This window comes from Strongylocentrotus purpuratus, unplaced genomic scaffold (assembly GCF_000002235.5).
Source record: "Strongylocentrotus purpuratus isolate Spur 01 unplaced genomic scaffold, Spur_5.0 spur5_scaffold_14, whole genome shotgun sequence".
In the NCBI taxonomy this organism is placed as follows: domain Eukaryota; kingdom Metazoa; phylum Echinodermata; class Echinoidea; order Camarodonta; family Strongylocentrotidae; genus Strongylocentrotus; species Strongylocentrotus purpuratus.
The window spans coordinates 16,849,130-16,979,337 of NW_022145599.1; the positions used below are offsets into that span (position 1 = coordinate 16,849,130).

The 130,208-nt window shown below is 36.6% G+C and overlaps 6 protein-coding genes and 1 long non-coding RNA gene across 21 annotated transcripts; 2 read left to right on the forward strand and 5 right to left on the reverse strand.

Moving 5' to 3' along the window:
- Window positions 1-904: 904 nt before the first annotated feature.
- Window positions 905-13,426, reverse strand: LOC582393 (lipase maturation factor 1). Its single transcript, XM_003727352.3, has 12 exons — window positions 13,134-13,426; window positions 11,574-11,685; window positions 10,470-10,679; window positions 9,716-9,726; window positions 9,098-9,246; window positions 8,344-8,409; window positions 7,320-7,490; window positions 5,169-5,352; window positions 4,685-4,838; window positions 3,398-3,581; window positions 2,319-2,431; window positions 905-1,716 (listed from the first exon to the last, which is right to left on the reverse strand). Exons 1-12 carry the CDS (start codon window positions 13,336-13,338, stop codon window positions 1,485-1,487), a joined length of 1,791 nt encoding a protein of 596 aa, XP_003727400.2. The 5' UTR covers window positions 13,339-13,426; the 3' UTR covers window positions 905-1,484.
- Window positions 13,427-13,525: 99 nt separating this feature from the next.
- On the forward strand, window positions 13,526-33,645 carry LOC576112 (DNA excision repair protein ERCC-6). 2 transcript variants are annotated; one of them, XM_030984320.1, is made up of 21 exons: window positions 13,526-13,619; window positions 14,840-14,934; window positions 15,740-16,062; window positions 16,481-16,610; window positions 17,252-17,351; window positions 17,743-18,426; window positions 18,716-18,888; window positions 19,619-19,818; window positions 20,760-20,912; window positions 21,756-21,891; window positions 22,747-22,917; window positions 23,964-24,140; window positions 24,907-25,119; window positions 26,089-26,313; window positions 27,569-27,676; window positions 28,230-28,444; window positions 28,779-29,407; window positions 29,834-29,965; window positions 30,850-31,042; window positions 31,655-31,745; window positions 32,286-33,645. In XM_030984320.1, the coding sequence occupies exons 2-21, from the start codon at window positions 14,863-14,865 to the stop codon at window positions 32,706-32,708; spliced, it is 4,548 nt and encodes a 1,515-aa protein (XP_030840180.1). In that variant the 5' UTR covers window positions 13,526-13,619; window positions 14,840-14,862; the 3' UTR covers window positions 32,709-33,645. The 2 variants fall into 2 exon arrangements, with proteins under 2 accessions (XP_030840180.1, XP_030840181.1); XM_030984321.1 differs by having other exon boundaries at window positions 13,528-13,619; window positions 14,845-14,934.
- Window positions 33,646-36,746: 3,101 nt separating this feature from the next.
- Window positions 36,747-44,841, reverse strand: LOC100888408 (coilin). Its single transcript, XM_003729525.3, has 6 exons — window positions 44,382-44,841; window positions 41,231-42,554; window positions 40,533-40,715; window positions 40,098-40,145; window positions 39,211-39,369; window positions 36,747-38,198 (listed from the first exon to the last, which is right to left on the reverse strand). Exons 1-6 carry the CDS (start codon window positions 44,633-44,635, stop codon window positions 38,151-38,153), a joined length of 2,016 nt encoding a protein of 671 aa, XP_003729573.2. The 5' UTR covers window positions 44,636-44,841; the 3' UTR covers window positions 36,747-38,150.
- A 4,289-nt stretch (window positions 44,842-49,130) lies between these two features.
- On the reverse strand, window positions 49,131-62,784 carry LOC763492 (adhesive plaque matrix protein). Of its 13 annotated transcripts, XM_030985031.1 has the most exons (17): window positions 62,623-62,784; window positions 61,466-61,579; window positions 59,955-59,996; window positions 59,311-59,352; window positions 58,668-58,709; window positions 58,025-58,066; window positions 57,386-57,427; window positions 56,742-56,783; window positions 56,102-56,143; window positions 55,462-55,503; window positions 54,199-54,240; window positions 53,556-53,597; window positions 52,920-52,961; window positions 52,294-52,335; window positions 51,435-51,557; window positions 50,461-50,517; window positions 49,131-49,375 (listed from the first exon to the last, which is right to left on the reverse strand). In XM_030985031.1, exons 1-16 carry the CDS (start codon window positions 62,690-62,692, stop codon window positions 50,501-50,503), a joined length of 828 nt encoding a protein of 275 aa, XP_030840891.1. In that variant the 5' UTR covers window positions 62,693-62,784; the 3' UTR covers window positions 49,131-49,375; window positions 50,461-50,500. The 13 variants fall into 13 exon arrangements, with proteins under 13 accessions (XP_030840891.1, XP_030840894.1, XP_030840892.1 ...); XM_030985034.1 differs by lacking the exon at window positions 59,311-59,352; XM_030985032.1 differs by lacking the exon at window positions 58,668-58,709.
- Window positions 62,785-68,795: 6,011 nt separating this feature from the next.
- On the reverse strand, window positions 68,796-79,566 carry LOC115923511 (sushi, nidogen and EGF-like domain-containing protein 1). 2 transcript variants are annotated; one of them, XM_030984323.1, is made up of 14 exons: window positions 79,423-79,566; window positions 78,525-78,638; window positions 77,228-77,332; window positions 76,426-76,551; window positions 75,943-76,068; window positions 75,455-75,580; window positions 74,968-75,093; window positions 74,480-74,605; window positions 73,995-74,120; window positions 73,505-73,630; window positions 72,808-72,933; window positions 72,095-72,220; window positions 70,152-70,205; window positions 68,796-69,257 (listed from the first exon to the last, which is right to left on the reverse strand). In XM_030984323.1, the coding sequence occupies exons 1-13, from the start codon at window positions 79,490-79,492 to the stop codon at window positions 70,180-70,182; spliced, it is 1,449 nt and encodes a 482-aa protein (XP_030840183.1). In that variant the 5' UTR covers window positions 79,493-79,566; the 3' UTR covers window positions 68,796-69,257; window positions 70,152-70,179. The 2 variants fall into 2 exon arrangements, with proteins under 2 accessions (XP_030840183.1, XP_030840184.1); XM_030984324.1 differs by lacking the exon at window positions 75,943-76,068.
- A 3,767-nt stretch (window positions 79,567-83,333) lies between these two features.
- Window positions 83,334-106,642, forward strand: LOC105446231 (fibropellin-1-like). The gene is made up of 15 exons (XM_030984325.1): window positions 83,334-83,460; window positions 88,588-88,725; window positions 89,434-89,580; window positions 91,029-91,151; window positions 91,528-91,650; window positions 95,253-95,384; window positions 96,378-96,500; window positions 97,724-97,840; window positions 98,208-98,345; window positions 98,686-98,808; window positions 99,146-99,256; window positions 100,113-100,232; window positions 101,203-101,328; window positions 104,856-104,916; window positions 106,143-106,642. The coding sequence occupies exons 1-14, from the start codon at window positions 83,388-83,390 to the stop codon at window positions 104,870-104,872; spliced, it is 1,611 nt and encodes a 536-aa protein (XP_030840185.1). The 5' UTR covers window positions 83,334-83,387; the 3' UTR covers window positions 104,873-104,916; window positions 106,143-106,642.
- A 4,839-nt stretch (window positions 106,643-111,481) lies between these two features.
- On the reverse strand, window positions 111,482-120,985 carry LOC100888202. Its single transcript, XR_971489.1, has 6 exons — window positions 120,834-120,985; window positions 119,787-119,909; window positions 119,303-119,428; window positions 118,165-118,287; window positions 113,466-113,522; window positions 111,482-112,246 (listed from the first exon to the last, which is right to left on the reverse strand). It is a non-coding gene; the product is annotated as an uncharacterized LOC100888202 (long non-coding RNA).
- Window positions 120,986-130,208: the final 9,223 nt, after the last annotated feature.

Genomic DNA, 130,208 nt, shown 5'->3' on the forward strand with positions numbered 1-130,208 from the left:
TTTTCCTTTTTTTTCCCCCTTTTTTTTTTGTTTGTTTTTTTGGGCCGCCCAAGGGGGGGTTTAAACCCCCTAAACCCCCCCCCCCCCCGTAGATCCGCGCCTGGCAAGGGACTCTGTGACATTTGTTCGCCCAACCCCCCCCCCCCCCCCCCCCCCCCCCCCCCCAAAAAGAAATAATAATAATAATAATAATAATAATAATAATAATAATAATAATAATAAATGAAATAAATACATAGAAATAGAATAAAATAAAATTACAAGTTTTAAAAAAAAGATAGGATTTAAAAAAATGGTCCCCGGATTTTTTTTTTGGGGGGGTTGCAACCCCCCCAACCCCCCCTCTAGATCCGCTTCTGCCATATTATTGACTTTGAAACTCGCTTCTGGTCAAGGAAGCAAAAAGAATCCGTCGCCAACATTACAAAAACTTGTTGTTTAAAATTGAAACCCCCATTTGACTATCCCCACTTCCAAAGCTGAGATTGCAGTATGCCTAACACTAGCACTGTGCAATGTAACCCCCCCCCCCCCCCCTTGCCGAGACCTTGACGGGATGATAGAGAGATGAGCATGATAGAGGGAGAGAGGAAGGGAGAATGAGTGCTAGTTTTCAGAGTTAAAATTGTTGTTATAATCACCAATTCTGGGTCATTTTGCCTTGTTCGAAACTTTCATCTAAATTATGAGTGACTTTTGGACATGAAAATATCTTATAACAAGTAAAATATATATTTCCTACTTCCTCATTTCCTTTCAGGCAGAGCCCCAGAAAGAGTTTGTTTACACTATTATATAGATGATGAAGAGTACAGCTGCAATCCAATACCATAATCGCTAGCTCGTGCACGAGCTGCAAGACTCTGACTAAATTCAAACGAGGGAAACAAAATAGGGGCCCAACAAATGAAAGATTTCACATAAAGAAAAAAAAAAAAAAGATTTCTGTATCATGATGATACTAGCAAGGTTGAATAAATGAATGTAACTGAAAAACATAATAAAGTTCAAGGCATTTCATGTAAAAGTAGAGACAACCCATGATATAAAATAAAGTATTGCCACAAACCCAGATCTACATTAATGTGTATTAATACATGGCTACTTCATCAAAGACAACTCCACTAGGAATCGCAAAATAGAGGTATTATATTGCAGGCAAAAAGTGATAGTTCACCCTTCACAGCACTTGTCAAATTTCTCTTGATGACTATAAGCGGTGTCCCTCAACCTCTGAACTAGGAGAAGATACCTTGATAAACAGATTGATCGATTTTTTCATGATTTTTCTTAAAATCATAATTCATGAAGAAGATAGACGGGCTCGATCTCTTCTTTGTTCACCATTATAAGAAACAAAATTAAATTCAGTTAGTTTGAACCACTTAATATGGCACAGAAAGAGTTAAAAAAGAAACAATCAAAAACAAAAACCAAACAATCAAAAACGAAAACAAACAAACAACAAAAAACAAACAATATATTTAAGTGAATTCTTTCCTCATCCTGGCCTTGGCTCTCCTCTCCTCTCTGATTTTCCTCTTGATGTGTTTCGGCAAATCCCAGCTCTGCTGAACAAAATAGTTCTCTAGCGATTCCATAGAGACAGGTGGCATGTATGCTCCTGTCTGCTTCCTCTTCCACCACTTGCCGTCGAGGGCGTCCTTGCTTCCCATTTTCGTATACTTGTAGCGGTAATGCTCCACTCGGATGTACCTGTGAATCAAGTGCGAAGGGAGGTTAGGCCTAAAAGAAAAAGATGTTGTATTGCCCTTTGCGACCGACCTAAAAATCTTGAAATCTACAGTCGGCTTTTAAAAAAGCTTTTTTTTTAAACAGTTTTTTTAGAGAGAAAAAAATATTGAAGCATTCAAAACTGAGAAATATCACCTCAAAGAGGGAGAAACAAAAGAAAAAGATTTCTGACCAACCGACCCATGTTGTGGCACCTAAATGGCAATACAACCTCTTTTTTTTTTTAGGCCTTAGGGTATAGTTTACATTTTGATATATCTGGCTCACATACATTTCATAACTCTCAACAACAACAAAATTCCCAAGATAGTTCCGTTCATTTTACGTTATTGTGAAACAAGCACTACCAGGCAAATAAAAAAAATTACTGTTTAATTTTACCAGCTCAACTGAATCTGTACAATCTTCTGCATTTTTTTTGCCAACACAGCTCTCATGGCCAACATCATGACTTCTCATATAAGTTTACCACAGAAAATTCCATGTCCTTTTCATGCTGCTATGACTTATATTTCTTTTTCTGTTTGAATTTCAGAGACAACTATAATCTTATTATGACTTACTTTGGTGGTTCTTGGTCTTGGAATGGGTTGTATGCTATCAGGTCCAGGGTTTGGTTATCATTGATCAAAAGCTTCCCAGCCAAATGAATGAACCAAGGGTTTGCCTGATAATTCTGAATGGATAAAAAAAAAAATGTAAAGAGAGATTAACAGCATTTAATATATATCTGGGGGGGGGGGGTGTTTCACAAAACTTGTCATCAGTGACAAATGACAGATTTTGTTATAAGCTACTGAAATCCTTGCTTCTGATTGGTTATCAGCAGATTTGTCACTGATATTTGTCATTTGTCATTGCAAAAAGGCTTTGTGAAACACCCCCTGGTCATGCGATTGCGTTGGGAAAGGAACTGTCTAGAAGCAGGTGAAAAGGGTTGTGTATATAGCACATACGAATGGGTGTATACTTTGAGGTTTCAAGGAACTGGCAGGAGTTTACAAAACACAAAATCAAAATAGAAAAAGAAGCTAATTTAAACTACATAGTTAGATTTATCAAATCATATTCTACTTCCCCATTACTTACTACCCAATTTCAGAATAATACCCTACCGAGAATAGTGGAATATCTACATCATCAAAAATACAAACCATTATACATCAATTTGTCAGGTTTCCAATACTGCAAAAGAACTCCAATATCGAAACGTCACATTGCAACCTTAACAGAGGCATGATGGCTCAGTGGTAGAGCAGTGGTCTTGAAAAAAAGTCAATGCGCTAGTGCCCTTTGGTATTAAAGGCATTAATCCTCATTACCAAGTCCCTCTCTCAACTGCGGAGAGACTCAGACGATGGAACACATCTTGCAGTGCGGTGGAACGGGTTGCACAGATGAAGACCTGGCCTATGTATATGAGATGGTCATCGCAGCCATTGGGCGGTGGAAGAGCTTGATTTGATTTAATTTAATTTAGGAACTGTACATTAATCTTGATCTAAGGAGACAAGAACAAAGGAACAAACGAACCAAGTCCCTCAGAGAGGACTTAAAGCTGTCGGTCCCCTAGTTGCTTACTTAAAAGCACATGCATGCTTTCACAGCAGTTACAAACCAACCAACAAACATGTGACATTACCTGAAAGGCAGCGAACCAGAGCAGCCAATCCAGTCTGTAGTGGTAAGGAGTGATAAGGCACGGACGTCGTCTGATATCTCCTGGTTTGCACTTGAACTCGTACTCCAGCCATTCCGCAGCAGGGTTACTGGGATTGGGGTCTCCGGTACCTTGGAAGATCACTTCTGTTCTTTCCTTGGTGATGCTGAGGTGTTAAAGAGAAAAATATGGTACAGTGAAACTTGTCTCTAAAGACCACCCAAGGGAGACGAGAAAAGCGGTCTTTATAGGCAGGTCGTCTTTATGTACATGTTCCTATCGTACATGTTACAATGAGAAATCATTTTCAAGGGAAACAAAAAATGTGGTCTATGTAGACAGGTGGTCTTTCTATACAGGTGGTCACTAAAGCAGGTTTGACTGTATTAGAAAATGGATGACAGATTGTTCCTTTACACTGTAATCATTCTTTTTCAAAGGTTTTTTGAAAGTGTGTATCAATCAACATGCTGGTGCTGTGCAAATTTTTTTTATTTTTTCTTTAAAAAATGGGTTTAGGGTTGGTAGTTAGATTTGTGCATGGTTAACAGACATTCACATCATGAATTAAACAGATGGTTGAAATACATTTAGAATACATTTTCTTCATGCCGGTAAAAAAAACCCTCACTGCTAACATTAAAAATAATAAAATTGGACTTATTCTCTTATGTTTAACCGTTCAATTAAATATATTCTAGTACTTGAATTAATCATTTTGTTTCTAAAAGCTGTTTTCCAAAGCGATGGCCAGTGTTGTGGAACAATTTGCATTTTCTATCAGCTTTGTAGCCAAACGATGTGTGGTGCGGTAGAGTAGATAAGTCACCGGACAGTAGATCACAAGGTACAGGGTTTGATTCCCATCCCAGCATTAACGTCCTTTGGCAAGACATTATTCTACATTTGCCACTCTCAACACAGGTGTTAAATGGGTACCCCATAGGCTGCGAACGTCAATGTAGTTTGCTCAGCATTGTGAGTATCTGTAAGATGGCGCCTGGCCGGAATGCTCCCCAGGGAGTGAGAATGTGCATACATTTTATGAGGGCGAGCCTGAATTTGACGATTGGGACTATAATATATATGTAAAGCGCTTTGAGACATCGACTATGTATTAAGCGCTATACCAACGCGGAATATTATTATTAGTGAACATGTATGTCGAAAATCACTTTGATATTGAGTACAGTAACTTCATCATCAGAATGACACATACATGGTCTGTTCCAAAAAGTTGTCTTGAAGTAAAACAAACCCTTTAATTACCTTCCAAATGCTCCATAGGTGTTGACAATACGGAAAGAGTCGAAAGAGGTATTCATGGCTTGCCTCGATGATAAGAGATTCTTTACTACAGGGATGCTCAGGTAGGCAAGGAGAAGAGCCAGGGAAATATGGGCAACCTTTCTGATATAATCACCTGCAGAATCATTTAAAAAATATGAAAAGTATTTGATTAATAAACATGTATTTTCAGTGAGCTACTTAAAAACTGGGCATATACAATCAGAAATAAAGAGTATCTAATATAAATCACATGCAAAATCATTAAAAAAATACAGGGATAATTTCTATGGGAATATGCCGTACATGAAAATCCATTCTCTACTGAACTTTTGAAAAAGTACAAATCTCAAATCAGACAAAATGTAGCTGAACTATTACAAGGAAAATTTATGCATTAAATTTGATTACATTACGAAAATGGTCTATATTACAGTAAAACCATCAAACTTCTGACAGTTCTTACCAGCATTTGCTTTAGGCCCAATGCCCTGTTCCTCTTCTGAGTGGATCTTGGCAACGATCTCCCTTGTGTTACCTAGCCATGAGGGGAAGAGCCACGCCAGACTACGGTCATCGAAACAACTGATTGCTGGGAGTATCGTGAGCCAGTTCAGAAAACTCAGGTTTCCACTAATTATCAAAGTGACCTGCAAGACAATAGGGTACATTTGTCATGACACAATGTAGAGCTTAATGGGGCAAAGACATACATGCAGATCACTAGATGCCATTGTAAACTAGAAATATCGCAATCTGTATTGCCGCGCAATGCGAATGTATCCCCCGGCAGCGGCAGCGATTTTGTGTTATCCTTATGTGGAAGGAGGGACAAAGATTCCCTCTCCTCTTTGTGAAACAAAAGGATGACGTAGAGATTGCCGCAAGTGGCTCAGACTATTGTCAAGACTAGAAGCAGCATCACCAAAACAATAGGTGTGTAGATCAGATTATGATGCATATTTATAGAAAATTTGAAAGAAATGTGATTTGCATAGCGACACAAGATATTCCTTTAAATATGACCTTTGACCCTATAAGAGATGGAATACTGGGGGGTAGCAGCACCAAATTTGTGGAGGTCTAGATACCTTAATACAAGCAGCATCACTAAAATCTATAGGCTTGTAGATTATACCAAGATACACCTTTGTTCAAAATTTGAACAAAATCCCTTTAGAAATGTGGCCTATAGAGCGCACACAAACAAAAATATGGCCTTGTACCCTATAGAAGGCGGAACACTGGGGCAGCATCACCAAAAGTTATAGGTACGTAGATTATACCAGGATACACCTCCATACAAAATTTGAAAGAAATCCGTCAAGAAATGTGGCAGTTAGAGCGCACACTAGAGTGCACACAAGACATCTATCAAAAATATGACCTTTGACCCTATAAAAGACGGAACATTGGAGGCAGCATCACTAAAATCTATAGGCTTGTAGACTATACCAAGATACACCTTCGTTCAAAATTTGAACAAAATCCCTTTAAAAATGTGGCCTATAGAGCACACACAAACCATCCACAAAAATATGGCCTTGTACCCTATAGAAGACGGAACACTGGGGGCAGCATCACCAAAAGTTATAGGTATGTAGATTATACCAGGATACACCTCCATACAAAATTTGAAAGAAATCCGTCAAGAAATGTGGCAGTTAGAGCACACACTAGAGTGCACACAAGACATCTATCAAAATATGACCTTTGACCCTATAAAAGACGGAACATTGGAGGCAGCATCACTAAAATCTATAGGCTTGTAGATTATACCAAGATACACCTTCGTTCAAAATTTGAACAAAATCCCTTTAAAAATGTGGCCTATAGAGCGCACACAAACCATCCACAGAAATATGGCCTTGTACCCTATAGAAGACGGAACACTGGGGGCAGCATCACCAAAAGTTATAGGTATGTAGATTATAGCAGGATACACCTCCATCCAAAATTTGAAAGAAATCCATCAAGAAATGTGGCAGTGAGAGCGCACACAAGAATATGACGCGGCGGCGGCGGCGGCGTAACGCTGCTGAATCCAAAGTACCCCACCGGCATACTGCCGGGGATTACAATTACAGCCGGAATGCAGTGTAGTTGTCTATAAAGGCAAATTCTCTACCATATAGTTGATTGAGCCCGAGAACGCTCAGGTCAAATATGCACTGCTGAAAATGCAAGCTACATGCATTTGAACTTTCATCAGTGGTCAAGAAAGAGGGATTAAGACTTTGCTGTCACAACATGCTTGGCAGCCATTGATTTATCAACTTAAAAACTGATCAAAAAATGAATAATTTATGCTATGCATACATGGCAACTACACTTGCACGTCTCTAAAATCCTTCTGCCCGCCTGCCCACGAGTCCATTCCCACTTTCTTATCACTATTCTTCTCTCAGTTCCTCTCTCCTCCTCCCACTCAACTTTGCTCCCTTTACTTCCCTTCCCTTCCATTTCCCTACCCCCCCCCCCCCCCCATTCCTAGGCTACATATCTTTCTCTACACATTCATTCCTTGCCTTTTATTTACCTCCTTCTCCCTCTTTTCCCCTACCCCTACTCACCCCAACCCACTCTGTCATTAGCCTACTAACACATAATTACTAACCTGAAAGAGAACCTGTAGTATACCCCCTGTTAGACGAAGGGGTCTCCAGGGAGTGAGTAGAAACACTGGTGTGACAAGCTCTATGAAGTGATTCGACAGGGTCTCAAACTTATGGAACCATTCTGGACTCTGGTGCATGTAATAGCTCATGGGGTTAGGCACCGGTTGTGTCTGAAAAGAGATGTATCACATTTACCATGAATTACACATTGCCTTCTATCATGCAGAGCTGCCAACCTCCAGAACAGAAAATCAGTAATCATAAGGCTCAAAATCAGTAATTTCCTATGCGGCGCTACGAATCTTTAAAAAAAATGGCATGCCAAAACTGCGCGGATGCATGCACGCAGGATTATCTGAAATTTTTGGTGATTTTACTCACACATAGTTGCTAAATATTGATTTTCAGGTCATCACAACACATCAGTTTCTGATGAAAAATTGGCTTCTATTAAGAGAATACTTGATACTTTTCCGTCTTTCTCATGCAGCGAGTGTAAAATGACCGCCATACTGCACCTGCACATGCAACGATATATCCCTTTCTTTACCTTTTTTTTTGTAATCCATAATTTTAGACAACATTCCGTAATGATCGTTAATTTCTGTACCAATTCCGGGAAATCCGTACTAGTTGGCAGCTCTGATTATGCTTCATTGCTATTGGGTGGCATATACACAATGGAATTTATCAAGTTATCTACAAATAGTCATCCCCTATCTCCACCTGTCTCCTTCATCATACCAGGGCCTCGTCTTACAAAGACTTGCGATCGATCCAATCAATCGCAAGTCCTCCAATCAATCAAAAGAAGAAATGAAACGACTATGGATAGGACAATTTAGACCGACAAAACGATTACAGAATCACAAGTAATGTCCAGTGGACAAGTCTATTCAATCTGTTAGGATAAATTCAAAGTTTACCTGTAAAAAGGTAAATTGGAGATCTATCATCAGATCGATGATATATTATACTATCCTTAACATTGACAGGTGTACTGGAACTGAAAAGGTTGCTTACCTCATAATGATAATTCATACAGGTTAGGTCTCGCCAGCATTGGTCGCCTCTGATTTTGATCAGTCCCTATTAAAGAGAACAGCCATGAAACAGCAAGAAATGCTAAAATAAGTGGTACCCTACATGTGTGAACTGACTATTGAAAATATATGCAAAGCCCCAACAGAATTACAAGTATGTTTGATAGAGAATAAACGTGCAACTAATGAATTATACTATTCATGTAGCATTTCTTCAGAAGATAACCATTACAACTCAGATACACTAGAAACAACTTGAACTTTGTATAATGTATAACAGTAATTCAACCTGCATGTAGAAGTATCACCGACAATAATAAAAGAAACCGGCATGGGTGTAATTAAGGGAGAGAAATGGTTTCCAGTTAATGGATCGATCACATACATCTACGCTTCATAGTGACTAAATATATGAACTTTCAAAGGAATCCCTTGACAACTGTAAAAATGGGTACACCAGAACCTTTTGGCAATATCAATTTTTTTTTTCCAAGGGTATGCGCTACCATGAAAGTTCGAACAGACTACAATTTAAGCCGATACTATCACCTATGACACGGATACAGACATTGTAGTGACTTGATTTTGTAATACACACTGGCTACTCACAACAAACCAATTCGTTTTCACAGGATTGTTAGATTTGAGACCCCACTACACATTCCACAGTTCGAATGGAAGTCCTGTGAAATTGAAAATATCAACTTAGACAGGATCCTGTTAATTTGACTTACAGCTCCTATCATGATCCTGAAGAGAAGCCACTTGTAGCCCCAGAGAGTGACCCACGGTGTAGGGGTGTGACGAGGGAAACGACTCAAAGTGAGGAGGGGGCACATGAACACAGCGAGGAAACCCGTCTCAAGAAGCTGAGACTCCCATCCTGAAAAAAACAAAAAAGGAGAGAATATTATCAAAGAGATATAATTTTCCTGAGATTTTGAAATGTTTCACTTTCCAAGAAATTGCAATTTGCTTCATGATTTCTCTTGCGTGCTCAGTCATGTCACTTTTCCTATACACTTATTCTTTTGTATACCATTTTAAGCACATTTTGTCATGTTCCATCAGAAGTTGAAATAAACATTCTTGATTTATTTCCTACTTGGAAGTTAGTCCTCTGAAATTTATTGTGATAATTATTCAACTGAAACTGAAACATTTGAACATTTGAGGCATTTTCTTCTCCATTATTACCTTGCATCAAATCCCTAAACATCTGCCCAAGCAGTATACACTGACATGAATTTACAGAGTAAGTTTTGTTGTTATTATTTTATTCGAAATTATCAATTTTCCACTTGATTTTGACGTAATAATCAAATTGAATGAAATGAACCTTATCAACTTACCAAATGAATACCTGTCAAAATGTAATGAGAAAAAAAATCATAGGGAAACTTTTCAAACAATTTAATTTCAAACCTTGCGCTTCACATTGAGACTTCAGGATAAGAACATATGTTTTCTAGTGTATTTTTAAAAGAAATTTCCAGTTTCACAGTTTGATGTTTGTTTTTCCACCTTCCTTTCACTATATCATAAGTACATTAATAGCACTTCTCATAAGCACATTATACATAAGTAATCATAATTATCTTCAGCCAAAGAGAAGAGTGAGAATAATCTACATGTACCTGCAGCATGGGATCAACTTTAACTTAAATTGAACAAAATCTACCGGTATATATTTTTTTTCTTCTAAATAAATGATCATAATTTAAGATAAATTAAGCCACATCTATCCATAGGCACAATTTTAAAATTTTAATCATTCAAATGTAAATTACTCTGTACTAAGCCAATTTTCCCCATATCATATGTGAGGCTCAACTGGATGCGTAACTAGATTTATGCTCAAGCTTACCTGCCACAGACTCTAAAATAAAAATTGATACAATATAACTGTATAAAATATTTAGTTATTTGTGAATTAAATACCCTCATTTTAACACAATCCCTACAACATATTATTATAAAATCTGCTAAGTCTCTAGTAAGTGTTCTGCTTTTGAAATGATTATTTGCCTGCAACTTCAAGTGGTCTGATTGCACTCAAATTTGGTGGCCTTAAAAAAAAATTCAATTCAGATAAGTTATACTCACCATTTCTGACCAATATTGACAAGAGAGTGATAGAGCACCCACAGGCCTATCATGATCACCATGTTGCTACATCCTAAGACCAGTACCGTACCAGACAGGGCCAGACCAGAATAGGCTAGAGCATCGAGCCACCAGTCCAGGTCCTGGTCCAGGTCTACAAACCAAAGGAGGGTAGGAGAAAAATTGATCGCTTCCTGGGTGACTTGTCCGCTATATGAGAGGAAATAGTATATGATTGATTTTGGGGAGGTATTAATGGCAAAATGAAATGTCATCCTGAAGCTAAAAACTGCTAAGTAAAAGTATTTTACTTAAATCTACAGTAAAACAAAATCTGTTTAGTTTTGGAAGTTGTGAAAACTGTTTACAAGTTTTACAAATAACTCAAATATTACACCTACCCCCCCCCCCCTTGTAATGCAGAACATTCCTGATTAAAAGATATAATTAACCGCTATGGGTTAGCCAATTGGTTATAGAGCTCTGTCTGTTCTACAACCAGTTTGTCTACTTATCATTTGGTCTATTGACCATTTATTTCCACCTGGTCTAATTAATCTCCAATAAGCCTACAACACATTTGGCCTATTGCTCATTTAGTCTAATTTCCAGTCAGCTTAATTCCCAGTTTGTCTAATGCACAGTTTGTCTACTGTTCATATGGTCTAATAATCATTCAATCATAAATAATCATTAAATGATTATGAGACTGTGGAATTGTGGATAGCAGACGGGGCCACGGGCTGGGTGTAGACCATATGGAAATAGACAATTGGGTAGTATAAAAACTGTGAGTGTTTCACAAAGACTAAGATCAAATTTAAGTTGGACTTAATATGGCAGACCATTCATGCCACTGTTTGCTCTCACCATTTGGGCCTACTAGCATTGGTCTTTGAAAGGACGTACAAATCGAGGTCACAAATCTACATTTTTTTAATAATTCAATATTGAAGGATTTTTTTATCTAAAGATCATAATGGTGAGAGCAAACAGTGACATGAAGGGCCTGCCATAGTTAAGTCCAACTTACAGTTGATCTTAGTCTTTGTGAAACACTCCCCTGGCAGTAGATTAAAAGGCAATTCACCGACCAAACCTCACCTTGGAGCCTTGACATAGGTGCGTATTCTGTCCAGGTAGAGTGATGTCGGCAGCAGACCCTTCTGACCAAGCAAAGCTCTGTTTTGATGGAGGGCAACCAGGAAAGCAACAACTGTTAAGAACACAAACACAAAACAAAAGATAAAAGAAAAGGTCAAATTGTATTTCAATGATGCTTGTTTCTTTCTCAATCTTCATAGAGAAAAGTACTTTAGGCTACATGTATCACTATCAGCCTACCGGTAGTTATTTACATTTGTCAGTGGATTGTGTTTATTTTTCCCTTTTTAGGATAGTTATTGAACAAGCAAACTTAAAATTTGCTTCTTTGAAGACATTAAAACTATTTAAGATTTTAAAACCAAATACCACTGGAGCTGGGTGGCTCCCATATTAAAGCCTACAGTATACCGTATTTAGTATATGGGCAGGGCTGACACTGATGTAGAGCTTTTAAAATATAGCCAAGAAACTATCAGAAACCAAAGTCAGTCAAACAACAACAAATAATTACCAAATTAAACTGTGAGTCAGTAGCTAAAAGAGAGCTTAGAAATAGAATAAAGAAATGTCTACCGGGTGAAGTCCTGTACTATGATTTATGTTTCAGTGCTGCAGAGTAAAAGATTGCACTCTGCGACAAAGGTAATTATTCTAGACAACCTGGGGCCTGTTCCTAGAAAAAGTCTAACGTCTTGACTATATCCCATTGAAACGTGTGTTATAGAATTAACACGCGTTTCAATGGGATAGTCAATCTAGACTTATGACTATTTTTAGGAACGGGCCCCAGAAGTTTTGGTTGAGTTTGCCCAACATAGCAACACATACAGAGCTACCAAGTGTCACACATTCAAGGGTCTGAAAATGCTCTCACACATGACGCACGCACAATTTCGAAACGTACGCTTTACGTATGCTATACCCTTGCCCGCGCGCTTGCGGGCCGAATCATGAAAATGTCGCTTGAACTTGGTGTCTCTGCAAATAATGAATGCAGACTGGATTTCACGTATTGTCATTCTAAGGCTGTGCACAACAGTGTAAAGAGGTACGCAAGTACACTCCCAGGCTTACAAGCGAATACTCGAATATTAGGACGCCATGTTTTTTATAATTTTTTTTGAATTTGTTTTAATTTTTTTGTATTTTTAAAAAAAATTTAAGTTAAAGTTTTTTTGTCTAATCTATAGGTTTGCAATGGCATTATTATATAATCATGATAATCAAATTATAGAGCATGTAAAAGAATCAAGTAGACTATAGCGGCGTGCATGTGCATAGTCTAGGTCTATATTGAAATTGCCAATTCTCACTCTCACTCTTAACTCCGGGAAGCTCCAACACCGGCGCCGGCGCCGGTGTTGGAGCTTCCCGGAGTTATCTCACTCTCAGTTCACAAAATGAACAACAGGTTGTTCGTTAGTCGTTTTACAATTTAGGCATTTCAACTTCGGTAAATTCTACAAACTTGAGATTACTCTCTGAAAACAACATGCTTTGCCTTTAGACTTTACTTTAGTTTGGCCCATGCAAGTTCATTACTTTGACAAAACTTACAATACACAAATGAAAGACTCCTCAAGAACACTATTCTTGTCAGCCAGTATGAATTCGAACCAGCAGCATCATCATCATCAGGTCTGCTCGTCTTCTTAATCTTGACACTCTCCTTGCGTTCCCCAACATCGCTGTTCCCTGTATCACCTGATCCAGTTTTATTTTCATCATTTCCACTCCTTTTTCGATGACGGATGCCTTCCATTTTCCAGCTCAGCTCAGCTAGCTCAGCTCAACGTGCGCCGAATCTCAATGTATATCCAGGCAAGAAAGTAATGTTTACCCGGCGCAGCGCAGATCGCGGCTCCAGCTGGCGGCAGCGCGCTCCCAGCCCAGCAGCCCGTGTCGAGCGCCTGTACTTGTAGCTAGCTAGCTCTCGCTTATAAAAATCAGAGTTGCGTAATTGACACACGGATGGTGAAACCAAGGCCGAAGACAGCAAAGACCGACATGATCGTGGAAATTTCTCCTTTTTTGCTTATTTAGGTGAGTTTTTTTCAACTTCTTTTAGTTTTGATTAATGATTTTCTTATTTATGATGACTTGCCAGCAGTTGAGCCGAAATTTAAGTCGAGAATTAAACGAAATTAAGGAATTGGTCCAGAGTTGTTATAGACTCTGCAGCTCTGCGGTTTGTGTGTGTGGACGTTGTTTTGGGTCTGCATGAATGAATGGGATTTTCTTTGTAGTGATTAATACATGGTCCCATGCGTAGATAATTTTGCTGTGTCTGAGAAAATATCTGACTCTCTTCAAGCTACTCGTACATGACACGTATGGAAGTGTAGACACTAGACAGAGCAGGATGGAAGCTCAAACGTAACAAATACTGTAATCAGGAAAATAAGGAATTAGGCCTAATGATAATCGATCATTAGAATTTAGTGTGCACCCATGCACTCGTGTACTTTATACTACAGTAGGGGCGCTGGTCCGAGAATTACTATAAGGATCCTCTGCGTTAACGCGGACCGATGCGTCCACAAAAATAAGGATCGCAGACGTTTCGTATTTTTGATCGGCGCATTGGCGATACAAAAATGGATTCCGCGATGATTTTCTTGATGCATTTTACGTTGACTTTGTACAGAGACCTTCACATTATGAACAATGAATCCTTGGGAAGACGGACAACCTATTAAAGTAGATGGAGAACTAGGGTATTTTTCCACGGGGAATACATTTTTGACATCGCCAGCGGGCGGTTTGGTAACCCAAAATCCCCAGAGCACCGATGAAAAAACACGTCCTCGAAAATGCGATCCTTATTTTTGAGGACGCATTTTGTCAGCGTTTATTAGGATGTCCTCAATTATGAGGACGATCCTCATTCTCGGACCAGCGCCCATACTGGTCTAGTATAACTATAGACTAGCACACCATGCTAACTAGCGTACACTCGACTCGTGTACTCGCAAGTCACAGTGCAGTACGTTTGCACTTTGCGGGTGAGAGTGACCTGATAAATTTACTGTTTAACTCATTTTAGATCACTTGGGGGAGGGGGGGGGGGGGATGGGATATCTTCATAAATCGCAGTTGACACTGCTTACTTACAAATTACATGTAGACCTCTAGATCTCATTACTTTGTGCTCTGAACTTATTAATAGTACTTGTAAATTTGTAAAGATATTTTGTTTTATTGCCTTTATTGTATTATTCATCAAATTATAATTTTGAATCACGCTTTCTTCTCTCCACAAGGCCAGGCCACAGCTCTTCTAGAAATGGATGGGAGCAGTACTAGTAGCTGTGTTGGAGGTATCCTGGAAAGGGATGAAGGAGAAGGATCCTCACAGGTGAAAATACACATCAAATTATGGTGAAATGGGAAAAGAAGGTGCCATCATGGCATTGAAAAAAAGAAAAGAAGAATTTCTAATGCAGGATTTGACCATATTAGGGAAGGGGGGGGGGGGGTCAGTATAGGTGTGAAAACTTTAATCTGGACACCAAAACATACCGGTAAGTTTGTGAATTGAAGCTCAGTGATACTTGATGTTTTGTTCAAACCTAGAACCCTGACTAATTTGTTTAATTATATTGTTTCTAAGTTAAAAAAAACAAACCAAAATTAGGTTAAAAAGCAAGCACAGTATCAAGTCTTAAATTCCCACTGTACTACATGTAGCTATGGGTACTTGCTCCCTCTATAAGAAAATAAGAAAACAATGCCTAACGGTGCCTGTTGGTCCCCCATGATCCTCTTTTTCTTATGTCAATTGAGAGCCGAGTGAGATAGCCACCTGTCAGTGACCTCGCTTGGTGGTCTAATCCCCCTGGCCAAACTAGTACGGACAGGCTTTAATTTTGATGCAGACCAGGGTTTTGTCTGGGTGAATAGTCAGAAGCAAGTCAGAAAATAGTGTATACTTGGATGTACTGTAAAGGTGAGATTTTTAACAGGGTATTTGTAAGTTTTATTATATATTCCTGTTGTTTCAACAGAGCTTGTTTTTAGTTGTTTGTTTTTCTTAAGCATTTTAGACTTCTGTAGAATATTGCCACTTTGCCAGAGCTACATTTCTCTGTGGTGCCTAATGTATCTTTGTCGAATGGGATAAATGAAATACTTCATTATTATAATTCATTTTGTTACCTTAGGGTATGGATATGGAAGGCTCTACAAATGACTACAATGAACACACAGCAGATGTGGAAATTAAGGAGGAAGAAATGGAGGAGAGAAAAGATGGCAAAAAATCGTCCAAGGGGAGCGTCTTCCACATCGACACCAGCCTCATCCAGGCCGTGCCTGCCAAGGAGCAAGCCAGTGAACTCCAGGATCTAGGGATCAGCGTGTTTGACCAGGAGGAGTTTGAACAGGGAGTCTTACAGCAGGTGGACCAAGCCATTAATGAGGAGGAGGCAAAGCTCTCCAGGCTGAGGGACGAGAAGGAGTTAAAAGCTGTGCTGGATGATATAAAGTAGGACTGCTATCTCCCTCTTGAGTGTTGGCAAATAAGTTGCATTTTGTTAATTACAAAGTAAATAATTGATATTTATGTCACCAAATGATGATAGGAGGGAAATTATATCATAATAGTGTGGTAAATAAAGATTACTGTACAAAAGCTCATCTCCACAGGATGGACTTACAAATTTATGATTTTTATTGTCAACAGCATAAAAGCTCTCTCCAAAATACATGTATGCATTTGGAATGTAGCTGATATGATATGTTTAAATTCAGGATTGATAATGAACCATAAAAAACCCAAATGCAAGTCTTGTAAGCATAATGTGATACCATCAGACTAAGAGATAAATTCGATTGAAAAGAGCACTTTCAAGTACACCAAAATCACCTGCATTTTTTGCAATTGTTTTTTAAATATTTCTCAGGGTGTGTCGTTCCGAGTTTCATCACCTGCAGAAAGTAGCGGCCAGCATCCGTGTGCCTTCTGTTCCCTCTATGGTCAGCAGAGAGCTGGAGAAGAAACTGCTATCTGTCAGAACAAAGAAAGAAAACAAAGTAGGATCAATTGTTATAACTGCTATGCTTTTAAGGTTTACGAATGGGCGTTGGGTGATTAGGCCTTTAAAAAAAGATGTTGTATTCCGCTTTAGGTGCCAAAACATGGTTCGGTCGGTCGGAAATATTTTTTTTTTTTTTACTCCCTCTCTGGGCTGATATTTCTCTGTTTTGAATGCTTTAATACATTTTTTTCTTCTAAAAAAGGGTAACAAAAAAAAATACAACATCTTTTTTGTTAGGCCTTATGTTTGTAAAAAGCATTTCAGAGAAGGATAGTGATAGTAATTTCATGTTCTCGTTTGAAATATTTAGTTTGCAGGCTTAAGCCAGGTATGTGATATTTGTAGTGTGTTTGAAGGAATTTCGTAATGAACCAGTGTTCTTTTTGTTCTTTCATATTGACTAACTCTGTGCAAGAAGACAAAACTCTTCAAATGAGCTACTTTTCATGTATTACCTGCTTGATCTGTAATTCAGCACCTGATTAATTCAAGAGCTTCAAACATTTCAGTATTTCGGGCTAGAGTTTGGAACAATTGCTACTTTGAAATTTCCTACTCATATTATTTACAATGTACATCACAAAATGTGTGTTTTTGCCTAAAATTGACAGCAGATGATGTTATATTTGTTTACAGGCTAAGCAGTTGAAGAAACTCAGATCTAGACACAGAGTTCTTTCTGCTAAACTCAGTGGCAAAAGTGATGCTGCTCATGGAGAAGATCATTCTGATGAAGGTATGTGTAAACTTGATAATTGAATAGAATTCATGTTTGAATTTGAAATAAAATGTATCAATCAATCAATCAATCAATCAAACATTGATAAAGGTTGAAGAATAGATGTGAATAAGCTTTTCTACTTGGACTCATCAAAGTAAACTGCAAGAAGGCTCACAAAGTCCTAATTGAACGACATGAATGGAAACTAGGGGCATGATTTCAATCTTCCACAAGCCTTTATTTGGACATGAGGATAACAAAATGTAAAATTAAAGAAGAAAAGAGATTTGCATCCCTCATATATCCTCTGCATTGTTTCTGGCTTTAAGACATTAAGAAAAAAAGGACAGCACATAGTCTAGTCGGTACTTGCCATCATCAATATAAATATTCCTTCTTTCATTAGGAGAAAATGGTGATGGCAGCTCTTCAACCTATGAGAGACTGCTCCACGATCGAGGTGGATCAGATGATGCTCCAGGACCCAGCAAGGGCAAGGAGACAGAGCATGAGCGTCTCATCCGGCTCGGTGAGATGACCCCTTTCGGCACCTTCCTGACCGTGAAGGAGCAGGAGAAACCCAAACCACCTAAGCCCAGGTCCCTGGTGGTCACTGACTTTGAGAAGTTCCTCGGTGGAAAGGACATGGAGATGTACAAGAAGCATAAGGTGGCGTCCAAATGGAAGGGGACTAAGAAAGCCAAGGGGAGTGCCTCGCAGAGTGATCAAGGCAGCATCCTCTTTAGTCTGCTGACACCAAAGCCTGAACCATCTCCTGGACCAAAGGTCAAAGGTCGCAAACAGGATACCACAAAGGCCTCAACCTCCAGAGACTCCTCATCATCGCAAGGGCAGAGGAAACCTGAGAGGGAACGGATGGAGTTTGAACCAAAACATCGCAAGAAGGTCAAAGACAAGTGGGACAATCCGTCGCTGAAGGAGAAGAGACAGAGATCGAAGATGAAGAACTTGACAGAGGATTGGGACAGTGATAACGAGGGGTACATGGAAGATTCCGATGATGGTGGTGATGGGGAGTACCATCCTGATTCAGACCAAGAAGCAGCTTTTGATGAGGACGCATACTCTGGTAAATCATACATTCAAGTGTTCTTTAATATTGGGGTTGCTTTTAGGATTTTTTTCCCTTTTCTTTTCCTTTTCTTTTCTTGTCTCTTGGCTCCTGTCTCTCTAAAAACTAATCTGAAAATGTTTACCTTACTACTTTCTCTTTGACCTATTCTTTATCCTTTTTTTAGAAATGTTTCATTTTGAAATGATATAATACTGTCATGGACTGTTCCTGTTAATGAGTCAATGTTTGAATAAAATACAACATTTTCCTGGGTTTGTAAAAATGCTTTATTACTATTCTTCAGATGATGAACCAGTCATAGGAAGGAGGTTTGCCCGTCCTGGGAAGAGGAAACTGGCTGAGGAGATAGCCGATGGGACCATTACTAACTTGAAGGATCTTCAAAGGAAAAGTGGGGCAAGAGCAAGAAAGGCACAAGAATCGAAGATTAGAAGGGCGAAGGATGACTCCACTCAGGTATGTTATCCTCAAGTTGGCCCTGTAATGTTAAAAACATTTTTTTCTTGTAGGGGGTGGAGAGCACTGGTTATATAGGTAGTGACACTACCACCTTGATATGAAGTAAGTGATGAATATTACTTTGGTAACGTTAATTTGAAATTAATTTGCCAAAATTCACAGAGCAATTATAATGCCGGCTTCAGCTGAGCCACCAGTTAGTACCAGGCAACCCTTTAGATGCCTTGTTACTAATCGAAAGAAATTAAATTTAAATACTCTTGCATGGTTTCAGACAAGTTTGCAAAGCACTCGGTCTTACACCACTTTCAATACAGAATCAGATGAAGAAGGAATCCCCAAAGATATTACATTTGAGATGTCAGATTTCAGATACATACCGGTAGTACTCACACAAAAGTGTACTGGCAGATTTGATCAAAGGTGCTAAACATTCGTAGTCGAGTGGTTTAAGCACTTGACTTGTAATTCGAAGGTCGTGGTTCAATTCCCAACATGGCACTAATGTCCTTTGACAAGGCATTAATCTTCATTTGCCACACTCGACCCAGGTGAGGTAAATGGGTACCTGGCAGGAATTAATTCCTTGAAATGCTGGAGCACTGTAATGGCAGCTGGGCTAAAGCTGGGGTAATACTAAATGCGCTTCAAAATAGACTCTCTAGATAGACGGCGCTATAGAAATGCCTATTATTATTATTATTATTTTTTTTTTTTAAATCACCAGGAGAAGTTCCGTAAAAGATTGAAAGAAGAGAGGAAGAAGGAACTGATGAAGAAACGGGCCAGGCAGATGGAGCGGAGGAGAGGAGGGGAAGATGAGGAAGATGAGGACGATGATTCAGAGGCTGAAGATTCAGAAGAAGATGATGTCGATCTGGACGGAGGTTTCAAGATACCCTCCAAGATCTGGAAGAAGTTATACAGGTCTGTTATTCACTTAACAATGATAATGATGATGATAGTGGTGGTGGTGATGATGATGATGATGGTGGTGGTGATGATGATGATGATGATGATGATGATGATGATCATGATGATGATGATGGTGATGATGATGATGATGGTGATAATGATGAGGATGATGATGATGATGATGATGATGATGATGATGATGATGATGATGGCCGCTTCTTATATACCATCAGTATCTGCCACTGCTGGTTGCTCATGGCACTCATTTGCTCTAAAATATGTCATAAAATTCAATGATTTTATTGATGCCATATTATATTAGAGTAAAATTTTTCCTTGCCACCCACTTGACAGTTGGTAGCAATACCATTTTTTTTCTCACATAACATCGTGTATAGACAATCTAATCTTACATAGCATGCTATTAATTTTAAGTTATATATTTCCACTGTGAATTATGATGTGCAAGCATCATCTCCAGATGACAAGTGGACAAACTCTCTGGACTGTATCACAAACTTTTAGTAGATCAAGTCTTAACTCATCGAATACTAAGCCCAAAATAACTTGTGCTTGGGTCTATGGAAAATGTTGTTAAATTACCAAAATCAAATTCAGCAGGTGATAGTACTAGAATATGTAAGTTTTAAATGTATTCAGTCAATTAAACTAATTGATTTAAGCTGCTCGGTTTGCGTCTGTGTGAAGCATGTTCCAGGAAGACGTAAACTGTTGAATAAAATGACTGTACATGCTTGATCTAAGGAGACACAAACGAACTGTACATCCTGATGACTTGAATCTACATTTCAAACACAAATCATTGTAAATCGAAGGCAAGATGCATATGGTCTTAAACCCCTTGGAACTTGATGGTCTCTATATAAAGCCTACAAAGAATTACTTAGAGAATTTAGTAGTCAACAGGTTAAGATTTACATTTTACCTTACAGATACCAGAAGATTGGTGTTAAATGGCTTTGGGAGTTGCATCGTCAGAAGGCTGGTGGCATCCTAGGAGATGAGATGGGTCTGGGTAAGACCATTGAGATGATTGCTTTCCTAGCGGGACTCAGGACCAGTGCACTACCGAGCAAAGGCTTCAGGTAAGTTGATTTTAGCAGATAGAGTGGTGTTGTTCTTAAAGCCCCACTGCACTACTTATAGCCACTTGCGCCCTCTATATGGCAAACAATGCCTAATCGGCAACCATTGGTCCCTCATGGTCCCCTTTTACTTATGTTTATTGAGAGCTGATTTGATGAGATAACCACCCGTCAGTGACCATGCAGGGAGGTCTAATCACTCCTGGCAAAACTAGTGCAGATGGGCTTTAAAAGAGTTTGTGTTACCAGGAATTCTGTTAATATTTATAGAAATATCAAAGCACATGGATTTACTCTGTAACAGCATTTTGTAAAGTAGACAACACATTTGGGCACACAGCCACCAATACCCGACATTGACAGTTATATAAATCGATGCACACACATTTGTTATGACAAATAAAGTATCAGTCATCAAAATAAAACTGAACAGTTCAGGCAAATGCCATCATACAAGTATATTTAAAGATTTATAGATCCAAAATGTAAAACCCTGCTTCATGAGCATAATGGTCCTGTATTTTTGGTTTGGAGAGGGGTTAATTCCTTGTGGTATTCAGTTCCTCAAGTAAGTTCAGTCCATGCATAAATTAAATTAAATTAAATTAAATTTATTTATGTTTCCATCAAAACATTACAAATCAATTATAAACATTTACAACAAATGTAGAAATACATATTGGAAACAGAGGGGTCCACTAAAAAGCAATGCTTGTACAAGTGTGAACACCTCACATGATACTTAAGAATAATGAGTAATTCTTATAACAAGTCCGTAACTACAAAATGTCTCCCTCCACTTGACATCTGTATAATATCTACTTAATCTTCTTGGAACTTCAGCTACAGGGGACTAGGTCCTGTGTTGATAGTGTGCCCTGCAACAGTTCTTCACCAATGGCTGAAGGAGTTCCACACCTGGTACCCCGAGATAAGAGTGGCCATCCTCCACGAGTCCGGATCACACTCTGGCAAAAGGGTAGGTATTTAATTGATCTACATGTATATAGTGTCTGTTCCAGAGGATACGAGGCACTGTCCCTTAAGTCTATGTACAAATGAATAAGAAGCGTAGAGGTTTATTTTCAGATGTTTCGATAGATGTGGGACCAAGGGTTGTAATGATTTGAAGCCAGCCTGTTTTCGGGTTTTGGGAATGAGAAGGGAAGAAGCTGATATAGATTGAAGTGAATGTGATGTTCTCTGCTGCTAAAAGAGCGAGGGGATGCATTGAGGAAGTATGGCTGACTTAGATTTAACTATTTGAACAAGCAAATGATATTGTAATTTGTCAGTAACTGGAAGCCAGTGTAGTATTTAACTATTTTTTTGATGCGGCAAAATGAAAGTAAAATCAACATGGACATGTTGTAACCGACAGTCAGTTCATGTAAGGAAGGTAAAGTTTGGGTTTCTATGCAGTTGCTAGTCATATTATTTCAAACGGAAATTGTGGTAGAGTTCAAGGCATTGTTTATTTCATTTTACATGGGAATCGTTCAAGTAATGTAGTTAGGTGTACCTGTACAATTGTTTGTAAACACCTCACAGATGAGAATGTAAATATTTTTTTTAATTGGCAAAGGAAAAACAAGCATTTAAAAAAAAAAAAAAAAAAAAAAAATTGAGACAGATAAAAACTGCTCCAGGCGCTGCTACTAGGAAACATGAGAACATGTTATTGACAGGTACAGACAATATATTCCCAAGATAAACCTTAAATCTATGTACCATAAATGATGTACCATGAATTATGTACCATGAATTATGTACCGTAATACAAAAATTGAATTCAAAAGCAACTCATCAATTATCTTTCTATTAATGTTTTTAGGAATCTCTTGTCCGGGACATGGCCAGCTCTCATGGTGTCCTCATCACATCCTTCTCCACCGTCCGGCTCCGTCAGGAGATGCTCCTACGCTACAACTGGCACTATGTGATCCTTGACGAGGGCCACAAGATCCGTAACCCTGATGCCGAGGTCACACTGGCTTGCAAACAGGTTGGCCAAAAAGTTGATAATGATAATCCTAATGTATGAATATTGTAACTGTGATTAAAAAGAAAGTGTGGTCATATCCTGAATGTTGCCATTGATTAGATCGTACACACTAGCTATTATATCCTTGCCTAGGGCATGACAGTAATTTCAACGTAAGTCACTAAGTTCAATTCATCGCAGTCATAATTATAATTATTGTTGTTGTTGTTGTTGTTGATGTTCTGTTGTTATTATCATTATTATAATTATTATTATTGTTGTTGTTGTTGATGTTCTGTTGTTAATATCATTATTATAATTATTATTATAATTATTATTATTATTATTACTATTATAATCATTATTTTGTTGTTGATTACCATTAGTTTTATTAAGTATTTGGCATTGCCTGTGCCTGTAAGCGAAAAGCGAACTGAATCACTGTGACCTTCAGGTCTCTCCCCCGGTCTAACTGACTGTACTGTAGTTGTACAGGTAGACCACCAAACCGTGATTTCTTCCTACTGTTATGTGTATAGATGGTGACTCCCCTTCACACTTGGTATCCATTTAACATCCTATCCGAGGGAAGGAGTGTTTTTCCACAGTAACACACAATGCAGGCTTTAGTCATTCTCCTGGGTTGGATTTCGAGCCCTAGATCCTTGGTTTGACAGGCAGGCGTCTACCGACTAAGCCAACTCACCTCCTCAGTCCAGGGGGGTGTTTCACAAAGACTAAGATAGACTTTAAGTTGGAGTTAACTATGGCAGGCCTTTCATGCCACTAGTTCCTCTAACCATTCCTGGCATTGGTTTCTCAAAGGACGTACAAATCATGATCACAAATCTACAGAATTTACATTTTTTGATAGTTCATTATTGAAGGAAAAAATATTATCTAAAAGATCATAATTGAGAAACCAATGGTGAGAGCAACCAGTGGCATGAACGGCCTGCCATAGTTAGGTCCAACTTAAAGTTGATCTTAATCTTTGTGAAAGACCCCCTGGATGCATATCCATTGATGTAACCTGTTCTCAATCGTGTATCATATTATTACCGTAGTTCCGGACTCCTCATCGCCTTATCCTGACCGGGTCACCCATGCAGAACAACCTGAGGGAGCTGTGGTCTCTGATCGACTTTGTCTTCCCCGGCAAGCTAGGGACACTCCCTGTCTTCATGCAACAGTTCTCAGTACCTATTGTCCAAGGAGGCTATGCCAATGCTTCCAAAGTTCAGGTAATGATATGTTTGTTGGTTCCCATTGAAAATTGTTGGTCTAGTGTATGTGGCATTACCTAATTAGATCCAGGATATCAATGCATTATTCTGGCATACCGATTAAAGCCTTTCTTTGTGAATGAATGGCTTACCTTGAAGGCTGGTTATAACAAAGGCTCCCATTGGAAATTGGTGGTCTAGTGTATGTGGCATTACCTCATTAGAACCAGAAGGATATCAATCCATTATTTAGGCATACCGATCAAAGACTTACTTTGTGAATGGCAATGACTGGCTTACTTTGAGACGGTAACTCTATAACTTGGTCATGAGCTCTTGTTTGGAAGACCATGTAGTAGACTGCGTTGTCTACAGTGCACGTTTTATCTTTCCAACTGTAAACATACATGTATGTTAGAGATGCCTGAAAAGATGGGATTCCATAGAGATGTAATACAGGGAAATTCGTACAGAAAGAGAGAGAGAGAGAGAGAGAGAGAGAGAGAGAGAGAGACAGACAGAGAGGGGGGGGGGGGGGCATAGTAGAAAGTAGGACATCCTAGCTGATAGAGAACTTGATACAAAACCCATACCATAATCAGCCAACCAATTAGTTTGTGTTCATCCTCAGGGATGCCAGGTTTCAGGCACCTGGCGAGTTATTTTCAGACCATAGTTTAGACTTTTTTTTTTGTGTACAAACTAGCTCATTCTAGGTGATTTTCAGGCCCTCTGATCAATTCTAACTGGCATCCCTGCATCCTACATTTCTGAACCCCTCCAGGTCCAGACAGCGTACAAGTGTGCATGCATCCTGAGAGACTCTGTCAGCCCCTACCTGCTGCGCCGCCTTAAGGCCGACGTGAAGCAGGCCCTTCAGCTGCCATCCAAGAACGAGCAGGTCCTGTTCTGCCACCTGACGGAGGAACAGACCCAGGTCTATGAGGAGTACCTGGCCTCCAAGGAATGCAATCTCATCTTGAGAGGAGAATACAAGGTATCGAGCATTTGATGATCATAAGATTTATAAAGTGCAGTTACTCTTTGCTTCAAGGTATAGACCAGTTCTGGTCATGCGATTGCATTGTGAAAGAAACATTATGGAATCGATCAGAAAAGGTTGATCATATAGCATAAGTATTGGTGTGTACTGCAAGGTTCTGGAATCATCAAAATGATAAGAAATTTGGCCCAGTCTTAGTAAAGTTACAAGCACTGTACACAGAAAGATGTATATGGGACTACGCGATATCAATCCAGGCCGGATAGATATGATAATTTACCAAATATATCAATAAGCAGGCGGTTTCCTGGCAAAATTTGTATCACCTATTAGTCAAAACATATTCTTTCACATGATTGGTAATACGAGCTTCCATTTCATATTTCAAGAGGGGGGCGTTTCCAAAACTGGTTTATACCTTCAAGTGAAAAACTCTTAATTCTTGTACATTCAGGTATTAATGGCATACCACCAATTATTCAATGCCTCCTGCAAAAGAGTGGGTCTTCATTAAAGCTCAAATGTATTAAAAGTTAAACCTAATGACTACTAAGCCAAAGATAACTCTTGCTATGACAGAGTCTAAAAAGTTGTAGGTTTTATTCAAATTAAATGACATTCACTGGGTTATGATTGATGTTTACCAATAGCATTGTAGATGGATAATTTGAAGGCATAAAGGCATGATGTAACTGAGTGCAAGGTTTCTTTTATGGGGTCAAATTGGAGAAGGTATCCTTTTTGTGTTTCAGGAAGAAAATGATTTAAGTTGTATTACAAATATTGCATATCAGGTTAAATATGGGTAGAGATTTGCCATCCTGGAACTCGCATTCCATATGCTCTCAGTTCTACTCTTTCTGTGTTGCTTCGATTGCAAGATTGATCAATGGACTTAGCCAGGAAAGGGTCAAATGTATGCTGGTTTTACAAGTCCTTGTTTGCTCCTTGCTTCGATCACAGGTCTTTGCTGGACTCATCACCCTGCGGAAGATCTGCAACCACCCGGACCTGGTGTCGGGCGGACCTAGGATCTTCTCCCACCAGAACCTTTCTGACGAAGACCTGACGGAAGAGCAACGGTACGGGTACTACAAGCGAGCAGGCAAGATGATCGTGGTGGAGTCACTCCTCAAGCTGTGGAAGGAACAGAACCACAGGGTGCTTCTCTTCTCACAGAGCAAACAGGTAATCAAGGGGTCAGTGACACAAAGACGTAACTCCAATTGGGCCATTTTGAGAAAAAGTGGTTTATGTGTCACTGAGCACTTGGGCCTTAAGGAGTAAAGTCTATGTTCACTAGCCATTAACTTCAATGGGGGTGTTGGGTGGAGTTAAGTCTTTGTGTTTCCTGAAAAGCCCGCATTTTTCTGAACATTATGATATCAAATATTCATTTCGGCAAAATATGGAGTTAAGTCTTTGTGTCACTGAACCCTTGTAATGATCTATTGAGAAGATCATCACCTGTTACTGTCAAAATTGAATGATGCCAGGATGCCTTTTGCAAAAAGGAGGCTAGTTGTATCTTATACAAGAGGGCACATGATTGAAGTCTGCATTTTATGTACATTTGCTCTTCCCTAATCCTAATTTGGAATTAGTGGAAAAGCTTACAGTCCCATGAATATGACTTTCAATTGAGGTCCCTTGTAAACTTTAAGGATAACCATACCTTTTACACTTGAAGGAACCAACCCAATGCAAAGGAAGTTCTTTGTGAAAATAGGGGATCAGTTTTTTTTAATGTATTAAAGGTTTGTTTTAACTTTTTATATGCCAAACAAATTATCTCCCTGTGCCACAGTTAACTTATCATGGGTTAGGTATACCAAAGCCTTCAAGATTATGGAACTGTTTCCAGTGTTTAAGATTAATCTATGTGGGTGTTAAAAGAGGTGTCATAGAGCTCAATCAAGATCAGAAACTTGTAATTTTGCAGAGTCATTGTGTTGCACAAAGCAACCCTTCTGTAATAATGATAATAATAGCTAGTTCTAATATAGCGCTTTTCCGAAGGCGAAGGTGCTCTCAAAGCGCTTTACAGATATATAAATTATTACCCCAGTCATCGGATTCAGGCTTACCCGCACACAATGTATGCACATTCTCCACTCCCTGGGGAGCATTCCAGCAAGGCGTCATTTTTACAAGCGCACACTTGTTAATCTAAGCACATTAGCTTTCGCATCCTACCGGGTACCCATTTAACACCTGGGTGGAGAGTGGCAAATGTAGATCAATGTTTTGCCAAAGGACATTAGTGCCGTGGTGGGACTTGTGATCCACAGTCCGGTGACTTATCCACTCGTCCACGACACCTCTCTTCTGTCAATTGGTGCCTATTGTTTTGTCCAAAAGTGGATGTGTGGCTAATGACCGACCAAGCAGAGAGGTGAAGGAAGTAACCGAAGTGTTGATGTTTACGTCTGTTCTGTTTCAGATGCTGGACATCATGGAGGACTTTGTGAAAGACCGCTACTCTTACATGAGAATGGATGGGACTACAACAATCTCATCAAGACAACCGCTCATCACCAAGTTCAACTCAGTGAGTCAGGAAATCCAATGCAAATAATTTTACCTCCATATTTCATTTATTGAGTCATTTATCCACAGGATTCAAAGGCTTGGCAAAGTTGAAATGGATTTATTATTGTATGATGCAATTGGACTGCAGATTCAACAATGGAGAATACCAGGTCACAGTATTATTGAACATAATAGACAGTAGCGATTCTAGATTGAGAGATTACCCCTTTAATTTAGCGAAGGATCGCTTTTTCTGTAACATTGTAACTGCATATCCGTCCATGCTACCAAGCTGATTGCAATACACTCAAGAGCTACATTTTAAAATCTTTTCTGAATTTATAAACCTTATTAACTACTTCACTCTCATAACGTCCTAATAGGCCACATAAAGACTTCTCTTTGCCTTTCAAAGATGTTGTTATCTGTGAGGACTCGTATTTTAATACATTATGTGCTGTTAACATTGATAGAAAAGATTTGTGTAATTTTGTCTTCAATCCATATGCTTCTGATGATTTTTGGTCGTGAGGAGGGTAAAGTGTATTGTCTTTCTCTGTCCACTCAAACAGGATCCCCGAATCTTCCTGTTCCTGCTGACGACCCGCGTCGGGGGTCTGGGAGTGAACCTGACGGGGGCCAACAGGGTGATAATCTACGACCCTGACTGGAACCCGAGCACCGACACCCAAGCCAGGGAGAGGTCATGGAGGATTGGCCAGACCAAACAGGTCACCATCTACAGGTTGCTCACCGCTGGTTCCATTGAAGAGAAGATCTACCACAGGTAAGACTCATATAAACAATAGAAAAACAGGAGAAAGGTAATACCAAAATATAGAGATACAGGGACACATATACAAGAATTGGAAAAAGCAGATATACAAAATTTAGAGATACAGGGACACATTTCGACATGAATTGGAAGAAGAACATGTACAAAAATGCAGATTGACCCATGGACATGGAAAAAAAAATTAGTAGTATAGGATGGGTGATACTGAAAACAGCAAAAAGAATCATGATGGGGTCTGCAGTGTAAGGTCGAATTGGTTAGCAAATATGCGTAAATGTTCTGTAATGTCTTCATCTCCTCATGTCTGAAATAATTTTCATGACAGGCAAATCTTCAAGACGTTCCTGACCAACCGAGTCCTCAAGGACCCCCGTCAGCGTCGCTTCTTCAAGTCCAATGACCTCTTTGAGCTCTTCACCCTGGGGTCATCAGACAAGGGCAGGAGCACCGAGACCAGCGCCATCTTTGCCGGCACGAACTCTGAGGTACGACCCAATCAGAGTTCCTACGAGTCGAAGGCCACCAAGGAGCCGATGATGAAGATGGGCAAGAAGAAGGGTGAGGCCCTGGAGAAGGCGGAGAGGCGAAAGAAGCAGGCGGAGGTCATCCAGAGGGAGCTGCTGCTCAAGAAGAAGATGGAGGCCGACAAGAAGAGGATGAAAGTGGAGTTGGAGGAGGAGGACAATGGCATTGCTGCTGCATCCAGGGTGGGTCATGTCCATTCTGCAGCCTGTCAAGGAAAGTGTGTGATATCACCCAAGAGACTTGGAGACTCTGGTGGTGTGCAGCTCGGGGAGGTTGGGTCCTCAAGTCGGCATGGTCACATGTCAACATCAGCATCATCTTCCACACACCCATCATCTAAATCTCCATCGTCATCATCAACCCAAGTCAATGCCATCTCATCGTCTAGCTCGGGCAAGAAGGCGAAAAAGAAGAAGAGGAGAGATGCAAGTATGTAATAATAATAATATTCAGCTTTTATATAACGCTTAATACATCAATGATGTGTCTTAGTTGTAGTCAAGAAATATGCAGTGCTACATCAATCGTCCCTAATAACTGGTTTTTGATGTACACCTATTTTCATGCATAAATCTGAAATATGCAAGGTGGATGCCACTCATACATTTGCTTTCATAAACAATTGTTGAATTAGATATCTCATCATCATGGTTCGAGGAAGAATCGTCCATATATTACAATTCCTTGAGGTACTGCATTGTGAAAATATCTTTTGATGCCTCATTCATTTTCTAGTACAGGCTACACGTATATTTAGATAATCATTACAATGAAGGAAAATACCCCCATTTAACTAATGCCTGTTATATTATCACTAATTGCATTTCTTCTTTGCTTTTCTCTTATCTTCTCCAGAGCTTGATGGTCTTAAAATCCCCCATCTTGCCAAGACCAAAGCCTATGCACCCAGAGCGGAAGAGGAGGATGAGACCACCAAGAATGCAGACGAGGACAACTATGTCTTGCAGAAGCTCTTCAAGAAAAGTGGTAAGTACCATCTTGAAGCACACTGTCCTGGGAGGCGTTTCACAAAACTTGTCATCAGTGACAAATGACTTTTTTTGTAATATAAGCTACTGAAATCATTGCTTCTGATTGGTTATCAGCAGATTTGTCACTGATTTTTGTCATTTGTCATTGGAAAAAGGCTTTGTGAAACGGGCCCCAGATTATTAATAATGGGATAATATTGATTTGATTTGGTTCATTTTATTTATCTATTTAACCATCGCCAAGTGAGTACAATAGATCTTCATATAGAGAAAACATTGCTTGGTATTATCATTAAATGATGTAGTTTATCTGTATACCCTCTGATTTAAACAAAAGTTTGATGTATTTTTCAGTCTGTAGCAAGAAAACTATTGCATTCTTGTCTCGAAATCCTAATCCTAATATCAAGATACTTAAAATATTTCAAAGGGTACTTGTGTGTAAATTTTTTCAGCGTTATGAATCAATCAGATATATGAGAAAAGGAATTACATATATCTACTGCAATAGACCAGTTCACGGTTAGCACATCTCTGCAATGACCCCGAATATCCACAGGTCTATAAAACATGAAGAGGTCCCACTTTGTACATTTTGAAATAATCACCCCTACAGCGATGGAGGTGCTACATAAATAGCCTTTGTTTCCCCTTTTTAAAGCATACTTCCACCTGTGTATCATGGAGTGGACTGCTTGTGCATAAATGAATAATGATTTACATAACTTTCAAGAACACGTATACAGTATTTTGTCTCTTTGTATTTCACAATTTGTTCTGCAATGACCTTTATCTGCTCATGCTCAGACTGCAACCCTGAACTGACTTTTTCAATGAATATTGCAATGATCGCATTTGATGCTCTTTGATGTGATACAGGTGTTCACAGTGCTCTTCAGCATGACAACATTATGCAGTCATCCAACCCAGACTTCGTCTTGGTGGAGAACGAGGCAGAGAGAGTCGCTAAGGAAGCAGCCAGCGCGGTTCGCCAGTCCAGGAGGCGTTGCTTTGGTGCCAGCTCCGGTATCCCCACCTGGACTGGAGCAGCGGGGGGTTCCTCAGGGAGCAAGTTAGTACCCTTAGCAGTTTTGTTATACAGTCAAACCTGTCTACAGCGACACCCCAAGGAAAACACATAAAGTGGTCTTTGTAGACAGGTTCCTTTAGTGCATGTTTCAATGAGAAACCATTTTCAAGGGAGACAAAAAATGTACTTGTTGTAGACAGGTGGTCTTTGTAGACAGGTGGTCACTAAAGCAGGTTTGACTGTATCATCTTTATTTGCTTGCCTAAAATTGATAATGAACATTGGTCTTTGAAATCACAATTATCCCAGATTCCATTGGTATCATCATGCAGTGATTAAAATTTTTGTACTTTCAGTATTGACGTGTATGTAGGCTGACAATATATTTTTCTTTCAAAGCAACTTCAAAGCTTTTGAGACTCACACAAATGGTGATTTACTCAATGTGGTGTAGTAAAGAAACTGCAGATAACATGTCATCGTTGATACATGTACGCGGTCATAATGTACCGTACATGGATCATCATCTGTGCTGATATACATGTGTATGACCCTAAATAAAATTAATCTTTTCCAACTAGTCTACAATATGAAATATGATATCTGTATCAATGCTTATCTGATTGCTGTTACATTTTGTTCTGTTTCACTTAGGCTTCGTTTTGGAGGCAAGAGCAACAGCAGACTTGTAGACAACTCAGAGAGGTCAGAGTCACCCAAACCGAACGGAACACCAATGAAGAAGGTATGTAACCCTGCTGCCTTTCTTTGGTTGCTGTCCTGCAAATACTAAATCCATATAAGAATTTCCACTTTCCTCAAAAAAACAATTGATAGAGTAGTTCCAGATATTACATCAGCTGATCAGAATGCATACTGTTACAAGTTTTACTTTGATGTTGTTACTAATTAGTTGGAGAGTCTTGTGTAATTGTGATTTGTGATTGATCACTATTTTATTTATCAAGGGATTAAAACCAAGTCACTTCTGGGGGGCGTTTCACAAAACTTGTCATCAGTGACAAATAACAGTTTTTGTTATAAGCTACTGAAATCCTTGCTTCTGATTGGTTATCAGCAGATTTGTCACTGATTTTGTCATTGAAAAATGCTTTGTGAAACGGGTCCCAGATTTCTCTCGTTCCCATGGCTTAGTACAGGAACCAGCCTGTACCCATAGGCAATGGGTTAGGGATCATATCCTCTACACTTGCATGTTCTGCAAACATAGGGAATAAAGGTAACCCTTCCTCTACATGTATATTTCCTTGAATCTACTTTCCAGAAATTGTTTGGCAAGAAGAAGATGTTCAATGGTGACATGTCCACAGCGACGACGATGAACGAGGATGCAGAGCAAACCAACGACATGCCCTCTTCCAACAGCCTTCTCAACAGGATGCGCGCCAGGAACCACCTCCAGAAAGACGAGGACAACCCTTCCTCATCCGACGATGAGGACAGGCAGAGGTCGGTGTCGACGGCAGGAACGGAACACGATGGCGTCATGAAGGAGATGGTGGAGTTTATCGGCAATCACTCCGAGGTCCCGGGGCAGGCAACGACCGATGAGCTGCTGAAGGCATTCGCGAGCAAGATTGAGAAGTCAAATTCGGCGATGTTCCGGTCGATGCTGCGTCAGGTCTGCACATTCCACAGAACTCAGAAAAAGGAAGGATTCTGGAGACTCAAAGCAGAATTTCTGTAAGAACCTGGAGGATAAATTTTGAAATACGCAAGTGAAATGTAGACTTCGGGTTCAACATTGTTCTAGTCCATGCTTTATCATGTCTGCACCTTCTATAGGACACCGACAAAGGTAGGATTCTGGAGACTGGAGAATTTCTCTAGAAACGTGATTAATGAATTTGAATTTGTCAGCAAGATGAAGAAGTCAAACTCAGCATTGTTTTGGTCGATGCATCATCAGATGTCCACTATTTTGTAGGGGACAAACAAATTAGGGATTCTGGAGTCTCATGGCAGAATTTCAAAAAATGTGGATTTGCAAGAGAGGTGGAGAAGTCGAGTATGGCATTGTTCTGCTACAATGTATATGCTTCATTAGTTCTTTACTTGCAACAGTGGCCAAAAGAAAGAGCGATTTCTGAGACTGGGAGCAATATTTTGTGAGACACCTTGTGGAAGATATTCTGTTCTTCTGATTGAATTGTGAAGTGGAATGAATGTCAACTTTGAGTGGGTCAAGTAACTTAGAAATAATGGATTCCTCGCCGAATACAAGTCAACATTCAGTCATGGATTTTCCTTGTCAAATGAAACTCTAAATACTGTGAATTTATTGAATTTCAAAGGTATATTGGTTATGAAAAGGAGTACTCGAGTATCTTCCATGTTTTGCAAGGAAAATATGTCTTTTGAGAATCTGTTTGGGCATAGTTGTATGGCTATACACAATCAATTGGATATGAGAAAGTTTAATACGTGTAATGGTAATTGACCCAATCTAATGCAATTTTTCTGCACATTTGCAATTTAGGCAGGGGTACAGAAGGGGAAACAAATTGTGTTGTGTACAATTTTTTTAAGGCTTCTAGTTTTACAGTACATTCAGATTTGCCTGAAGAATTCTACTCTTATTTCAAAGAAAAATTTCATATTGTATTCATGCATTCAACTAAAAATAGAATTGAGAAAAAGTCAGGTATTTACATGTACTTATGTTATTCCCATTTATTGTGACGGCTGTTTCAGTCAATGATCATGTTCTTGAATTTTCTACACTTGTGCCTCTTGAAAAGTAGTGGTATGGAAATGCGCTTAATATTCATGACAGTGGGTACTGTAGGTTCAAAATAAAAGGAACTTGCTTGTTTACACATCTGGCATGTTGTATTAATGCATTTTATTTTAATCATTTTGAAGAGAACAAAAACTCATACTTGTACAACATGGATATTCGGTATACATTCATTTGATACAATGTGTATATACCATCTTTTAGTACTTGCTGGTCATTTGAGGTGAGTAGTGACTTTCTGTTTAGGGGATTAGAAATCACACAATCACTTATAAGAATTAGTTGTATGTTTGATTATCTATGCAGGTTTAATAAGAAAAAGAGCCTTTTGAATTCTGACCTACATGTACAAAAATATTTTTTTTGTCCTAGTTTTTAGTACACATATTGGTTACATGTTCATGAAATTGTATTATGTCCATTCCATGTAGTATTGACAAAGAAATTGTGAAAAGAAGTTAATACAGGGAACAAGAAAAATAATTTGTTCAATATTATCACTTTCTTTCAGTTTAAAATGAAGATGATGATGTGTACTACTCTTGGAAGAAAAAGAAGAAGAGAAGACATGTATATTCCTGATTAAAGCTTGTATGTCAGTGCGAATGTACAAGTACATCTACATAAAATCCCTATCCTCTGTATTAATGAAAAAAAGCTAGAATTTTATTGTGCATGACAAAGTAAATATTATTTGAAAGACAGATTGTCCAGAACAAAGGCATTAGAAGATATCACCTTGTAAAATTGTATTGCCGTACTAAATTTAGATGGAAATAATGTATGCATGTTGAAGTCAGTTTTCCATGGTACTTTTGCCAGTATCCAACATTTTAGAGGATGCCAAAGACAAAGTTATCCACCCACTATGAGCTCTGAAACTAGCAATGGTACATGTGTACTAGTCATGGTCTAGTCGAATCTGTTTATTGAGGCCACCAAAGGGGGAAATGTGGCGTCTGAAGACGGATGGCCTCCCTAAACAGGTTCTACACTACACATTTTCCTTAAGGAATATAACATACACTGTACATGTACATGAATACAATAGTCCTTTGATAGGTGGTCATTATAGAGAGGTAGCCGTAAATTCAGGTTGGAGACTTTACATTCATTTCTATTTTTCTCCACAATGCTCATTCCTCAGTACACAGTTCCAAACATTCATTATTTGTAATCTCTGAAGAGAAGATAATCATGTATTTATAAGAAGTCATCTCAAGGATAATTGAACGGTGCAATTAACTTCGAATAAAACAGTGGCATTTGATATGTATTTAGATACAATAAAATTGCAATAAAGCAAAATTAGTGAAGTGTTTTGTTTCATTTTATCGTTGTAATCTGAAGTGTTATTGAAGGTAATCTGTTCAAGTTCAGGGCCTTGTCTTATAACTTTGCGACTGATTCAAAGTGATCACATCTTGATATTAATCGCACCTCAGTATGTGTACTAAAAGAGAAAGAATGTTAACTTAGCGATTGATTGGAGGACTTGCGATCGATCTGGATGAATCGCAACTCTTCACAATCCAGGGCTAACATCCTGAATACAAATGTAGTACTCCTTCTTTTGCTACTATTCTACCCATCCAACCAAGGGCACATACTGTATTTGTTTTGTACAGTTTCACTCAGTAACAAATACTCTGAAGCACACAAACTAGATGTTTGTTTTTCCTGTCTGGCTATCTCTCTCTTTCTCTACATTGCACTTTGCCTTACATAGTCAAAGTCTTGCCCTCCACCCCCTCCCTCCCTCTCTCTCTCTCTCTCTCTCTCTCTCTCTCACTCACTCTTTCTCTCTCTCTCTCACTCTCTCTTTTCTTCTCTTCCAGTGTATGAGTTTCTTTCAATATCACTACATTTTCTCCGTCTTTCTCAATGTCACCACAAACTATTACAAGAGAAACACTTCAAATACAAAGCATTGATTTTCATGGTAACCAATTTATTTACAGGCACACAATTTTTGTTTTCATGATGCACTGTGCATATATGTATATAAAGGTATGTACAGCAGTGAAATAAAATTCAATAATTTGTTAAAAAGATTACCAAATTTTGAGTAGACGTACATAATTCAATTAAACGATATATATATATATATATCTGACATGATTTTTGTTCCAGCATTTTGAGATAATCAATGCCCAAATTTAACCAAATTATAATCATCATCATCATCTTAATATTACACCAGACAATGTAGAAAATGTTGCACATAATGTAACGAATCCTACCTATCGTCCATAGGGGTAATAAGCCAGTTCACGGTTGCAGTCTGAGCATGAGCAGATAAAGGTCATTGCAGAACAAATTTTGAAATACATGGAGACGAAATACTGGATACGTGCTCATGCAAGTTATGTAACATTATTCATTCATGCACATTCAGTGCACTCCATTGTACACAGGTAGAAGTATTCTTTGAAAAGGGGGAACAAAGGCTATTTTATAAAGCACCTCCATCGCTGTAGGAGTGATTATTTCAAAATGTACAAAGTGGGACCTCTTCATGTTTTGAAGATCTGTGGATATTCGGGGTCATAGCAGTAAGGTGCTAACCGTGAACTGGTCTATTGTCCGAGGGTTTTTTGTCCAGGGAGTAAGTGTCCTGATACGCACTTTAGCATCTAATGGCAATGAAGAGTAATGTTTGGCAAGGTAATTAGAGAGAAGAATCCCCACTGAACCAACCAAATTGCAGATGAATCGGAATGGAAAACAGGCAGTTCAAAGTGGAAACAAGCGTTTGGACACAATCCGTCTGAAAGTGTCATTAAATATTTGGAGACACAATGGTATTACCCTTACCAAGTTCTGTAATTGATTTGTCCAGATTAATTTTTCTCAAGGATGTGACATTTTAAAGCCCCTCTGCACTAGCTTGACATGCAGGGATTAGACCTCCCTGCGATATCACTTTTATCTCATCAAATATCTCATCGGTTATCTCATCAAAAAGTAAAGAAAAAGGGCATCATGGGGAATCAACGGGTACCGCTTGGGCATTGTTGGCTGTATAGAGGGCACAAGTAGCTATAAGTAGTGCAGCAGGGCTTTAACCCTTACATTTAAAATTATACACCAAAGGCCCTAATTCAACCAGTCCACCCTTGATTCTTGAAAGACTACAGTGGAGCCTAATCATAAGAGCTCTGATCTAACAAGGTATCTTTTATAAAAAGGTGATTTTGCTGATCCCAGTTCTTTATATTCTTCTGGTTTTTTTTACCCTGATAAACAAGATTCCTGATATAACAAGGTCATTTCTATGGCCTCAAGGACCTCGTTATAAAAAGGTCCCACTGTATTAAAACAATAGACATATCATTTTCAAGGGGTATGAATAAGTTGGATGAGAGAGAGTGCTCTTTTGGCTTCGAAGAGAAGAAAAACTAATGTAAAACCCTTCTTGAACACCATAACTTTCATCTTGTCAAAGCTTTTGCATTCAATGTCAGACAGAAACAGTACTGATCCGCATTTCAGCACTATTGCATTTTCTAGTGCAATTACAACACATCAGATACATTTAAGTATCTTGGGTGATTACCCCAAACACCAATATGTTTAGTCTCAATATCCATCAAATTAATGTCAGAGTTTGCTCATATCTCAAGAACATTTATATAATATGGACTGGCCTTGAGGGAGATACCACATAATATTTCCCAAACTAGACTCATTTTGCCCCGGGTCAAAGACGAGGTCAATATGGGTCTTGTGAGGGCAATATATGTGGTATCTCCCGAAAGTTAAGCCAGTCAACATTGTTATTGTTATCCAAATCGGACATCTCGAGCAAATACATAAATCAACCATGACAATCTCAAAGAACTGAAAAAACTTTGACAAACCAGCACTGTGCATTCAGCTGCTTGATGAAATTTTTGAAATACTGCAAACAGTGTGCCTTTGGTGTGATTATAACGTCACAATAGAGTGTGCGCAAAGTGCGCAGGTTCTCGTACGCATAATAGATGCGCAATGAAAATGACAAAATACAGCGCAAAGAATATGGTCTTATATTTACTGCTTTTCTAACACGTAAAGTCCATAGGCTTTTTCATGAGAGGGTAATATGGTCTTATATTACTGCTTAGCTCTTTTAGGATTGCAACAAGTGTAATATGATTTTGTAAAACCACTGCTCAGATGTCTGATACAGGTAATATAGTAAATTTCATAATTTCATCATGAAACTGTTCTGCCTTCTGACAGTTGAATTTAACATAATTCATAAATGGTAATGTAAAAAAAGAAGAAAAAAGAATAAAACTGCATATACAGCTGCCATAGCAGTATACAGGTAAGAAAATCTTCCTACAGTAGAGGTCGACTCTGTCTGAAGGTCAACTCTGTCGGGTCAAAGTTGACCCAAGGTTATGTGATCAGCTTGGGCTCAATCAGAGAGGGTAAGGTCACCAATACCTGCAAAGAGGAAATAAAAATAGGGAACAAGTATGGCTTGTATGAGATTATTTGGATAAACATGATACTGAATGCGATTTAAGAGATAGCAAGGTTTGAGAGTATCAAATAATAAAGGAGAATGCAATATAAAGAAATTTCACAATGTTGAATAAAGTTTAAACAGAAAAATATTGGTTAAAGGAAGAAAGATATGTCATACAGAATGATTATTATAAGAATGCATGTTATGAGGAGCAACCCTGTAAAATAATTTACCTTTACCTGTTAACGGAATAAGTAATTTAAAGAATTTAAAATTGTCTGTTCAGCATTTTCTTCATCTTGCCTGTATAGTCAGGACAGTGCTGAAAAATATGTTTTCATTTTCTCCCTTTCCTCACGTATTATCGGTGGCTTCAACTGTACGCTGTCACAGTCCTTTTCTTCCTCTCCCTGCCTATTAATAATTACAGGGCTTATATAGCGCCTAACACTTACTTTGTCAGAAGTCTCTAAGCGCTCTACAATAATGCAGCATAATTACCCTGGCTTTAGCAGTGCAGCTGTTACGCGCGCTGCGTTTCAAGGAATAAATTCCTACCAGGTACCCATTTACTTCACCTGGGTGGAGTGTGGCAAATGTAGATCAATGTCTTGCCAAAGGACATTAGTGCAGCGGCGGGACTCGAAACGCAGACCTTGTGATCGACAGTTTGGCGACATATCCACTCGACCACAAGACCTCTGCCTATTCCCTCCTCTCTCTTCTTTCTTTCTATCTTCCTGGATTTCTTTCCTTTTCGTCTCTCAGCGAGTAATCTACATATTGCTCATAATTAGGGGCTTCATTATTTATTATTATCTTCTACAATTTCATTAAATTACTTAAGTTACAATTCTTTGATTGTATTTTATCTTTTTTAACTGTCTGTAGTTGTGATGTATACATTTCAGGGCCCCATGGAAGACCAATTTTTGTTGAATGGGCTACCCTGGTGAAATATTCATTAATAAATAAATTAAGAAGTACCAGTCTGTCTATCGGGGCAGGTTTGGATTGCTCGTCATTCTCCTCTGGTTCCATCTCAAACTTTCCACCATCTCTCTTTGGCTCTGCTGCCATTGCCACATCACTGAGTCGGAGCTCCATCATGGAGTTAGAATGATTGAAGTTGATCACTTCTCCTTCCTGAATATAAATATAATTGTTCACTCTTTAGATTTCACTAAAAAATGGCATCACGATGGCTGAAATCTTTATGAATTAGTTCTAAGACACATCCTAAGGACTTTATCAGTTTATCAGTTTCGATGTCTTCCTCAGACATGTACCGGTGAACGGATGCTGAAGTTAGCCACCAGTTTTACCATCACCAGAAGATGCCGTTTTGGTGATCGGTGCTTCATAAATGTCAGACAACTGGTACGTTGTATGCGTTAGATTTCAACTCTTGCCACTTTTTACATCATCTTTCATGGTAAACAATAATAATAATAATAAAATAATTAGATCAATTTATATAGCCTAGCTACTATATAAAATACTCTACCACGCTGTGATATAATTTTTTTCCCTTAAATACAGTATCATCAATTCTTAAGTTTAGAAGTCTTTGTATGAAATGATTACCTCTTTACTGTGGATCACATGGTGCACAGTGGTGCTTCTAGCACCAAGGACCTTTATACACTACCCTAAAAAATGTAATATCTAACTTGTGTTTCTTGATGACATTAGGACCTTTTCTTTTTCTCCATTTCCTCAAATCCAGTTATTGGTTATCAATATATTTCATTACTCTCTTTGTGGGTAGAAATTTACTTTTTCAAAAACATCTTTTCTGAAATTACTGGTATACAATTCTAAAATTTTCAATACAATCCCGAAAAGAAAAGAAAAAGAGCCGATTAACTTACCTTATAACCCGATACTTCAGGTGTGTACAGACCCGAGAGCTCCAGAATCTAATTAAAGAGACCAAGATACACAAAACATTGAGATGACTACCACTACACATATTAGGGACTGCACCAAAATGAAAGAATGAACTTGATACAGAGTATAATATCTTTTCTTTCTTGCTAACAAGCATTTATTGCTTTCCTAGCTGTCAGGTAAAATAACCACCACCACCACTTCAATAGATTATTTTGAATCATTTCTTCTGAAATGATATTTATATTATGATTGTGATACCCGGTAATGAGTTCATGATCCACAGAAATGGAATAATTATTGAAAATATATACTAGGTTCATACTTGGTGGCAGTTGTGGCTTTACATGAATTTTTTCCTGGATCAATTGTTCCTCAAAAATATCTCAACAAGAAAATATGGGTTTATACAATACCTTGTATGCAATGATATCCCCAGAACGTGGGGGTCCAACTAAAGGTGGGTAGCTGCTGTAGTCCTTGGGCTTCTTGGGCTGAACTGGTTTCTTGGGCTGAACTGGCTTCTTGGGCTGTTCTGGCTTCGTGAGTTTTGTTTGTTTCGTGGACTGCTTGGGTTTCTGTCCGGCAATGTTCAACAGCTACATTATACAATTTAAGGGGGGGGGGGGTATGAAAGACAAAGAGTAAGGTTTCACATTTTGGTTTCATGTTTTGATTTCACAAATTATTTCATTTAAAATAAAAACATCTGGCATATTGCACTACCAATGCACACGTGTTCATTTTCAGTGTTTCTGCCATTCAGATTTATTGGCATGCACAGAGCCCTGTTGCATAAAACTTACCACTGATGGTAACTTTTTTTCAAATCTCAAATATGTTATTAGTATTGAAAAAAATATCGCTAGTGATATTCGTTTGTCTCGCAATGTGGTCAATAAGGAATCTAAAAGATCACGACGTTTCGTGCGCTATCTGCAACACTTCGTCAAACGTCGTGATCTTTTAGATTCCTTATTGACCACATTGCGAGACAAACGAATATCACTAGCGATATTATTTTTCGATACTACATCCGCAATGAGTAATATATTTAGCATGTTATTAGTAGTTTGAATGTTTCAACTTGATTACATACTGCAAAATTACTGACCTTTGCCTGTATCCCACCTGGTGTACTGCAATTAGACTCATCCAAAGAAGAAAGGTTGTTACAATGCTCAGATCTTTTTCCCTGTATCTCGCTAACACCATTATATGGTTCTTCTAGCTCCATTGGATTGTCTTCAGTTGTCCCTGTTTCGACCATGGGAATTCTTGGCTCAAGGTTTTTTTGTTGGGCTGGTTGACCTGAAAGCGGCCTTGCTGTAGCAGAAGGTTGCATACCACCTCCTGCTTCGGATTCACCAGAGTCAGAGTCTGATGAAAACCTGACATGCCCAACAGAGGACTTTGACACTGATTTCTTCAACGAAGCACTCCTGGTGGAGGAGAGCTCTTTCCCTTGAACTGGACATTTAGGGAGTTCTGCTGGCTTTTTTGTCAAGGCCACTCCTGGCTCAGTATTGTTCTTCATGGTTTGCTTCTGTTGAAGTTGCCCAGGAGGATGTTCACCAGAGTCTGATGAGGAAGATGCAGAGGACATAGAAGAAACAGACGAAGAGGTGGAGGTACTTTCAGTTCTTGTCACGCCATTTCTTTTATTCTTACCACTCTTCACGATGTTAGCCACTGGTGTTTTGCCGAGAAGTCCTGAGCCTGAACTCTTCAGAGAAGGTTTTCTCTTTCTAGCTACCGTCTCCTCTTCAGTCGAGCTCGACTCGGAGTCGGAATGCAACGGCCCGGATCCATTACACTTGATTTTGCTCACATTGGTTTTGATTTGTTTACTTCCTGAGCCCCCTGCATGAAGAACAGACGTTCCGGGATTCACAGAACTTTGCGCTTGAGTGGACGATTGCATCAGTGACTTCGATGGTCGCACCTTTCTCCTGCCTACAACTTTGCGAAAACTTTTAGCCTTCGAGATTGCCCTTGACTGCTCACCATCTTCTGAGCTGGAATCTGATGAGGAGCTGGAACCATGCCTAAGAGGGGCCTGACCATTCTTAGTTGAACGTTTGTGAACTCTAGCAGAATATTTTGGGGTGCCATTCTTGGCTGAAGGAGAGCAAGCTAAAGAATCTAATCTGCTTGTTTGTTCAGCTTCTGTTATTTTCTCCTTTCCCTGGAATGCCATTCCATCATTCATCAATCTGTCTTCATGCCTCGCCTTATTGTTAGTCCCCTTCTTTTCTCTACAAGCCTTTTTCCTTTTAGCTCTTGAAGTACGGGCCATGTTGCCTTCACTACTCCCGACCAGCTTGGCCTCTGTATTAGCTTTCTTCCTCTTGCTTGCTTGCTTCGGTTCAGCATCACGCAGTTCCTTTACCTCAATTTCATCTGGCTTTAAACCACCTTCACCAAGAAACCTCACCCTGCACGAAATTGGGAAAGATAAAAATATTACCATATTTAGCCATAGATAACCCACAGACTAGCATTGGAGCTGAATAAATCATTCAGTGTTTAAAATTACAAATGTAGACTAGTATAAATCAAATTAATTGCCGATTTACAATTGATTGGTTACAAATTTACAAATCAATAATTATCTTATTCTTTATCAGATTTTCCGGAAATTCAGCTCTGAAACTTTCATCAATCTAGACTATATAGAATTGGGAATCAGCATGGCCCCCAAAATTTCAGCCTTTATTTCGGGAGGTGTTCAGAATCAATCAGAGATCAGAACTCCAGAAGTTCAGGATGGAGTTCCCCTTTTAAACACTCCAGCATAGCATAGAGAGTCAATGCTAATGCGTATTAGCACTGAACTACGAGTTAATAGGCAGCATTCGCACACATGAATAGGCAATACACTCATAATACACAAATGCACACAATCATGCCGATGTGGCTGATCGGCAAGTATGACAGACTTAGTCAGTAGACTTACAATTTGAATTTTTAAATAATTCTTTCTAACAGTCATTGGTAAGTTGAAAAAGTAAAAGACCCGGTTTTCGGCCACTTAAGACAAAATCCTATTTTTTGGACTCTTTACTTCCTATTTATTATCATTTCTTGTTCAAATCATGAAGTAAATATTATTATTATTTAAACAAAAAAAGAATCCCAGAAAAAAATCACAAATTGCCATGACAATATTCATTTCAATTTTCACTGTTTTGGAACCAGTTATCGGCATAGCGTACCAGTTTTCGGACGCATGTACAAAGTCAATAGGAAGCGCTCGCGCGCGCCGTGCGTTTCCGCGCTGATGTATAGCACAAGCGGGCGGAGCAGGTATCCCACGCCGGAGCACCCGGGTGCTCGCCTGGCCGAAGACAGGCACAGCGGTGATCGGAAGTTGGAATCTGAATTAGACAGACATATCGTGTGTGCGTGGCGGGGTCCGGCTGCATTGACTTAATACATGCGATGAGATACTTTTAAGCTTGCGACCAACACAAAATCGGGCTCTAAATCTGAAAAATACTTGAAATAAAGCTCATTTTATGGTACCCATATTTCTTACATACACGCGTAAGAAACTCGATTTTTCAGATTTGGGTAGCGGGACCGCCGATTACATCGCTAAAATGTGATATTTTAGGATATATTTTCCATTGCAAATGTGGTTCTTCAGTGATACTGGCATGGTATGGTATGTGTGGGATATGTGATATGCTATTATGCGATGTATTTTAAAGGGATTTTACCATGCATCCAATAGATCGGCCGAAAACTGGAGCTGTCCGATTACCGGCTCCTTTACTCTACTGCTATTTTGGTGTCATCAATTGTCACTAAAATACAGATTTTTAGTGAAATCAGTTGAGTTTTGTACAGTAGTGTTATAGCACAGCTTTTAACACACAGCCAGGATAGTAATGCAGCTATGTCTTTTATGTGTGCTTGAATTTATTCAGCCAGCCCTCCACCACCACCATCATTCAAGCATCATAGAAAGGACAGGGCCAGCGTGAGTTGGAACTGTGTGCGGATCGTGGTTTAATTTGAAATAATTTTTTGTTTTTATTTTTTTGTAGACTATGACTAATATTATATTAAAATGAGATTGGAAAAAGAAAGAAAGAAATAATAATTTTACCAAGACATTAAAAGAAAGAGATGAGATGAAATTGGCAACAATAGTCAAATTTGACTAATAGCCATTATAATACCAAACGAACAACAACAACAACATCATGACCATGTTCACTGCAATAAACATTCAAACAATGTCATCTCTACCTCACCTGATTAAATCATTTTCTTTAATGATCTCCGACTTTTCAAATGGGGGAAGAACAAAATCGTCTAACAGGAGTTCAATCTGAGATGACCTTCCGAGGTGGAATGTATTCTGAATGCAATACTCCACATCAGTAATTCTCCGGCACGCATCGATGTTGAGCAGAAACCAACACTTTCTCCTGCCGACACTACCGGGGCGAAATGGTGTGCAATCGTCGAAGAGCAGGCGCACGCGGATGTTTGAGGAGCGTGACATGCCTGTATCTTTCACAGCTTCCTTGCTAGGTAATTATGAAGTGAATTAATTGTCTGGGTCACTCATGAAATGTAGACCACGAAGCTTATGCACCTGCGTTAATGTAGGACAATTACTGTAAGTGGATTAACGATAAAAATCAAAAAATAATTCACGAGAATCATCGTAGTACGTTAAGTGAGAAAACTCCGTATGGAAAGCCAAACGTACATCGTGTTCACGCTAATCGACCTATGAGAAGCCCGATGCCAAAAGAGACTGTTATATGTTTTCCCCAAAGATGTTCAAGCCTCAAGGTATCGGTTTAATAGGCAATTTTGATACCCATTGTATTACCTATCCTATAAGTCGTATTTAGATTATGTCATACACGGTGACTATATGTCACCGTGTGGGGGAGCTAGGTCACCTCTTTTAGGTCATCTATAACCACCACTACCAAAACAGGTCATCTGGAGTAGGGGTATCTGCAAGAAGGTCTTCAGTATCATTCAAGAAGTTATCCGCTGTAAAGGACTGTTATAAACACTCTCTATATCCCAGGACATTCCCCGAATGGAACTTTCTCCCTACCCATGCTAGAAATATTTATTTTAAAAAAAATACCAAGGGAGGGGGGGTTAACCTCTAACCCCCCCCCCCTCCCCCTGCGTACGCGCATACCACCACCACTGCTGTCTTAAGTCGAGGGCAGAAAATCATACTGATAAAATATTGAAAAAATATGTGTTAAAGGATCAAGATCTAATGAGAAAGTTAAAAGGAGGTTGATATTTATAAAAAATGTGTGCAAATCTCAAAGTGACTCAGCTTTGAGAATAATAATAATAATAATATTTAATTTTTATATAGCGCTTAATACAAATGTCTCTAAGCGCTTTACAAATATACTATTAGAATAGAATAGAATAGAATAGAATGTCCATTAGGCACTATAGGTCATAAAACATGAAATGCAGGAACGACAATTCAAGGGGGTGCATGGAAACTCCTCTCACATAGAGAAAATCGCCAAAAATTGTCAAGATTGTCATTTTAAAGCCTCTCAAATCCATATGATGGAGAAAAGAGAATTGGCTTAGAATATCCCTTAAGACTGCATGTATATACCCGAAATTTTATTCCTGCATGTGCATTTTTTTTAATTAAAAAAAAAAATCACAAGGGGGGGGGGGGGGGTTTGCTCCAAAATACACACATACACAAAACTGACGGGGGGGTTCAACCCCCCCCCCCCCCCCCCCCCTGCGTACGCGCCTGTGCATGTGTACCACAATGACTTGAACCAACTAATCTGAGCGGCTCAGGAACAGATTTGTAAACAAGAAGTCCATGCAACAATGTTTTTAAATGGTCATTGTCATCTTGCGAATCATTGCAAATCTCTACTATACGTTTATGCACAAAAACATAACCCGGAGATAATCAGTTGCCAGTCGGTTCACGCCTTCTCTCAGTCCATTGTGTTAGCTGCGCGCTGTCACAAATTGCGCGCCATTGTTGCATCAGAGGAATGCTATAGAAACGTGCTACTTGTTGCCCCCCACAGTGATTATGCTCAATAAGTATTTATTCTTGACCTCGCTTCCTCAATACCATGTGCATGGAATTTTCAATCCAAGGATAATATAGGACACTAAGAGGTAAGTCATGTGATTTATTTGTCAGTTCTTTGAATTTGTATTTGTTCTCGTTCTGTGTTACTGTTATCTAGAGCACAGTTTTGCTTTTTCTGCGTTACCTTTCTTAAACAAAACAGACTATAGCTTCCGATCGTCGGGTGTTTTCTTAGACTAGTCATCCACAGTGGTGGATCCAGGGAGGGGGTCCGCCGCCCCGTGGGAAAAACACGTAAAAACATGTTAATTTTAACTTTATTTGAAGACGGACCCCCTCCCCTGGTGCTTAAGGGGGGGGGGGTGCGATTTTTCTTTTTCTTCTTCTCACGAATTGGGCCCCCTCTTTCGGGTCCAGGCCTTTGTATTATAGCGCTTCTTGTTGATCCACTCGTACAAGATGATTACATTGGTTGCTCATTTTATCGTTTAATAATTACAGCTATAGGCCTAACAGTATTTTCAGTAGTATTTATCATCATCATCATCATCATCGTCATCACCATCAATGTCATCATCACCATCATCGTCATCACCATCATTGTCATCATCATCATCAACGTCATCGTTTTCATCATTATCATTGTCATCATCATCATCATCATCATCATTATCATGGTCATCATCACCATAATGTATGAATTTGAGCTCGACCTTTTCCAATTTTACATATTAAATCGTTATATGAATTACTTGTTAATGATCAGAAAACAAAACCTATTTTTGCCTTTATTTCGTTTCCATAAACGATGACTTTATCATTGTCTTAAAAAGGTTAAATAACGTGATACATTACTATTTACCAAAATAAGATGTGTCAGGACCATATTCAAATACAGTGCGTTCAGGAAAAAATGAAACCGAGAACATGAGTATCAATGTTTTATCATAACTTAATCACAATCATAATTAATAAATGACACATATTTGTAAAGCTTAGATCCTCTTCTTTCATCTGATACAACTCATATGATGCACATATATTTCAGAAACTTGGGTGAATAAAACAATTTGAAGAAAGGGTATTTAAGAGTCATTTGGCAAACGGTATCTGAATTTTTAAGGACAAAAATCATATTTCTAGAAAGTTTATTTTCTGCCCTTTCAAATGACATCTCAATCAGGAAAAATGGGCCAGGAATAACAGAGTTCTGTTTGTTTAAAGTAATGTTTGCATTTCCATAATTTTATCAAACGAATCCGTTCCACTGGCTGCCTGCCGTAACAACAAACAAAAAAGACAAAAGACTTCATGCAAGGCTAATCGTCAACAAAACGGAGTTTTAAGTCTTATGTCAACTCTTTTTGTTGCTACGGCAGGCAGCCAGACATATCTCTGTCCATATAGGGTTACGTTTAGATCTCAACATATATTACCCATTACTCCCTCTTTCTGACTATCACTCTCTCTTTCAATCACCAATTTTATCAATGTCCTTCTTCTGAATTCCTTCGTCTCTTTCTCTTTCTCTCAATTTATTTCTCCAGATCTTAATCAATCTTCACCATTGTATAATACAGGTTTTTCTTTTTCTATCAATATATCTTCAGATTTTATTAATCGCTTTCTTTTATCATTCTGTTTCTGTCCCCCTCTCATATCCGATTTAGCACTACGTTGTACATGTAGTGATCCATAATAATTAGTGGGACATTTTTCGGAGGGGAAGGGGGGGGGGGTAGGCCCACTTCAACGTTATAATTTCCATTACTTCAACTTACAATCAAGACTTCGGGAATATCTTTGTTGTCAGTGTGTATTAGGTTTCATTGGGGCAATTAATAGGACGTATATATAATTATGACCGATTGGAGGTAGGACTATTTTTTAGAGGATTTTTTAATAGTAGTTCTGATTTAAATATGTACTCAGAATTAAAAAATTAATAAAATTAATTCAAAAAATGAAAAAATTAGATTATGAAAAACCTACATGCACAGCTTCACAGAACGTTTTATTCTTCCCGTTTACCATTACATAATGTACACATACAAACAACATCAAACTGTTTAATTGAGGGAAGACCAATAGTGATTTATTCAAATATTAATAATGGTTACATAACACATTGCAGAAACCTCAGCGAAAACAAAATTCAAATTGATATTTCCTTTTAAGAATCAGAATTTCAGATAGTGGCCTATTTCATTTTAAAGTAAACTAAGCTTTTTTGAAATACATATTTTAATTGAAAACATAATGAAGCTAGCGGTGCGTTGTTTTTAAAAGACATATATGTGACGTCATTTAACTGATATAATGCTCATTATGGGTGGTTCGCGTTGGATTAACGTATACAAACGCCGTGACTGGTATGATAAAAAATATATTTGATATGATATCTTATCTCATATTCTGTAACATAACTATAAGAATGAATTACTTAATTAACAAAATACAAGAGCAATATCAATCATGCAACAACAAGTATTATAATAAAAGATGATTCGCTATAATGCCAATGTGAATAGTTTGAATTTGGTATCTATGTATGAAATCGTGCATCATTTGAAAATGTGGTTGTTAAGGATTATTGACGTAATGATCTTTCAAATATATTCATTTCCAGAGATGCTTTAGATAACTTATATTGATGAAATTTGTGCTCCAATGTCTTCTATTCATTTTCTCTCTCTTTCTCTTGGAAGGGGTTTTGTATGTTAATATTATTAATACATGGGCCTTTCTACCTTTAATGCATTTCTTTTCTTTTCAAGAAAAAAGAACTATAATAAGCTTTCATATACTATTTCAAGATCTTTATGTAATAAAACAATAAACATGCACTGGATAATCATTCTATTCATGTTTCAGAGTGATATTTTCTTGTTAATTCAAACTTATCTAAAATTGTGTTTAACTTGATAAGGCCTGGGCTTCATTTACAAGCACACGTTGCTTCTTAGAAGTGTTGGCCTATAATGTACTCTCAATTTATCGATTGTACGTACTTGATTTTTTCCTTTAATAAAGCCAAATAAATTAAATTGATTTGATTGAACTTTCCTTCAAACGTTACTCATGTCACAGTAGAATTATTATAGATGATCCCTTATTGTATGGTCTTTCTCCTCATTTTCCAATGCTCAGGGTACTTCTAAGCTACATGTACAGTCGTGTTATCTGAAATAGAATTAAGTAAACAAAGTAAAAAAAAAAAGGAAGAAGGCGTAATGTAATTCCAATAAGCATGGGCCTGTGTGGGGAATGGGGATATACGCCTATATAAAACAAGACAATGTAAATATACATTAAAAACGAAGAGAGAGAATGCTGTAGATGAAGAAAGGGAAAGAAGGAAGAGAGAGAGAGAAAACGAGGAATGAATGGGGACAAAAATTCAGAGTAAAGAGGTTGGAAAAAGTTTGAAAGGCTTGTGGAAGAAATAATTTCATATAAATGAAGGCCACAACTCCATTCTCACTTTACATTTAGATTGGAAAGTGAAATTAAAGGGGCGTTTGGTGGCGGATGGAGGGGGATGGGGGTCGTGAATAAACAATTTTTTTTATAAAAACAATTCCTTCTTTGATTTAAAAAATGTTGAGGATATTGGCAGATGATTTTTATCCATAAATTTTTACTCCTCAGTGCTTACGTTTGATTGCAAGATTACTGTTGTTGTTTTTTATATAATAACTTACGCCTTTAAATTTCAACTTTAGATTGATATTTGGGGTGTTAGGGGAAGAAAGCGACATGGGGAAGTGAGTGAGGCACAGAGAGAGAGAAAGAGAGAGAAAGAGAGAGAAAGAGAGCGGGTGATGGTGTGTGCGTGCATGTGTGCGAAGAAGAGTGTGAAATTGTCAGATTCTTGAGTTGTGCATTTTAGTACTAAAAATTTTAAAAAAATAATAATCACAACAACATCATCATCAATAATATGGACTATTTAGGAAAACTTACAAGAAGAAAAAAAATCAATGAGGGCAGAAGAATGTTTTAATAATGGTATCAAGAATATTTGGTCAATATGTGTCATATTGCTATGTTTCGTTCGGAGAAAAAAAGCCAGTGGGTTAAGATATTTTTTTTGTCTCTAATTTGCATTCTTTTGAAACGAACACAAAGATATATTTAAACAAATGATATACACGGTATTCTCTTAAGTATTGCGATCATACTACAAGGATAGTCAAAGGAACACAGTGTTTCAATTATGGAAGTTATCATAATTATTCTTATTATACGATAGACAATAAACTTACCTTTTATAATCCATAATAGGCAAAGATACTAGATAAGTTGTTAAACCGAGTTTCCAGCTGGAATTTAAAAAAGTAGAGAAACCTGGTTTATAATAATTCTGAATTAAACTAGTGTCCTGTCGTAAAGAAAAGTTCAATTAATACAGAGTGATCACAAGTCTTTGAATCGTTTAGGCGCAACTTACAGAACCCCTATCTACATGTATTTAGTACAGAGTTGCGATTAATATTATAGATAAAGTTGAGCTCTGGGGGGGGGGGGGGGTGTTTCTCTAAGATCCTAAGTTGAACTTATCTCTAAGTTGGACTTAAACATTATAGAAAGCCGTTAGCATCTATGAAAATATTTTGTTATTTAAAAAGGCATAACGTGTTGATTAAAATTCTATTTTCGAGGAGATTTCATGTTCTTGATCTGAAATTTATAAAAAGTCTAAAATACTTGAATTTTCATTTTTGAATATATTTTATTTTAAGGCTACACTTTACTGTGTACTTTACTCGTTGGCAGAACTACGGGGGAATGGGGAACTTACACCCCCCTCCACATCGAATTGAATAATTTGAAAATACTGAATTAAATTCATATATAACCAAGAAAATGAAAGTTTATGAAATGTTATGTAAATAACAACTTGGAGAGAAGCTCGCATTATACGTCACAATGTTAACAATTCCTCGGGGGTTACTGTCCTCGGTGGGGGGGGGGGGGGGTTCTCCGGGAGGTAATTGTCTTTTAGGGTAATTGTCCTTGGGAGCTAATTGTCCTCGGGGGCTTATTGTGCTCTGGAGGTAGTTTTCCGAGGGTTAATATTCAGGGGTTAATCCTGATAGGTAAAGCGGGATGTAACGTCCCCTTAATTGAGTATATAGAAACAGCGATGCCTCTCATAGCAGTCAGTATATCTATACTATTACTATTGGAATTAATACGATGATATTAATTGTTTAATATACAGGTCATATCATCTTACAATCTCCTCCAAGCTCGCAATCTACTCCATAGAATGCTGCAGGACAGAAACAGAAGTAGGAGCCACCGCTTGCTTGGCACAATCCTCCATTCAGACACGGAGACGACAAGCAAACGTCGATTTCTGTGAAAACAAGTTTACAAAAACAAATGATAAAGAATTGAATGATAAATCATTAATATTCATTAAGTCTCAATCAACCAAGGCAGCTTAACCATTATTCTCCATTTATTTAAATACATATTCGACTTGCAACCGTTGATTTCTGTGCATACAAAATAATATACACAAACAAATGTTAAGGAACAGACTGTTGAATAGTTAAAATATTTTGGGTTTTATTGAACCATGCAGGGTAGCATACGAGTATCATTTCATTATCCGACTTTGAAAAGACGAGAGTGATAGATCATTGAAAATATATAACTTACGTAAAAAATAGGTTTTTCAAGGAAGGTGGTTGAATTAAATTATATGCTTTTCTTTCCAAATTCAATGAAAATATATTGCATAAATATGTCTTCTAAGTGGATATAATAAACCAGCGCAAACTCATGGCATAATTTACTTTCCCCTAAATGATGAATAATCATAATTATGAACAGTCACTGTAGTAATCCGTTAAAGAAAATACGGACAGATGTTTCAGAAATAAATATGGTAGTCAGTCCATTACGTTGGTTTAATCAGATGATGAATCAAAAATTTCACGACAGAAGTTTGAAAATCACTTGAACATGCAAATAGTTGTATATCATTGAACATTTCTAAGCGACATACAAATAACTGTCGGATAACAAAGCATGAAACTTCTCTTCAATGATATACAGAATGCAATCTCATGGCATAATTAACTTACCGCTGGGCCATGAAAACTCATGAGAGTATTCACTGGGGTAGTCTACAGAAGAGAAAAACAGTAAAGATATATAATAAATATCTTTCAAATTAAGCCCATTATGCTGCTATGATAACATGGTGACGCTAAAAATAAACAAGAGAAATTTCATGATCCGACTTGGAAAAGACGAGAGTGATAAATCATTGGATTTATATAACCTATATACAAAATAGGTTTTTCAAGGAAGGTGGTTGAATTAAATTATATGCTTTTCTTTCCAAATTTCAATGAAAATTTATTGCATAAAATGTCTTCTACGTGGATAGAATAAACCAGCGCAAACTTATGGCATAATAAAATGATGAATAATCATATGAATAGTCACTGCAGTAATCGGTTAAAGCGAATCCGGACAGATGTTTCAGAAATAAATATGGTATTTAGTCCATTTGGTTGGTATAATCAGATGTTGAATGAAACATTTCACGAGAGAAGTTTGATAATCACTTGAACAAGCTGATAATTGTATACAATTGAACATTTCTAAGCGACATAAAAATAACTGTCAGATAACAAAGCATGAAACTTCTCTTCTTCTTCGTCAATGATATACGTAATGCAATCTCATGGCATAATTAACTTACCGCTGGGCCATGAAAACTCATGAGAATATTCACTGGGGTAGTCTAGAAGAGAGAAACGGTAAAGATATATAATAAATATCTTCCATATTAAGCCCATTATGCTGCTTTGATAAAATAGTGACGTTAAAAATAAACAAGAGATATTTCATAATCCGACTTGGAAAAGACGAGAGTGATAGATCATTGAAAATGTATAGCTTACGTACAAAATAAGTTTTTCAAGGAAGGTGGTTGAATTAAATTATATGCTTTTCTTTCCAAATTTCAATGAAAATTTATTGCATAAATATATCTTCTACGTGGATATAATGAACCAGCGCATACTCATGGCATAATTTACTTACCCCTAAATTATGAATAATCATATGAATAGCCTCTCTAGTAATCGGTTAAAGCAAATCGGGACAGATGTTTCAGAAATAAATATGGTATTTAGCCCATTTGGTAGGTATAATCAAATGATGAATAAAAAATATCACGATAGAAGTTTGATAATTACTTGAACAAGCTGATAGTTGTATATCATTGAACATTTCGAAGCGACATAAAAATAACTGTCGGATAACAAATCATGAAACTTCTCTTCTACTTCGTCAATGACATATAGAATGCAAACTCATGGCATAATTAACTTACCGCTGGGCCATGAAAACTCATAAGAGTATTCACTGGGGTAGTCTATAGGAGAGAAAAACAGTAAAGATATATAATAAATATCTTCCATATTAAGCCCATTATGCTGTTATGATAACATGGTGACGCTAAAAATAAACAAGAGAAATTGCATAATCCGACTTGGAAAAGACGAGAGTGATAGATCATTAAAAATGTATAACTTACGTAAAAAATAAGTCTTTCAAGGAAGGTGGTTGAATTAAATTATATGCTTTTCTTTCCAAATTTCAATGAAACTTTATTGCATAAATATGTCTTCCGCCTCTACGTGGATATAATAAACCAGCGCAAACTCATTGCATAATTTACTTACCCCTAAATGATGAATAATCATATGAATAGTCACTGTAGTAATCCGTTAAAGAAAATCGGGACAGATATTTCAGAAATGAAAATGGTATCTAGCCAAATTGGTTGGTATATTCAGATGATGAATTAAAAATTTCACGAGAGAAGTTTGTTAATCACTTGAACAAGCTGATAGTTGTATATCATTGAACATTTCTGAGCGACATAAAAATAACTGTCGTATAACAAGCATGAAACTTCTCTTCTTCTTCGTCAATGATATACAGAATGCAATCTCATGGCATAATTTACTTACCGCTGGGCCATGAAAACTCATAAGAGTATTCACTGGGGTAGTCTACAGAAGAGAAAAACAGTAAAGATATAAAATAAATATCTTCCATATTAAGCCCATTATGCTGCTATGATAACATGGTGACGCTAAAAATAAACAAGAGAAATTTCATGATCCGACTTGGAAAAGACGAGAGTGATAGATCATTGAATATATATAACCTACGTACAAAATAGGTTTTTCAAGGAAGGTTGTTAAATTACATTTTATGTTTTTCTTTCCAAATTTCAATGAAAATTTATTGCATAAATATATCTTATACGTGGATATAATAAACCAGCGCAAACTCATGGCATAATTTACTTACCCCTAAATGATGAATAGTCATATGAATAGTCACTGTAGTAATCCGTTAAAGCAAATCGAGACAGATGTTTCAGAAATAAATATGGTATTTAGCCCATTTCGTTGGTATAATCACATGATAAATCACAAATTTCACGAGAGAAGTTTGATAATCACTTAAACATGCTGCTAATTGTTTATCATTGAACATTTCTGAGCGACATAAAAATAACTGTCGTATAACAAGCATGAAACTTCTCTTCTTCTTCTTCAATGATATACAGAATGCAATCTCATGGCATAATTTACTTACCGCTGGGCCATGAAAACTCATAAGAGTATTCACTGGGGTAGCCTATAGGAGAGAAAAACAGTAAAGATATATAATAAATATCTTCCATATTAAGCCCATTATGCTGTTATGATAACATGGTGACGCTAAAAATAAACAAGAGAAATTTCATAATCCGACTTGGAAAAGACCTGAGTAATAGATCATCGAAAATGTATAGCTTACGAACAAAATAAGTTTTTCAAGGAAGGTGGTTGAATTAAATTATATGCTTTTCTTTCCAAATTTCAATGAAAATTTATTGCATAAAATGTCTTCTACGTGGATATAATAAACCAGCGCAAACTTATGGCATAATAAAATGATGAATAATCATATGAATAGTCACTGCAGTAATCGGTTAAAGCGAATCCGGACAGATGTTTCAGAAATAAATATGGTATTTAGTCCATTTGGTTGGTATAATCAGATGTTGAATGAAACATTTCACGAGAGAAGTTTGATAATCACTTGAACAAGCTGATAATTGTATACAATTGAACATTTCTAAGCGACATAAAAATAACTGTCGGATAACAAAGCATGAAACTTCTCTTCTTCTTCGTCAATGATATACGTAATGCAATCTCATGGCATAATTAACTTACCGCTGGGCCATGAAAACTCATAAGAGTATTCACTGGGGTAGTCTATAGAAGAGAAAAACAGTAAAGATATATAATAAATATCTTCCATATTGAGCCCATTATGTTGCTATGAATACATGGTTACGCTAAAAATAAACAAGAGAAATTTCATAATCCGACTTTGAAAAGACGAGAGTGATAGATCATTGAAAATGTATAGCTTACGTACAAAATAAGTTTTTCAAGGAAGGTGGTTGAATTAAATTATATGCTTTTCTTTCCAAATTTCAATGAAAATTTATTGCATAAATATATGTCTTCTACGTAGATATAATAAGCCAGCGCAAACTCATGGCATAATTTACTTACTCCTAAATGATGAATAATCATATGAATAGTCACTGTAGTAATCCGTTAAAGAAAATCGGGACAGAAGTTTCAGAAATAAAAATGGTATTTAGCCAAATTGGTTGGTATAATCAGATGATGAATCAACAATTTCAAGACAGAAGTTTGTTAATCACTTGAACAAGCTGATAGTTGTATATCATTGAACATTTCGAAGCGACATAAAAATAACTGTCGGATAACAAAGCATGAAACTTGTCTTCTTCTTCGTCAATGATATACAGAATGCAATCTCATGGCATAATTAACTTACCGCTGGGCCATGAAAACTCATGAGAATATTCACTGGGGTAGTCTAGAAGAGAGAAACAGTAAAGATATATAATAAATATCTTCCATATTAAGCCCATTATGCTGCTTTGATAAAATAGTGACGTTAAAAATAAACAAGAGATATTTCATAATCCGACTTGGAAGAGACGAGAGTGATAGATCATTGAAAATGTATAACCTATACGTACAAAATTGGTTTTTCAAGGAAGGTGGTTGAATTAAATTATATGCTTTTCTTTCCAAATTTCAATGAAAATTTATTGCATAAATATATCTTCTACGTGGATATAATGAACCAGCGCATACTCATGGCATAATTTACTTACCCCTAAATTATGAATAATCATATATGAATAGTCTCTGTAGTAATCGGTTAAAGCAAATCGGGACAGATGTTTCAGAAATAAATATGGTATTTAGCCCATTTGGTAGGTATAATCAGATGATGAATAAAAAATATCACGATAGAAGTTTGATAATTACTTTAACAAGCTGATAGTTGTATATCATTGAACATTTCGAAGCGACATAAAAATAACTGTCGGATAACAAATCATGAAACTTCTCTTCTACTTCGTCAATGACATATAGAATGCAAACTCATGGCATAATTAACTTACCGCTGGGCCATGAAAACTCATAAGAGTATTCACTGGGGTAGTCTATAGGAGAGAAAAACAGTAAAGATATATAATAAATATCTTCCATATTAAGCCCATTATGCTGTTATGATAACATGGTGACGCTAAAAATAAACAAGAGAAATTGCATAATCCGACTTGGAAAAGACGAGAGTGATAGATCATTAAAAATGTATAACTTACGTAAAAAATAAGTCTTTCAAGGAAGGTGGTTGAATTAAATTATATACTTTTCTTTCCAAATTTCAATGAAACTTTATTGCATAAATATGTCTTCCGCCTCTACGTGGATATAATAAACCAGCGCAAACTCATTGCATAATTTACTTACCCCTAAATGATGAATAATTATATGAATAGTCACTGTAGTAATCCGTTAAAGAAAATCGGGACAGATATTTCAGAAATGAAAATGGTATCTAGCCAAATTGGTTGGTATAATCAGATGATGAATTAAAAATTTCACGAGAGAAGTTTGTTAATCACTTGAACAAGCTGATAGTTGTATATCATTGAACATTTCTGAGCGACATAAAAATAACTGTCGGATAACAAGGCATGAAACTTCTCTTCTACTTCGTCAATGACATAAAGAATGCAACCTCTTGGCATAATTAACTTACCGCTGGGCCATGAAAACTCATGAGAGTATTCACTGGGGTAATCTATAGAAGAGAAAAACAGTAAAGATATGTAATAAATATCTTCCATTTTAAGCCCATTATGCTGTTATGATAACATGGTGACGCTAAAATCAAACAAGAGAAATTTCATAATCCGACTTGGAAAAGACGAGAGTGATAGATCATTGAAAATGTATAACTTACGTAAAAAAAGTTTTTTCAAGGAAGGTGGTTGAATTAAATTATATGCTTTTCTTTCCAAATTTCAATGAAAATTTATTGCATAAATATATCTTCTACGTGGATATAATGAACCAGCGCATACTCATGACATAATTTACTTACCCCTAAATTATGAATAATCATATATGAATAGTCTCTGTAGTAATCGGTTAAAGCAAATCGGGACAGATGTTTCAGAAATAAATATGGTATTTAGCCCATTTGGTAGGTATAATCAAATGATGAATAAAAAATATCACGATAGAAGTTTGATAATTACTTGAACAAGCTGATAGTTGTATATCATTGAACATTTCGAAGCGACATAAAAATAACTGTCGGATAACAAATCATGAAACTTCTCTTCTACTTCGTCAATGACATATAGAATGCAAACTCATGGCATAATTAACTTACCGCTGGGCCATGAAAACTCATAAGAGTATTCACTGGGGTAGTCTATAGGAGAGAAAAACAGTAAAGATATATAATAAATATCTTCCATATTAAGCCCATTATGCTGTTATGATAACATGGTGACGCTAAAAATAAACAAGAGAAATTGCATAATCCGACTTGGAAAAGACGAGAGTGATAGATCATTAAAAATGTATAACTTACGTAAAAACAAGTCTTTCAAGGAAGGTGGTTGAATTAAATTATATACTTTTCTTTCCAAATTTCAATGAAACTTTATTGCATAAATATGTCTTCCGCCTCTACGTGGATATAATAAACCAGCGCAAACTCATTGCATAATTTACTTACCCCTAAATGATGAATAATTATATGAATAGTCACTGTAGTAATCCGTTAAAGAAAATCGGGACAGATATTTCAGAAATGAAAATGGTATCTAGCCAAATTGGTTGGTATAATCAGATGATGAATTAAAAATTTCACGAGAGAAGTTTGTTAATCACTTGAACAAGCTGATAGTTGTATATCATTGAACATTTCTGAGCGACATAAAAATAACTGTCGGATAACAAGGCATGAAACTTCTCTTCTACTTCGTCAATGACATAAAGAATGCAACCTCTTGGCATAATTAACTTACCGCTGGGCCATGAAAACTCATGAGAGTATTCACTGGGGTAATCTATAGAAGAGAAAAACAGTAAAGATATGTAATAAATATCTTCCATTTTAAGCCCATTATGCTGTTATGATAACATGGTGACGCTAAAATCAAACAAGAGAAATTTCATAATCCGACTTGGAAAAGACGAGAGTGATAGATCATTGAAAATGTATAACTTACGTAAAAAAAGTTTTTTCAAGGAAGGTGGTTGAATTAAATTATATGCTTTTCTTTCCAAATTTCATTGAAACTTTATTGCATAAATATGTCTTCCGCCTCTACGTGGATATAATAAACCAGCGCAAACTCATGGCATAATATACTTACCCCTAAATGATGAATAATCATATGAATAGTCACTGTAGTAATCGATTAAAGCAAATCGGGACAGATGTTTCAAAAATAAATATGCTATTTAGCCCATTTAGTTGGCATAATCAGATGATGAATCAACAATTTCACGAGAGAAGTTTGATAATCACTTGAACATGCTGATAGTTGTATATCATTGAACATTTCTGAGCGACATAAAAATAACTGTCGCTTAACAAAGCATGAAACTTCTCCTCTTCTTCGTCAATGATATACAGAGTGCAATCTCATGGCATAATTAACTTACCGCTGGGCCATGAAAACTCGTAAGAATATTCACTGGGGTAGTCTATAGAAGAGAAAAACATTAAAGATATATGATAAATATCTTCCATATTGAGCCCATTATGTTGTTATGATAAAATGGTGACGCTAAAAATAAACAAGAGAAATTGCATAATCCGACTTGGAAAAGACGAGAGTGATAGATCATTGAAAATGTATAACTTACGTAAAAATTAAGTTTATTCAAGGAAGGCGGTTGAATTAAATTATATTCTTTTCTTTCCAAATTTCAATGAAACTTTATTGCATAAATATGTCTTCCGCCTCTACGTGGATATAATAAACCAGCGCAAACTCATGGCATAATATACTTACCCCTAAATGATGAATAATCGTATGAATAGTCACTGTAGTAATCGGTTAAAGCAAATCGGGACAAATGTTTCAGAAATAAATATGGTATTTAGCCCATTTGGTTGGTATAATCATATGATAAAATCTCAAATTTCACGAGAGAAGTTTGATAATCACTTGAACATGCTGATAGAACTTACATTGAACATTTCTGAGCGACATAAAAATAACTGTCGCATAACAAAGCATGAAACTTCTCTTCTTCTTCGTCAATGATATACAGAATGCAATCTCATGGCATAATTAACTTACCGCTGGGCCATGAAAAATCATATGAGTAGTCACTGTTGTCGTCTAGAAGAGAAAAACAGTGAAGATATATATAATAAATATCTACCATATTAAAGGGACTTGGTAACATTGTTTAGATAAGATAAAATGCTGCTAAAGTAGTGACGTCAATGCGAGATGTATACAATTCAGGAGAATCTGAATGTTTGAGTGAAAACAGACCATTATTAATGAAAAAAAACTGGGGAAAACTGATCTGATTGATTTCTAAATTCTCCCAACTACACTGTTGGTCACAGAGTCAAAATAATTTTGTTTACCCCAATTCATGAAATGATTTTGACAATAATTTATTCCTAATAGATCTAGATAATAGTATACATTCTCATATTTTATTGAATAATAATTGGCGAGTGTTTTTTTTTTTAGCGTGACTGCTAAAGCATGTGTATGCTACTATATTTATAAATTAGGGGACCTACGTCCTTAGGTCATAACTGACAGTAATGAGGATTAATGCCTCACAAAAGGGCACTGATATAGCAAATCGATAGAATTTTTTCATCCTGGGGCCTCACAGTTACTAGGCCATTGCTTTGCAACTGATTCATGACTGCACGCAGCGGGGCTAGGGTAGGGGGCAGCCCCAACAAGGAAAGGAAAAAAAAGCAATAAATTATCAATAATTCATTGCATTTCCCCCGGTCCCCAACAGGAACAGTTCCTCTGTGTGGCCATGCCTTTATTATACAATTCCAAAAATTGAAGTACTGAAAGATTTTTAAAAGCCTGTTTTATGTCTTATTTTCAGGGGAAAATGGTTTGGAAAACCTCGAGTTAGCTAAAGATTGACGCCTTCAAAGAAATCCATTATTATCTTTGTGGTTTCAGAATTTGTTCAGAATTTTTGGAATGTTAGAGGGTAAGTACAATAAAGGAATATTAAATAATAAGTAACATTCCATACAAAGATTACACATTTAGAGCACATTTTTTGTTTGTGCCGTTAATTTGAAAATTAGACCTACTGATATTTCGTTCAGTGGGGGAGGGGGGGGGGGTAAATCTGTTTTTTTCACCGTTTAGCACACACAATTTTGATTTTTGTAATTATTATTTTTCTTTTTTTCTTCTTTATTTGACAAAAAATGAGGGGGGGGGGTATCCTCCTATAACCACACATTTAAAAAAATTGAGGGGGGGGGGTAACCCTAACCCCACCCCCTTCTTTCCCGTCTGCGTACGCGCCTGGCTATGGTACATATCATATTGGGTGCGGTAGACCGTTTAGTCTGCAAGGATTTACACCTGCAAACGACATCGTTTCAGCCGTTTTCATGAACACGATCACCAAAAAACAAAACAAAAAAAAACCTTCGCATACTTTCAATTCATTAACCCAAGTCACCACATTTTCAAATGTGTGAACAATGCTATGGCTACATACATAGCCGAACACTTATTATTATAGTTAGTATTATTTTTAGGCATTCGGAGATTTTAAAGAGAGACTTAATTGCCAAAACACTTACCGGCACAAACCGTTGTGTAGTCTGAGCAACAATCTCCGGCTCTCTGGCAAAAACTGTCGCAATAACAACCGACACCCACCATATAACCGCAGTCACAGCAATCTTCGCACGACCCTGAGAATTGATAAATCTAATTTATTCAACACTTTTCTTTAAAAAGTCATGCACTTACAAAGAATTCAATACAATCATACTCCGACAATAACACGGGGAAATATATCGTAGAAATTTATGATCAGGTTGGAATATCAAAAAAAAATTACAAAAACCTGTCGTGAGATAAATCTTACACAAAATGCAAACAAAAAGTCAAAAAGAGAACGAAACGATAGAATGTTAATAACAACAATTAGCACAGCGGTTACAAGTTTCCACAAAGAATAATATTTCAAAAATGTTCTAAAAAATGAGAGATAAATAAATTATATTAAAAGCTATTAATCTAGTTGTTAAGATTACATGCATAATACGTACCTTCACTATTTTTAAACTAGTGCCAGGCGCGTACACAGGGGGGAGGGGTTTGGGAGGTTAAACCCCCCCCTTTGGTAATTTGTTTTGTGTAAACCCCCCCCCCCCCCCCTAAATTTCCCTAAAACCCCCCCCCCCCCCTTTTGGATTTTTTTTTTTTTTTTTTTTTATTAAAAAAAAAAAAAAAAAAAAAATAATCCCATGCTGACCTAAAAAAGCTGACTTTACCCCCCCCCCCCAACAGAGCAAAATGTCAAATTTTCAAATTTCGAGACCCCCCCCCCCAAAAAAAAAGTGTCCTCTTACCCCCCCCCCCCCCCCCCCCCCCCCCCCCCCCCCCCCCCCTTAATAAGTATCAGAGTGTATTTTTAGCATTGGTAAAGTTGAAGAAAGTAGATTACATTTGAATCAAATTTTCTCTTCTTTATACAATATTCATTTGAAAATTTCCTTTGAAACTCCTAAATTAGATTGTCACTGTTAGACGAACCAAGGCCATATAATCGGTACATAATATGTGCTTAATATGAAACACGTGGATACTATTGTGCATTTAACATTTTGAGAAACGCCACTACTAATGCTGCTACTGACACTTATTAGTGTCTCCCACTCCCTGGCACAATACCGTAGCATCGTCTCCGGCAAGTGATGTCTACATTTATGAATGAAATAAGAACACTTACCCCTTTGAGCGGAGACTTGATGAGACACGAGTCCAATGACGACCAAGAAAAGTAACAGATGACGATCCATGACGGCCAAATCTTCTTTCTTACGATGAGATGAGAATATCAAATGCAAGGTCTATGTCAAATCTAAAAGAGACGAAGACGACTTGTTTTCTGCTAAGTAATATCTTGGTATTTATACATTTTTAAAGTTTTCTTACTCATTGTGTAGCAGCTGAGGCAACATTTGGGTTCGGATCGAAACATCGATAGTGCATGTAAATTGTCTTTCGTTTCATTTGTCACTTATTGATTGTTCATATAAAACTCAATGTCCATTAGGTGTAAATGTCAAAGAAACTACGCAGTAGAAATAGTTAATGCGTACCCTAAGGACACTGAGTGGGGGGGGGGGATATATACCAAAAAAGGGAGAAGATAATTGTTAGAGAAATGTCAAAAGACATCTTCTGGATGGCGGACTTGAGGGGTCACTTCGAGCCGGAGTGAAAATATCAAAATTAAATATGTAATAGGTTTATCAAGTTTTATTGAAGTTTACAAACAAAACTGCGAAGGTATACAAAATAGGACAGAGGGAGAGAGATAACGATTGACTACGTAATGTTGTTTTTTTCTTCAACGTGTGCTTAACCTTTTCTTTAAGAAACTGAATGAAAGATAGAGGTAGAAAAGTGCGTTTTACCACGCCCTATCAGAATTGCCCAGGGGCTGTATCGACAAACTTTTCAGTTACAATCGCACCTGCCCAACAAGAAAATAAACTTCATGAAATTAAATCTTAAAGCAACGTAGACTCAACGTATGCTTTACACGGGGGTGTTGTTTACACTCTAATAGTACGACCGTTATATCAATATTCAAAAGAAAATAACATGTAGCTAGCAGGCGCAAAGAATAATACAATACCAACATGTCTGGAGAAAAACCGATTACACCTGCTGTTATTTTCTTTGTTTTTGCATGAAATAGTAAATCAATGACATAAAAGTGCACGGTGCCCTTTAAAAAAAAATTTTTTTAAAGGAAATTCAGCCCATTTATCGACCGACTCACACGCAAGCAAGTGAAAAGTTGACTTTATATATCTTATATATCGGCTATAATTACCCTCTACCAATTATTAAGTAATGATTAAAAGGAACGAGAAAGTTAATAATCTTAAATCAATTTGTGGGCATCAAATCTTTTACCTCAGTCACGCCGCCAAACGGGATCTGATCATCTCCGAAGGTTTGCGAGACCGAATATCCGCGAGACCAGGGGCGGTGAAGAGTCTTTAAAAGTGGGGAGGGGGGACCAAAAAAAAGGAATTGGCGTGGGGTCCAGGGCCTGAGCCCCGGCAGGGGATCAAGGGACTGGGGCCCCGGAATCTCAGGATTTTTAGGCATTAAATTACGGTCAGGTAAGCATATTTAGATACCTACGGGGAGTCAAGGGGCAGAGCCCCAGGAAGCCAAGAGGTTTTAGGTATTTAATTATTGTCAAATGAGCATCCAGGGGCCGCCTTAGGGCCCTTGGTGGGGTCCAGGGGGCAGATCCCCCGGAAGTTTTGGCTTTTTAGGTATTTAATTACGGACAGATGAGCATCCAGGGGACCGCCTTAGGGCCATTGGTGGGGTTTGGGGGGGGGGAGGAGCCCCCGTAAGCTCTGCGATTTTAGGCATTTTATTCGGTCAGATGAGCATATTTTGATACCTCATTTGAGACATTGGCAGGTCACTTATTTTTTTCTTTCTCTCTTTCTTTCTTTTTCTCTGTAACATAATTTTTCAAAAAGTGAGGGGGGAATTTGGGAATTTCTATTTTTTGCGACAAAAATATAAAAAGTCATGACCTACAACAAAAGTGAGAAAAAATACCGGAAAATCATGTCTTTTCAGCAACATTTGTAAACTACTGGTATCGAATTAGAAATAACTCCCCCCCCCCCCCCCCATCAGTACGCCAGCGTTCAGGGGCTCATGTCTTCTCACCTCTATCACAAAAAACACACACGCTTTCTCATCCTCTCACAATATTTCCACGATATGCGCGTATCGCTATTATAAAAACCTCCATTGATAAATATAGGTGGCATGCGGAATATTTAGGAAATTTAATTCCTGTTAATTATCCTTTTGTTTGAATGCAATTTTATATGTGATTTAATTCAGGTTTTTATTGTTATGTTCTTTTGGGTTAAAAATACAAACCATCTTAACTCCGTTACTGTTTTTCTTTCTTTTTTGGAGAGGGGGGGGGGGGGCGTTTGGCGGGGGGGGGGGCAAATGCGTTTTGCCCCTCCCCCACCTTTTTGGTTGGGGGCAAGTGCCCCCCTCCCCTCCCCCACTTCCGGCGCCTATGACTGAGAAGCTCTAGTTGAAAGTAGGAATCGAGGTGGCAGAAATAGCACTATTTTCTGTCGACGATAATTTGTATCGGTAGCATCATAGCAATATTACGTTTGGTCACATGATGCTACGATGACCAATCACTGAACAGGATTTCATTGATCAAAAATATAATTTAAGTTATCACATCAGATTCCGTGTGCGTGCATCATATGAATATCTATGACTAGCGCATGACGTATACGTTTCTTTTAAGCCAACCAAATGCAGTGCTAGGATGGCTGGTCTAGGTTAAAAAGAAGACGCGACGGGGAAAATCAATTCCTAGCATGTCCGCGCCTTCCCTTATTATGCAGACGATACAATAGTTCTTGCAAAAAGTGAAAGTGATCTTCAGCTTGCTCTTGATGCAGTATCTGATTACTGTAAAAAAAAATGGTTTCTTCAAGTTAGCACAGCTAAAACCAAAGTTATTGTATTTTCTCGTGGTAAAGTTCGAAAAATTCCTATATTAAAATTTGATCATGATATTGTAGAAGTTGTTGATTAATACGTCTATCTTGGAACTACTTTTAACTACAACAACAAATTTCGTAAAGCACAAATTAAGCAACTTAATAAAGCTAGACGAGCAATGAATAGTCTATTATCTAAAACTAACCAACTGCAATTACCTATTGATATCCTCTTGGAATTATTTGATCAACTTGTGTTGCCTATTCTGCTCTATGGAAGTGGAAAAATAATACTTCGTTTTCATTTTTTAAGTATGTGCAAAAAACATGTTATGAGTTCAATATTAACTTCATGTTTCTCTTCTTTTTTTAATTTTTTTTTATTATCTCATATCAATTTATTAAATTGATATCAAGAATATTTTCAGTAATTTATTAATTCAGATATCAATTTACTGGTGCCAGCAAATTTCTTTTTCAATTGCTTCCATTAATTTCGTCATTAATTATCGTTTCAATAATATTATCGTTTTGTTTTTTATTACTTTTATTATTATCATCATCAATATTGATATAATCATTATAATCATAATTTTTCTCACTATTGTCGATAGTGTTATTTTGTATGGATAAACATTAATTCTATTTGTATTGTATATTTCACAGTGTTAAATTGACAAATTCAAACTGATTGTAAACTTCTACAATACCCCAATGTGGGTGACATGAGAATAAATTGTCATTGTCATTGTCATTAACATTCTCCTTGTCATTGTCATTGTATAGCCCATTGTGTTAGCTGCGCGCTGTGAACAAACTGCGCACCATTGTTGCGTCAGAGTACTGCTATAGAAACGTGCTACCTGTTGACCAATTTTGTGCCCCCATGGTGTATTTTGTTCTCGATTCTGTTTGCTCTATACAATCGCATTTTCACATGGACAATATAGGACACTAAGTGGTAAGCCGTATGATTTATTCCTTTTCTTCGGCTTTGATTTGTTTTCGTTTTGCACACGTTTTTTTTTCTGTGTTACTTTTCTTGTACATGGAAATCGGACTTAAAGCCTCCGATCTTCTGGTATTTTATAAGGCAGGTCATCCATGAACATCCAGTTCCCATTTATATCATGAGTTGCTTTCGGATTCCTTGTATTAGAGCGCTTCTTGTTGATCCAAGATAACTTGTACAATATGATTACATTGGTTGCATGACTCATTTTACCGTTTAATTATTACATCTAGGCCTAACAGAAACAGTATTCTCAGAATCATTAGCAAATATTCATCACCATCGCCATCATCATCATAATCATTGTCACCATTATCATTGTCATCATCACCTTTATCGTTTCTTCAACATCAGCATCATCATCGTTTTCATCATATTCATTGTAATCATCATCGTGATCATCAACATCGTTTTCATCATTATCATCTTCATCATTATCATAGTCATCATCATCATCACCAACATGACTGTATGGATTTGAGCTCGATCTGTTCTTATTTTTCATATAAAAATGTTAATTTTTATCTGAGATACTTGTTAATGATAAGAAAACAAAACCTGTTACTGCTTTTATGTTGTTTCCATGAACGTTAAACTTTTCATTGTCTGAAATGTCGATACATTACTCTGAAATAAGATGTGTCAGGACCATATTCATATAAAGGCGTAGAAGTAGGCGAATGCACTGTTCGCCGAAATGTCCATACTGGCGAATGCAATATCCTGTGTCCATGCAGGAGAGGGGGGGGGGGGGGGGGGGGGGGGGGAGTAGACACCAAGTGCACCTAGCTCCTGCTATTACGTGATATTAAAGATCTCATTTTGGTCTAACTTACTGACAGAGTTCAGCTAAAATTACAATGGATTGGTGTCACTCACCGGATGCAAAGGGTTTTCGTTTTACACTAAAGCTATGAATTTTGTCGGGCTCTGTTTGTACACAGTTCCTCCCCACTGGCAACTTGTACCCCTATTAGAGTGTTTGACCTATAATCCGGTAACGGTCACCCCTAGTCTGGTAGTAAAGTGGGAGATTTTTTATTTCTTATATTTTGTTCGGTATATTGCGATGGCCAATTCACTCGTGAGACTTGCCCGCTAGATTTTATACACTGAAAAGTGTAATTTGGAGAAGTGGTGTCAGCCCTTTGGTCGAATTGTGCCTGTGCTCATTTAGTATTTTAGTTTCTACCTTTTAATCTCTCTTTCTCTCCCATTGTCTTCTTCTAGGTATCTTCTCATCAAAGTCCATTTCTGATGTTTGTCTGTCCATAGGTTACGGTTAGATCTCACCATATATTACTCTTTAACATCACTCTTTCTGAACATCACTCCCTCTTTTACTGAATTACTTCGTCTCTTTCTTTTTCTCTCAATTTATTTCTCTACACCTTCATCAATCGTTACCTTTGTATACAGGTCTTTCTTTTCCTATCAATATATCTTCATATTTTATCCATCGATTTCAATTATCTCTTTATGTCCCCCTCTCATATCCGATTTAGATAACTTGAAGACTTCGGGAATATTTTTGTTGGGGGTGAATTAGCTTAGGTTTCATTGGACCAATTAATGTTACGTGTATATGACCGAAAGGAGGTAGGACCATTCATTTATAACTATCTGTTATTAATAGTGATTTTAATATATATTCAGAACTAACAAATAAATACATTTTTAATGAAAAATTTAATTATGATTTTTCATGACAGATTATTTAATACTACCTAATGGACACATACAAACAACAGCAAACCGGTTCATTGAGGGAAGACCAATATTTATTTATTATTATAATAATAATGATTACATATTACATTGCAGAAACCTCCGACAGATGAATAATTCAAAATCATTTTTCTTTACGAATTCGCATTTCAGACAGTGTCTTATTCTATTTTAGAGTAAACTAAGCTTTTTTGAAATAGATACAGTAATTGCAAACATATTTTGAAGCTATCGGTGCGATGTTTTTAAAGACGTTTGGAACGTCACTTAAGTGCTAGAATGTTCATTACGGGTGGTTTGCATTAGATTAATGTATGCAAATTTGTTTCATATAAATCAGTTTTAGGAAATTGTATTTTAAATTATGTAACATAAATATGAGAATGAATGAACAATCAGAATCGAAGAACAATATCGATCATGCAACAAGTATTATAATCAAAGACGATTCACAATAATGCCAATATTTACGGAATAGTTTGAATTTGGTATGTGTGGATAAAATCGTGCATCAATTGAAAATGCCACTATTAAGGATCGTGGTTATAATAAGGATCTTTCATATGTACTCATTTTTCAGAGACGCTTTAGATAATATATATTGATGAAATTAATGCTCAAACGCCTCCTTTCCCTTTTCTCTCTCTTTGTCTTGGAAGGCGTTCCGAATTTTAATACATGGACCTTTCTACCTTTAATGCAATTTTTTCTTTTCAAGAAAAAACAAGTATAATAACCTTTTAATATACCATTTTAAGATTTATATATAATGAAAAAAAAATTTGCACTAGATAATCATTCTACTCATGTTTCAGAGTGTAATTTTCTTGTTATTCCAAACGTATCTAATATTGTGTTTAACTTGATCAGGGCTTCATTTAAAAGCACACATTGCTTCCTAAAGGTCCTGGCCTGTTATTTACTCTGTGTTTATCATCTGTACTTGATTTCCCTTTCAATGATGCCAAATAGATTGAGTTGATTTGATTGAATTTTCTTCAAATGTTACTCATGGCACGGTGGAATAGATGATTCCTTATTGTCTGGTCTTTCTCCTCATTTTTCAATGCTTGTGGTACTTCTAGGCTACAGTCGTGTTATCTGAAATAGAATTCGATCCAATCAATTAGATTAAAAGTAACAGTTATTTCTTATTTTTTATATTAGCAATATAAATCAAATTATATCATGTATTTTTGTTCTCCTAATGATCGATAACTGTTATAGAGCATATTAACACGAGGAAGAAGGCGTAATTTAATCCCAGTTAGCATAGGCCTGTGTGGGAAATCGGGATATACACCTGTATAAAAACTAGACAATATAAATATACATGTTGGATCGAAAGGAGAGAATGATGAAGAATAAGAAAGGGAAAGAATGTGTTGGAATGGGGCAAAGAATTTAGAGTAAAGAGGTTGGAAAAAGTTCGAAAGGCTGGAGGAAGAAATATTTACATAAATTATAAATGAAGGACACATTTCCATTCTCACTTTACATTTAAATTAGGGATCGGGAACAAAAAATATCAACGTTTGAACAATTCATTCTTTAATTTTAAAAATGTTGGGGTTATTGGCAGATGATTTTATCATAAATGGTTTACTCTTTGGTGCTAACTATTTGTTTAAAAGTTTACTGAATTATCTGTCTGTTTTTTATTATAATAACTTACGCCTTTAAATCTGGATTAATAGATTGAGATTTGGGGTGTTATGGGGAAAAAGAGGTAGGGGGAAGTGAGAAAGAGACAGTCGCGACTCGTGTGGGCGTGTATGTGTGTGAAAATGAATGAGAAATTGTGAGATTTTTGTGTTGGGCAATTTACTACTAAAAAATTATTTATAAAATAATAACATCGTCAATAATATTGCTTATCTAGGAACGCTTATGAAAAATTGTTTTCCGACCATACTTCAAAAATATTCAAAGGAACATAGTTTTTAAACCCTGAAAGTTATCATATTCTTATTACATGACCGCTAATAAACTTACCGTTCATAATCCATAATAAGCATAGATACTATAGGATAGTTGTCGAGTTCCAAGCTGGAATTTAAAAAAGTAGAGAAACATGACTTATAGTATAAGATAATTAAAGTTTTCTTTGTTAAAATGTTCTAATTTTCTTAAATTTTCTAACTCTTCCTGTCCCTGCATTGAACCATTCCAACACTTTCCTGACAATGACATTGGTACTGATGCACATGTCATGTACAACTAGGAAATGGGTTAAATATTAAATGATTTTAAAAATTAATGATTGAATGTTAACTAAAGACATGTAATAAGTGCCAGATTTGCACCGTGATAGAGTCGAAGCCTAAAACATTTTTGTGCAGACCAATATTCGTGATTAAAACAAAAATTAGTTAGTGCTCCCTAAAGCATAAAATATTAAATACATTAGTGCTATCCGAACGAATAGACCCTCACCCATGAAACCCTAAAAAGAATCATGCAGATATCATCCAGTTTTGGAGGATTTGTCAAAGTGTGTATCTTTTATACGTGCTTTATTCTGCGCACAATTATCGTCCAGGTTGTACTTAGCTGAGCTACAATGAATGATAGAGGGCCAATGAATTTCTTCCTTCAGGGTACCTTTTTTTTCCGCCTGGGTAGAGAGTGGTAAACAATACTGTCTAATAAACACATGTGTGGCGTAAACAGACCTTACAAACTCCCAAACCGGAAACAAGTTAGTGTTGAACACTGTCTCAGTAATGACCTATTACTTAATAACTGTTGCTATTACTATCACAAGTGCTTTTGCTATTGCTATTACTAATTATTACTGTTACCATTGTAATAATTTACAATGGCATCTCTCTAAACGGAAACATGGATAAGAGTCTTCTCCCCTAAAACACTCTCCACCATTCTACTTGGCTACAGAAAGATAAGAAACGCTCCTGTTTCCATATAAAAGACGAAAGGTTCTTACTCTATATTTCCTTCGTTTTTGTGACGTACCCTGTCATTACTACTGAACCAACTTAGTATGAATTTAGAATATAGTATTGTACACGGAATTTTTGGTTTTCTGAATAGCTCTTGTTGGCATTGGAATGACCTTTTCTTCAAGTAACATCAATTGAATTCAATATTGAAATCATATGTTTGCAAACCATTCCATCGGTGCAATATTAAATTCAGTTGAAATAAAACAAATTTTAAGAAATTCATAGATGATTGATTAAAAATTAATCAAATCATCACAAAGGAATATAGTTTAAGATGTACTTAACTCTAGTCCGATTCCTACATTAGAAAGATGATACAGATTTTCATTCTAATATTTTATGAACGATTCTTAGGTAATACTCAACGGAACGTACGACCCTTCCTGCAAATCCGCTTTTAGTATTATAGTTAAATCGATTCAATTCAATTCACTTTATTCGCACATTTGATTAAAAAATTCGCAATAACGAGCATTAACAATGGAAAGTAAATTCCAACGAATAATACAACAGAAGTATCAAAATGTGGGGGAGGGGAACAAACAAAGGTCAAATCACTATCAAAGGCTTGTCCCTAAACTATATGAGTAAATATATATAAATTAAGTTGTACAAAAGCAAGAAAGAGAAAAAACAATGCAAACGTACCGCTTTACAGACCCAGAGGGTGTTTGCTTTAATGAGATTTGTTTAAACTAGATAAAGAAGGGCGATTCTTTTTTTCAGACCCAAGACTTTTCCACAATTTCGGAAACAGTGTTCCTCAAGATCTTGTATTTGAGAAGTATCCTGAGGATCTCACCTCCTTGTCTTCTTTGGTTATTTCAAAATTAATTTCATGTTTGAATTGTGAAATTGTTTTATCAGTGAGATAAATTTTCATTAAAATCACTTGAAACGGATTTTGAAGAGTACAGTTTTAGCAATATTCAATACTAAATTTGTCAAACCATGACTGAGAAGCAAACTTACCCTGATGATATTCACAATGCTCTCCATAATATCCGTCCGGACAGAAACACGAAGATGAATTTCCATTGCTGTAACACGTCCCACCGTTCAGACAGGGTGCAAAACTACACGGGTCGCTCCCGTTTCCTATTTAAGAAAGTTGATGAAGATTGTCACTATTATATTTTCTGAGCAATGAGGAAACAGTCAACAGACGCTATGGCCTCCCAGTCAGATTTGTTTTTTGAGGGTCTTAAAGATACTATGTCCCTTTTGTAGCGAACATCAAATTGTGTTGAAATTTGCAGGACTAATGAATATGTCATGTATGTCCTGTCTGTAAAATGTAAACGTTAGCAGTGTCCTAATATTCAAATTATGCAAGGAAACCTAATAGTCGTTATTTTCACACTTAAAGACATTTTCAAGCCCACTTTGTTCAGGAAAATTCTAAATAAGTGTTATCTTTCAAATGCAGTGGGAATTTAACATTTTCGTTTATTTGGCCTGCAAATGGGACATAGTACCTTTGATGTTTAGGCGACTTGAGCCTGAGGATCTCCTCTTTTTCCCTTCTTTGGTAATTTCGAAATTAATTTCGTTTTTTAATTGTGAAAATAGTTTATAAGTGAGATAAAGTTTCATCGAAATCAGTTGAAAAGGAATTTGAAGAGTACAGTTTCAGAAATATTCAATACTAAATTTATCAATCTTTGACTGAGAAGCAAACTTACCATGATGGTATTCACAATGCTCTCCATAATATCCGTCTGGACAGAAACACGAAGATGAATTTCCATTGCTGTAACACGTCCCACCGTTCAGACAGTGTGCAAAACTACACGGGTCGCTCCCGTTTCCTATATAAGAAAGTTGATGAAGATTTTCACTCTTATATTTCCTGAACAACGAGGAAAAGTCAACAGACGCTATGGTTTCCCATGCAGATTCGCTTTTTTTTAGGGTCCTGAAGATACTATGTTCCTTTTGCAGCGAACATTAAATTGTGTTGAAATTTGCTGGACTTATGAATATGTCATGTATGTCCTATCTGTAAAATGTGAACGTTAGCAGTGTCCTAATATTCAAGTTATGCAAGGAAACCCACACTTAAAGACATTTTCAAGCCCCCTTTTTTCAATGAAGTTCTATATTAGTATTGTCTTTCAAATGCCGTGAGAATTAAACCTTTTCATTTTTTGGGACTGCAAATGGGACATAGTACCTTTAATGCTTAGGCGATTTAAGCCTGAGTATCTCCTCTTTTTCCATTCTTTAGTAATTTCAAAATAAATTTCATGTTGGATTGTGAAAATGTTTTATAAGTGAGATAAATTTTCATCGAAATCAGTTGAAACGGAATTTGAAGAGTACAGTTTCAGCAATATTCAATACTAAATTCGTCAATCATTGACTGAGAAGCGAACTTACCATGATGGTATTCACAATGCTCTCCATAATATCCGTCTGGACAGATACACGAAGATGAATTTCCATTGCTGTAACACGTCCCACCGTTCAGACAGGGTGCAAAACTACACGGGTCGCTCCCGTTTCCTATTTAAGAAAGTTGATGAAGATTTTCATTCTTATATTTTCTGAGCAATGAGGAAAAGTCAACAGACGCTGATGAGGCACTCCACACAGATTTGCTTCAAGTAGAATAAACAGTATTCGTTAAGATCATGCATTTAAGGAGAACTTTTGTTGTTGTCTAAATGCTTAGATGATTTGAGCTTGAGGATTTCCTCTTTTTCCATTCTTTGGTAAATTCAAAATTAATTTCATGTTTGAATCGTGAAATTTGTTTCAAAAGTGTGAAATTTTTTCATTGAAATCAGTTGAAACGGAATTTGAAGACTACAGTTTCAGCAATATTCAATACTAAATTTGTCAAACCATGACTGAGAAGCAAACTTACCATGATGATATTCACAATGCTCTCCATAATATCCGTCTGGACAGATACACGAAGATGAATTTCCATTGCTGTAACACGTCCCACCGTTCAGACAGGGTGCAAAACTACACGGGTCGCTCCCGTTTCCTATTTAAGAAAGTTGATGAAGATTTTCACTCTTATATTTCTGAACAATGAGGAAAAGTCAACAGACGCTGTGGCACTCCATACAGATTTGCTTTAAGTAGAATAATCAGTGTTTGTTAAGATCACGCTTTTAAGGAGTTCATGTATTTTTGTCTAAATGCTTAGATGACTTGAGCATGAGGATCCCCTCTTTTTCCCTTCTTTGGTAAATTCAAAAATAATTTCATGTTTGAATTTTGAAAATGTTTCAAAGATGAGATAAATTGTCATTAAAATCAGTTGAAACGGAATTTGAAGAGTACCGCTTCAGAAATATTCAATACTAAATTTGTCAAACCATGGCTGAGAAGCAAACTTACCATGATGATATTCACAATGCTCTCCATAATATCCGTCTGGACAGATACACGAAGATGAATTTCCATTGCTGTAACACGTCCCACCGTTCAGACAGGGTGCAAAACTACACGGGTCGCTCCCGTTTCCTATTTAAGAAAGTTGATGAAGATTTTCATTCTTATATTTTCTGAGCAATGAGGAAAAGTCAACAGACGATGATGAGGCACTCCACACAGATTGCTTCAAGTAGAATAAACAGTGTTCGTTAAGATCACGCTTTTAAGGAGAACTTTTTATGTTGTCTAAATGCTTAGATGATCTGAGCTTGAGGATCCCCTCTTTTTCCATTCTTTGGTAAATTCAAAATTAATTTCATGTTTGAATTGTGAAAATGTTTCAAAAGTGAGATAAATTTTCACTAAAATCATTTGAAACGGAATTTGAAGAGTACAGTTTCAGCAATATTCAATACTAAATTTATCAAAACATGACTGAGAAGCAAACTAACCTTGATGGTATTCACAATGCTCTCCATAATATCCGTCTGGACAGAAACACGAAGATGAATTTCCATTGCTGTAACACGTCCCACCGTTCAGACAGGGTGCAAAACTACACGGGTCGCTCCCGTTTCCTATTTAAGAAAGTTGATGAAGATTTTCACTCTTATATTTTCTGAGCAATGAGGAAAAGTCAACAGACGATAATGAGGCACTCCACACAGATTGTTTTAAGTAGAATAAACAGTGTTCGTTAAGATCATGCATTTAAGGAGGACTTTTTTTTGGTCTAAATGCTTAGATGATCTGAGCTTGAGGATCCCCTCTTTTTCCATTCTTTGGTAAATTCAAAATTCATTTCATGTTTGAATTGTGAAAATGTTTCAAAAGTGAGATAAATTTTTACTAAAATCATTTGAAACGGAATTTGAAGAGTACAGTTTTAGCAATATTCAATACTAAATTCATCAAACCATGACTGAGAAGCAAACTTACCATGATGATATTCACAATGCTCTCCATAATATCCGTCTGGACAGAAACACGAAGATGAATTTCCATTGCTGTAACACGTCCCACCGTTCAGACAGGGTGCAAAACTACACGGGTCGCTCCCGTTTCCTATTTAAGAAAGTTGATGAAGATTTTCATTCTTATATTTTCTGAGCAATGAGGAAAAGTCAACAGACGATGATGAGGCACTCCACACAGATTGTTTCAAGTAGAATAAACAGTATTCGTTAAGATCATGCATTTAAGGAGAACTTTTTTTGTTGTCTAAATGCTTAGATGATCTGAGCTTGAGGATCCCCTCTTTTTCCATTCTTTGGTAAATTCAAAATTAATTTCATGTTTGAATTGTGAAAATGTTTCAAAAGTGAGATAAATTTTCACTAAAATCATTTGAAAAGGAATTTGAAGACTACAGTTTCAGCAATATTCAATACTAAATTTATCAAACCATGACTGAGAAGCAAACTTACCCTGATGATATTCACAATGCTCTCCATAATATCCGTCTGGACAAATACACGAAGATGAATTTCCATTGCTGTAACACGTCCCACCGTTCAGACAGGGTGCAGAACTACATGGGTCGCTTCCGTTTCCTATTTAAGTAAGTTGATCAAGTATTTTACTCTCATATTTTCTGAACAATGAGGAAAAGTCAACAGACGCCGAGGCACTCCATACAGATTTGCTTCAAGTAGAATAAACAGTGTTCGTTAAGATCATGCAGTTAAGGAGTTCATGTATTTTTGTTTAAATGCTAAGATTATTTTGGCCTAGGATCTCCTCTACTGCCTCCTTTGGGAATTTCGAAATTGATTTCAAGTTTAAATTGCAAAATCGTTTCATCGTTGGGCTAAATATTATCGAAATGAATTGAAACAAGACTTGTCGAATACAGTTTCAGAAATATTATGTACTAAATATGTCAAACCATGACTTAGAAGCAAAATTACCTTGATGATATTGACAATACTCTCCAGTGTATCCATCTGGACAGTAACACCAAGATGAGTTTCCATAGCTGCTACACGACCCACCGTTCAGACAGGGTGCCGAACTACAGGGATCGCTCTTCTTTTCTGTATGATAAATATACAACAGGGTACTTTTCTTTCCTCCATTTTAACTTAACCGTGTGTTACGTTTGGATAATAAGATTAGGAGATATATCAAAATATACGATTAATTAGAAGTAAAGGACTGGTATTCCAGTCGTTTATACACTTGAATGGAGATGCACAGGTCGTGGGTTCAAACCATACATGTACATGGCACTTTTGTCCTCGAGCAATATATTTTTCTTGAGAAAATAAACTCAACGTCGCTTTTCTTCATCCATGTGTTAAATAGATGCCCAGTATTAAAGATGCGAAAGTCATTGTTACTCTGCCCAGCATCGTGATTGCCTAAACAAAGGCGCCTGGCTGGAATGCTCCTCCTCAGACGTATGCCTTATAATTATTTGGTTACATTCCGAAAATGGCTCATTGTGCTTTACTTTTTAGTTGTTTCCATATCATATACGAATATAAAGCGTCCCATGTTTTAAAAATGTGTACACACACCCACACACGCAACAACATATACACACACACGAACACGCAGACCGTTGTATACACCAAACGTACACACATAGTTATTTCAACTGAGTCTGTCTGGCCTAATCCGTTTCAACGTTGTAGCTATAATTAATTGTCACCATTCAGTTTCGAACTAACTGTGAGTATTGAAGGTTTGCATAAATTAATAAGTTACCTTGGCATCTATCCCCAAAATACCCAGAAGGACAGGTACATGTGAACGTTCCCCCAACACTGTCACAGAATCCACCGTTCTGACAGGGTGTTGACTCGCAAGGATCTGTAGAAACACCAAAGTTAATAGGCTGAGCACATAATATCAGCAGGCACAGACTTGAATTTATCACTAGAATACACTTCCATATCAAGCCTTCAGCTGCACCTAACACTAGTCTAGGGCTGCGTCAGGGCAGCCATGGTAAAGATCCTATTGAGTAGACCGTTTAGTCTGCAAGGGTTTACGCCTACAAAATATATAATTTCAGCAGTTTTCATGAACACGATTAATCAAAAATCAACCTTCGCATACTTTCAACTCAGCCCTAGCCATCACATTTTGAATTGTGCGAACAATGCCATAACTTCAAAGACAGCCCAAACATTATTTTACAAGGTGTCATTTTGCGTCCACTAGCCTATTTCGACGTGTAAATCTAAAAGTCCCTTTTACCTGCGCTAATTTAACATTGGAAAGCATACAATTAATGCGATACGTCATTATTACGACAGTGTGTGCACTGTTATTAAGCACTCTGTCATTGTTCATTTTTTTAAAAGCCATACAACTCGTTGGCGCATGCCTAAAGTTAGGCAGTTTACGCCTCGTGTTTAACGAGCTTTAAATTGAGAGAAGCGAGGTAGCCATGCTAAAGAACATAGTTAAAGGTAATGCAGAAAATGTGATAGATAGTAATTCTTTAAAATGTTGATATATTTGGATACCCCTGTGAATATGTTATAAGCACTGGGAATTTTAGCCCTTAAAACACTTCTGCTTTCGAGAAGTTTGAATTATCAAAATTTACCGGTGCTCCCGGTAAATTTCAAATATTTAAAATAGCGCCTAAAGCCATTCCATGGTAGCTGCGACCATGATAATCTCATAATATGCAGTTCTGATATATAATTTCCAAACGATAATAGCAGAATAGCAAATCGTTCGATTGTAGTCAAATAACATTCTTTTAAAGCTAAAATAATATCAGTCTTGAGAGGGAGCTTTACAACATGAAGAGTATATTATTTACAATTTCATCACTTTAGACTCGATTATCACCGCGAAAACGCTCATTGAATATTGTAAAATCGCATACGCTTCCAATAATTATATTAATTTGAACCGAATTCAGGACCCCATACTAAAACTTGGTATTTACTTTTTATAAGACAATGTCCTAGGAATTCTCTATAATTATAAAAAAAAATAGTTGATCTATTTAGGCCTACAGAGATTTAATTGCCCAAACACTTACCGGCACAGTGCGTTGCGTAGTCTGAGCAACAATCACCGGCTGTCTGGCAATAATTATCGCAATAGCAATTATTGCCACCCATAAAGCCGCAGTCACAGCACCCTTCGCACGACCCTGAAAATGAATTAAATCAAATTTATTCACCACTTGCCTTTAAAAAATATATAATGCAATCACAAAGAATGCAATACATACATAGCTAACAATAACACGGACAATACATTGTAGGAATTTATGAATTGGTTGAATCTTAAAAAGTTCACAAAAACTTATATTAGGTAAAGATTATCTTAGACAAAACGCAAAGAAACATGTCAAAACGACAACGAAATGATAAAATAATAATTACGAACATAAATAGCGGTTATTAGTTTCCACAAAAATAATATTAAGAGAATTATCTTTAAAAACAAGAGATAGATATGCTTCAGCCATTATTTCATTTGTTAAGATTCCATGTATATGCTCGTATCTTCCCTATTTTTAAACTAGGATATTTTGTATATATATAATATGTGCAAAAATACTTTTTTAAAGGGTAGTAAGTAACAAATAACAAATGCCAGGCTGTAATATAAGCATCATAAAGATGACAAAAGTAGATTTCAATTAAATTAATTTTGTCACCACTCTATACAAAAATCCTTTGAACAAAATCCTTTGAATTTTAAAAATTAGGTCTTAGACGAACCAAGGCCATAAAATATGTACATATCTGTGCTTTATATGAAACAAGTGAATACTATTGTGCATCGAACTTGCCAATACATTTGAGAAACGCCACTACTAATGCTGCTGCTACTGACACTTATTAGTGTCTCACACTCCCTGGCACAATACCATAGCATCGTCTCAGGCAAATGATGTCTACATTTATGAATTAAATAAGAACACTTGCCCCTTTGAGCGGAGACCTGATGAGAAACGAGTCCAATGACGACCAAGCAAAGTACCAGATGACGATCCATGACGGCCAATTCTTCTTCCTACCGATGATATGAGAATATCAAATTGAAGGTCTATGTCGAATCTAAAAGAGACGAAGACGACTTGTTTTCTGCTAAGTGGTGCCTTGGTATTTATACATTTTTAAGGTAATTTTTTCTCATTGTTTAGCAGCTGAGGCAACATTTGAGATCGGATCGAAACGTCGATAGTGCATATATATTGTCTTTTGTTAATTGTTAACTTATCGATTGTTCATATTAAACACATTTCCCTCAAGTGTAGATGTCAAAGAAAGTACAGCTGTAGAAATAGTTAATAGTTGTTAATCTTTTTTTTAAGTTCTTGTAAATTTGAGATAACTTGCAATATGGCTGCATTTCATTTGTTTGCGAACTTTTGTAAAGTTTGAAACGTCTGTTCCCATTTTCAGCACAATTCATATTATGTTATGCTTGTTTTTGTTTTTTAATCTTTCGCAGAGTATGATCACTGATCAATTGTACTGACTTTTTGTATTGATCCTGATTTTGTTTCTAATTTACCTGTTACAAAGAAGCTTAGATTAAACAAAAATAAGAAGATAATTGTTAGAGAAATGTGAAAAGGCCCCCCCCCCCCCCCACTCTGGGGTCTGAATGACCGCATGCGTGTTACCAAAATGTTCGGTAAAGGGGTACTTTTCACGCACCAAAGTCCGGTCCGTACATACACACAATTGACTTTACACACCGGACTTAGGGGGCGTTTTCAAAAGAAGGGAACACGCATATGCGTAACCTAAATAACACTGAGTGGGGGGGGGGGGGGGGCCGGGGAAAAGGCATCTTCTGGATGGCGGACTTGAGGGGTCACTTCGAGCCGGAGTGAAAATATAAAATTCAAATATGTAATAGGCTTATCAGGTTTGTTTGAAGTTAACGAAGAAAAGTTCGAAGGGAATCAGAAAAAGGAGAGAGGAAGAGAAATAACGATTGACTACGTTTTTTTTTCTTCAACGTGTGCTTAACCTCTTTACGAAACTGTATGACAGGTAGAAGTAGAAAAGTGCGTCTTAAAGGCTACATTTTGATGATGTTATTATTGAAACCATTTACTGGTCTGCAATTATGGTATAGCTCACACCGAGAAGAGCTCGCGTTCAAAAATGACCCGACCAAACAAAAATTGGCTGTCTTTAATGACGTAAAGTGTAATACCCGTCACATTTCGGTAATCTTAATACCACAGAGCTTAGTGAATACGCGCAAAATTTCGTTGTGTGCAGTTGTACCCGACCAGACGCGATGACCCGATGATCCGACGTAACCCAGAATGATATCGCGTCCGGTCGGGTGGTCGCGCTATGAAAAGTTGAAAATGTAGTTATGTTCATACTAAGCATATTTGTACCTTGTGTCACGTAATGCAGCGTTAAACAAAAACAAAAACTTTGACCGAATTCATCTATCTTGGTATCGATTTTCACAAAATAAGATCCACCTTGCACTGGTTCCTATGAGTTCAACCCCATTTTACTGTAGGAAGAATGCTATTTCTTCCCCCCCCCCCCCTCCCCTTTTTTTGTACGGGACGGAAGGGGGTTGGGACCGTGTTTTACACAGAATGGCCAAAGATCTGTCGATTTAAAAATCGATTTCAAGTCCGCTTGGTGGCGTGACTAATGTATAAGTTTTGCCGCCCACAAATTGATTTGAGTGTAAACTTACTAGTTTATTTTAGTTATTCTTAATAATTGGCACTGGATAATAATAGCCGACAAATAAAGTAAACGTTTCGCTCGTTTTCGTGTGAGTCGGTCGATAAATGGGCTAAATTTCCAAAATGGCACGCCGTGCATTTTTATGTCAATGGTTGACTATTTCATAAAAAACCGAACTGGCAGCAGGTGTATCGGTTTTTCTCCAAACATGTTGGTAGTTTATTTTTGCTTTGAACCTGCTAGCTATTAAGTGTTCTTTTCTTTTTCATATTGAAATAACGATCGTACTATTTGGATTAAACACCACCCCCGTGTAAGCAAACGTTGAGTCCTCGATATTGTTAGATTTAATTTTATGAAGTTTATTTTCATGTTGGCCAGGTGCGAATACTGAAAAGTTTGTCGAAACAGCCGGCAAAAATGTTTTTTCTCCAAACATGTTGGTAGTTTATTTTTGCTTTGAACCTGCGAGCTATTAAGTGCTCTTTTCTTTTTCATATTGAAATAACGATCGTACTATTTGGATTAAACACCACCCCCGTGTAAGCAAACGTTGAGTCCTCGATATTGTTAGATTTAATTTTATGAAGTTTATTTTCATGTTGGCCAGGTGCGAATACTGAAAAGTTTGTCGAAACAGCCGGCAAAATGTTTTTTCTACAGACATGTTGGTAGTTTATTTTCTTTGCACCTGCTAGCTATTAAGTGTTCTTTTATTTTTCATATTGAAATAACGATCGTACTATTTGAGTTTAAACACCACCCCCGTGTAGGCAAACGTTGAGCCCTCGATATTGTTAGATTTAATTTTATGAAGTTTAGTTTTATGTTGGCCAGGTGCGATTACTGAAAAGTTTGTCGAAACAGCCGGCAAAAATGGTTTTTCTACAGACATGTTGGTAGTTTATTTTTCTTTGCACCTGCTAGCTTTTAAGTGTTCTTTTCTATTTCATATTGAAATAACGATCGTACTATTTGAGTTTAAACACCACCCCCGTGTTAGCAAACGTTGAGTCCTCGATATTGTTAGATTTAATTTTGTGAAGTTTAGTTTCATGTTGGCCAGGTGCGATTACTGAAAAGTTTGTCAAACAGCCTCTAGGCTCGTTTACATATGGCCTGGTAAACGTCCGGCCAAAACAAGATGCCGCGGTTTGTTTAATTCTTTTATGTGTAAATGAATGACAACTGTGAGTAACAAAGTTCCTGCTCGTATTCACTCAGCTCTGCGTTATTATAGATACAGAAATATGACACGTATGACACTTTAAGTCTTTATAGACCGCCGATTTTTGTTGCCGGTTCACACCTGGACGAACCCTTGACGTGAACTACAGACCATAATGTACAGACAACTAAATGGTCCCAATAATAACAATATCTAAATGAAACCTTAACGACACACTTTTTCTACTCCTACTTTTCATTTAGTTTCTTAAGCAGATGGTTGAGCACACGTTGCCAAACAAATTAACACCTACGCAGTCAATCGTTATCCCTATCTCTCTCTCTCTCTCTCTCTCCTATTTCTAAATACCTTCGAACTTTTGTTTGTAAACTTCAATAAAATTTGATAAGCTTATTATATATATATTTTTTTCTCACTCCGGCTCAACGTGACTCCTCAAGTTCGCCATCCAAAAGATGCCTTTTCACATTTCTCTGACAACTTTTTTTTGAAAATCTAAGCTCTTATGTATTTTTTTTTAAATGTTTAAATCAGGATCAGAACATTTATCGGGATTAATTTAAAGTAAGTACCATTTATCAGTGATTAAACTGTTTAAAAGATTTTAGAAAAAATATTTTTAAAAAGATAACATTATGAAACTTGCTGACAATGGGAACAGGCGTTTCAAACTTTGCAAAAGTTGGCGCACAAATGAAATGCAGAAATATTTTAAGTTGTCTCAAAAGCACAACAAAAAAACTTGTTACGTATTAACAAATATTGAGGATTTCTACAGGTCACTTTCTTTGGCATTAACACTCAATGGGCATTTTTGTTATGAGCAATATATCAGTTTAGTTATTTATTAATAATATTAACCCTTGCATGCATTATTGACGTTTCCATTCGAGCTCAAGTGTTGCCTCAGCTGCTAAACAAAGAGAAAAAATGAATTTAAAAATGTATAAATTACCATGTTGAACACTCTTTCACAACGTTGCATTAAATATTCTCATCTCATCGTTAGAAAGAAGATTTGGTCGTCATGGATTGTCGTCTGGTACTTTGCTTGGTCATCATTGGACTCGTTTCTCACCATCAAGTCTCAGCCCAAAGTGGTAAGTGTTCAAGTCCACGTTCAAGTTCAAGACACAATTTGTCATATTATGCTGGGGGGCACAAGTCTAAAAGAAATTACAAGCCTTCTCCCTTGAAAACAAAAGTTCTCCCAATTTTAATTTTCATTTTATTTGTTTAAATCTCCCTTTAGAAATCGCCCACTGCCATGCTTATACCTCCCCTTGAAGAGTATTTGATTTTTTTTTTAGCGATATATGGATATAATCTAAAGAGCAGAACAAAAGTTTGCAGGAGTCGGGTCACAAAGTAACTACCATAAATGATAATAATTTTAACTTATAAAGCGCACATATCCATTCTAAAAGACTGCTCAAGGTGCTCAAATTAAATTGGTTAAATGACTATCCCTTTAATTATGATTGTTGTCCATTTGGTAACGCACATAATTTTGTCACGGGCCTATTAACACTACGTGAACAAAGATTTGATTACGTAACATTCAACATTCTATTCACCCTTGTATATTGTTGCTGATTTATTTGCGTGATTGTTACATTGTATTTGTATCCTGACAAGGGTCCTTGAGTTTTTGAACCATTAACTGATTGATTTATTTTATTCATACATCATGCAAAATTAACGAAGCACAAGGCATTTCTGAAAATATTATAATTTCTTTAAGTAAAAAATCCTGAATCATAGTAATTAATGACGTGAAAAAATGTGCTGTAAATCATTAAATACGGAAATGAAAAGTGAACCTACTTGAAAGATGGAATTGTTCCGTGTGGGTTTACTGAATTAAACTACTGATTTCATAGATAGAAAAACAGAATACACATACACGAGACTGAGACAAAAAACAGAAAGGAAACAAAATACAAAATATCACAGCTAAAAGTGGGAGAAAGAGAGAGAGAAGTCGAGAGGGGAGGGGGAAGAAAACAAAAGTGATTCAGATAGTTAGGTTAATAGATAGGTAGATATTGGTGGGTAGATTATAGAGAGAGAGAGAGAGAGAGGGGGAGATGAAAGAAGAAAAAAATCAATCAATAAGGAAATAAAGTAGTAGGGAGTCAGAAAGGGACTGGAAACTTCTCTAAATATCGTCTTAGTAGGGCTAAAATATTAGTAGTAGTAGTAGTAGTAGTAGTAGTGGTAGTAGTAGTAACAGCAGCGGTACTAGCAAAAGTAGTAGCAGTAGTAGTAGCAGTAGTACTAGTAGAAGTAGCCCTAGCAGTAGTATGAGAAGTAGAAGCAGTGGTACTAGTACTAGTAGTAGTAGTAGTAGTAGAAGTAGAAATGCCTCCGCCACCGAAGGTGGTGCCGGAGGCATCATGTTTTCGGGTTGTCCGTCCGTACGTCCGTACGTCCGTCCCGTTTGACCGTTATCACAATATCTCAAGAACCATTTAAGATTTAAACTTAAGACCCGGGAATAGTATTTATCACCATAGGAAGACGATCTGATTAGATTTTGGAGTACGTAGGTCAAAGGTCACAGGTCACAGAGGTCAACTTATGAAATTCCTTGTATTGAGTTTGTTAGCGCGATATCTCAAGAACCATTTGAGATTTAAACTTCAAACTTAAGGATAGTATGTATCACCATAGGAAGACGATCTGATTAGATTCTGGAGCACGTATGTCAAAGGTCAAGGGTCACAGAGGTCAACTTATGAAATTCCATACATTGAGATTGTTATCATGATATCTCAAGAACCACTGGAGATTTAAACTTCAAACTTAGTGATAGTGTGTATCACTATAGGAAAACAATCTGATTACATTTTGGAGCACGTAGGTCAAAGGTCAAGGGTCATAGAGGTCAACTTATGAAATTCCATACATTGAGATTGTTATCATGATATCTCAAGAACCACTGGAGATGTAAAAACTTCAAACTTAAGGATAGTATGTATCACCATAGGAAGACGATCTGATTAGATTTTGGAGCACGTAGGTCAAAGGTCAAGGGTCACAGAGGTCAACTTATGAAATTCCATACATTGTGATTGTTATCATAATATCTCAAGAACCACTGGAGATTTAAACGTCAAACTTAATGATAGTGTGTGTCACCATAGGAAGACAATCTGATTAGATTTTAGAGCACGTAGGTCAAAGGTCAAGGGTCACAGATGTCAACTTATGAAATTCCATACATTGAGATCGTTATCGCGATATCTCAAGAACCACTGGAGAATTTTCACTTCAAACTTAATGATAGTATGTATCACCATATCATAATATCTCAAGAACCACTGGAGATTTAAACTTCAAACTTAATGATAGTGTGTATCACCTTAGGAAGACAATCTGATTAGATTTTGGAGCACGTAGGTCAAAGGTCAAGGGTCACAGAGGTCAACTTATGAAATTCCATACATTGAGATCGTTATCGCGATATCTCAAGAACCACTGGAGAATTTTCACTTCAAACTTAATGATAGTATGTATCACCATAGGAAGACGATCTGTTTAGATTTTGGAGCACGTAGGTCAAGGGTCACAGAGGTCATCTTGTGAAATTCCATGTCTTCAGCTCGTTATCGCGATATCTCAAGAACCATTTGAGATTTTAAACTTCAAACTTAAGGATAGTATATATATCACCATAGGAAAACGATCAGATTAGATTTTGGAGTACATGTATGTCAAAGGTCATAGAGGTCAACTTGAAAAATTCAGACTACATGTATAGGACTTGTCATGATATGTCAAGAACCACTTGAAATATGTTCCGTTACTTAACCTGTACTTAACTGGGCTATTTTAAGCACCTCCCTGACTGGGGGGGGGGGAGGGGCCGATTGCCTCGAAATTTGGCACGCGTCTTGAGAAATTGCGCAAAGGAAGAGACCTCACTATTATTTTGCTGAAAATTGCTTATTTTATCAATTATGCTAATTTATGCAATTGCATAAAGGAAGAGACCTCACTATAATTTTGCTGAAAATTACTTATTTTATCAATTATGCTAATTTATGCAAATCAAATTCATGAATAATGATTTTTATTAACAATTACATAAATAAAGCTTTTACAGAGTTGATTTTGTGGCAAAAAGTTTCTAAAAAGCCTATCGGGCATTATCACATAAAAAAATTGTCCATGTCTATTTCAATTCTTATGTATTTCATTGTTTTATGAACTTCTTTTGTATTCTATTGTTATTAATTCTTAATTTTATGTATTGTATTGTTTTAGGACTTCTGATACTTGAGGTTGTTACGTATCAATATTTTGCTTGAATAAATGATAACTAAACTCTTAAGAGTAAAATTATGCTGATTTATAGACCAAACTAGAAACTTCACTTTGCCATTCATTTTGTACACAAAATGACAAATTTCTCAATTTTCGGCTTGACCTTAGGTTACAATAGGTCAAGTAACTCTCTAGCTGAATGTCTGATTTTCAAAAACTTGGTGTCAAAAGATCCGTAAGACTTGAAAGAAAAAACTCATGAAGCAGCATCGCCGAAAACATGGCGGTTCATGCGCAACAAAATTTGTTTTGGGGGGGGGGGGGGGGCCTCCGAGGCTCCCTCCTCCCTCCCCCCCCCCCCCCCAGTTAAGTAAGAGTTAAAAACTTTTTTTAAATATGATAATGTGTATCACCTTAGGAAGATCATCTGATTTAATTTTGAAGTGTCTAGGTCAGAGGTCAACTGACAAAATTTTAGGTACATATAGCTTTTTTAATGCAAAACCTCAAGAACTGTTTGATATATTTCCTTCAAACGTGATGATAGTGTGTATACCCATAGGAATACAATTCGATTTAATTTTGTAGTAACTTGCTCAGGGGTCATAGGTCACAGAAGTCGACTCATAGAATGAATTTCCAGGAGTTGGCTTTTTTAAAGTTAAAATCTCTCTAACCACCTACATGTAGACATATAAACATAATAGGTAGATGATCTGATTACATTATGGACTAATTACATGTAGGTCAAATGTATAACCATAGGAAGACGATTCGATTTTTAGAATACAAAGAAAAGAACGGGATGGGTGGGGGTAAAGAAAAATCATTTGACAGTGATCATTTTTACCTCTGACATTTTTTCCTCCGACCTTTTTATGCCTCTGTTACAAAGTAGCCGGAGGCATTATGTTTTCGGGTTGTCCGTCCGTACGTACGTACGTACATCTGTACGTACGTCTGTACGTCTGTACGTCCCGTTCTCGTGATCGCGTTATCTGAAGAACCGATTGATGGATTCCTGCCAAACTTTGGTCATGTATGTATCTTGCAGAGCCGATGAACTGATTAGATTTTGCGGTCACAAGGTCAAAGGTCAAAGGTCACAGGGCTCATTATGTATGCAAAAACAGCTCGTGATCGCGTTATCTCAAGAACCGATTGATGGATTCCTGCCAAACTTAGGTCATGTATGTTACTTGCAGAGCCGATGAACTGATTAGATTTTGGGGTCACGAGGTCAAAGGTCAAAGGTCACAGGGCACATTATGTATGCAAAAAATAGCTTGTGATCGTACAATCATTAGAACAGATTGATGGATTCCTGCCAAACTTCATTTATGTATCTTGCAGAGCCAATAAACTGAGTAGATTCTTGGTTCATAAGGTCAAAGGTCAAAGGTCATTGGCTCATTATGTATGCAAAAATAGCTTGTGAAAGCATTCTCATTAGAACTTACAGATGGATTACTATTTAACTCAGGACATCTTGCAGAGCCAATGAACTGAGTAGATTTTAGGGTCATGAGGTCAAAGATCAAAGGGTCATATATGTATATGAGAAATTGCTTGTAATCACGATATTCTGAGAACCTGTTAATGGATTACAATTGAACTGGAATTTTAAAAATTTCTTCTGTTTTGGTTTCTAAAATTGCTCTATGACGGAGGCATCATTTTCGACTGCGCGCAGTCGAAGTTCCATCTAGTTTTAAGATAATTTTGTTTAAATTATTTTTGTGGAAACTAATAACCACTGTGTTTATGTTTGTAATAATCATTCTATCATTTTGTCGTTCGTTTTGCGTAAAATCATCTACCTACAAATTTCTGTAACTTTTTGATGATCCAACCAATTCATTTATTCCTACAATGTTTGTACTGTATTCTTTGTAATTGCGTGATTTTTTTTTTAAAGGAAAAAGGTGAATAAATTTGACTAAATTCATTTTCAGGGTCGTGTGAAGGGTGCTGTGACTGCGGCTATATGGATGGCGGCATGGATGGCGGCATGGATGGCGGTTGTTATTGCGATCATGTATGCACGACATTGGATCTTGATTGTTGCTCCGACTACACAACACATTGTGTCGGTAAGTGTTTGAGCAATGAAGTTTCTGTATTATAAACTCTGAAGGTCTATAATAGATTAACTGATGTTAATTATAGTAAATTCATATTGGGCATTGTCTTAACTATGTTAACATGGCTACTTCGCTTCTCTCCACTTAATGTTCGTTGCACATGAGGCGTGAACTGCCTGACTTTGGGCATGCGCCGACGAGTTGCACGCCTTTCCCCGCACTGTGACAGAAATATATTGTTAAAATGAATAGTGTATTTATTGATATCTTTAAATAATTGCGTACACGCATTTATTGCCTTCCAAGGTTTAATTTACGCAGGTAATAACGCGATCGAGGTGACACATTGTGAAATAATGTTCTGGGATTTCTGGATTTGTATGAATTAAGTCATGGATTTGTTCACATTTCAAAATGTGATGGCTATATAGGGCTAATGTATTGAAAGTTTGAGAAGGTTAATTTTGTGTGATCGTGTTCAGAGTACCAGAGTGTCTGAACTGTGAGACAATGCAGACAAATCGGTATACTGCACCTCATAGAAATTGTACCATAGCTCAGGGATTTGCTTGCATAGTTGCTCCTGACACAGCCCTAGACTGACAGTGTTAGGTGCAGCTGAAGGTTTGATGGAAGTTACATGGAACTGTATACGAGTGACAAATTAGAGTCTGTGCCTGCAGGTATTATGTACTCTTAACTTTGATGTTTCTACAGACACAGTCAACCCTTGCGATTCGGCACCCTGTCTGAACGGTGGATCATGTGACAGTGTGACAGTAGTCAATAACCCGATCACACGACAAGATCACGTGTACGCATCCTGTTCCTGTCCTTCTGGGTATTCTGGGGAGTTTTGCTATGGTAACTTATTTATTTCTTCAAAACTTTCAATACTTACAGTTAGATCAGTTCAAAACTGAAAGGTGACAATAAACTGAGGATACGACGTTGAAAAGAATTAGGCAAGACAGACTGAGTTGAAAGTTTGTGGGTGCGTGTGGTGTATATATTGTAACAAAAGATTCTATGAATGGTTGCTGTAAAACCTTGATTAATTTGTATCGTATGTATACTGTATATGCTATTGCTAATAAATACCTCGAAAGAGGATGAGAAGAACAAAAATATTGTAACATAAGTGTGAGCGTGAGCGCGCGTGTTAGTGTGTGTGTGTGTAGTAGGAGGGCGTTGTTGCGTGTGTGGGCGTGTGTGTGTGATTGTGTACATATTAGAAGGGACAATTTATTTTCGTATAGGATATGGAAACAGCTGAATGTTATGAATTCAATAACCACTAAACAGTAATCCACAATAAGCCATTTTCGTTATGTAACCAAATTTAATGCATACGTCTCTGTGAAGTGCCTCAAAACGAATGATATCATTAACCTTTTAGGAATAGTTCTATTTCAATAGTCTGTATGCAAATTGCATAAATTACGTGTTGTTAGGTAGGGCGAGCCATAATGTTTGTCATACATAGTATACAAATATACACTGTCTTGAGAGGTTCTGGTTAAAACTATGCGCAAGAGGTGACTCCAATAGTACTATTTGCTGAGGGGCGCAGCCCCGAAGCAAATGGTACCTTTGGAGTCACCGAGGCCCATAGTTTTAACCAGTACCGCGAATAGAAGGCATGGTATATTTGTTTTATATCCTGCATCAAAAATTTATTTTATTTAAAAAAAAGCATAAAAAATAAACATTTTTGGGAAGAAAAACAATTTAGAACAAAAAAACTGTCAATTTTTATCTAAAAAGATTTAAAGTATTTTGTTTTCGTTAAATTAAGATTTGAAAAAGAAAAAGAAAAAATCAATTTAAAAAAAAAAAATTCACATTTGTTTTTAACTCCCAAATAGTACTCCCCAATAGTACTCCCAAATAGTACTCTCAAATAGTACTCTCTAAAAAGAGTTCAAATATTTCTGGCCATGTGACAAACTCTCAACCAATTAAAAGCCAACAAATTTCTGATGCAGGATATAACAACAACTAATTCATGCCATTCGCATTCTGACTAGCCAGATTATTCGTAACAATTATTCGTAACAGTTAAATTAAATCATTTGTATGGAGGTATTTCTCAAAGACGTATGCATTAAATTTGTTTCCATTACGAAAATGACCTATTGAATAAATGGATTTACTTGATCGCCTACAGTACGAGGTCAACAGTTAACAGATAACTTCCTCTAAACTTTCCGAGGTTTTACGAGACCGATACCATGACTCTCGTGCACCGTCGGCCCGCTGGAATATCCCACTTATTCAGGTCTAATTTTGTTTATCCCTTGAATTGACAGAGTTCGACCCGTGTTGGTCCTCACCGTGCATGAACGGTGGTGAATGTATCGCCCTGTACTTCCGTTCCGGTGTACCTTATTATTGCGGCTGCCCATATGATTACAACGGGTATCACTGTGAAGGTAAGCTCTGGTTTGATTTGGTATGCAAATGTGTACAGGTAATATGCAAGTTTGTACTGGTGATGTAAACTTTATTCAAATGATGAAATTTGTTACATGAGTCTGAATTTGCGCCGCCTTGGCTTTTTCTTTACAAATTATATTACTGTGCGCCGTTGGTCTACTGGGATATCCCCACTTCATCAGGACACCGTTGCACAAAACTTCCCATCGATGGTAACTTTGCCATCAATGGCAACTACCATGGAAACCTTGGTTTTGATTGGCTGTTGAGCCTGTTACTAGGGTAGATACCATTGATGGCAGAGTTACCATCAATGGTAAGTTTTATGCAACGGGGCCCTGGTCTAAATTTGTTTATCCCTTGAATTCACAGACTTCGACCCGTGTGCATCCTCACCGTGTTTTAACGGTGGTACTTGCTACCCGGACGAAACCGATGGCGACGCACCTTATTCTTGCACCTGCCCATTTGATTACAAGGGGGATAACTGTAAAGGTAAGCTCTGGTCTGATTTGTGATGCAAATGTGTACAGGTAATATGCAAGTTTATAGAAATAAATGCAATATTATTTACATGGCGAAATTTGTTACATTATCATATTGAATGTCACTCTAACACTGCCTCTTCTTTACGAATGTTATTCCTGTGATTGATAATAATTGTTTGTTTCCTCTATTTTTAAAGAGTATTATAAAATCAACTACATATATTTCGCCGCTCGGCTATGACCGGGATCATAATCCTGGAGCCCCAGCACCCAGGAGCGTAGCGTTGTGATGGGCATTTGCGTTATATAAGAAGTCATCATTATGATTCTTATTTCACTAATCTCCCTAAGTAATTTGTAAACATATTCAGTGTCGATATGATTATGATATATTGGCCGTAGAATTTAAAACAATATTAATATTAATATTAATCACATCAAGTACTGACATTATTTCGATCGTTTTTAAAAGGACTTCAACATCAGCATTTTGAGTCTCGCTGCGATTATGATAAAGGCCTATTAGTCATATAACTTAAAACAATATTAACAGTAATCACATCAAGAACATACATAATTAGATCGTCTTCAAAAAGTCTTTGACATCAGCATTTCTTAAAGGAGTACATGTACATGTACATTTTGTTTAAACTGTTATGAAAAGCGACGGACAGAGAGAGAAAGAGTGATAGAGGGGCATAGTTGGAAGTGATTTATCTTCAAACGCCTATGTTAGATCAGAAATACACCATGGGGCTTCTTGGCAGACCTTTTATTATTATCACACACATGATCAATGTCTAGGATAGAATTGATAATAATAATAATAATGATTAGCACGATAAAAAGTTGAGTTATGATAATAATAATAATAAACAAGAATGAGATATCTATATTTTTAAAAATGAATGATAACGGTAATAATAACAATGATAATAATGTCAGTGGTGTTTTGTAAAGCGGTCGTGTCTCGCTCATTGCTACTCCTGGCGTTCCATTGTTACTATATACTCCAGCTTTAGCACGGCTGCCATTAAAGCGCTAGAGAATAATAAGGAATTAAATCCTGCCAAGTACTCATTTATTCCACCTTGGTGGAGTGTGACAAAAATAGACTATAATTAATGCCTTGCCAAAGAACATTAATGCAGGGATTGTAACCCCGTACCTTCTGGTTCACAATTGGGAGTATTATCCACTGGACCACAACACCTCTACAATTAATGGACAAGTCATGATTTCACGCTTGGTGTTGGTGTTCAGTGTTGGCGTTTCGAGACAAAAATTATATTAAAATCGCAAACCGCTGTTCAAATTAACGCCACGCTACTGATATCCCAACAGAGCGGATCGAAAACTAAACACGGTAGTGGTGTCAGCACCATTCTCGACCAAGAAAAATATTTCATTCATAATACATCACATATTACTCTCAAATCTCATTGAATCACACGAGCATTCCCTTATATTTTAAAACAACTCCTCTTTAATCTTCAGCGCCGTAAGAAATCTCAAGAAAATCGATACTTTTTATTGGAACATAACAGTAAGGTTAGATCTCAATTCGCGAGAGTCTGTTAAATGTTAACCTAGATTCTCTTCGTTAATGTTAATTTGTAAAACTAAACAATTTGGATTTAATATGTGCAATACTAATACTGACTCTATTTATCACAACTTAAAAGCTATAATATCCCAAAGCTAGTAGCACAAACACCGACACCGATCGTTAAATAAATATTTCTTAATCGCTAGGAATATAGTGTTAATACATGGGAACTTGTACGTGAAATTAAACACCAACTGCCGAGCTCGGTTAAGCCGACGACATTCGATGAAAATTAAACAACGACAGGTATACGTCAGAATACCCAACACCGACTAGCTTAGGTTTTGTTTTTTCCATTTCATGTTCGGTGTTAAATCATAATTTCGCGGCAAAATAAATATTTATATAAGATAGCTTAGACAGATACCGAGATGTGATTGGTCCAGAGCTCGTCACGTGATATCAATGCGAGGATCCAAATTGTTATATTTTCCTGGTTGGTTTATATTTTCCTGGTTGGTAATATGTTACCGGCTGGTGAAAAAAAAAATTAATGAATTTTTTTTTCCCTTGAAATTATTTTTCCCTTATTTTTTTTTTTTTAATTGAATTTTTATTTTTTCCTCAAAAATGCTTTTTGGGGTAAGATTTTTGGGGGGTACGGTTTTTCTTTTTCTTGAACTATCTCGACAGATTATTTTTCCGTAATTTTGATTGTCCTCGAAAAAAAAAACCAATGCTATCATATATAACAGTTATTGACTGGCAGGGGGTTTACAACATTCTTTGGACCTGAAGGGAGTTATATTTTCCCTCGTGACCACTTGGGAAATATAACTCCCTTCAGCGCTCCAAATAACGTTATATTACACCCCCTGCCAGTCAATAACTGTATAATACCAAAGACCACACCGAGCGTAAAATGACTAACGGAGATCACTTTAAGCTGGCTAATTATAGCAAGGTTCTATCACTTGATTCTCAATCCAAGAGTTGAGGTTTCGAGTCCCAGTCCGGCAACAACGTCCTATAGCAAGTCATTAATCTACATTTGCCACTCTCTACTCAGGTGTAAATAGGGGTAATACTAATTGCATGGTCACAGGAAGATCAGCATTAAGATTATTATCACTATTAGTAGTAGTATTACTATTATTATCATTTTTGATATGATAATTATTATTATATCCCGCATACTAAAAATCTTGCAATCTGATTGGTCTAAACGAGGTCACATGATCAATGATAGATAAATACTATCTCCATGCGATAGGACTTTTGTACCGTAATCTTTTGCTGCTGCCCCAATTGCCCATTGAATAAGCATATAGCGCATAGCAAAGGAGGTAACGCGAAATGTCAATGTCAATGTCAAATGAGCGCGCATCGACTTTATTATATGACGTGCATGTTGTGCTTTGTAAAATCTAGCTGAAGCTAAACTGTCTGCAGAATCAGTTCTTTTAATTATGTAACATTCACTTTAAATAGACATTATTACCGATGTGGGATATAAAACGAATACTAACCTCCTTTACTCGGGCAATGGATACAAACTATCATCGCCTCGGTAATCTCGGGGCTACCATCATCCCTCGTAGTCGATTAATATTTGCTTATTATTATGTACTAGTAAACGATTATTATGAAATGAAAAGTAACAATAAAATGATACAACTGTAGGCCTTTGTAATTCTGTCTTGGTAAATTAAGTATTGAATCTGAGATAGTCGGTGCGACAGGCTCATAATCTGTTAGATAGCATAGATATTCAATATCCTTTCTACATGGACATGGTCACAATGGTATAGACTTTATATATTCATTTATGTATCGTGTGACCGAGACTTGTGGTAAAAAAGGTGTGATTCAAATTATCTTTTTCATTTTTTGTTTAATAAATTAATAGACCCATGTCTGTCTGCTCCCTGCCACGATGGTGGAACAAGTCACAATGAAAGAGAAAGAGAGAGACAGAGAGTTGTACGATTATTTATTTATTATTTTAGGTAATAGTGTTTGAAATTGTTCTTTTTACATTTTTTCTTTCTTCAATACAGTCAACAACAAGTGTGTGTCATCTCCTTGCCTCAATGGTGGAACCTGTATTAATGAGGTAAAATACGACATCTACAGCTGTTCCTGCCCAAACGGCTTTAGTGGATATCTCTGCGAATCGAAGGTTGAGAAAGGTGAGATATCCTTTGAACCTAGGTACAAGCTTATTAACACACCACATTTCTGGAAAAAAAATTCAACGGTTGTTTCCATGTAATTCGCAACGTAGCACCACAATCACGACATTAAGGTTACCTGTTGCATTCGCTACTCATTAAGCTAAGTACATTTATTTCACAATTAGGTTATTTACATATCAAATAAAGACGTGAAGAGAAGATTACGTTCTGGGAAAGTTTTTGAGGAAAATTGTTTCTCTTTCATGTAATTTCTCGATCTAAAAAAACATCTGTAACGGTTTTTCCTGCTTTTTTACTCCAAATTACACATAATAATAATAATAATAGGCATTTGTATAGCGCCGTCTTTCTAGACAATGTTATTCCGAGGCGCACAAGAAAAATAGAAAGAATGGGAAAGTTTGGACGAGAAAAATCGGATGATTGTCACAGTGCCAAGTACAGATATTGTTGAAAAAGATAAGATTTCAGTTAGGATTTAAAGGTCTCTAAGAAAGTTATGATTCTCAAACTTAATGGTAAATTATTCCAAAGACAAGGTGCTGCAGATGAAAAAGCCCTTTCACCACAGGCTACTCGTGTCTTTGTGATCTTAAGAAGGTGCCGGTGTGATGATATTAGATTACGAGCTGGTGTATAAGGCATAACAAAATTCCATGTGAGGAGAAGGATTTTTAATTATATGCGCTTGCGGATTGGCAACCAGTGCAGCTTTTGAGAACAGGAGAAATGTGATCATATTTAGATGTCCCTGATAAAACCCTGGCAGCTGCATTCTGAGCATGTTGAAGTTTGTCAAGATTGCGTGAAGTAATATTGAAAAGAAGAGCATTGTCGATATTTAATCGAGATAAAACAAATGCATATATAAGCAACGTTGTGACTGTCTTTGCTTTAAATGTATAATCTTTCTTGCAAATATTGATTAAGTATGATTATTAACAATTAAACGAATCTAACAAGTTAGTTTATCGCTGTCATTTTCAGTTCCTTTGATAGGAGGAACCTGCGAAGGAAAATGCGGACTTAGCGATGGAGAATGCCGTTGTGATTCAGGCTGTCATATATTTGGTCAATGCTGTGTTGACTTCGATGAGTACTGTGGGTCAGGTAAGAGTCGTAGCGTTAAATCATTTCGCTTCAAACTTTTCCCTCCCACGTACAGTCTCTACGAGAGGAAAATAATTTGAGCTTCATGAAATGCCTGACCATCCGAAAGCAACTTCCGGTGACGTTACCATCTCTCTCAAGTAGCTTTATGTGAAGGGTTATACCACCGTCAAACCAAAAAGACGAATAACAGACCGACCCCAATAATTACATTACACCGAATGGGGAAGGATCGGCTTAGAGTCGGTTTGGCGGTGTGCCTGAGGTTGACTTCTTTTGATTTCATACCAACGTTTTTTCAATGTATAACAATAAAAAATGAAGACTGTGGGTGGAGAATAATTCGAAATATTCCAGTACGAATTGGGGAGTGGTTCACAAAAACTATGATCGACTCCCACCATTTACTGGCATTGATCTCTCAAGGTCAGTCAAGGGACTTACAAATCATGGTCACAAATCTCCAGAATTTACATTTGTTGATAATTCATTATTAATCATTGAAAAACAAAATATTATCTAGAGATCATGATAGTGAGATAAAACAGTAAAAACAAACAGCCTTGCCATAGTTAAGTCCAACTTAAAGTTGATCTTGGTCTAGTAGTACTGTCAGTGGTACGCTCAGTTTTCTGTCCTTGTCTATAAATTGACTCTGAAAAAACCCGGTTAAAAACAAACAGAACTCTTTGGCAGGGGCGGATCCAGCCGGTGGCAAGAGGGCGGGGGCAAATATTGAGAATCAGCCAGCCGGCGAACGGCGAATAAGGGGGGGGGGGGGGGGGGGGGGGTGTAAGAGGACATTTTTTTTTTGAGGGAAATTTTTTGCGCTGACTAAGCCGGCCGTTGAATAAGCGGGGGGGGGGGGGTGCTGGAGAGGAGGACCACTAATTTCTTCTTTTTTTGGGGGGGGGGGGTACCATTTTGAAAATATTTTTTAAAATCATTTTTCTTATGATTTTCAAGGGGGGGCCAGCCTTTGGTTTTTGTTTTAAAAAAGGTTAAATTTACGTTACTATTCTTCTCTTTTTTTACGGTTTTGGGGGCAACTGTGCATCCCCATTCAAGTGTTTAAAGCCATTGAAATACGACACCTTTACTTCTAATCATACATTTTAATCTAGCTCGAAACTTATAATACAAACATAACATTAGGATGAATTAAAATGGAGTAAATCAGAGTACTAGCTACCCTGTTATTTATTCATTTGTCTCCGAGACAGGATGGGACCATTGTTTTTCTGCACCCTGTCTGAACAATGGGACGTGTGACAGCGATGGAGACTCATTTTGGTGTTCATGTCCACATTCATATTATGGAGCATATTGTCAAAGTCAAGGTAAGACGGTTTCTAAGTCATGGTTTATAAAATTTAGCATTAAATATTTCTGAAACTGTATTCTTCGTATTGCGTTTTAACCGATTTTGATGATAATAGTTCTCACTAATGAAATGGTTTCCCTATTCAAACCAAATCAAATCCGAAATTCCCCCAAAAGGAGAAAAGCAGGAGATCGACAGGCCACAATAATCCAAGCATCAAAACAAACAAAAACCAATGTACTCCTCAAATACAAGATCGTAGACAACACTGTTTATTATCCTGGAAGCAAATTTGCAGGAAGGGCCATATAGGGTCCGATTACTTTTCCCTCATTGTTCAGAAATTAGAGTACAAATCGTGATCATCTTTTTGTTCTAAACAGGAAACGAGAGTAACCCTTGCCTTTCCGCACCGTGTCTGAACGGTGGGTACTGTTATAGTGAATACTTATATAACTCAAATGACACATATTTTGAGTGTAGATGTCGAGATGGATACGATGGAGAATATTGTCAAAATGGTAAGAATGCTTTTCAGTTCTTTGTTTGACAAATTTAGTATTTAATATTCTGAAACTGTATTCTTCAAGTTGTTATTTAATTGATTTCAATGATAATTATCTCACTTATGAAAATGTTTCGCAATTGAAACTTAAATTCGTTTTGGAAATTCCTAAAGAAGGGAAGGAGAGGAGATCCTCAGTACAAAATAATATAAGCATTAAGTAAAAGAATACATGTACTTCTGAATACAAGATCTGGAGGAACACTGTTTGCTATACTGGAAGCAAATTTTCAGGAAGGGTCATAGCGCCGTCAGTTGACTAATCCCTCACTGTTCCCTCATTGTTTTTTAAATAGAAATAATCGAGATCGACCATTGTATGTCTGCACCCTGTCTGAACGGCGGGGAGTGTAGCAACTTGGAAGAATCATTCTGGTGTTCCTGTCAAGATGTTTACTATGGAGAATTTTGTCAAATTGGTAAGACGACTTCCCAGTTCTGCTTTCACAAATGTAGTATTGAATATTTCTGAAACTGTAATCTTTAAGTTTTGTTTAACCGATTTAAATGCTAATTAGGTCACCGATGTAACGATTTCGCATTTCAAACTTGAAATCAATTTGGAAATTCTCAAAGAGAGAAGGAGAGGAGATTCTCAGGCCAAAATAATCTAAGCATCAAGAAGAAATAAATACATGTACTTCTTAATACAAGATCTTGAGGAACATTGTTTGCTTTACTGAAAGCAAATCTGCAGGAAGGGTCATAGCGTCCGTTGACTATTCCTTTATTGTTTCCTCGTTGTTTCTTAAATAGAAAAGATCGACCCATGTATTGCTGCACCCTGTCTGAACGGCGGGCAGTGTGGAGACACATATCCTATGTGCACCTGTCGAGATGGATACGATGGAGAATATTGTCAATATGGTAAGAGAGCTTCTCAGTCACGGTTATACACATTTAGTATTGAATATTTCTGAACACATTTTTTTTTGCCCTCGAAAATTGGAAAATTTGCACCCCCCCCCCCTTGACCGCCAAAGGGGGGGGGGGCAAACCCCTCCAAAAGCTACAAAATCACGTGTTTTTACACGTTCTTTTAATTCTTTAAAATATTTTTTTATTCGCCACTGTCTTGAGGAACACTGTTTTCTATACTGAAAGCAAATCTGCAGGAAGGGTCATAGTGTCCGTTGTCTACTGAATTCCGTAGTTTGTATAGGCTTAATACAAGAATAATCCGGTTTCTGCATGCAATTGCTTCTGAAATTCAAGTTAATATCTTGATCATCTTTTTAAAACAGGAATGGGAGCGACACTTGTATTTCTGCACCCTGTCTAAATTATAGGGAGTGTGTTAGCGAAGCACATTCATTTTGGTGTTCCTGTCAAAAATGTTACTATAGAGAATGTTGTCAATATTATGGCAAGACGGCTTCTCAAACATGGTTTTACAAATTTAGTATTGAATATTTCTGAAACTGTTTTCTTCAAGTTGTGTTTAAACTGATTAAAATGATATTTTCTCTAACTGATGAAACGGTTTCCCAATTTAAAGCTGAAATTAGACCCGAAAATCCCGCAAAGGAAAAGGAGTGGAGATCCTCAGGCCAGAATATTCCGAGCATCACGAGAAAACATGTACTTCTCAAATACAAGATCTTGAGGAACACTGTTTGCTATACTATACTGAAAGCAAATTTGCAGAAAGAGGGTCCTTTGGCTATTGCCTCATTGTTCAGAAAATATTAGAGTGAAAATTTTGATTATTTGTTTTAAATAGGATTCGGGCCTGACCGTTGTGATTCTGCACCTTGTCTGAACGGTGGGCGGTGTTCTAGCGGTCGAGAATCATTTTGGTGTTCCTGCCGTGATGGATATTATGGAACAATTTGTGAAAATGGTAAGACGGCTTCTCAGCCATCGCATTACAAATTTAGAATTGTATATTTCTGAAACTGTATTCTTGATGTTGTGTTTAAACCGATTTTGATGATAATTTATCTCACTGATGAAAAGGTTTCCCAATTCAATCCTGAAAGTAAGTCGGAAAATTCCGAAATAGGAGATAGAAATCATACACCCGGGTTAAACCCAAGCATGAAGAAAAAAAAAAAATGTATTCCTGAAATACAAGATCTTGATGAACAATATTTTCTACTCTGAAAGAAAATGGTCATAGGGTCTGTCAAAATTGGAATTCCCTCATTTCCATAGGCTTAATACAAGAATCGCCCGGCTCCTGCATGCAATGTGTTTAGAAATTCAAGTGAATAAATAGTAAACGAGAGCGACCCTTGTATTTCTACACCCTGTCTGTTGTGAGTGTGTTAGCGTTCGATACTCATTGTTGTTGTTTCTGCCAAGATGGGAACTATGGATAATATTGTGAATATTATGGTAAGAGGGCTTCTCAGTCATGATTTGACAATCTTCTATAGACGGAAGTACATCTGCAACTATATTCCTTTCCGATAATTTGATTAATCTTTTAGTCTATCATGTATGAATTCCCTAAAATCTTTCTGATCTTCAACTGAATTAAATATTGCACTGATGGACTGGTTTTCGAACATATGATTTACAGATTTTGTTCAATTTATGTTGACAAATTTCACTTTAACGAGAAATTTGAAGGACAGAGTATGCCAAAAAGAGTATGCCAGAAGAGAAAGACAGATAGCCCTATATATAGCGTAAGTTTTTCGAAGTTACTCGAAGAAAAGCGTAAACAGAAATCAACAATTGTGAGTCGAATCCGTGTATGAATCGAGATTAATGGTTTAGGTGTTGTGGGAAAATAAGGTCCAATAAATATTATTGATTTAACAGCTCATTCTTTATCATTTGTTTGTGTATATTTCTTTGCACAGAACCCATCGGTTGCGATTCGAATCCGTGTGTTAATGGAGGACGGTGCGAAGCATCGGGATCCATCTATTTCGGATGTGAATGTCCTTTTTGGTTCTATGGGGCATTTTGCGAGAGTGGGGGCTATTGTAAGATGATAGGACCTGTATATCATACTATTTCTAATATCGTAGTGATTTCAATAGTAATAGTAATAGTAAACAAATATACCATGCACTGAGAGACTCTAGTTGAAATTATGGATCGAGGTGGCAGGAATAGTGCCATTTCTGTCGCCGAGGAATCCATAATTTTAACTAGTGGCTTGAAAAAGTGCATGATATATTTCTTTTATATTTTTCAAACCAACCTTCATTTAAATAATAATTATGTTAACTGTCACTGAAGTAATGTAGAGTGCAGTGAGAGCAGCGCAGACCGCGACCGATAGCACATTGATCTTGATCGATCGCATATATATGACGCCAACCATGGTATAGTGCCATGGTATAGTTTGAACTATATCATGGATGACGTCACGGTTACATCATAGGAATGTTATGTTTGGTCACATGATGCTATTTTGACCAATCACTGAACAGGATTTCCTTGATCAAAAATATAATTAGTAATAGCAATAGCAATAGCAATAGTAATTGTGATAGTGATTGTGAAAGTAATATAGGTCTTTACTGAGACAGTGTTCAACACTATCTTTTTCCGGGTCTGGGAGTCTGAAAGGTCTGTTTACACCACACATATGTTTATTAGACAGTATCATTTACCAACCTCTACCCCGGTGAAGTAAAGGGAACCCTGTAGGAAGAAACTCGTTAGCCCTCTATTATTCATGGTAGCTCAGCTAAGTAGGTGGCCGGGATGATAATTATGCGCATTAAACAGTGCGTATAAAAATATTTTAAAAAATCCTCCAAAATGTTGACTTCATGATATACTGTATGCATTTTTTTTCTTATGACATTACGGGTGAGGGTCTATTCTTTCGAATGGCACCAACAAAATTGACAATAAGTTACGCTTGAGTGAGCACTAGCTAATTTTGAAAACTGTTTAAGCCTTGGACTCGGTCAAAGTGCACATCAGGCATTTACTGAATGTCTCCTGTTAACTATCAATAATAGGTTTGAAGGAAAAAAAAATTACATTGAGCCTTATACCAAGCTGTACATTTAGTGTGCCTAGCTGTGGCATAGCCAGAAATTGAGAAAACTGAGGAGCAGCATCTTTCAAAGATAGGGGTTCAGTACATATATCTGGGCACAGTGGGCAGCTCCTTTCTTGTAACCCCATAGCAAATTTTTAATGAGTTTTTCCTGACCCTTCTAGGAGAAGCTACACTAGCTTCTTACGCTACTGGGCCAGCATCACCACCATCTCAATCATTGCAGGTGGTGTCTTACCAGCACAGATCATCTGCATTATAGTACACATTTTTTGTCTGGATAGTGTTGGAATGATTGAACTCAGGAACAGGAAGAGGGGAGGAATCCTTTTTTTTTTTTTTTAAATATTGTGTATCTATAATAATCTTAAAAGTCAAAGACACAAGAAACAAGGTGTTGTATGGTGAATTAGAAATGTAGGAAAGAAAACCCATTTATTGATAAAGTTAATGCTTTTAACATGCCTTTAATACACTGCATATTTCCTACATGCTACAGACAGCAACGCATCATGAAAATTAGATGAGATGACAGATGTGACAGATACTTTTATTGATACGCACTGTATAGTAGGCCTAACATCGACATGTATAAGTGCTATTATTTGCAGTGTTCGTGTAAACTTGAGCCCTCTGAACCCACTGCACATCGTTTCGATAACGTTATTACCTGCGCACTAATCAGGGGAATAATACTAATAAATATATAGTTATATTAATAATAATAATACTATCGAAATAAATAATAATATTAAGAACAAAAAGAATAAGAAGAATAAAAACAACTTGCAATGGGTCTATCTTTGCATGTGTTAATTTTGTATTACAATGACAGCATAATCATAAATTCATAAGGACATATTTGATATTTTCCAATAATTGCACTGTAATTCTACTATTGCAACTAGTCTGTAAAGGTATATTTCTTCCCTCTGTTACATATTTCATGTTGTAAAATGTATATTTTTAACAAATCAAATCAAATCAAAGCTAATCTATATTCCAATGCCTCTATGAGCAGAATAGCTAGGGGTGGATGGACTGATCGTTAGCAATGTTCAATAACTTGATAAAGGCAACCACAACTCACACAGCCGCCCGCAACAATTTTTATTTTGTATTCAAACAGTACAAATCGATCGGAAATTAAAGACTAAGGTTGATTTCTGCGAAACGTGATAACTATGTCAGTACTTTATCATTCTTTTTATATTAGCGTGAAAGATTATCACAGAAAGAAAAAAAAATCCCTGTAAAATTATGGCTCTTCAAATGCATTTATATTCGAAATGTGACAAAAAGTGGTTTAAGTGTGTGGACCACATTTTCCATGCAACATGTTTGTGTAGTCACATAATAATTATACGTTTCTGTTTGAGTCCATGTCACTTTAACCCTAAAAAGGCCGGGCTATTTGAGGTCTTAGTATAGCCGGGGGCCATTATGGCCCCCCCCCCTTAAGATCTCGGCCGCGAAGCGGCCGATCGCCGCGAAAATTTGCAAGCATGTCAAGTGAAGTGTATAGAATAATATGATAATTTCAATTTTTTGAAAAATTCACTCATTTGCATATTTATGGTAATTTATGCAAATAAAGTCATAAAAATCACATTTTTACCCATAAATCATATATTATTCATATTTAAGCATTCTTTTTCACTACATAATATTCATTAGACCATTCTGAATAATAATACAACAAAAAAATTTGGAAGAGCCAGCTTATTCCTTATGTTATCCCTTGTTTTTGTAATTTCTTATGTATTTCATTGTTTTTTTTAACTTATGTACCTTTTATCATTGTTTTCGTTGTTTTATTTCATTTCTTACTACAATTCAACTATTTTGACTCCAAAAACAACCATCTTAACTTTAAACAAGACCCAATAACCCATGTTTGATCTGTTTTTAGGAAAAATGACTTTTCCATATGTTTTGTACACAAATCACGAAAATGTGCGATTTTCGGGCTGACATGCAAAGACAAAAGATCACGTGACCTTGTAACCGCAGGTCCGATTTTCAAAAAAATTCTTTTAAAAGTTGCGCAAGACTCGAAAGAAAAAGTCAGCGAGCGGCGGGGCGCCATCCGTATGCGTTCCCGAGCAATCAGAAAAATCGTGGAGGGGGGGGGGGGCCATAATGCCCCCCCCCGGCCTTATTAGGGTTAAGACCCTTATATCTCTAATCATTTTGATTATTCTAAAACCTCAGATCATACAACGTTACTAGTCATATGTGCTACATGATCAACCTTTTATAATCTCTTCCAGACAGTTCTTTTGCAATACAATCGCATGACCAGAACTCAACTTTATCTTTAATATTAATCGCAACTCTGTACTAAAAAAGATAGGAGTCATGTAAATTTGCGCCTGAATGGTTCAAAGACTGTCTTTTGACCACCCTGAATTAATTTAACTCTATAAGACTGGACACTAGTTTATGATTCCGATATTATAAGTCATATTTCTCTACCTTTTTACATTCTAGATGAATGGGAGTACTAACGAGTCACCTAATAGGTTTATAAGCCTATCATGAATTATTAACGGTAAGTTTATTATTCATCTTGTAATAAGACTATGATAACTTTCAGGGTTGAAATATTCTGTTCTTTTGAATATCCATGTAATATGGTTGGAAAACTTAAAAATATGCGGTTTATCAATTCCATTTGATTAAATTTATCTTGGTTTTCTCCTCCAAAGACTGCAAATTAGATATAAAAGAATGTTTCAGGGTCATATCTCAAGTTTTATTTTGTTCCTCTAATCGAAGCCACGAGCGATATGCTACAGATTGACCAAAGTATCCCTGATACCATTGATAAAACATATTTTCTTCACTCATTGATATAATATGATGTACCTATTTCATGGGTTTATGCATTTTATGCTTCCTCTTCAAATTCTTTTTAATCTTTTATTTATTTTTAAGCCTTCCTTAATAATCGATATTATTATTATTGTTATTATTATTTTTTAGTATTTAGTAGTAAAATGCACGACACAAGACTCTCATGATTTCTCACTCATCTTCACAAACAAACACGCCCATACAGCACCCGCTCTCTCTCTCTCTCTCTCTCTCTCTATCTATCTCCCACACACACACTCTCTCTCTCACACACACACTTTCTCTCTCTCTCACACACCCTCTATCTCTCTCACTTTTCCCCTCTATCTTTCTCCCCTAACACCCCAAATCTCAATCGAGAGTAATCGAATTTAATTAAGGCGTATAAGTTATTTATAGTTTTAAAAAACAGACAGAGAAAAATGTTTTAAAAGAATCACCTGTCAATATCCCTAATACTTTTAAAACTAAAGAAAGAATTGTTCAAATTGAGTTTTTATTTATCCACAACACCCCCCCCCCCCCTCCATCCGCCACCAAACACCCCCCTTAATTTCATTTCCCAATCTAAATGTAAAGTGAGAACGAGTTGTAGCCTTCATTTATATGTAATTATTTCTTCCTCCAGCCTTTCAATTTTGTCCAACCTCTTTATTTAATTCTTTCCCCTATTTTTTCCTCCGTCTTTCCCTCTCTTCTTCTTCATCATCTGCTTTCGTTCTTATATGTATATTCCCCACACAGGCCTATGCTGATTGGGATTACATTACGCCTTTTGTTAAAATATGCTCTTCAAATTATTGATCGTTATGAGAAAAAAAATGCATTGAATAACTTGATTTATATTGTTAATGTGAAGAAGAAAAAAAAAAGAATAACTGTTGCTTTGAATTGCATTGATTGAATCGAATTATATTTCAGATAACACGACTGTAGCCTAGAAGCACTATGAGCATTGGAAAATGAGGAGGCAGACCAAACAATAAGAAATCATCTATTCTACTGTGACATGAGTAACATTTGAAGAAAATTTAATTAAATCAATTCAATTTATTGGCATCAGTAAACAAAAACAAATGAAGTATAAATCATCAATAAAGAGTCAATATTAGGCCAAGACCTCTAAGAAGCCATTTGCGCTTTTAAATGAAGCACCCTGTCAAGTGAAAAACAATATTGGGTTAAATTACAAAATAAATAAAACTTACAAGGTATTATATGTAGGTTTTTTTTCCTAAGCATTCGAGCACTAATGTCACATCTAAATTTCAAAATCTTAGATGAAGACTTTTAAAACGGATTGACTCTGATAACCACTTCGTGGTCAGAAACATATCTGTTTATGTCTCATCTCTTATTTCAATGGATTGTAAAATGTTTTGTTTGACTCAATAAAATAGCCTATGGAGGGCTAAAACGTTACCTAAAGAAATGTCTAAAAATGAATACATTTGAAAGATCTGACATCAATAATCATTAACAGCGGCATTTTCAATTGATGTACGATTTCATACACACATACTGAATTCCAACTTTTCCGTTAAAATTTACATTATAGCGCATCAACTTTGATTATAATACTTTATGTTGCATGATTAATATTGTTTTTGATTTTGATGATTAAGTCATTCATTCTAATATATTAATGTTAAAGCATAGTAAACAAAATATCATGAAAACGATTCATATCAGTGAGAGTTTCAATATTTGTATTCATATAGCAGTTAGGGCATTTGTATACGTTACTGAGTCCATTGCAAACCACCCATAACGTGCATATTAGCAGTTTAGTAACGTCCCATACGTCTTTTAAAAACAACGCACTGCTAGCTTAATATGTTTCGAATCTGTATTTCAGAAAAGCTTAGTTTACCACAAAATAAACTAGTCCACTATCTGAAATTCGAGTTCTTAAAAAAAAAAAAATTGAATTTGAATTATTTATCTTTCGGAGGTTTCTCCAATGTATTATGTAACCATTATCATCATCGTAATAAATCAATGTTGGTCTCACCTCAATAAACCAGTTTGCTCTTGTTTGTATGTGTTCATTATTTTTTGGTGAATCAATGGAAACGTTCTGTGAAACAAGCGTATGTAAATTTTTCATTTCATCTTTTTATTTCATATATATTTAATTTTCGGTTCTGAATACATAATTAAATTAGTATATAATAATAATAATATAGAATACTTGCAATGCGCCAACTCCACATGTATAGTCCTACTAATAAATATTTCTAATAGTCCTAAATAAATAGTTTTTTCCTCCTATCGGTCATATATACGTCCCATAAATCGGTCCAATGAAACCTTATTCTAATTCACCCCCAACACAAAATCTTCGCAAAATCTTGGTTGTATGTTGAAGTAATGGAACTTATAACGTTGAAAAGGGCCTTCCCCCACCCCCACCCCACCCCATCCCTGCCCATCCGAAATATGCCCCACTAAGCATATGAATCACGACAACGTAGTACTAAATGGGATATGAGATGAGACAGAATTAAAATCTGAAGATATAATGATAGAAAAAGAAAGACAGATACAAAGGTGACGATTGATCAAGATATTGAGATATAATTTGAGAGAAAGAGAAAGAGATGATCAGCAGAAGGACATTGATAAAGATATTGAAAGAAAGAAAGAGAGAGAGAGAGAGAGAGAGAGTGATATTCAAAAAGAGGGATATCAAAGAGTAATTTATTAACCCGAACCCTATTATGTAGGAAAAAATCAGAGAAAGGACTTTGATGAGAAGATACCTATAAGAAGAGAATCTTTCAATCTAGCGGGCGAGTCCTTCAATTGAATTCGATTGTAATATATTTTAAATATATAAGAAATATATAAGAAATCCCACTTTGCTACCAGACTGTGGGATGACGGTTACCCGATTTTAGGTAAAACTCTTTTCATGTTAATAGGGGTAATAGTTGCCAGTGGAGAGGAACTGTCTACAAGTCAGAGAGAAACACAATCATAAATATAGGGTATAACGAAAACTATGTATTATATCCGGTAGGCGACACCAATCCAATGTAATTTATACTGAACTATTGCAGAAAGTTCGGCAAACAGTGCAGTCACCTACTCCTACGTCCCTTATATGACTTTAGCCCTGACAATTTTTATTCAGTATATCGAAATTTTAATACAAGGGATCCGAAAGCAACACAAGATAGAAATAGGGGACCGAATGTGTATGAATGACTTGTCTTAGAAACACCAGACGATCGGAGGTTTTAAGTCTGTTTTGCATGTTCAAGAAAGTAACAAATGGAAAGAAAACATGTGCTCTAACACAGAACGAGAACAAATCAAACCCAAAGAAGAAAATAAATCTGACGAATTACCTCTCAGTGTCCTATATTATCCGCCTTGGGGGAGGGAATCTGCGATGGTATTGGGCAAACAGGATCAAGAATAAATACTTGTTCCGCGTATTCACTGTTGGGGCCCGAAATTGGTCAACAAGTAGCAAGTTTTTTTATAGCATTACTCTGACGCAACAATGGTGCGTAATTTGTGACAGCGCGCAGCTAACACGATATGGGCTAAGGGAAAGCGCGGACAGACTGGAAAATTATTATCCCCGGGTTGTGTATATTGTCATAGAGATTTGCAATTATTCGCAAAATGGCAATGACCAATCAAGAACATTGTTGCATGGCCTTCTAGTTTACAAATCTTATCCTTAACCGATCAGATTAGTTGATTCAAATTTACAATGGACTGAAAATGACTGTGTTTACACATGAATTAAATTTTGGTTATATTTACAGTCTGAACTCACCTATCGTTTTCTATACTAACATTATCGGCATTTGATTTTCTATTCACATTGTCATAGACCGGAGTCATTTAACCAACAAATAATTATCGCTCATTTGTTATTTTTTAAGGGGCCAGAATGAGAAATCAGTGAAACATTCCACTATCCCTTCCAGTATACATTGATTACATCAAACAATCATAACCAAATCACCACTTTGAGATTTCCTCATATTTAGTATAAATTTCAACGCTCTAACTTCTTTTTAACTTTCTCATTAAATTTCGTTTTTTAATCACGTTTTTTAAATGTGTTTTTCTCTAGTTTTTTTGCTCACCACCAAAGCAATAGGTTACATTTCCAATGGTTTATTGGTGTGTAAAAATGAAAATGTTTGTTTATATCACACTCAAAGTATGGTTAGTACTACATATTTGGTAGTAGTACTTTCAAAATATCAATGCAATTTAGATATTTTTGTGGTTTGCGTTTCACCTTTGAAATGTGCTAACATTACAGTGACATGCGGTGTATGAAATAATCTGAATGCGATTTATATAGGATAGGCAATACAATGGGTATCACAATTGTCTATTAGTCGATATCGCGAATTATCATTGCGATTGAGGCGCTTCTATACTTCTACAAAAGAAAACTACAACAATACAAAGACACAGATAAGATCTAATTGATAAGTATGAAGCTTTTAATTTCTTCATAGATATTAACTTAGATATATCTTCCATATGAGCAACAATAAATCATAAAACATTATACATTTGTAATATAGTCATCAACAGCTAATCATGTCCAAACAAAATTATATTTGAAGTATTGTAGTAGCTCTATACAGAGCGAATTTATTTTTCATTTCTTTTCACATAAATAACAAACAAAATGAACGAAATGATATAACAGAAATAAGCATTGAAATATCTTTGACATTGTTTTTTATTCAAATTGTAATCATTATTATTACATTTTCTGATATATAATGTATTCAGCAGTTTTTATTAGCTCATAGAACAGCAATTTCAAGTATTGCGACCAGCATTTCCCACTAGCTGACCTTTAATAATGTTGAATGAAATACTTTCTAAATATATGCCACGCTTGAACAGAAAAAAATGGATGTGATTATCATAAATGTGGAGGGGCAAACATGTTTTGATCGATAAAAAACATTGGCGATTCATGTGACAAGTATTCTAAATTCAAAGGTTAAAGCCTGTGGCACTAGAGGAGGTATAACCTCCATGTATTGTGTATAAGGTGCACATTAAGCAATAGAGTTTGTGTTTATTGAATTCACCCATAGACTTGTGTTTCCTCTCTTTGTGGACACCCCTGTATTACGGTATGTAGAGCTACTAGTATTTTTCCATTATTTGTCTGTCTACGTACTATTATTTTAGATAGAGTGGACCTAGGTTAGTAGTTAATGTCAAAGTTACGGATAGGAAAGGGTCTGGTTTCATAGGTGAATGAGTGAGGAAAATTGTAATCAACCCAGAAATCGGCGAATTCTTTTACTAATTCTTCTTCTACTACTTCTTCTTCTTCTACTACTTTTAGTAATATTCAAACGGCTATGCAGCCTATCCGCCTATCACGAAGATGAATTATTTATGTATTCGTCATATTGTAAAGAGATGAAGTAGCGTTTTCACTCACTTTTGGATGCTCTATGGATGTACGTATTTAAAAAAAAAATGTTTGCCTTTAATACCTTTCAACAATTGATATAATCAATTCGCTTTCTGAAGATTAAAAAACAATTATTCGTAACAGGTAAATGAAATAATTTGTAAACTTCCCTTTCCTTTGAATATCTGTCTCTCCATCTTTCTAGATCTCAACAAAATTATCTTACTCTTTAAAAGCCTTTTTTCCGAATTTGTTTCTCTCTCTCTCTCTCACCCTCTCTTCCAATCTTTATACCAATGTCTTTTTGTCTGAATTCCCTTCTCTCTTTTTCTCTGTATGTAGATCCCGAATTTGTATCAATCGCACCTTTGTATCTGTTCCTCTTTTTCTATCAATATATCTTAAGATTTTATCAATCGCCACCATTTATCTCTTCCTCTCCTCATCTCATATCCGATTAAGTCATACGTTGTAGTGATCCATATGCTTAATGGGGGCAATTTTTAGGAAGGGGAGGGGGGCGAAGGGGTATTCCAAAACTTCAACGTACAACCAAGACTTCGGAAAGATTTTTTTGTTGGGAGTGAATTAGTGTTAGGTTTCATTGGACTAATTAATGGGACGTACATGTGACCGATAGGAGGTAGAACCATTTATTTAGGATTATTTATTAGTAGTAGTGATTTTAATATGTATTCAACACCCACTAAAGTAATAACTATTTTTTTTAAATGGAAAATGAACTTATGAAAGATTTACATTGGGTTCAGGGAACGTTTTTATTGATTTAGCACACAGAATGGACACATACAAACAACAGCAAACTGGTTTGTTGAGGGAAGACCAATATTGATTTATTACAATTATAATAATGGTAACATAACACATTACAGAAACCTCCGACAGATAAATAATTCAAATTCAAATTCAATTTATGTTTTTAGGAGTTCGAATTTCAGATAGTGTCTTATTCAATATCAAAGTAAACTAAGCTTTTTCTGAAATACACACAGTAATTGTAATGCTCATTATGGATGGTTTGCGTTAAATACCGTGACTGGTATGATAAAAATATCTTTCATACGAATCATTTTTAAGATATTTTATGTTGATGAAATTAGTGCTCAAATGTCTCCTCTTCTTTTTCTTCTCTCTTTTTCTCTTGGAAGGCGTTTTGAATTTTAATACTTGGGCCTTTCTGCCTATCGTGCAATTGTGTTATATGCAAGACAAATCCATTATAATAACTTTTTATATACCATTTCACGATCTTAATATAATGGAAAATAAATATGCAGTAGATAATTATTTTCCTCATGTTTCAGAGTGGAGTGTTCTTGTTAATTCAAATGTATCTAATATTGTGTTTAACTTGATAACGGCTTCATTTACCAGCACACGCTGCTTTTTAGTGGTCCTGTCTCATAATGTACTCTAAATTGGTTAGTACTTGATTTTTCCTTTACATGATGTCAAATAAATTGAATCGATTAAATTGAATTTTCTGCAAATGTTTCTCATGTCACGGTAGAAGATCCCTTATTCATGGTCTTTCTCCTCATTTTTCAATGCTCATGGTACTTCTAGGCTACAGTTGTGTTATCTGAAATAGAATTCGATTCAAAAGAAAAAAATATTTTTATTATTTTATATTTGCAATATAAGTCAAACTATATAATGTATTTTTTTCTCATACTGATCAAATGCTGTTATACAGTATATTAACGCGAGGACGAAGACGTAATTTAATCCCAGTTAGCATAAGCCTACGTGGCAAATGGGAATAAACACCTGTATAAAGACAAGACAATATAAATATACGTTTAAGAACGCAAAGAGAGAATGGTGAAGATGAAGAAAGGGAAAGAAGGAGGAAAGAATGGGGAAAAGAATTTAGAGTAAAGTGGTTGAAAAAAATTGAAAGGCTGGATGAAGAAATAATTTCACATAAATGACGGCAACAACTCCATTCTCGCTTTACATTTAGATTGGAAAGTGATATTTAATTTTCAAAATGTTGGGGGTATTGGCAAATGATTTTATCCATAGTTTACTCCTCGATGCTAACGTCTGATTAAAAGTTTATTGTATTCTTTGTCTTTTGTTTTAGATAATAACTTATGTCTTTAAATTGCATTTACTTTAGATTGAGATTTGAGGTGTTAGGGAGGAGAAAGAGGGAGGGGAAAGTAAGAGAAACATAGAGAGAAAGAGCGGGTGCTTGTGGGCGTGTATGTGTGTGAAGATAAGTGAGAAATTCTGAGAGTCTAGTGTGCATTTTACTACTAAAATAAATAATAAGAAATACTAATCACATTAACATCATCAATAATATCGACTATTTAGGAACGCTTAAACAAACACAGAATTTGGAGAGAAAAGTTGAAAGTCATAATCTTTTAAAATTGGTGCATTATATTTTATTAATGAGGGGAAAAGAAAGTTTAAACAATTCGTCGCTGTTTTCACGAAGTGACGGTAGTGAAAAAAAAATTGCATTCACTTTGCATGACGATTTTCCTCACTACCGTCACTTCGTGAAAATAGGGACGAATTGTATCAGGGATACTTTGGCGATCTGTGTCATATCGCTTGGATTCGATTACAGAAGAAAAAACTTAAGACATTACCTTGGAATATTATTTTGTCTCCAATTTGCGAGTGTTTGGAGAAGAAAACCAAGATAAATTTAATCAGATGGAAGTGATCTACACAGCATATTCTTAAGTATTCCGGCCATACTAAAAGGATATTCAAAGGAACAGAGTGTTTCAATCCTGAAAGTTATCATATTCTTATTATACGATAGATAATAAACTTACCGTTCATAATCCATAATAGGCAAATAATTTAGGTAAGTTGTTAGTACGACCTCCAAGCTGGAATTAAAAAAGGTAGAGAAACATGGCTTAGAATATCTGAATTATAAGCTAGTTTTTTATCGTATAGAGTTCAATTAATTTAGGGTGGTCTCATATCTTTGAAAAGTTTAGGCGCAAACTTACAAAACTGCTATCTCTTTAGTACAGAGTTCCGATTAATATTATAGATAAAGTTGAGTTCTGGTCATGCGCTTGTAATTGTATTGCAAAAGAACGTTCTGGAAGTGATCATAAAAGGCTGTTCATGTAGCACATACGACTAGTAATGTTGTTTACTATGAGGATATGGAATCATGAAAGTGATTAGAGATATAATGGCCTTAAAATGACATATAGTCAAACAGAAACGTATGACCTCACAAACATGTTTGCATGAAAACGTGGTCCACACACTTTAGCCACTTTTTGTCATATTTCGAATATGAAGGCATTTGAAGAGTCAATATTTTCAGGGGACATTTTTTCCATGATAATCTTCCGCACCAACATACTGCTTAAAGAATTAAAAAAGGACCAAAATTATTTGTGTACGTTTCGCAGAAATTAACCTTACTCTTCAATTTCCGATTGATTTGAAATGTGTTTAGTTATTTTTTTGTTGAATATTTTTTCCGGGCGGTTGTGTGAGTTGGGGGTTTGGTTTGCTTATCTAGCTTTTAAACATTGCTATCGATCAATCCACCCTCTAGCTGCTCTGCTCAAAGAGGAATTGGAATACAGACTAACTTTGATTTCATTTGATTTGTTAAAGGTAATACAAAGTTTTTGGGAGATTTTGAAAATTGGGTGGATAGTGAATCTTTACAATTTTGATATATTTGGACGCCCCTGTGGATGTATTATGAGCACTAAAAAAATAGCCCCTAAAACACTTCTGTTTTCGTGAAAAATTGAATATAAAAATTTACCGGTGCTCCCGGTAAATTTTGATAAATTTCAAATAGCGCCTACGGCCGTACAATGAAAATATCAGAATATGTAGTTGGGATATATAATTTCCAAACGGGAATAGCTAATCGGTCGATTTTAGTCAAGAAACATTGTTTCATAGTTAAATTAATATCTTGACCTTGAGAGGGAGCTATACAACATAAAGAGTTTATTATTTATAATTTCATAACTTTAGACTCGATTTCAACCGCGACAACGATCAATGTATATTGTAGGAACGTATATGCTTCCAATATGTTAATTTGAACTAAATTCATGACCCCATACCAAAACTTTGTAATACCTTTAAAAATATACATTTACAACATGGAATGTGTAACAAAGGTAAGAAATATACCTTTACAGACTAGTTGCAATAGTATAATTACGGTGCAATTATTAGGAAATATCAAAACTTTGGTTATAAATTTATGATTATGCTGTCATTAACTCCAAGGCCCAGGGCCTCTTCTATATTTCTGCATATAAATAGCATTTGATACTAAGTGTAAACATATCCTATTAGGACATAGGCAATGGGACATGATAATTTCAATCCCCAACTTGTATGGGAAAGGGTTGGCTTTCAACTAATTAATGTTATACATGTACATGTATATATATAAATATATGAAGGACCAATTAGGGCACAGTGTTGTAGAATGTGGGATATATAATTTTGTACAGAGCAACCAAACAAAATAAATTATAACAAAACAGTTATCCCATTATTTATGTACCTTTTGGGTATAACATTTCAAAAGGGGCAGCACATTTTGGGGTTTGTATACTTTTGTATGCCACTTGGATTCAAAGGAGGTGGAGGGGAAGCATGGGTCGGTTATGCCTTCCTGCCCATAATCTGCCAATGCTATAGAGGGTTCCTCCTTAGATGGGCATTTATTATTTTCAGCTTGTAAATCATCATGAAGCATTTATTTATTTATTTATTTCTGATATTTATACAGGGTGGCACATTTGGTAATAATAAAACAAATAACAGCATCAAAAACAAAATATATAAATACACAAGTATATAAACAGGTAAAATACAAATTAATTGGTATCCTCATGAAATAACTGATCATTCAAGAATCATCATTAATCATTTACAAGAAATAGGTGAATGGAATTTCCAAATTAAATACAATTTAAAAAACGTTCATTTAATAATCTGATATAGCTTAACGCACGGGATACCAAAATTGTTATATACATATTTACATTCAATTGCTCTTTAACTAATACACTTAGGTTGTTTACAAGATAGCTGGAAGTGGATACATTACATGTATGAATACATGATACAACGATAACCATGTCAACCAAATTTCATAATTTTGTAAATAGGAAACAAAATGGTTACCTTCGCACGTAACCCCCAAAAGTTCACTTACACGTCATCTACAGATAACAGGGCTTTTAGAGCGTGTTTAAAACTGTTCAAAGTAGGTGACATTCTGACAGGACTTTTAAGTTGGTTCCATACTCTAATTCCAGAAATAAGAGGACTATTTTTAATAAGTGTCTGTCCTAAATTTGGGTACACACAATGCATCCCTTACAGCATGTCTTGTGTTGTGATCATGTAGTGAACAAACATGATGTAAATCTTGTTTTAAGTATATTGGTGCCATGTCATGCATTGATTTATACATCATTACTGCACGTCCAAACTGGAAACGTGTCTGAATAGGCATCCATCCTAAGCGACTAAAGATATCATTTGAAGATACTTCAAATTCTTCTCCCAACACTACACGTGCAGCTCGTTTCTGAACCTTTTGTAATTTAATCGTTTGTCTTTGAAATCGCTCAGACCACACCGAGGAACAATAATCAAAATGAGGAAGTACGATGGCATTATACAGAAGTTTTAGAGATCTTGTTTGAACATAACTTTTGGCTCGCTTAATTACCCTTATATTTCTTTGAGCAGTTTTAATAACTTTTTCCACATGCTCCGTCCAACGTAACTCCTCGTCAGTCATGACACCCAGGCATTTTGCCACTTTTACTCTTTTCAAACAGCTGCCGTTTAGTGTGACAGAAAAATCATTTACTCCATTAAGAATTGATCGTGATCCAATAAGCATCACATTTGTCTTATCCGCATTAAGAACTAGACGGTTTGTTGTTACCCATGAAAATATGTTTTCCATACCTTTGGTTAGCTTTTGTTCTACTTCTGTGACATTACTTCCGCTGACTGTTAGAATTGTGTCGTCAGCATACATATCAACAATGCCCTCATGAATACATTTGGGTAAACTATTTATGTAGATAGAAAAAAGGAGTGGCCCTAGAATCGAACCTTGTGGGACTCCCATCATAACTTTTGAGGAACTCGAAGCAGCCCCTTTAAAACAAACCATCTATTCTCGGTTGGACAGATGTGATACAAACCACTGAATACTAGTATCAGAACATCCAATGGCTGTCAATTTATGTAACAGAATACCGTTATCGACAGTGTCAAATGCTTTCCTCAATTCAATGAAAGCAACACCTGTTATCTTATTGTTATCGAAATTCAAAGCCCGCTGGTTTACAATTTTCATTAGAGCTGTTGCAGTAGAGTGAAGAGGATGAAAGCCTGACTGATTAGGATACAATATTGCATTTTTTGTTTAGAAAACCACATAGTTGAAAATGCATTATCATACTGTAATTCGGATGGTGCCCTGGTAAATGAGCCAGACCATTTTCATTTGTATGTCGAATTAGAAAATTAAAATCAATTACTATTCTATATGTTATGGTTTTCACCCAGGACATGTACTGCCAGGGGATTGACAGGAATGACAGCTCAATGGTAGGCACCAGGAGAAGGCAGTGCCGTATGTTTTGAATTTGGATCTTTAAAATATGAATAGAATACAACACACAACCATCTAAAGTTTTAGGATACCCATGAAGTTTTGAAAATAAACAACTAAAAACATTTAAGTCTATCTGATGGAGTTTAGTCAGATTGCTATGTTTGTTATTGCACATTGTTTAAGTTCAATGGTACGCATTTGGTTATTTCCCAGTATTTCCCGGGAAATGATCAACTGTTCTTGGTATACGCTTTTCTTCAAGTAACTTAAAGAATCCACTAGAGAAAAAACTTACCATCTGTCTTCCTCATCAGGTACACTCTTTTTTTGGCACTGTCCTTCCATTTTAAGTGTGAATTTTTTTATAGTGAAATTTGTCCAAATAAATTGAGAAAGACATTGAAATCATATGTTGGCAAACCATTCCATTGGTGCCATATTAAATTCACTTGAAGGCTAGAAACATTTTAGTGAATTCATAGATGATGGATTGATATATTAATAAATTCATCACAAAGGAATACAGTTTCAGATGTACTTCTATCCTGATTCCTACTTTTAAAAGATGATCGAGATTTTCACTCTAATATTTTATGAACAATTATGGAAAAATCTACAGAACGTCTGACCCTTCTTGCAAATTTGTTTGCAGTATAATAAACAGTGTTCCTCAATATCTTGTATTTGAGGAGAAAATGGGGTTTTGTTCGTGATTCTTGGGTCATTGTGGCCTGAGGATCTCCTCTCCTTGTCCTCTTTGAAAATCACCAAATAAATTTCATGTTTGAAATGTGAAAACATCAGTGAGAGCAATTATCATTGAAAAAGGTAAAAACTGAATTTGAAGAATACAGTTTCTGTAATATTAAATACTAAATTTGTCTTACCATAATATTCACAACGCGTTCCAACGTATCCGTGTTGACAGTAACACCTAAATGAGGCTCCATCGCTAACACACTCCCCACCGTTCTGACAGACTGCAGAAAGACAAGGGTCGCTCCAGATTGCTATTTAAGAAAAAAAAAAAAACGAGGGAGCAATGAGGGAATAGTAAATGGACACTATGGCCCTTCTTGCAAATTTGCGTTCAGTATAATAAACATTGTTCCTTAAAGGGATTGGGTATCTATGTCTCATATTCAATTCAATTCAATTCAATTCTGGTTTTATTGTAAATAAAAACATATTGAATAAAAAGTCTGGAGACTCATACAATTCAGTTTACAAATTATAAATACATACAAGAATAAAGAAATCAATACTTTTAGCAATCTTTTTATATTAATTACTGATTCTAATGAACTAAACATCTAATTTCAAACAATCTTGAAATAATACATGTTCTAATTATACAGTTGTAACGTTTAAATAGTAAAATATTTTGTTACCCTTTTCTAAATGTCGTATGGAATTAAGTAATACATATTCTTAAGAAAATTCTGGATTAAGCTCATGCTGCAATCATAATTATAAACCTTTAGGTCAGTCATAAATCCCATGACGTTTACAAGCCGATCGCCCGTCTGATTATCAAGATATTTATGATTAGAATTCGAAATATCAAAAACCGTCTTCCTAAAGGTTTTTAACATTACAGTCTAGTGGGGAAAATGGGAATGGTAAAACCGGTCACTCAAAGATTTTTACTTTTTCGAGACACTTCATGATCATTTTGAAGCGCCATTTTTTTTCGGGCTTCAATATTGCACAATATCACAGACGTTGATAACACGTAGGGCCATGCATCTCAGATTTGGCATTGTTAAACAAGGCCTTTAAGATCTTGTATTTAAAGAGTACATGTATTTATTTATTATTTGCTTAAATAAATTTGGCCTGGGGATCTCCTCTCTCTCTTGTCCTCAGTGGAAATTTCCAAATAAATTTCATGTTTGACTTGTGAAAACATTATATCAGTGAGATAAATTATCGTCGAAATCGGTTGAATTAAAACTTGAAGAATACAGTTTCAGAAATGTGCAAGGCTAAATTTGTCACACTATGTCTGAGAAGCAGTCTTACCATTTAATTCGCAATAATCGCCATAATATCCATCTTCACAAGAACAATACCAACTTGAGTCTCCATAGCTGTAACACCTCCCGCCGTTCAGACAGGATACAGAACTACAAGGGCCGCTCCCGTTACCTTTTTTAAGAAAGATGATCAAGATTTTCACTTTAAAACGTTCTGAACAGTGAGGAAATAGTCAACAGACGCTATCGCCCTTTCTTCAAATTTGCTTTCAGTATAGCAAACAGTTTTCCTCAAGATCTCGTATTGAGGAGTACATGTATTTTTGCTTCCTGCCAATATTATTTTAGCCTGAGCATCTCCTCTCCTTCCCCTCTTTGGGAATTTCTAAATTGATTTCAAGTTTGAATTGCGAAACCGTTTCATCGGTGAGCAAATTGTAATTAAAATCGGTCTAACAAAACTTGAAGAATACAATTTCAGAAATATTCAATACTAAATTTGTCAAACCATGTCTGAAAAGCAGTCTTACCATTTAATTCGCAATATGTGCCATGAAATCCGTCCTGACAAGAACACCAAAATTGATCTCCAAGACTATCACACATCCCACCGTTCAGACAGGGTGCAGAAGTACAAGGGCCGCTCCCGTTTCCTATTGAAGAAAGATCATCACGATTCTCACTCTAAAATGTTCTGAACAGTGAGGAAATAGTCAACAGACGCTATCGCCCTTCCTGCTAATTTGCTTTCAGTATAGCAAACAAGTTTCCTCAGGATCTTGTATTGAGTAGTACATGTCTAGATAATTGTATCCCGGGGATCTCCTCTCCTTCCCTCTTTGGGAATTTCTTAATTGATTTCAAGTTTATCTTGCGAAACCGTTTCATCGGTGAGCAAATTGTAATTGAAATCGGTTCAAACAAAATTTGAAGAATACAATTTCAGAAATATTCAACACTAAATTTGGCAAATCAGAACTAAGAAGCCGACTCATAGTCGATATCGTCGATGTATTAAACTTTTACTTTGTCAATTGGTTCGGTTTGTTTTAAACCGAGTTTCGCCAGAGTCAGTTTATAGGCAAGGACAGAACACTGAGCGTACCACTGACAGTACTGCTAGACCAAGCCACACTGGGATATTTTGAACCCGGGGGAGGGGGGGGGGGGGGGGGGGGGGGTTGACTCGCATACCAAAGTGGTACGCGTACTTTTTTTTAAGGGTAGTATTAGTAACCTATAACAAAATTCCAGGCTGTATTTTAAGCATTGGTAAAGTTGACAAAAGTAGATTATATTAAAATTAATTTTGCCACTACTCTATACAATAATCCTTTGAACAAGATCATTTGAATTTTCAAAATTAAATGTTCACTGTTAGACGAACCAAGGGCGCCAAATCTGTACATAAATTATCAGTGCTTAATATGGAACACGTATTGTGCATCGAACTTGCCAATACATTTGAGAAACGCCACTACCACTACTACTACTACGTTTGTCCCACTCCCGGCACAATACCATAACATCGTCTCCGTCAAGTGATGTCTACATTTATTATCAAAGTGAGAACATACCCATTTGGGCGGAGACTTGATGAGAAATGAGTCCAATGACGACCAAGCAAATTACCAGATGACGATCCATGACGGCCAAGTCTTCTTTCTTACGTTGAGATGAGAATATAAAATGCAAGGTCTATGTCGAATCTGAAAGAGACGAAGACGACTTGTTTTCTGCTAAGTGATCTCTTGGTATTTATACATTTTAAAAATTTTCTTTCTCATTTTGTAGCAGCTGAGGCAACATTTGGGATCGAATCGAAACGTCGATAGTGCATATAAATTGTCTTTCGTTAATGTTTCACTTATTGATTGTTCATATCAAACGCGATGTCCATTACGTGTAAATGTCAAAGAAACTACGCAGTAGAAATAGTTGATAGTTGTTAATCCTTTTTTGTTTGAAATTCTTGTGAATTTGAGACAATTTGCAATATGGATGCATTTCACTTGTTTGCGAACTTTCGCAAAGTTTGAAACGCTTGCTTCCATTGCCCGCCCCCCCCCCCCCCAATCAGTGTTATTTAGGGTACGCATATGCATGTTCCCTCCTTCTAAAAACACACCCTAAGTCCGGTGTGTACAGTCAATATGGGCCGGATTTTTGTGTACTACGAGCCGGACTTTGGTGCGTGAAAAGTACCCCTTTACCGGACATTTTGGTAACATGCATGGTATCCCTCCGTTCACGGAGTGGGGGGGGGGGGGGTTCCATTGTCAGCATGTTTCATATTATGTTATGTTTTTATTTGTTTCTTTTATATTTTTTAGAGAAATGTGAAAAGGCATCTTGTGGATGGTAGACTTGAGGGATCACTTCGAGCCGGAGTGAAAATATCAAAATAAGATATGTAAACGGATTATCAAGTTTTATTGAAGTTTACAGTTTAACAAAACTGCGAAGGTATACAGAAAAAGGAAAGAGGGAGAGAGATAACGATTGACTACGTAATTTTTTTTCCTTCAACGTGTGCTTAACCTTCTCTTTAAGAAACTGAATGAAAGGTAGAGGTAGAAAAGTGCGTTTTATCACGCCATACTAGAATTTGCCCAGGGGCTGTATCGACAAACTTTTCAGTAATCGCACGTGCCCAACATGAAAATAAACTTCATGAAATTAAATCTTAAAGTAACGTAGACTCAACGTATGCTTTACACGGGGGTGTTGTTTACACTCAAATAGTACGACCGTTATATCAATATTCAAAAGAAAATAACACGTAGCTAGCAGGTGCAAAGAATAATAAAATACCAACATGTCTGGAGAAAAACCGATTACACCTGCTGTTATGTCTTTTTTGTTGTTGCATGAAATAGTAAACCATTTAATGTGCACGGTGGCCTTTTTTTGGAAATTCAGCCCACTTATCGACCGACTCACACGCAAGCAAGTGAAACGTTGACTTTATATATCGGCTATAATTATCCTCTACCAATTATTAAGTAATAGTTAAACGGAACGAGAAAGTTTAAGCTTAAGTTTAATCAATGGGCATCAAAACTTTTACCTCAGTCACGTTGCCAAGCGGGATCTGACCACTTAAATCAAAGGCCTGCGAGACCAAAGATCCGCAAAACCGAAGGTCCGCGAGACCAGAGGCGGTGAAGAGTCTTCCAAAGTGGGGGGGGGGGGGGGGGAGGCGGCACCAACACCAAAAAAAGCACTTTCTGGAGAAAAAGGGGGCATCTACAAAGGGAAGCAATCTAATGTAGAAAGACTGAAAAGTTCTTTTATAAGTAACATAATTATTTATGACTAGCGCATGAAGTATATTTTTCTTTTGAGCCAATCAAATGCAGTGCTAGGATGGCTGGTCTCGGTTTTGAAAAAAAGACGCCTTCCCTTAGCCCATTGTGTTATCTGCGCACTCTCACAGATTGCGCACCATTGTTGCGTCAGAGCAATGCTATAGAAACGCGCTACTTGTTGACCAATTTTGTGCCCCCACAGTGTATTTTATTCTTGGTCCTATTTGATCTATACCATCGCATTTCTCCCTCCCCCACAGTGGATAACATAGGATACTATTTAAAGAGGTAAGTCGTGTAATTTATTTATTTCTTCGGGTTTGATTTGTTCTCATTCTGTGTTAGAGTGTTTCTTTTTCTGTGTTACTTTTATAGCCTCCGATCGTCAGGTGTTTTCCAAGATAAGTCATCCGTACACATTCAGTCCCCTATTTCTATCACGTGTTACTTTTGTATCCCTTGCATTAAAGCGCTTCTTGTTGATCCAAATTTACCAAATGATTATATTGGTTGCATGACTCACTTTGCCGCTTAATAATTACAGCTATAGGCCTAACAGTATTCTCAGTAGTATTTTTCATCATCATCATCATCATTACCATCACCATCATTATCACCATTATCATTGTCATCAGAGGCGGCGGAGCGACTTCCAAAGTGGGGGGGGGGGGGGGCACCCAGGCGCGGATCCACGGGCTCAATTCTACCGGCCCGGCTATGGCAAGCCCATTGTGTAAAAACTAGATAAACTCAGTTTATCAGAAAAACTGTGTTTATCAATGATAAACTCAGTTTATCAACTGATAAACTGAATTTTTCTGATAAACTGAGTTTATCAACTGATAAACTCTGTTTATCTGTTGATAAACTGAGTTTATCATTGATAAACTGAGTTTTTCTTGATAAACTGAGTTTATTAACTGATAAACTGAGTTTATCAACTGATAAACTGAGTTTTTCTGATAAACTGTGTTTATCTGTTGATAAACTGAGTTTATCTGAGAAAAAACTAAGTTTATCTGAGAAAAACAGAGTTTATCTAGTTTTTACACAAAGGGCTTGCCATAGCCGGGCCGGAAGAATTGGGCCCGTGGATCCGCGCCTGGGGGCACCAGCAAAAAGGTCATTTTCTCGAGAAAAAAAAGGGCAACTTCAAAAGGAAATCTCAAAGCGAAAATATACAATTTTTTAGACTTGGTATATACCCCTATATTGTGATTACATTATCAGGGATGATTTCGATATTTGTTCCTCTTTTTGCATCATATAAGATATTGCTTTAATAAGCAGCATTCTTTGCAGTTGGGTGTGATGGTCTGAAAATTCATTTGCGAGCTAGCAAACATTTTAAGATTTGTGAGGTCTCAGTGCGAAATGTTACATCTTATAAAGAGTAAAACCCCAATTCTGATGGGGTTATAAGCACATTCTCATAACGGAAGACTGAAAAGACCTTTGATAAGTTACATAATACATATATAACTACTAGCGAGCATAGCGAGCGAGGTTTGGGAGAAAATTGCTCTTAGTCGCTTGAAAATAGGGGGCACGTTTAATGCTGAAAGGAAAAGCGGACACTCGAAAGGGTGAAGACACTTATCAGAAAAGAAAATGAGCAGGGGTCAAAGTACAAAGGCTAATTATCAGAGGTGCAAATGGGTCACTTCTTGCACCTAAAAAAAGAGGCATGCACCAGGGATGCAAAAGAAAGAGGCATTTGTCGACGGAAAAGAGGCACCCATTAGATTTTCATAGGGGCATTTATAATAAGTGAAAAGGGGCATTTATGAAACGGGGATAGGTTCCTTATTAGAAAGGGAAAAGGGTACATATCATTTTTGAAAGGGTAATTAACATTGTTAAAAGGGTAATTATCAGTGGTGAAAAGTGGCACTTATCGCATCTGAAAATGGACACTAACCATACATGAAAAGAGGCACTTATGAGAATGACAAAGGGGCACTAATGATAAGGGAAATGTGCACTTGTGAAAGAAAAGGGGCACCGATCAGATTTTAATAGGGGCATTTATTGGAGTGAAAGGAAGCTTTCAGCGGCTCTTATTAAAACGAAAAGAGGCACATGTTAATATAAATGGGGCACTTATCAAGGATGAAAAGAGGTAATTATGGGAAGGGAAAGGGGCACTTATAAGAAGGAAAAGAGCACTTATCAGAAGAGGAAGGGGCACTTGTCAAAGTAAAACGTGTATCTCTCAGAATTGAATAGGGTCATTTTAATACAAGAGATAAAAAGGGGGCACTTATGAGAATGAAAAGGAACTATTTTCATAGATGAAAAGGCCGGGGCATTCATGAGAAGGGAAATGGGCTCTTTTTTAAAAGGGGGCACTTATAATATGGAAGAGGGGCACTTATTAAAAGGGAAAGGGGGCACATGCGAGACATGGAAAAAAAATTGGATTCGTCTTATAAAAGAAGTTGACCGCAAACTAACTCACCATGTTGAGTGCAGGGGTCGCGGGCCACTGGCTTTATCGGGCAGATAGTTCCATTATATACAACCAATCAAAACAAATTTAATAACAGAAGAAAGCTAACGATTACTAACGATTAGTTTATTTATTACCCGCTCACCTCAAAGCCGCCTGACCACAATAGAAGAAGTGAGGGCTTGCGAGAGCGGCCGAAGTGCAATTGAAACTCGTTATATTGCTCTTCATGTCTTCTCCTACGCCAAAAAGAGAAGGCGTTAAAATGCTGAACTACTATGTTTTTTCCAACAAAAGTACAGAGAAAGTGCAATATTTTTTGGTACATTACACTTTTTGAAAAGTTACCAAAGTGACTCCCGGGCACCCCAATGCTGAGAAAAAACGATTTTTTTTTTGTTTTTTGTTTGTTTTTGTTTTGTATAGAAAACTTCACTTTGTCATGCAACAATGATTATATGTTCTTTGCACGCAAGTCAGCTATAGATTGAGCGGATAATACAACGTTTCCATATTTATGAGGGTTGGGGGGGGGGACCAGACACCAAGTGCACCCTCGGTCGACCCCTGCTATATCGAAGGTCTTATTTTGGTCTATCTTTTTGCACTAGTTCAATAAAAAATAAAATATGAATGGTGTCTCTTACCGGATATACATATAAAGGTTTTTGTTTAACACTATAGTTATGATTTTTTTTCTGACTTGTATACAGACACAGTTCCTCTCCACTGGCAACTTTTACCCCAGTATAACAGAGATTTACCTATAATCGGTTTACCATCACCCCTAGTCTGCTAGCAAAGTGGGATATTTTGTTTATATTTCTTATACTTTATTAGGTCTATTTTGATGACAACATTTACTCGAAAGACTCACCCGCTAGATTTTATACACTGGAAAGTTTCATTCTAAAAAGAGGTGTCGACCCTTTGGTAAAATGGTGCCTGTACTTATTTAGTATTTTAATTTCTACCTTGCAATCTCTCTCTCTCTGGTCTCCCATTATCTTCTTCTATGTATCTTCTCATCGAAGTCCTTTCTCTGATTTTTGTCTCTCCATAGCGTTACGGTTAGATCTCAATTACATAATTATATTACCCTTTACTTCCTCTTTCTGACTATCCCTCTCTTTTTCAATCCCTATATCAATGTCCTTCTGCTGAATTCCTTCGCCTCTCTCTCTCTCTCTCTCTCTCTCTCTCTCTTTCTCTCAATTTATAGTAACTCCAGATCTTAATCAATCTTCACCTTTATATACAGGTTTTTCTTTTTCTATCAATATATCTTCATATTTTATCCATCGATTTCAATTATCTCTTCCTGTCCTCAACTCATATCCGATTTAGTACCACGTTGTAGTGATCCATATAATTAGTAAGTCATTTTTCAAAGGGGGGGGGGGGGTAGGCCCACTCAAACTTTATCAGTTCCATTACTTCAACAGACAACCAAGATTTCGGGAATATTTTTGTTGGGGGTGAGTTAGGATTAGGTTTCATTGGACCAATTAATGTTACGTGTTTATGACCGAAAGAAGGTAGGACCATTCATTTAGAACTATTTTTTTTATTAAAAGTGATTTTAATATACAGTGCGTCCCAGAAAAAACGAAACCGAGAATTATCGATGTTTTATCATAACCAGGGGCGTCGATAGACCTTTTTCAGTGGGGGGGGGGGGGTGTAGAGGCTAACGATTACCGACAAAAGTAGCCACCAATTACCGACAAAATTAAATTTCCAATATCTACAAAGTCAACCCTATAAACCTGGGGCCGAAGGCTAAATTGTTTTTCCTATGGACTATCTATGGTACTTGCATATTCGCAAAATGGTCATTTTCCTCGACGACATTAATATACGAATTATTTCTTAAATTTAGTCAGCATCATAGCTATATATTTTAATGCAGGCGTGGAGCTAGGATCTTATTTTAGGGAGGGGCGGTAGTGAGCAAGAGAATCACTTAAAAGCGCGCTCATAAGTGGGTGTGGGTGATGAGCCTCCCGCGCAAAGCGCGGAAGCTTAGACGTTTCCTTAAATTATTAGAAAAAGAAGACGATTAATTGTACCGTTTTCGACTGTTAATCCTAGGCTGAATGAAGTTTCCCCCCCCCCCCTCCCGCGCGAAGCGCGAAAGCTTTGACGTTTCATGAAATTATTATTAAAAAAAAGAAGACAATTTGCTCTACCATTCTCGACTGTTTATCCTTTTCTGAATTCAGTATTCCCCCCCCCCGCGCAAAGCGCGGAAGCTTTGACGTTTAATTAAATTATGAGAAATAGCAGACGATTCGGTGTACTGTTCTCGACTCTTAATCCTAATCTGAATAAAGCTTCCCCCTCCCGCGCGAAGCGCGGAAGTTTTGGTTTTATTAAATTATTAGAGAAAGAAGACGATTCGTCGTATCGTTTTCGACTCTTAATAAGCCCTATTCATCGGAATTCAGTTCCCCCCTCTCGCGCGAAGCGCGAAAGCTTTTACGTTTCCTCATATCATTAGAGAAAGAACACGATTCGTTGTAGCGTTTTCGACTCTAAATGAGCCCTAATAATTGTGTCTGAATTCAGTTTCCCCCTCTCGCGCGAAGCGCGGAAGCTTTGACGTTTCCTTAAATTATTAGAGAAAGAAGACTATTCGTCGTTCCGTTCTCGACTCGTCTAAATGAAGTTTCCCCTTCCGCGCGAATGGCGGAATTTTTGGCGTTTCATCACAATATAGAGAAAGGAAGACGATTCCTCGTACCGTTTTCAAATCTTATTAAGCCCTATTCATCTGAATTCAGTTTCCCCCTCCCGCGCGAAGCGCGAAAGCTTTGACGTTTCCTCAAATTATTAGAGAAAGAACACGATTCGTTGTAACGTTTTCGACATTTAGTATGCCCTATTTGTCCGAATTCAGTTTCCCACTTTCGCGCGAAGCGCGGAAGCTTTGACGTTTCCTTAAATTATTAGAGAAAGAAGACGATTCGTTGTACCCTTCTCGATTCGTCTAAATTAAGTTTTCCCTTCGGCGCGAAGCGCGGAATTTTTGGCGTTTCATTACAATATAAAGAAAGGAAAATGATTCGTCGTACCGTTGTTGACTCTTAAACCTTGTTTGAATTTAGTTTCCCCGAAAATTTTAAACCTCTGATTTCTTTAGCTGATATTATAGGAAAGTGAAACTTCGAGAAAATACAAGAATTGTAGTTGTAGTCACTCTCGAAGTCGTCACAGCGGATAAGAAGTCGCAGTTCGTAGGGAAAAAAACTTGTCGGCCGACCGACAATATACATCTCACCGACTTCAAACTTATGCCTTGATGAGGATCGAGCAAGAATACCGACACAGCTGACCCGACACAGCAACATATTTACCCGTGTCTTTCTTGCTCCCTCGACGATACGACTCCACCCAACAACCCTCTTTTCTCTTTTACTCCCACTCCTCCTCTCTTAGACTCCTACCTCCCCTCTCTCTCCTCTCTTTCATCCCCCGTTTCTTTTGTTTCCCTTTCACTCTTTTTTCTTCTTTTTTTCCTTTTCTTTCTTTTCTTTCTTTTCCTTTCTTTCCTCTCCCCCCTTTTTGTTCTTTTTTCTCTTTCTTTCTTCTCTTTTCTTTCCTTTCCTTTCCTTTCTTTCCTTTCTTTTCCTTTCTTTCTTTTCTTTTCCTTTTTTTTCTTCTTTTCTTTCCCTTCCCCTCTCTTTTTTTCCCTCTCTTTTTTTCCCTCCCCCTTTTCTCTTTTTCCCGACGGCAGCGCAATTTTACCGACAATATCCTGACAGGTGGGGGGGGGGGGGGGGTCGCACCCCCCACACCCCCCCTTTGGCGACGCCCCTGATCATAACTTAATCACAATCATAAGTAATAAATGACACATATTTGGAAAGCTTAGATCCTCTTCTTTCATTTGATGCAACTCATATAATGCATATTTCACGCATGAGTGATTAAAATCAATTTGAAGAGAGGAAAACAAAAAGTCATTTGGCGGACGATATTCGAATTTCAAAGAGAAAATCACATTTCTAGAAAGTTGAGTTTCTGCCCTTTCATATGACATCTCAATCAGGGAAAATGAGCTAGGAATAACAAAGTTCTGTTTGTTTAACAATCGTTGACAATCAGCCGTAGACGAGAGTCTTCATGCATGGCTGATTGTCAACGAAACAGAGTTAAGTCTGTTGTAAATTCTGCTTTTTGCTACGGCAGGCAGCCAGTGAAAACGAATTTCTTTGCTAAAATTATGAAAATGTAAGGACTACTTTAAACAAACAGAACTTTGTCATTCGTTACTCATTTTCCCTGATTGAGATGTCATATGAAAGGGCAGAACCCCAACTTTCTAGAAATGTGATTTTCTCTTTGAAATTCAAATACCGCCCGCCAGATGCCTTTTCGGTTTCCTCTCTTCAAATTAATTTTAATCACTCATGCGTGACATATGCATCATGTGAGTTACATCAAATGAAAGAAGAGGATCTAAGCTTTCCAGATATGTTTTATTTATTAATTATAAATGTGATTAAGTTATGATAAAACATCGATAATTCTCGGTTTCGTTTTTTCTGGGACGCACTGTATATTCAGAACTAACGAATTAATCAAATAAAAAAAATTAATGAAAAATTACATTATGAAGATTTTCCATTACAGATTATTTAACACTAAATAATGGACACATACAAACAACAGCAAACTGGTTCATGAAGGGAAGACCAATATTGATTTATTAAAATAATAATAATGGTTACATATTACATTGCAGAAACCTCCTACAGATAAATAATTCAAAATAATTTTTGTTTACGATTCGCATTTTAGATACTGTCTTATTCTATTTTAGAGTAAACTAAGCTTTTTTGAAATAGATACAATAATTGGAAACATATTTTGAAGCTATTGGTGCGATGTTTTTAAGGACGTTTGGAACGTCACTTAAGTGCTAGAATGTTCATTACGGGTGTTTTGCATTGGATTAATGTATGCAAATGCCGTGACTGGTATAATACAAATTTGTTTGATATAAATCAGTTTTAGGTTGTTGTATTTTAAATTCTGTAACATAAATATGTGAATAAATGAACAATCAAAATCGAAGAACAATATCAATCATGCAACAAGTATTATAATCAAAGACGATTCTCAAGAATGCCAATTTTTACGGAATAGTTTGAATTTGGTATGTGTGGATGAAATCGTGCATC

Bases quoted from the DNA above. Each gene is read 5' to 3' on its own strand.
- LOC582393 (XM_003727352.3), bottom strand. From the start codon at position 13,338: ATGGAAGGCATCCGTCATCGAAAAAGGAGTGGAAATGATGAAAATAAA. The intron at 5,353-7,319 runs GTTAGTAATTAT...ATTGTCTTGCAG, and splicing joins TACTACAGGTTCTCTTTCAG to GTCACTTTGATAATTAGTGG. The intron at 2,432-3,397 runs GTAATGTCACAT...TTATCCATTCAG, and splicing joins TCTGGTTCGCTGCCTTTCAG to AATTATCAGGCAAACCCTTG.
- LOC100888408 (XM_003729525.3), bottom strand. From the start codon at position 44,635: ATGTCACGCTCCTCAAACATCCGCGTGCGCCTGCTCTTCGACGATTGC. The intron at 42,555-44,381 runs GTGAGGTAGAGA...AATTTCGTGCAG, and splicing joins AAAGAAAATGATTTAATCAG to GGTGAGGTTTCTTGGTGAAG. The intron at 39,370-40,097 runs GTAAGTTAATCG...ATTTATATTCAG, and splicing joins CTGAAGTATCGGGTTATAAG to GAAGGAGAAGTGATCAACTT.
- LOC105446231 (XM_030984325.1), top strand. From the start codon at position 83,388: ATGGATTGTCGTCTGGTACTTTGCTTGGTCATCATTGGACTCGTTTCT. The intron at 95,385-96,377 runs GTGAGATATCCT...TGTCATTTTCAG, and splicing joins CGAATCGAAGGTTGAGAAAG to TTCCTTTGATAGGAGGAACC. The intron at 96,501-97,723 runs GTAAGAGTCGTA...TCTCCGAGACAG, and splicing joins CGATGAGTACTGTGGGTCAG to GATGGGACCATTGTTTTTCT.
- LOC576112 (XM_030984320.1), top strand. From the start codon at position 14,863: ATGGATGGGAGCAGTACTAGTAGCTGTGTTGGAGGTATCCTGGAAAGG. The intron at 14,935-15,739 runs GTGAAAATACAC...TTGTTACCTTAG, and splicing joins AAGGAGAAGGATCCTCACAG to GGTATGGATATGGAAGGCTC. The intron at 31,043-31,654 runs GTTAGTACCCTT...TGTTTCACTTAG, and splicing joins GGGGGTTCCTCAGGGAGCAA to GCTTCGTTTTGGAGGCAAGA.
- LOC763492 (XM_030985031.1), bottom strand. From the start codon at position 62,692: ATGGATCGTCATCTGTTACTTTTCTTGGTCGTCATTGGACTCGTGTCT. The intron at 59,353-59,954 runs GTAAGTTAATTA...TCTCTTCTATAG, and splicing joins TGATTTTTCATGGCCCAGCG to ACTACCCCAGTGAATATTCT. The intron at 51,558-52,293 runs GTAAGTTAATTA...TTGTTTTCACAG, and splicing joins TGAGTTTTCATGGCCCAGCG to AAATCGACGTTTGCTTGTCG.
- LOC115923511 (XM_030984323.1), bottom strand. From the start codon at position 79,492: ATGGATCGTCATCTGGTACTTTGCTTGGTCGTCATTGGACTCGTTTCT. The intron at 78,639-79,422 runs GCAAGTGTTCTT...ATTCATTTTCAG, and splicing joins TCAGGTCTCCGCTCAAAGGG to GGTCGTGCGAAGGGTGCTGT. The intron at 76,069-76,425 runs GTAATTTTGCTT...TTACTTAAATAG, and splicing joins GTATTGTCAATATCATCAAG to GAAACGGAAGCGACCCATGT.